The sequence below is a fragment of the Cnephaeus nilssonii genome, assembly GCF_951640355.1.
Source record: "Cnephaeus nilssonii genome assembly, chromosome: 6".
NCBI classification, from domain to species: Eukaryota; Metazoa; Chordata; class Mammalia; order Chiroptera; family Vespertilionidae; genus Cnephaeus; species Cnephaeus nilssonii.
In genome coordinates, this window is record NC_137077.1 from 63,497,470 (window position 1) to 63,641,648 (window position 144,179).

Below are 144,179 nucleotides of genomic sequence, written 5' to 3' on the forward strand. Positions count from 1 at the left end.
CTAGAGTCAGAGTCAGTGTTCGCTCCATGTTGGAGCAGTGTCCAGTCCAGCATCAGGCTATTTTAATTTGTGTTCCCAGTTGTAGTCCATCAGTTCATTGCATGTGGGGTCTGCATGGCCACATGGTCATAGAGGGAACACGGGTGAATGCAGTGAATAGGAACAAGAGAGCTCCGCAAGCCAAGAGCCCAGAGAAAGGACTCCTTGGTTTGGGAGATTATGTATTCCCAGATTTTCGTGAGCTTGCAATAGCCCTGCTTACTCTAGCCACTCCATGGTTCCTCAGGCTTGACTGACAGGCACTTTCCCTGCGTCACCCCAACTCACTGGGCATGTGCCCATCTTGCCCTTTGTCCAGTCCCTTCTAGTGACCTGCAGGGAATGAGCCAGTGGTTCCCTGTAAAGTTGCAGCTTCCTGGTGAAGCTGCCCAGATGACATGCCTATAATGTCTGGCCTCCCTTTTGCTCCTTTCCCATTATTAATACCTAGCTAATTATAATGATATCAATATCCTGTAGGTAACTAGTGTTATGGATTTGATTGCGCTCATCTTCAAGAATTAGAGCCGTCTGTATATGGTGGCTTCTTAATAATTGAAGCAAAACACCACACAGACTGAAACTTCAGTAAATGGCAGCCATGACAAAGTTAATCAACTTTAAGTTGACTTGGCTTCTCCATGCAGACATTAGTAGGAATATGGAACAACTTGTTGAATCAACAAAGATTGTTCCCACATGCAAGGAGGAAAGGAAGAATGAGGTAAAAGATAACAAAGGAATAGTAAAATACAATGCCCAGAATCACAGCAATGGGAATGAGCAGGAGATAATACCAGAGAAGAAAGCTGTAGGTGGACGTACACAGACACATTCAAGGAAAAGTTTAGTAGGGAAGGTGTTTGCAAACCAGTGATGGTAAGAAAAGGGAGTTAATCTTATTTTTGCGGCAGCCTCTGGAACTGCCTGGAGGATGGAGAGAGCCCCCAGAGGAAAAGATGGCATATATCACTGGTTTCCATGGTGATAACTATTGGTGTCACCATCAGAGCATTATGACTTCAGAATAAGAATGAGGATATAAAAAACAGCATGTACTGTACTGACATAGCCCTTTTCAATTTCTCCCCTAGCTTTTAGTATTTATTTGTTAACTTTCATAATACCTATGAAGTAAGGGGTATTATCCATTTTATTTCAGACATTAAGAACCAAGATAGGAGCAGTCTAAATGGACACAGTGTCTGAAAAGGTATATTGCTGCTAATCTTTTACCCTACATTATAAACTTGTGAAATAATATCTGAAAGGCTCTTTTGTTATTTGATGTTAAATAATATGAGTGTGTTGAGCTAATCATTTTTGGAAAATGTTCTAGCATTGTATGGAGGAAAAATCATTTCTTCTTCTTTTTTTTAAACCCTCACCCAAGAACATGCTTAGAGAGAGAGAGAAAGAGAGAGAGAGAAATATCAATCAGTTGCCCCCACCAAGGATTGAACCGGCAACCCAGGTATGTGCCCTGAACACAAATCAAACTGGCAACCTTCCCATACATAGGGCAATGCTCAACCAACTAAGCCACTCCAACCAGATGGAAAAAACATTTCTAACAGCTATTCTTATGTTTTTCCTTTGCTTACAAAACAAAAAAAATCAGGCATTTCAACCTTTTTCTTTTATATATCCTATCTAATAAAGACAGAATATGCAAATTGACCATCACACTGTAACAAGGTGGCTGTGCCCACAGTGGAGGCAGGGATCCCATAACACAAGATGGCTGCGCCCACAACGGAGGCCGAGTTCCCGTAAGGAGCCTTAACGAGCAATCAGCAGGACCTGAGGCTGTGTGGCACTGGGCCGGGGCAGGGGACCTGAGGCTGCGCCCCCCATCTGGGTGCCAAGCCTTGGGACCTCAGGCCACGCCCCTTGCCCGGCAGGGCTTGATAGGGGACCTCAGGGCACACACCCCACCTAGTGGGGCTTGATGGGGGACCTCAGGCTGTGCCCCCCTCCCCGGCATCAGGCCAGGCGACCTGAGGCTGTGGCCCCGACCTGGTGGGGCTTGATGGGGGTGGGGCCAGCCAGGTCTGGATCTATCCCAATGGGGGTGGGGCTGGCCTGGTCTGGGTCTCTCGTGATTTTTTTTCCCATTTTTTTCTTTTTTTTTATTGATTAAGGTATTGCATATGTATTCATATCCCCCTCTTACCCCCCCACCCCACTCCTGTATATGCCCTTACCCCCTGCTGTCTGTCCATTAGTTATGCTTATATGCATGCATACAAGTCCTTTGGTTGATCTCTCCCCCTCCCCACCCTCCCCTACCTTTCCTCTGAGGTTTGAGCATCTGATCGATGCTTCTCTGTCTCTAGATCTGTTTTTGTTCATCAGTTTATGTTGTTCATTATATTCCACAAATGAGTGAGATCATGTGATATTTATCTTTCTCTGACTGGTTTATTTCACTTAGCATAATGCTTTCCAACTCCATCCATGCTGTTGCAAATGGTAGGAGTTCCTTCCTTTTTACAGCAGCGTAGTATTCCATTGTGTAGATGTACCATAGTTTTCTGATCCACTCATCTGCTAATGGGCACTTAGGCTGTTTCCAAATCTTAGCTATTGTAAATTATGCTGCTATGAACATAGGGGTGCATATATCCTTTCTGATTGGTGTTTCTAGTTTCTTGGGATATAGTCCTAGAAGTGGGATCACTGGGTCAAATGGGAATTCCATTTTTAGTTTTTTTAGTAAACTCCATACTGTTCTCCACAGTGGCTGCACCACTCTGCATTCCCACCAGCAGTGTATGAGGGTTCCTTTTTTTCCACATTCTCGCCAGCACTTGTCATTTGTTGATTTGTTGATGATAGCCATTCTGACAGGTGTGAGATGGTACCTCATTGTCATTTTGATTTGCATCTCTTGGATGATTAGTGACTTTGAACATGTTTTCATATGTCTCTTGGCCTTCTTTATGTCCTCTTTCAAAAACTATCTATTTAGGTCCATTGCCCATTTTTTTGATTGGGTTGTTTATCTTCCTTTTGTTAAGTTGTATGAGTTCCCTGTAAATGTTGGAGATTAAACCCTTATCGGAGATAACATTGGCAAATATGTTCTCCCATGCAGTGGGCTTTCTTGTTGTTTTGTTGATGGTTTCTTTTGCTGTGCAGAAGCTTTTTATTTTGATGTAGTTCCATTTGTTTATTTTCTTTTTAGTTTCTATTGCCCTAGGAGTTGTATCGGTGAAGATATTGCTTCGGCATATGTCTGAGATTTTGCTGCCTGTGGATTCCTCTAATATTTTTATGGTTTCCCATCTTATGTTTAAGTCCTTTATCCATTTTGAGTTTATTTTTGTGTATGGTGTAAGTTGGTGGTCTAGTTTCATTTTTTTGCACGTATTTGTCCAATTTTCCCAACACCATTTATTGAAGAGACTGTCTTGACTCCATTGTATGTTCATGCCTCCTTTGTCAAATATTAATTGAGCATGGTAGTTTGGGTCTATTTCTGGGTTCTCTATTCTATTCCATTGGTCTATATGTCTGTTCTTATGCCAGTACCAGGCGGTTTTGAGAACAGTGGCTTTGTAATACAGCTTGATATCTGGTATTGAGATCCCATCTACTTTGTTCTTCTTTCTCAGGATTGCAGCAGCTATTCGGGGTCTTTTTTTATTCCAGATGAATATTTGGAGAGTTCTTTCTGGTCTGTGAAATATACCATTGGTATTTTAATGGGGAGTGCATTGAATCTATAGATTGCTTTGGGTAGTATAGACATTTTAATGTTGATTCTACCAATCCATGAACACGATATGCTCTTCCATCTATTTATGTCTTCCTCTATCTCTATTTTCAACGTCCTGTAGTTTTCCGAGTACAGGTCTTTTACCTCCTTAGTTAAGTTTATTCCTAGGTATCTTTTTTTGGTGTGATGGTAAATGGGATTGTTTTCTTAGTCTCTCTTTCTGTAAGTTCACTGTTGGTGTATAGAAATGCCATAGATTTCTTGGCGTTAATTTTGTATCCTGCTACATTGCCAAATTCATTTATTAAGTCTAATAATTTTTTGATGGAGTCTTTAGGGTTTTCTATGTACAGTATCATGTCATCTGTGAATAATGACAATTTTACTTCTTCTTTTCCAATTTGAATGCTCTTTATTTCTTCTTCTTGTCTGATCGCAATGGCTAATACTTCCAGTACTATGTTGAACAGGAGTGGTGAAAGCGGGCATTCCTGTCTTGTTCCTGTTCTTAGTGGAAACGGTTTTAGTTTTTGCCCATTGAGTATGATGTTGGCTGTAGGTTTGTCATATAAGGCTTTTATTATGTTGAGGTATGACCCCTCTATTCCCACTTTGCTGACCGTTTTATCAGAAAAGGGTGTTGAATTTTGTCAAATGACCTTTTCTGCATCAATTGATATGATTATGTGATTTTTGTCTCTCACTTTGTTTATGTGATATATCACATTTATTGATTTGTGGATATTGTACCAGCCTTGCATTCCTGGAATAAATCCCACATGAGGCACACGTGGGTGGGCGGAGACTTGACTCTGGTTCTCATGGTGTGCCCCAGACTCTGACAGGAGGAAGATTTTCATATACATTTTACTAATTTTCTTTCATCTCTGACACTTCTACTATAGAGAAAGGGCAAAAAGCAATATTAAAATATTTCCTCTAATTAATTCCCTTTTAATGTGCATGAATTTCGTGCACTGGGTCACTAGTGTGTGTGTGTGTGTGTGTGTGTGTATTGATTTCAGAGAGGAAGGGAGAGAGAGAGAGAGATAGAAACATCAATGATGAAAGAGAATCATTGATTGGCTGCCTCCTGCACACCCCACACTGGGGATCAAGCCCACAACCCGGACATGTGCCCTTGACCGGAATCGAACCCTGGACCCTTCAATCCACAATCCTACACTCTATCCACGGAGCCAAACCGGCTAAGGCTCTTTTTCTTTTTCTTTTTTCCTTTTTTGCCTTTAAAAAACAAATTTATACCTGGCCAGTATGGCTCAGTGATTGAGCATCGACCCAGGAGAGATTACAGTTAAATTCCCAGTCAGGGCACATGCCCCGGTTACGGGCTCAATTCCCAGAAGGGGAGCGTGCAGGAGGCAGCCGATTGATGAAGTTTCTCATTAATGTTTCTGTCTCTCTATCTCTCTCCATTCCTCTCTCTCTGAAAAACAATAAAAACATATTTAAAAATAATAATAAATTCTTTTAAAAAGAACAAAACACATTTACTACCTCAGAGTTTCTGTGGGCTAAGAGTGTGGGCATGGCTTAGCTGTGTCCTCTGCTCATGGTTTTACAAGGCTGCAAACAAGGTGTCAATCAAGGCTGCATTCTCATCTTTAACTCAGGGTCCTCATCTGGGCTCCCCCAAGGTGTTGGCAGAATCTACTTCCTTACAGTTACAAGACTGAAGACCTTAGCTCCCTCCTGGTAAGTAGTTTGTAACATGGCTCTTTGAATCTTCAAGACCAACATGACTACCTCTCTTTTCAGAAAGGGCCCAGTCTCTCTTTTAGAGTCTTTCACCTGATTAGGTCAGGCTCACCAGTATACCATCTCCCGATTTTTTAATTAAATTTACATTTCAACTTTTTCAACAGCTCAAGTTACAAACATAACATAGTAGAATAACATTTATTGACATGAGAAAATGCTCATGATCTATTACTAAGTGAAAAGTATTTTATATCATTTTGGGGGGTTGTTTTTTAAAAAAACTACACACACACACACACACACACACACACACACAAATAAGGAACTGTAAAGATTTTTGCCAGTGTTAACAATGATTATCTCTAAGTGATGGCCATGTAGGGTGTGTGTGTGTGTGTGTGTGTGTGTGTGTGTGTGTGTGTGTGTGTTTCTCTGTTTTTCATGTGTTCCACATTGAACATGAATTCCTTTTAGGGAGAAAAAGCAAAAATGAACTTAAAAAGGAAACTACACAATATTTTAAGTATTATATGGTGATTCTTATGTACATAAAGCATGATCATGAAAGAAAAGCAGTAAACACAGCAGGGAATGTGGAAAGAGAAAGCAGCAGCCAAGAAGTGGAGGAAGGGAACAGGAGAAAAAGAGGTCAGAGAAAGGACAGGCGTTAAGTCAGGGCTAAGATGCATAAAGAGCCTTGTCTTCTAAGCATTTGTTTCTGGGACTGCCAAAAAGCCTGTGGGAATACAGAGCTGTGTCCCAGCCAGCCAGGCCACTAACCTTCAAAGTTCACTGGGGAACTAGGAGCCCATAGGCTCCTGAACTCCGGCTTTGAACTGCCCGGTCTTTTCTGTCTCGGGTCCACAGAAAGGGTGATGTCCTTGCCTGCTTACGTAAAAGCTAAAAGATGACCTAGATGGCCTCTCTTGTGGCTTTCCAGCCTAGGAGACCTTGATTTACTAGGATTCGATTTACTTTCTTCCCATGAGCAATAAACCAAAAGTTATCACCACTAGGTGGCATGCCCCAAATACTATTTCACTTTGAAACTGACAGAAAAGTTGGTAAGTCAGTGAACTACAGACACCCTATAAGTCAAAAGAATTGTTAGAGGCAACAAAGTGAAGACCATTTAAGGTTTTCCGTTTCTCCCTGTTAAAAACAATTAAAAACAATCACCACAACAACAACAAACACTCTTCTCTCCAGAATAATAAATTCAGTGTTTTTCTCATGGACACATCTGAGGATCTCCTTGGAAGACTTGCCCCTCACCCCCTCCTCCATCCATGTCTATAACTAACAACCCCATTCTCTGCCAACCAAAATAAATTAAGTGACTCCTATAATACTCCAAAAGTGGAAGTAGGTCTCTGGTGCCATCACAGAGTAATGTTACACAGATGTAACATTAGCATTAGTTGAAGAAGACAAAAATTTTCATGTAGAATCTCTTATAGTTGAGGGAGGACTAGAATGGTATTCAACCCAAAATAAATAAATTCCTTTTGATCTAATAAGCTTCTCTTTCTAAATGTCAGTGCTACTGCCAAGACCTCTGTATTTGGCTAGGGCTATCAGTCATTTACACCTTGCTGTGGATTAATTTTCTCTGCTATCTTTTCTCCTAAAAGTTACATAATATTGATTATTCCATGAGAGTAGGATTTTGGTCAGGTGGCTAAAGAGAGAGAGAATTTTGGAGCCCATGAAAGGAGCATCCAGAAAGGATAAGACAAGGTGGAACCTTGAACTTGTGGGCTCTGCATGTGGCTGCTGAGGCTCCCTAAACTTTTGGAGTTTTTAGTGAGGACAGAATAGAGTAGATGGAGAAATAATTAAAGAGAAGTTATGAAAGAAAGGGATGTGGCAAGACACATAATTTGCAGATTTGCCTAGGACTATCTTTTGTTGTTGTTAATCTTCACCTGAGGATATCTTTTCCATTGATTTTTAGAGTGGAAGGGAGGGAGAGAAACAAAGATTTTTTTAAAATTGATGTGAGAGAGACACATCAATTGGTTGCCTCCCATACGTGCCCCAACCAGGGCCGGGGATCGAGCCTATAATCTTTCAGTCCTCTGGCCAATGCTCCAACCACTGAACCAAACCAGCTAGGGCTGCCTAGGACTATCTTGCTTATAAAGCCCAAGTGGTAAAATGTGAAGAAATATAGACAATATGGTATTTTCTGTTTATTTAATTCTAACAGGAAATCCCCTGTTATTTAAATAAATTTATGAGATGCAATAATAAATATAAGGACAGATTTTTTAAGCAACACACAAATGGATCCTACCCCTTTCAAAGTAGAAACATTAGTAAGCTGGGTGATCACTCATTTTAATCACTCCATTTGGGAGTTCCTCTTTTTTAATTGATTTTAGCCATTGACATATCTTTTGAAGAACCACTGTGCTAACAAAACATAACTTTTTTTGAAGATGGATTTCATTTGTTGATAAAAACCAAAAATCATTTTGAGCTAAATTTGGCAAATTGGAAAGAAGACCAACAAGAATTTCCATTTCTGACAAGGTGGGGAGGGTGGTTAGAGCAAAGGACTTGTGTGCATGCATATTAGCATAACCAATGGACACAGACACTGGGGCAGTGGGGGCTTGCCCTCGGGGTGGGAGTGGCGGGGCAGGGGGGGGTCAATAAGGGAAAAAGGAGACCTATGTAATACTTTAAACAATAAAAGAAAAGCAATGTGGAATTTAATTAAAACAGGAAAAGGGAAAAATGATGGAAAATAAATAGATAAATGAAAATAAGCAGAAGAGAGAGATATTCACGCTACCAGGAACCTCAAACTGGAAACACTTTTGTAAAAAGGAGGAGCATGGGGAGGAAAAGGAGCTGAATATTGAAGCTGACAAAGAACATTTCATCTGATCAAAATCAAGAACTAAAGGCAAAAGAAGCACTACGGAATGTGTCTCTTTGGGACACATCATAAAGGGGAGAAGGTGTTTTATTCAAACTACTCACATCCAACTAATCATCACACCCCCATCGGGACTCTGATCTTCAAGTCAATTGGATGGGGCTCTTGGACAGTGAAAAACAGGATCTACATACAGAGCTGCCAATGCTGGCTTCACCGGAGGTACCATTCAAACAAAAGTCGATTGGAGTCACTCCCCTTGTCCTAATTCAACACAAAGCCCGAAGTACAAGAACAACATTGGTAACAACAAACAGAGTACAATCCCAAAAGCCTGAGCATGCCATTAATCTTGTTAAAAATAATAATACCTCCCATTGTAATTACAAAATAAGCATAAAGAATATAGTTAACAATACTGCAGTAACCACATATGATACCAGGTGGGCACTTGAATTGTTGGAGGGAACATTTTTTAACCTATATGAATGTCTGTCAACTGTGCTGTACATCTGAAACTAATACACAAAAAATGCTGAATGCTAACTGTAATAAAAATATAATTAAAAAAAAGAATTTCCATTTCTGGTAAAAAAATGAGATGTGATTTTGAAGTATTGGCTAGAAGTGTATGCTTTGGTATCAAGCTGGGCCCCAACCCCCATTATACTATTTAATTAGCTTTGTGAATGTAAGCAAGAAATAAAAGCATTCTCTGCTTCAATTTCCTCATCTATAAAATGCAGATGATAATAGTACCTACCTGATAATATTGCTATACAATTAAATGAGATGATGCATATTAAATATGTCCAGGGTGCTAGTACATTCTATTTACTCAATAAGTAGTAATATTGATAGTAGTGGCAATAGTAATAATACTGGTAATACTGGCAATAGCAATATTAGTCATAGTTATATGTGGCTTTAGAACTCAAAGAGGCAATTGAAAAAGTATACAATCTCCCAAAGTAGCAACTTTCAATAAACACACTAATTTGCATGTATTCTGACATATTTTTTAATCTTTTTTGCTTATTAGTCAATCCTTATTTAAGCACATGTGGTACATATTTTCCAAAGGGCTTCTCCAGTCAGTGGAGAATATTCAACAGGCAGTTTCTGCACCAGTGGTTTTAAATTATTGTACCAATCAATTAGAATTAATTAAGATGCTCTGTTCCCTAGACATGTCAAATTGTATGCCTTTTGTTAACTCACAATAAAGATGTACCAACCTTATGCAAATCATTTTTAAAAACTGCGAAAATAAATCTAGTCTATCACTGAATAAGTCAGTCAATCAACAAATAATTATTGACCATGACTTTTGAACTGTATAGGCTGGCCACTGCACCAGCCACCAGAACTATACAGATGAACAAAACAAACAAGAAGACTGTCAGGAAGTTGGATTCTTAAAACTACTTCTAGCTAAGGCACCTGTGTGAGTGTACACGCGCGCGTGCACACGTATACACAAAGGGCCTCACCTCTGGAAGAACACCCAAGACACAGACAATAGTGGTTGCCTCTGGGGAGCAACCATTTTATTCCATTTTATACTGTTTGAGTTACTATGTGCATGCATTCATTATCTTTTCAAAAAGTAGATAGAAGCTAATACAACTTTTACATAAATCAAGAAATTTAGTCTTGCATATCTATGACTAATCCATCTATTCTATGTGAGATCTTTGCACTTTTCTCTAAACACAAAGAAAATTCAATCCCACCCAGCCAGCGTGCACAGTGGTTGAACATCGACCGATGAACCAGGAGGTCACCATTCGATTCCTGGTGGGAGCACATGTCTGGATTGCTGGCACAATCCCCAGTAAGGGATGTGCAGGAGGCAGCCGATCAATGATTTTCTCTCATCAATGATGTTTCTATCTCTCCCTCTCCCTTCCTCTCTGATATCAATAAAAATATATTTTTTAAAAAGAAAATTAAATCCCTCACTGCAATATGGTACTGCTATTGATTCCCGGCTCATTAATTACTGCTAATTTCCTTTGTAAGTACACAACAACAGCTGTGCAATCAATCAGTCCATGTGCCACTGTGACAGCCGGTTGAAATGCCTTGCTAAATGAATTTGGTCCTGGTGAGGTTATCAGGATCTTGCTGTCTGGCTGGGTAATCATTCCCTAGCTAGCCGCGGGGTCTGAAACCCACACAGCATCTTCCTCATCCATCAGCAGCATGTCTCCCAGAGGTGCCAAGCAGTGACCTTCCCTGTGAATGCTGAAGCTCATTTTCCTTTTTGAAGCTCATCGCTATGTGCTTGACTCCAGAGAGCAGTGTGTCCTTCAGCTTTACCCTTGCCAAGGAATCCGTCAATCAATCTATCAGCAAGCATTTATTAATCATCTCCTATGTTCAAGGCACCATGATGGATGTTTTCGGGAATGTCAAGAAATATAAGATGTGGTTTCTAACCTATAAGAGTTTATTGTCTAGTTCGAGGTATAGAACATTTAACAAGTCAAAAGGTAGAATCATAAAAGGTAGGATATTAAAAGTGACAAAGTAAGAGGTGAAGGGAGAAAGAGAACTAACATTTATCAAATGCCTGTATACTGTGCTAGGTGCTTCATACATGCTTTTCATTTAATCATCCTGCCAGCTCTGCTTTGAACTCCGTTTTTTAGACTTAGAGATGAAAGTTGCCTAAAATCACACCAATAATGGCAACGCCTGCATTAAAACTTCAGTAAGTCTGGCTCCAGGGCTCTGCTCCTCTGTTGCTCTCAGGAATGCCTGTGCTGAGACCAGCCAATGTATGAATAAGCGAGCTCTTCTTTGGAGGCAGTGCCCCTGGGCATACACTGGGAATGGCATGGGCCTGGAGCCTCTCAAAACCTTGTCTCCTTAGGGTTTCTTGGTATATGTCAGAGACCCATCATCCAAGACGAGCAATTTGACTTGATTATAAGTAATGAATATATTAAAACAAACAAATATCTTGGAGTAGAATGCAACACTGACATTAACCCCTTAAAATACAAGGCATTCATGCAATGCCTTGCTTGTAATGGGAGGCACTATAAGTTTGGGGCCATGGCCCAGACATCTGGGAATGATAGGTTACTTTACCATTGGGGGGGTCTCAGGGTAAGGCTTGAGAAATGTTAGTATAGACAAGACACATCTATGGCACACATATGGCATGGCACATGATATTGTGGAGGCAAAAGATAAAGCAAAAGGAGGTCCATTAGGCTCCTGCAGGTCTCCAGGTTCTGGTCTCTCTTGTTATACATCCTCTCATGTTGTTTTCATTTCTTGTACTGACTAATTAGTAAAGCTCTCATTAAGAACACTCGTGTATTGCCTTGGCCTACAAATCATCCTCAGTTTTGCTCTTTGTCTTACATCCCCACATCTGAGCCATCATCAAATCCTATCATCTCTACCTTGGAAATATACATAGAATCCAACAATTGTCACCACTCCCACTGCCAACACCGTGACCCAAACCTCATCTTCACTCCCCTTGCATCGTTGCAGTATCCTCCTTACTAGTCTCCCCACTTCCGCCCCTGCCCCCTATAGTCTATTCTCAACAATAGCCGGAGGGATCATGTTACAACCTACATCAGATCAGAAGAGTACTTGGCTCACAACCCCCAGTAACATCCTGTCCCCTACACTGGGAATGGCATGGGCCCGTCCCAAGGCCTCCAAATGGGGGCGATCAAGGGCGGGGCCAGCCAGGGGAAGGGGGAAGGGGCCGCAGGTGGTTGGCCGGCCATCCCTGCCCTCAATCAGGCTGGTTTGCCCAGCTGCAGTGGGCATCATAGCAACGGTTGTTCCAGTCATTCTGTTCGTTCCAGCATTCTAGTCGCTGACTTTTTATATATATACTAGTAGCCCATTTGCAGGAAGAATCCTGCAAGCGGCCGTTGGGGCCGCGTGCGCTGCTGCTGCCGCCGCCTTTGCGGGCCGCCGCGCCTGCACCCACTCGCCACTGCCGCCCGCCCAGCTCCGCCCTGCTCCGCCCTGTTCTGCCCCGCTCCGCCCCGCCCGGGCTTTCCCTCTGGCAGCCACCTTGCTTTCCGCTTTTCCTCCCTCTTCCTTCTAAATTGTCTTCAGTCTTCACTCCTCCCTCCCTCAGCGTATGCAAATTAGCCGCCATCTTTGTTGGGTAATTTGCATACTCGCCCTGATTGGCTGGTGGGCGTGGCTTTGTATGGTGGGCATGGTTTGTGTGTAGCAAAGGTGCGGTCAATTTGCATATTACTATTTTATTAGGTAGGATAGATTTGTTTATTGTCTACTTCCTGCCACTAAAATGCCACTTCCACAAGAGCAAGAATTTTTTTTTTACTAGACTTTATTTTTTAGAGCAGTTTTAGGTTCACAGTAAAATTGAGTGGAAAGTACAGAGATTCCCCACATACTCCCTCCCCCATTATCAATATTTCACAGAGTTTGTTATAATTGGTGAGCCTATCTTAACATATCATTATCCCCAAAAGGTTTGGTCTTGTACATTGTATGGGTTTTAACAAATGTATAATGACATGTATCTGCCATTATAGCATCATATCATACAGAGTATTATTGAGGCTTTTTATAATCAGCATGTATTCCTTTTGTGTGTGTTTTTTTCCACTTTAAATGTTTTTTTATTTTTCAACTAGAGGCACTGGGGGGCGGCGGGTGCCCTCAGCCCAGCCTGCACCCTCTCCAATCTGGGACCCCTCGGGGGATGACCCCTTGGGGAACATCCCCTTCACAATCCAGGACTGCTGGCTCCTAACTGCTCGCCTGCCTGCCTGCCTGATTGCCCCTAATCCTTCTGCCTGCCAGCCTGATCACCACCTAACCGCTCCCCTGTCAGCCTGATTAACACCTAACTGCTCCCCTGCTGGCCCGATCGCCACCAACTGCCCTCCCCTGCCGACCTGATCTCGCACCCAACTGCCCTCCCCTGCCCGCCTTGTTGCCTCCAACTGCCCTCCCCTGCCAGCCTGGTTGCCCCCAACTGCCCTCCCCTGCAAGCCTGGTCTCCCCCCAACTGCCCTTCTCTGCCGGCCTAATCTTGCCCCCAACTGCCCTTCTCTGCCGGCCTAATCTTGCCCCTAACTGCCCTCCCCTGCAGGCCTGATCTCGCCCCCAACTGCCCTCCTCTGCCGGCCAATTTGGTTCAGATTGATCGGTTTCTATGCCAGTCAGCATCAAAAGCTCCACCTCCTAGGTAGCCATTGGCTCCTCACAGTTCACCCAGATTTGGTTCTGATTGGTTGGTTTCTATGCCAGTCAGTGTCAAAAGCTCCGCCTCCTGGGCAGCCATTGGCTCTTCACAGTTGATCCAGATTTGGTTCTGATTGGTTGGTTTCTATGCCAGTCAGTGTCAAAAGCTCTGCCCCCTAGGCAGCCATTAGCTCCTTGCAATTCACCCAGATTTGGTTCTGATTTGTCAGTTTCTATGCCAGTCAGCATCTCTGGGCCTATCTCCGGGCCTGATCATAGAGGCGGGACTGATCAGCAGCCGGCCCAGGCTGCTGGCATGTGGCTGAACTGCTGACCTCTGGGATAGAGAGAGAGAGGCTTGGCTGCTGGTGAGGGAAAAAGAAGCAGCGTCTGATCACCCTGCTTCTCTCTCTGGGCCTTGTCAGCAGCCACTGCCACTGCTGATCAGCCCCGCCACTCTCTCTCTCTGAGCGGTCAGGAGTTCAGCCCGCTTGCCTGCTGCGCACGCAGCCTGGCAAATGGTCGAGCCTCCTGGTTGTTGCGGATGTGACAGACCCAGGGTTTTTATATATTAGGATTATAGTTGACATACAATATTGTATTAGTTTCAGGTGTACAACCCAGTGATTATATAACTTATTTAACTTAACATTTTATAACTTACTAAGTGATCACCCTAATAAATCTAGTACCCATCTGACACTATACATAGTTATTACAATATTATTGACTATATTTCCTATGCTATACTTTAGACCCCCATGACTACTCTGTAACAACTGATTTGTACTTCCTAATCCCTTCACCTTTTCACCCATTTTCTCAAAACCTCCCCCCCCAAAAAAAATCTGGCAACTGTCAAAATGTTCTCTGTACCTATGAGTTTGTTTCTGTCCAGCTTATTCATTTATATTGTTTTTTTACTAGTAGATTCCACATATATAAGTGAAATCATAGTCTGTCTGACTTTTTTCACTCAGCACAATACCCTCTAGGTCCTCCATGTTGTTGCAAATGGCAAGATTTCATTCTTTTTTATGGCTGAGTTAGATTCTATTCATGTATTGATGGACACTTACATTGCTTTCATATCTTGGCTATCTATAATAATAAGAGCATAATATGCAAATCTACCAAACAACCGAACAGCAGAACGACCGTCCGGACGACCACACTATGACACCCACTGGTGCCAGGTCAGCCAAGGCGGGTGTGATGTGATTGGTCGGGGGCCCCACCATTGCCCCATAATTGCCCTGCAGAGGGAGGCCCAGTCTACTGGCTGGCAGGGCAATAATCAATTGTGGGGCTCCATCATCACCCCAAAGAGGGAGGCCGAGGCCACCGACTGGCGGGCTGCAGCGGGTGGGCGGTGCCTACCTCTTTGGGGTGATCGATCCTGGGGCTTCTGGACTGTGAGAGGGCACAGGCCAGGCTGAGGGACCCCCCACCCTGAGTGCACAAATTTCGTGCACTGGGCCTCTAGTTGTAAATAATGCTGTAATGAACAAATGAATGTATATGTCTTCAATATAGTGTTTTGTGTTTCTTTGGATAATACCCATAAGTGGAATTGCTAGGTCCTTCTTTGTCTCTTGATATATAGCCTTTGTATTAAAGTCTCTTTTGTATGGTATAAATATTACTACCCCAGCTTTTTTGTTTGTTTGCTTGCTTCCTTTTTCATGAACTATCTTTTTCCATCCCTTTACTTTCAGTCTGTGTGTGTATTTTGATCTGAAGTGAGTCTCTTATAGATAGCATATGTAAGGATCTTACTTTATTATCCATTCAGCCTCCAGGTGTCTTTTGATTGGAGCATTTAATTCATTTGCATTTAAAATAATTGTTGATAGGTATATATTTATTGCTATTTTAAGGATTTTTATCATTCCATTTACTCCCAGCACGTTGAACAAAGCTTGATACATAGTTGGGAGGCAACAATAATAGTTGAATGAATCTGGTAAGTCTTTGACTCAAAAAAATATTTTGTTTTTGTTTTTCTTAATAAAGCATGATCAAACTAAACTACTTGCCAAGAGGCAAAGAAAAATTGCATTTATATACATTTTAAAACAAGTTGCAGAATGTGTATAGTATAATCTCACTTTTTAAAATTATATGTTTGGGTATATATTATTGAACACTAATTATATGCTAGCAGTTTGATAAACATACTATACATAGGCCATATAATATACTATTATATAAATCAGGGGTCCTCAAACTTTTTAAACAGGGGGCCAGTTCACTGTCCCTCAGACCATTGGAGGGCCGGACTATAGTTTAAAAAAAACTATGAACAAATTCCTATGCACACTGAACATATCTTATTTTGAAGTAAAAAAACGAAACGGCAAAAACACCCACATCTGGCCCGCGGGCCGTAGTTTGAAGACGCCTGATATAAATGTTTGTAATTGTGTGAATAAAGTTCTGGAAAATACATACCAAACTATTGGAGAGTGGGAGTGAGGTTTGAGGGACCAAGAGAAGACTAGCTTTATTTTATACATTTTCTCCATTAGTTGAATGATAAAAATGAAATTTATTATTTCACAATTAAAAAAGAAAAACATCTTAAGAAACTGAATATTAGCTTTATTTCTATTAAAAATTTTCCATTTTCATTTTTAACTTCTCACAGAAAGGTTTCCTTTGGATTTGGGGGTCTGTGCCAATTTACATGGTTATACTCTCTCAGGAATATTTTCTTGGCTTCTATAGAAAATAAGTGTTGGTGCCATCCAGAAAGAAAGCAAAAAATTATGATGCTTTATTTTTCTCTTTGGGTTGCTTTTTTTAAAATTTTTGTTCAATTGGCATGGTTATGAAATGAGAAATAATACAAGATTGCCACAATTCCAATTTTCAGCCTATCTTTATGTTCCACATATTAAGATTGCTGTGGCCTCAGTATCTGCAATTTCCACATGTTTAGCATAGCAGCATGGTGCAATTGTCCTCTGCAATGCTGCAGACCGCCAGCAAGATGCCTTGCCCTGCTGCTTTCACAACACACAGGGTCTTTCCACTTCGGCTGGACAGGTGCCCAAAACGGCTAAGCAGAGGAGTCTTAAGATCGCAGAGAGACAAGGCCTGTCAGAACTGAAATGGCTCCACCCAGTTAGCAAGGGACCTTGTATGTGGGGCAGTCTGCCTAAGTCCCTCTGGCACATGTTTGTTGTTTAGTTGGGCAATTTGGACTGCTGTTTACAAGGCAACAGAGACTCCACCACCTATCATATCTGGACTCTCACTGCTGCCTTATGAGAGTTACTTCTGCCTCTCAGTGAGCACGCCCTTTCCCAGGCTGGGCCCACAGGAAGTCAGGCAGGGAGGGGAGGCCTTGTAAGTTGTGGGAACCACACAGTCTCTTGTGCTGCTGACCGAGATCTACTCCACCCCTCAACCTAGAAACTGGCTCAAAACCAGCTTTTCTTCTCCTCCCCAGCCCTCTTGGCCTGAATAGCTGACTTGGGTGATGTGTACGCTCATTTTTTCATACTTAAGAAGTTTTGAGTACAGAAATGAACTTGCTCACTACTCAGGCTGCATACAAGAAGCCTTATGCTGAAACCTCCATTAATCAAGGCATGCAAATGGAAAAAAAGTTATATATATTATTTTTTGTGTATATCTATAAATATATATTCACATATACACTGAGTGGCCAGATTATTATGATCTCTGAAAGCATAGTAATCTGGCCACTCAGTGTGTGTGTGTGTGTGTGTGTGTGTGTGTGTGTGTGTGTGTGTGTATTAGAGGCCCAGTGCATGAATTTGTGCATGGGTGGGGTCCGGCCAGCCTGGCCAGGGGGAGGGGACATGGGCGGTTGGCCGACCTGCCTGCTGGTCAAACTCCTGGTCGAGGGGACAATTTGCATATTAGCCTTTTATTATATAGGATATACACTAAGTGGCCAGATTATTATGCTTTCAGAGATCATAATAATCTGGCCACTCAGTGTATATTTTTCATGGTAACAGTAGTTGCCAAATACTTTTCAGTAGACTGCTGGAGTGTACAACCTTGGTACAATCTTTCTGAAGGGTAATCTGACAACATGTATCAAAAGCCCTAAAGATGTTATATCCACCAGTAATTCCATTTCAGGAGTTTAATCTAAGGTACCACAAGATGTACATAGAAGGATGTTCATTCCAAGATTACACCCATGAGGATAGAATTATTTTAAAGCCATTCAAAATAATGTATTAGTTTTTTTAAAGGTATGAGGAAGTACTCATGATAAATGAAGAAGCTCTTATATGTATGCAAAAATGTACTTATTCTATGTGAAAATATACATGTGTACATACATGTAATATATGTATGTGTTTTTGTGTGTACAAAGAGAGAGGAAGCACTTCCTTTCTCCTGAACTATCCTCTGCCCTTGGCTACCGACCACTGTGCTCTCTCCTAGTTTTCATCCTAGACACTGGCTGGCTGCTCCTTTGGTCTCCCATGTTGCATCCTCTTTCCAACAGATACATTTTGGAGGACCTCGGGTATCTGTCCTCAGCCTTCCTCTCCATCTGCATTTAACTCTGTAGACCAGCTCCATCTCTTTTCCATCCTCTCTATGCTGATGATCCTCAGATTAAAATCCCCAGTTCCTTCCTCTTCCTGGGAACTCCAAGCATATATCCAACAGTCTACCTCACTTGGGGGTGAAATTTTCACTCAGATTTTTCAGATCCAAAATTAAACTGTTGTTTCCACCACCATGCCCCGTACCGACATACCTGCTTCTCTCTCATTGTTCCCCATCTCTGTAAGTGGATTATCATTTCACCAAAAATGGGACTAGAAACCTGGACATCATCTTTTTTACGCCTTCCTTCCTTATATCCAGTCCATTAGCAAGTCCCATTGTCCCTCTGTTGAAAATACACGTCCAATCCCAACAATCTCTCACCATCTCCACTACCCAGCCCTCAGCCCATGCATCTCTCTCCTGAACATCTGTGTGAGCATCCCAATTGACCTCTCTGCATCCACACTGCCTGCCTACAACCCATTTCCCACATAGCAACCTGTCAGCATTTAAAAAATAATAAATCAGATCAAATAGCAAGAAATCCATAACCAAAATGTTAAAAGTTATCCAGAAATGATGACATATAGACTGTTCTTATTTTCTCTTATATTCTCTGCTTCTCTTATTTGTCAAATTTCCAACAATAAGCATATTTCACTTTTACCAGTAAGAAGTCAAAATGTTGTTTTAAAAAAACAAAATCATTACAGGGCTCAGCCTGGAATGTTAAGAGTGTATCTCCCCGGAGTCAGTGCAAGCAAACTAGCACCAAACAAGCTTCCGAGCAGTGACGAATGCTTGGCCTCCAAATGCAGCCCAGCAGCAATGGAGGAACATCCCTCCTCCTGTACAAAGCAGACATCACTACGTGATCCCCACCATTGTTAGGTGAGCTTAGACACAGCCTCAGAGTCCTTTACACAGAGGCAGCCACTATCATTCAATCAAGATCGACCCTTAAAAGGAAATAAGTTAGTCATCTGTAATAAGCATTCTATCTGAAGATTGAGAAGTTAAATTCTTATGCTCCCTCTTAAGTGAATATAATGCACTAAACATTTCAAATCGTTTTTACATCTAAAATCTCATGTATTTCCACAAAACCCTGTAGGGTTGTAGGGCAGATATTTTTATCCCCCGTTTTAATGAAATTGAGAGCCACAATTGTTAAAGTCACACAACAAAGCTCTGGTTTCCTCATTGCCACACTCTGTGCTTTCCCGTGGTTCTCACATAACCTCTGCAGGCTATAAGAGAGGTCAGAACCACACACCAGACACTGACCACAGCGGAGAGGGAAGTGGGGGCCCGGGGTAGCACCAAACCTGAGCAGAAATGGACTGCAGATTATGAGTAATCCGTTACTATTAACGTCTTTGAACATAGAGGAGAAACAAAGTTCACAAATTTCATAACCAAAGTCAGCGTCCTCTTCCGGGGCAGGGCCCCTGGAAGCCAAACATATTTATTGGTTACTATGGCAACAGTGACTGGCCTCATGTGGATTTAATCTATTCTGAGGTAGCTTTTTATTTGGGGGCTCCCAAGCCTACAAAGAACAGATTGCTCAACTGGCTTTCGCATCTTTTCACACTTTCCTGTCACCTCTTCGGCAGCTGTACAGAGGTTCAGAGGCCAAGAAAAATGAAATGTTCACATGACCACCACAAAGTAGGATATGAATTCCGGCTGCTGTTCCAGCTGTCTGAAAGAAGCAGCTTACTCCCCAGGCCGCTACACAATGTTGATTGCCATCGGAGACAGTGTGACCTCTGTCCTTGGCAAGTCAACTGAAGTTTCATAGTAGGAAATAAGTGGCGAAAACTTCTGTTCCCAAAGGAATAGGCATGGCACACTCTAAAATAGAAACGGCTGGGACAGGGGGGTGTCGGGGGGAGAGAAGATTAATCTTTTTGTAAGGTGCCAGGACCATGTGCCAACATTGGCAAGTGGGAAAGTTCGTGGTCTCTTCAATGTCGGTTTTGGCCACCTTCCTCCACACACACCTCCCATTAACTGCTCCATCTGCCCGCACCCTCCTAAGGCATTCTCCCCAGCCCCCTACAGTCAGATACCCAGAGGCTAGATCCTCCATATTTTTTACCCACTTTTATGCCTATTTTCTAGTTTTGGAATAAAATGCTGTGTTTCTTTGAGCAATACACAAGTGAGAGAAGCCATTCTTTGGCCGGGAATTTCTTCTTCCTAGCGTTACAATAAGGCTGACCCTGGTATAAACTTGTTCTACATTTCTTAGGTGCAGGGCTGGAGTGGGGGTAGGGGGAGATAGAGTATTTAGGTTGTGCTGTCAGCCCCACTGCTTTTTTTTTTCCAATTTTTTTATTAAGGTATTATATGTGTACATATCTTACCATTGCCCCCCCACCCCACTCCCATATATGCCCTCACCCCCCAGAGTTTTGCGTCCATTGGTTATGTTTATATGCATGCACACAAGTCCTTTGGTTGATCTCTTATCTTCCCCACCTCTCCCTAACCTTCCTGCTGTAATTTGACAGACTGTTTGATGCTTTACTGCCTCTGTATCTATCTTTTTGTTCAAGTTTATAATGTTCTTTATTATCCATAAATGAGTGAGATCATGTGGTATTTTTCTTTCATTGACTGGCTTATTTCACTCAGCATAATGTTCTCCAATTCCATCCAGGTTGCTGCAAATGGTAAGAATTCCTTCTTTTTTATGGCAGCATAGCATTCCATTGTGTAGATGTACCATAGTTCCACTGCTTTTAAAGTTCATTCCACCCCTCCCACCTTTCTACCCGGAAGCCATCAACTCCAGAATCCAAAGCTTTGTTTCACTTTGCTGCTAAAATGCCCGTACCCTCCCCTCTGCTTTGGCAAATGAGATCCTAAGACCTTCAGGTGTGCTGGGTGAGAGTGATTCCGCAGTAGCACACAATATTGTTGAAAGAATGATGGGCTGAAATCAGAAAACCAGGGTAAGAACACAGCACTGGCCCCTTCCACTTGTTAATTACACATATGAACTCTGTCTAATTTCCTCTACAAGATAATAATCACCACAAAGTGTAACATGCTCATGTGGTACTACTACAGCACTATCACGAAATGCCATCAATGCCAATTATAGATGCTAGAGAGTAAAGTGAGATGAGGAAAACAAAGTGTGGGTTAGCCGAATAAAAGAAATAATACATCCATAAACTGCTTACAGGGTGTGCCTAAGTGCCCTGCAACCCAGTAACAATTAGGTATATTCTATTAAATATGTGCCAGACTAAGTCTGTTGTAAATTTAGCTCAATTACAATAATTAGGTTTATGCAGGGCTGTTTTCCTACAATTTAAAAAAAAAAAAAAAGGCCCCTCCAGGAAGAGGGGAAATGGCATCTCTAATGTGCCTCATGTTATAGTCTCCTGAGTCTGCCAGCTGCTCACTGTCTGCTCCTACTTTCTATTGCACTATGTGCTACTCACTCACCTTCCCGCTTCATCCATCCCATGAAGTCCCAGGTTTGGGCAAAGGGAAAAAGGTCCTTCAGGGTCAGCTAATAACATGGCTTCACTGAGAGGAGCTGACCAATGCTGGGCCAGAATGGCTGGTGTTCCCTAGTGGGAAGAGCAAGGCAAAGGAGACCCAAGAAGCAAGTAGGTGGACGAGAAGGAGGTTGTTGACACCTGGAATGGTCGGTGACAAGAGGAGGTGCCCATGGAACCAGCCAAACCCTGTGCAGTTGCGGTGCTTGCTGAAGGATGAGCACCAAAGAAAGCTGCAGGGGCCAGAGGCAGGAGTGTCCCCCAAAGAAGGCCGCTGATGACCAGGGCTGGGAAGCATTGGGTCTTTCTACCAGCCCAGCTCTCTGGGGCTCTCCCTGGTGGGGGCCCTGCTGCTCTAATAGGGCCTGGATTCTCACAGCAAGACCCTCGGCCATCTGAGAAACATAAACCAGGCTGGACAAAATTCCATGCCATCAGACCAAGCGGCAGAGTTCAAGGGAAAACCATGACTCCAGTTTTCATTGAAGTTCACAAACTATAAAAGATGTTTCCCGCAGTTTCCAAATATGAGTTGGGTCTGCTGTCACCCTAAAAATGACAGCTCTGGACCCCGCCTCAGGGCTGAGGTTTCCCATATGGATCAACGAATAATAGGCTGGATGTCAAAACATAAGAAAAAATAATAACAAGGAGAGTATAGTTATGTTTGTTGCCTGATAATTACAGGGTCTGAAAACAAGCTTGGAAGAAGTCTGGTCCTCCACACCCACCAGAGAAAATATGTGTCACAGGGTGAGGGCAAATCTGTGTACAAGAACTCACCGTGAGAATTACCCCCATCTCATCCCTGCCCCACCCCGCCCCCACACACATTTTAGTTATACTCTGCCAAAGCGGGAGACAGAGCCTGGTGTCATGTCAAAGCAAAGCTTTCAGTGGCTTCCCGGGGCCCTTGGAATGAAATCCAAACCCCTCACGAGGCCCACAGGCCTGGTACCCAGGAGCCCTGCCCGCCGGCCAGATCTCCTTGTTTTGTGCTGCTGCCCCCTTGCTCACCCTGGTGCAGCCGCTCTGGCTGCTCCTCCTTCCTTTGCCTGCCACAGAGTCCCTGGGCCTCTGACACCAACTCGGCACAAACAGCTCATTCTCATCCTCAGGCCCAGTTTCACATACAGGCCCCAGGAGGCCTTTTCCACTCATGAAGTCATCCAGCAAATATGTATCGGGAACCTGCAGTTGGCTGGGCGCAGCGGGAGTTGACATTGGAGTCAGAGGAAGCATAATAAACAAATAATTGGGGAAATACACAATACACGTACTGTGTCAGAAGTGGTGAAGGCTGAGGAGAAGAAAAGGCACAGTTAAAGGGTTAAGGGGGGAGAAAGGGGGAGGAGGGAGGGAAGGATTAGTCTACCTAAAGGTATTTTTCAGTATTCTCTCTCCCAGCCTTTGTTTCCTTCAGAATGCCTATCTCAGTGTGTAATGTTTTAATGTATGGGTTGGTTGGTTTGCTGCTTTAAATCTAGAATGTAAACTCCATGAAGGCAGGAACTACTCCTGTCTCATTTCCTTGTGTAGTACAGCACTTATGCTTGGCCTAATAGGTGCCTGCTAAATTTGTTGAATAAATGGATGAAGGAAGGAAGGAAAAAAGGAAGAGAAAGAGGCAGGGAAGGAGGGAAAAGAGTTGGACCTATAGAAAAGAGCAAAGAAGTCAGAGAGCAGGGATAAAGAAAAGGTGAGTAGAAAGGTGGTCTCAGTGAATATTGTCCTCAGGTAGACATGAACTCTGTGTGTGTGTGTGTGTGTGTGTGTGTGTGTGTGTGTGTGTGTGTGTGTGTGTTGGTGGGCAAAGAGGAGAGAGGTTGTCCTGTGCCCATCTAAAGGGTTTGAAATAGAATAAACCAGAGAAAACTTAAAGCTATCTCACCCGCCCTGAGAGGATGAAATAGATGCTCTGAGTGACCACAGTGCCTAGTGGGGTGAAAACTCTGCAAATGGAACTTGGAAGGAGATGAAGAGAGGAGCGGATGTTGGCCCTGTGTCCTCAGTGCTGCCGCCTTGGGGAGATACATGTTCTTTGAAAGTTTTTAAGGGTTGAAAAGGAAGTGACTTTGTAAGGGTAAATGAAATGAGCACTCACATAAATTGCTAGTGGCAATATAAATGAATAAATAACACTTTGTGAAGGCAAGTAGGCAATATATATTAAACACTTTAAATGCCCAGTGACCTTAAATTTTTACTTTGGAGTTTTTAAAGATATAATTCAAAATATGAAAAGCTTTATGCCCAAAGGTAATTATAGCAAAATTATTAACAAATTGTAGCAGGAAAACAATCTTAAATGTCCCAAAATAGAAGATGTTAACCAGAGTACATCTACTTGATGGAATAGTATGAAGTCATTAAAAATTAAGTTTCTGAAGATTAGGTAACATTGAAAATCTACAATAATAAAAGCATAATATGCTAATTAGACCGGACAAAGCTGGGGCTGTGAGGGAAGCTCAGGTCCTGGGTGCCTGCTGGCAGCCGGAGGGAAGCCCGGGTCTTGGGTGCCAGAGGGAAGCTGGTGCCGGCAGCCGGGGGAAGGAAGTCCTACTCTTGCACCAATTTCGTGCATGGGGCCTCTAGTACATATGTAATGTTAAGTTAAAAAATCCTTACAGCCCTAACCGGTTTGGCTCAGTGGATAGAGCGTCAGCCTGTGGACTGAAGGGTCCCAGGTTTGATTCCGATCAAGGGTATGTACCTTGGTTGCAGGCACATCCCCAGTGGGGGGGTGTGCAGGAGGCAGCTGATTGATGTTTCTAACTCTATCCTTTTCCCTTCCTCTCTGTAAAAAATCAATAAAATATATTTAAAAGAAAAGCATCAGGCCTTAAAAAAAATTCTTTACATTCAAAAATAAGATTAAAATGTTTACATGATGTAGTCTTTAACATCAAATTTATATGATTAATTATATTCATATAAAATGGAAAATAATATGATTAAAGCAAAAGTTAATAGGAAATGTTTCTAAAATGTAAACCTTGGTCCTAGCTGATTTGGCTCAGTGGATAGTGTCAGCCTGCGGACTGAAGGGTCCCAGGTTTGATTCCCAGTCAGGGCACATACCTGGGTTTCGGGCTCAATCCCCAGTGGGGGTTGTGCAGGAGGCAGCCGATCAATTATTCACTCTCATCATTGATGTTTCTATCTCTCTCTTCCTCTCCCTTCCTCTCTGAAGTCAATAAAAATATATTTTAAAAAAAACCACAATAAAATGAAATGTAAACCTTGGTTCCATTTAAATTAATTTCCACAAATACAGGGTATCCCCAAAGAAATGTATACACACTTTGAATGATTATGAAGTCAGTGTTTCTTAACATAAAGCTCATTTTCAAAATTAAGTGACTTATCAGCTGTTAAAGTGTGTACACTTTTTGGGGGGACACCCCCTATTTATTGAGCTGTGTGACATGAGCCCGGCACAGTGCTGTGCATTGAGGGTAAAGAGGTGCTTTCACAGACAAAGGCTAAAATGCTGTATGATGAGCTATATGATGGGGAAATCTGTGGATTTTTAGAAGTGAAGAGGAGGACCTACACATTCAGGTTTGGTCGGGGGTTAGTGGGGGGAAGAATGGTCAGGAAGGGTTTATCAGGGGAACTAGTATCTGACAGAGAAAGGATGAAAAGTCAGACACAGACCGGGAAACAGAGGAAAAGAAAGAAGCGGACCAAGAAAGATGAAGAGAGTTCCAATTAGAGTGGACAGCTTGTGAAAAAGACCAGAGGCAGTGTGAGAAAGTGCAGCTCGCTTAAAGAATTGCGGGAAATTCCATTTGGCACAAGTGTAATATGATAGGGGCTCAGAGGAAATAGAAGTTGAAGAGACACACTGAGCCAACCCTATTCAGTGGTCGGGACACTGAGGACAACGGGAAACCTGTGAAGTGTTTTGTCTTAGGAAGATCTCTCCCTTGCCCTGCAACTAGATTGAAGGAAGGCAACGCTGCAGGGAAGGGGGAAGGTGTAAAAGCTGTTTCGATAATCCAGGAGAAAAAGAAGGGTGGTTTTTTTGTAGTGGTAAAGGAATTATGGGTAATTTTTTCACCTTCATATTTTTCTAGTATTTTCAATCTTTAGCTAACAAGCATGTGTTATTTTCATATGGGGGAAAAATAAAGTGCTTTAAGGAAGATGAAGTTTATATTATTCTGCCTGAAAGTCCCTCTGAGACTTTGGGACTATCTACTAAGTCCAGGGCCTCTTTGTCTGTACAAGAATCCACACCCACATGCTGACCCATAATGCCCTGGGAACCACCCTCAGTCTCTACAAAGCCGAGAGGATGGAATTTTCCATAGGCCAGGACTCAAGGTAGTCTTGGCAGAAGTAACAGCAACGGAGAAAGGAGAAAAATGGCTTTCATCTCATATATTCATTCATTCATTCATTCACACATATTAAGTACTTGCTATGTGCCAGGCACTGTTCTTGGCACTAGGGATACAGAAGTGAACAAGATGACAAAGTCCCAATTGCATGTTCTAGGAGGCAAGACAGATCATCCTACATAATAAAAGTGTAGTATACAAATTGTCCCCTCGACCGGGAGGTCATCCAGGAGTTCGACCAGGGGGTGGGGCTGGCCTGGGGAAGGGATGAAGAACCCGGCCGGCAGCCTCTAGGGACCCTACCAGTGCATGAATTTCGTGCACTGGGCCTCTAGTCTACAAATAAAAGCCCAGCTGTGTTCCCCTTTCGATGGAGAAAGACCTTGTGCCATACTGCTACTTATTGATGAGAATGGCTTAGGAAACAGAGAAATAATTTCAGATTTGCTGATTCATATCCATATAAAAGTGGCACCTGTCACAGAGACCTATGTTGCCACAGTGTTTGTGAATGGGTTGAGCAACACTCTTTCCTAGAACACTGCTTTTAATATCAATTTCATATGCATGTATGTATATGTATATTTACAAATGTAACATCATATTTCTCCAAGCCTTCTCAGCCATTGGGTACAAATGAGGTTACAGTAAAAATAACAACACACACTTTATTAATGTGTTCTCTTGACCATATAAGGAGGAGACTCAGTAATCTTTTTTCCCATGCGGATATTTGGGAGCATCCAAGGGCATCTCATGTGTGTTCACAAACAGGCTTCTTTTCAAAACTTTTTTCCAATTATAGTTTACATTCAATAGTATTTTGTATTTCAAGTGTACAGCATAGTGGTTAGACAATCATATACTTTACAAAGTGTTCCCCCTGGTATCTCCAGTACCGAACTGGTACCATACATAGTTATTACAATACAGGCTGGGGTAAAGGTAGGTTTACTGTTGTTTGTATGGAAAATAATACAATAATTAATAAATAATAATACAAGATTAAACTCTATGTTTTGTGTACTCACAACTATAAGCCTTTTGCCCCACCCTGTATTATTGACTATATCAAAAAGGCTTTTCTTTAAATCTTATTTTGTAGGGTATGAACATATCACTATATACTATGTATAGTGATTTGTTGATTTCAGAGAGAAAGGAAAAGGGACAGAGAGAGAGAAACTTCAATGATGAGAGAGCATTATTGATCGGTTGCCTCCTGCACGCCTCACACTGGGGATCGAACCCACAACCCGGGCATGTGCCCTTGACCGGAATCAAACCCGGGACCAGGTCCGCAGGCTGACACTCTATCCACTGAGCCAAACCAGCCAGGGCTCAAACAGGCTTCTTATGTTCTTTCACCTCAGCCTCATCAATGATATCTGCTATACAAGCAGCCCTTTGGAGTATCATCTTACCCTAGTCCTCTATAAAAATCCTGCTTCCTGTCCAGGGATTAATTTACAAAGATCCCAAAACAAACTGTTGATGTAGAAGACTCTCTTCAATAGGAAAAATGTCTCTTTCCCTTAACACTAGGATGGAAAGTCCCAACCTGAGCCCATGTAAGTGCTCAGGACCCTGTCAGCACCAGCTCTAGAAGTGACTAACAGCGTCTGGGTGCCCTCTGAGGAGCATTTTCTCACCTGCACCAGGAAGCAGCATTGCTTGTGGCCCTTTGTCCCAGAGTTCCTTGTGAAAAACAGTCCTTTTGCTTCTGCCTGCAGATCCCTCTCCACTGTGCCCAAACCTAGTCCATAGTCTGGTTTTGGAAACAGCCCTGTGGTGGCTTCTTTTACTCCCTTTTCTCAATTCCAAGTCTTAACCACAAATCTTCCTTCAGGCCAAGCAACTCTGCTGGGTCTCTCTAGAGTCACCAGGTAGGTCCAGGCATGGCTAAATTTCTATTTAAAGCAGGTGAAGTGTAGAAAAATTAATTCAAAAGATCAAGGAGAGTATTGGGGCAGAAAATGCCATCCCATGCCACTGAGAAAAGAGGAATTAACAAAGAGAAGAGCAGGCTGTAATCAGTATTATATCCCTCAGGACACCCGCATCAGGATGCAGTGTCCAAGCTCAAGTAAGGTACCTACCCACCTTCATGCACCCTTACTACTGGGCCCACTGCATCTCACACATGACCCTCTACTTCAGAAGCCCTGCTATGGAGGACAGAAGGCCTGAGGAAATCAAGAAGGGAAAACAAGACAGAAGAGAACTTTCTATATTTCTATTCTGATATTGTAATCCAAATTTTCTTTGATGGTGAGCTTTGTCCTATAGGTTCAGGGTCATTTCAGATGGCAGCTTTGGGGCCCTACCTAGAAGGTCAGTTCAGGAACCTACCACCATCAGTTCCAAAGCCACTGATTCAAGTCAGCTATTTATAAAATACTAGAGGCCTGGTGCATGAATTCGTGCAGGGGTGGGGTCCCTTGGCCTGGCTGGCAATCAGGGCCAATGGGGCTGTCTCCTGCCCAGATCGGGGCCAGGGCCAATCAGGGCCGCAGAAGGTTGTCTGTGGGAGCACACTGACCACCAGGGGGCAGCTCCTGCATTGAGTGTCTGCCCCCTGGTGGTCACTGCCCATCATAGCGACTGGTCATTGGGTTGTTCGGTCACTTATGCTTTTATATAGAGAGATACCCCAATCCCCCACCTCCAATAAGCTGGCAATTTGGAAGGGAGCATCTCTCTCAAATGCCAGCTCAAATGCTGCTTCCTCCCTCCTTGAAGCTCATCTGAAGCTCTCACCCCCAGATCCAAACTCCTTATCATCTTTTTTTCCTTCCTTTAAAGACTTTGTTTTGCCTCCTTTCACCCTGTGGTATAGTGGTTGGTGTGCCCATTTTCTTCACTAGAGGTTGAACTCTCCATGGCAGATGCCAAACTTTATTGCAATAGCCCCAGCAGCACCACACCAAGTCCCTCCAGGAGCAGACACTTAGATGGTAATTACTGTTCCCAGGAGGCTACTTACAAAGGCCACTTTCCTTTGGCCCTAATGTGTAGTAGAGAATTCTCATCCAGTTTATAATAGTATTCCTTAGGGACAACCAGTAGGCTGGGATGCCTTAGCTTAGCACAAGGGCTCCCCAGTATTTCTGTGATTCCAGCAAAAGTGGTCAAGGATTTTCTCACACTGTCTTTTCTCAGAATCCAGCTAGCATATATTATGGTATTGTCAGGATGTTTTCCAAAAAGGGATAATGACCCACCCAGGGCTCATACCCAGCTAATCCAAACCTCTGACAGAAAGGCCTGATCTGTTCTGATTGGTCAGGGTCTTGACCTTGGCCTCTACCTCACATCCCTAGGGTCTGGTTTTCCTGGACCCTCCCCGCCAAATTCTCCACTTCCTTTGCATACCCTGTTCCTCTTCCATCCCTCAGGCAGACCCATAGTCATCAATGAAGTCTAGGTGAACAGTCACCTCCTGTGTGGAATCCCTCTGGCATCTCCTCAGAGCAGAGTGAAGGCTCTTTCCTGTATGTTCCCCAGCACTCTGCATAGACTCTCATATTCTATGCTGAAACTGCTTTTTGTTTCCATCTCCCCCAATTATGTAAGCTTACATTTCACTCATCTTTGGAGATCCAGCAGGAACATTGCTTGGCAGGAAAAGTAACATCGCAGCAAATGTGTCTTGAATGAATGAATGGACATGATCCTTACAAATGCTTTTGTGAAAGAAAGCAAGGGAATCCCCTGTGGCACTCAAAATTAACGTTCTTGTGATTTTGTTATCTACAGGCTCATGTCTTGCTCTTCAAATTTAAAAATAATAATGGCTAAGATGTATTGAGTACTTGCCACATGCCTTATCATATTAAAATCCAAAACAAGCCCTAACCGGTTTGGTTCAGGGGATAAAGTGTTGGCCTGCGGACTCAAGGGTCCCAGGTTCGATTCCGGTCAAGGGCATGTACCTTGGTTGTGGGCACATACCCAGTGGGGAGTGTGCAGGAGGCAGCTGATCAATGTTTCTCTCTCATCAATGTTTCTAACTCTCTATCCCTCTCCCTTCCTCTCTGTAAAAAAATCAATAAAATATATTTTTTTTAAAAATCCAAAACAACCTCTGAAGCAGAGAATATTATCTCACTTTGCAGTTGAATAGATAGAAACTGAAAGGTTAAGAAGTGTGTCATATTCATATAGCTGGTAAATGGGGGTCTGGTTTAAAAGCCTGTTTTCTCAACTCCTACGCTTTCCACACAACCTTGCTACCTACCATGAATTACAGTATGAACATTTTCCTGTATCATTAAACTATTTCTAATGTCTTTATTATAGAAAAATAAATTGCTACCTTTCACTCAAAGTGTGGTGTGCTGAATAGAAGCACTCATATCATCTGGGAGCTTGTTAGAAATGCAGACTCTCAGGCTCCACCCCAGATCTACTGCATTGGAGTCTGCATTATAACAAGATCCTTGGTGATGTGTATGTACATTAAAGTTTGAGAAACACTGATTTAGATCAGGAGTCAGTGAACTACAGCCCATGGGCTACACCCAGCCCATCTCCTGCTTTTGTACAGCCCACGAGCTAAAAATGTTTTTACATTTTTTTAAACAGTTGAAATTTTTTTTCAAGAAAGGAATATTTTATGACACATGAAAAGTATATGAAATTCACATTCATTTCCTTGCTGTCTGTGGTTGCTTTTGCACTACAATGGCAGAGTTGAGTACAAAGATATTTATTTACTACCTTTACAGAAAATGTTTGCCACCACCTCCCAACTCTGTCTCACGCCTACCACCATCAGCTCTGTGGTTCATAATGGAAGTGGGGGAAAGGGCAGCTGCCACTTAAGAGGACTATGGAGGGAAGAACATCCCCAGAGAGAGCCAGGGTTCATTCAGGGGAGGCCACATGGAACGATGGAAGGGGACTTACTCTGCAGAGGAAGCCCAGAGGGAGAGGGGATGGGGCTGAGCATCTGTGGTAAGACAGGGGTGCTTAGGGAGAGGACACACAGAGGGAAAATAAAGACCAGGATACGGGGGAACACAGACGACATGGGGGGAGGGAGCTCCTCAAAGGTGCATGGGAAGGCTAGCCAAGACCAAGGATGAAAGGTCGAATGGAGTTCTCAGCCTCAAGTTTTCCCACAAAGCACAGTTGCAGTTGTTCTGAGACTGCTGCAAGAAGGGCTGGGTGGTGTCCCAATTGTTGAAATTGGCAGACTGTTCCCGAGTTTTCCAAACTGTGAGAGTGAGAAGATATTCTCATCCCTAAGAAGAAAGCCTAAACGTGATGTATATAGTGTCAAAATTAGCTAGCTCCCTGCACCTTGATCTTGAGATGGCATCAGCTGTCTCCGTAAGGAGCTCGTTACATACGCAGACTTGAGAGCCTGATTCAGTGGGAATCTGTGTTTTAAGAAGCATCCTAGATAACTCTAATGCTTTGAGAAATATGGCTTCAGTGAGTGAAAGAACTCAGAACTCTGGAGTCCGCTTGAATGGGCCATGCTTCTAAAAGCCATCATTTAAATGGATGAGAGACTGTTCCCTGGTTTCTGATGGCGTGTAGGACTTCAGGAAGAGGCACCAGCATTAGAGAGGAATTGATGAGCTCTACCTGCTAACACCAAGTAGGTGGGGGAAGCTAAGGGAAGTGTCACAGGCATCTAGGAAACTCAAGGAAAGGCATTAGCTTGGAGAAGGCATGGGAGGAGCTGGGGAGTGAAGCTAAGGGTTCTGATCCAGAGGAGCACCGAACGAGACTCAGAGTACACAGTGTCCGAAACAGAAACACCTGCCTCTCCCTAATGAGGATCTCAAGAGATAACTTGACAGGCTAGTGTGCTCAGGGGTCAGGGCTACCACAGGCAAATGGAGGACCTGATATGTATTTATGCTGTGTTCTGAACTTTGTGAAATTTAACCCTACTCCCACCACTCCCATGGTCTTATTTGACTGTCCACTGATTGCATATTTTCTCAGGTGCTAGATGGGGTCTCAGTGCCAAATAAATTATGATACTCCCCCAAGGAGTCCCTGACACCAGGGTAGCTATGCAGTGACAGCTTGTTTTTCACAAGTGACAAAAATAAAAATACCAGGTAGCATGAATATAAGACATGTCTCATGCATCAATAATTCAGTTCCCCAAAAAAACGCTGGGTAGGGAGAGGAAGGACAGAATGGGAAATTAGTGCTAGTTTTAATCTGCTTTGCAACTGCCATGCAAAAGCAGTCATCTTCTCTGTTTTTTCTGTTTCCTGTTCATTTAAGGAAACTATGCTGGAAACAACCACATTTGAGGCGCAGCATAAACCATCTGTCCTGTTTTGGCTTCTCACTGAGATGTTGGTTCAGCTTTTGCTTGCAGCACCTTGCTGCCCCGAGATACAATAGCATTCCCAGGCTCTTTGCGCTATTATGGAGAGTTGCTATTAGGAACTGAGCGCATTTACACAGACTCTCCAGCCCACCCAGGAATATGGGTCTGACCCTTACGGATAGTAAGTCAAGGAGTCAGATCCAAGAAAGGCTGACACTCCCAGCCCAGTTATGTTTAACCCCCAGAGGCTGCTTCTGCATATGATATCACTTACGGAACTTCTCTTTGCAAGGACCCCTCGCTGCCCCGGTCAGTGTCCACACCCATCCCGTCCCATAACATCAGTACAATGACACATGTGCTGCTCCACCTCGCTGTGCATTTGCCAACAGTCTAAGGATGTGGACACTGAGTAAATAAACACACACAAATAAAATTGGCCTTGGTGCAACCAGCTTTCAGGCGTTACATTTTGTTCCTTCGGCTTTAAAATTTCAGTGCAATGGGACAAAAAACATTGCCCAAACTATATTGCAAAGCTGATTAGGAATTTCTATCCCTAGAAATAGAATTATGTTACTTTGAAATGAAAGATTTTTTTAACTTATACTGCAGCTTCCATATAAAGATATGAATATTAATTTAAAATAATTTTACTAGTTTCTATATATTGGATTTATAAATGAGTTTATGATTAAAACCATATATTAAAACCTTTAAATAAATTCTAATAATAATTAGTGACCATCCACGCTTTAAAAAGTGGGAACTGACTAATGGAATTTGCTTCAAAGAATCTGGCCTATTAAATATGGCATTAAATATTCATCTATTTTAAAAGCTGCAAATGTCAGTGAAGAAACAAAGCTGACAAACGGTAGCAGCATTTCATTCAGAAAACTGCCTTAAACACTGGTGGGATTTTGATGAAACTGGGGACTCAGACAAGCTTTACTGGCCGGTGAGGCACCTATCCATACTGTTTTTGTTGTTTCCAAAATGCCGAAAGAGCAGGAAAGCAGCGACATGGTGCCCTGAATGGAAATGTCTCCTTTTCTACATTTCTACTAGCCCAGGCTTATTGTAAATAAAACCTTTATGTAACTAAATCAATATCGACTTCAATGGAAAACTGTGGCATCCGTACTATAGTTAACTTGATTACCACAGCCAGGTTAAGAGAGGACTAGAATGGATAATCAGCACATCTAGTAATTTAAAAGGATAATTTTAGCAATTTCTTTTCATCTTTTCTACTGCTAAGTGTTTCAGATAGGGATGCTTTTAGCTTCACCTAACAAAACATCCTAATTACAGTAGTATAAAAAAATAGGCTGCTCCAATTTTCTATTGCTACATACCAAATCATCCTCAAGATTTAGTGATTTAAAATAATATTTATTTTGCTCATGATTCTGCAGTTTTGGAGGGCCTTATCTGCTTCCCTTGGCATCAGCTGGGCAGCTTGGAGACTGTGGGACAGAATCATCTGAAAACTGGTCTGTTCACCTTTGTCTGTTCTTGATGGGAAAACCGAGACAGTGGGGGTCTAGTCCAGCTGGGGCTCCTCTGGCATCTCTGTCTCTGTGTGGTCTCTTCCGTGATTTCTCCAGCACAGCAGCTTCAGTGTAGGCTCACTTTACTGGCTGGTGAGGCACCTATCCATACTGTTTTTGTTGTTTCCAAAATGCCGAAAGAGCAGGAAATTCAAGGCTCTCAAGTCGCAAGAACGCAGAACTATATCCCCTTTTATGATCTAGCCTGGGGACTCACGCAGTGTCATTCCTACTGCATTGTTTGTTAGACCCAAGTCATGAAGGCTGGCCTATATTTAAGAGAAGAGAAACTAAAAGTAAAGAAATGAGAAAAAGAAAAAAAAAGAGGAGGAGAACCAGGATGGTGGCATAGGTAAACACCTAAACTTGCTGCCACACACAACCATATCAAAACTACAACTAAAAGACAAGACAAATATCATCCAAAACCACGAGATGGGCTGAGTGGAAGTTATACAAATAGAAGGAAAGAGAAAATCACACTGAGACTGGGAGGAGGTGAGGAGGTGTGGAAGTGAAGTGCGGAGGTACGAAGGCACACCCGGAAAGGGGCTGGCAACTGGGTACGCTGTTGTCTTTTTCAATCAGGAGGGAGACACAAGCTCCCAACTGCTCTGAACTCCAGTTCCGAGCGAGACTCTGGGGACCCAGACTCATACAGGGAGAAACTGGACTGTCTGGCATCAGGCCGGAACACTAGGGTGGCTTTCTCTCAGAGGTGCTTGCAATGATCATTGTTCCTGCACAGTGCCGTGGGACACAGAGACCCGGGGACCTCTTCAGGACAGGGCTGATGGTCAGCCATTGCTGTTTGCTCTGCCCTGGTGATTCCCTGAGACCCCGCCCCACCCAATTTACAACCCCACCCAAGCTGTGCGCAGAGGCTTTTGCATATGAACGGCCTGGCCTTTTGCAATCTAAAACCTAACAAACTGCAGCTGGGTCTGAGAGCCAGGATGGCCCAAGGCTGGACAGCAGCTTACATTGCTTCACAGCTGGGCCTCATCTGGGCACCTCCAAACCCCCAAAAAAGAGGAGGAATCTGCAGATCTCTCCGAAGCTCCTGCTGGGTGGCCTCAGGCAGTGGCTGACTTTGCACCTCCTTGGAGATCCAAGAGCCAGTGTACCCAGTGGTCAGAGTGAGACCATCCAGATTACAACTCTTTACATCCATAAGAGACACATTCAGGGGACAGACTCAGTGAGCACCAAAGCCCCACTGAAGCAAGTCTTGCCCCATAAGGGTGTCTCCAGCACAGAAGTTCTCCCATTGTAGACACAGCTGATCCTCATGGCCAATTGGCCTGGAGGTCAATTCCTCCCAGTGATACCAACAGCAATCAAGGCTTAACTACAACAAGACTGTGCACACAGCCCACAAAGGGGTGCACCAAGAGTGTCCACCTCAGGTAATTAGGGAGGCTGAGCCACTGAGCCCTATAGGACACCTAGCACACAAAGCCACTCTATCAACACAGGGAAGCAGTCAAAATGCAGAGACAAAGAAACAGGTCACAAATGAAAGAAATGGAGGAAAGCAAACTACTGAATATAGCATTCAAAACCACGGTTATAAGGTTACTCAAGAATCTTCTAGAAGCCTCCAAGAAATTTAGTGAGACCCTCAAAGATATGAAAAAGGACCAACTAGAAATTAAGCATACACTGACTGAAATAAAGAATAATATACAGAGATCCAACAGCAGACTAGAGGATCCCAAGAATCAAGTCAAAGATTTGAAATGCGAAGAAACAAAAAACACCCAACCAGAAAAGCAAAAAGAAAAAAGAATCCAAAAATATGAAGATAGTGTAAGGAGCCTCTGGGACAACTTCAAGTGTACCAACATCCGAATTATGGGGGTGCCAGAAGAAGAGAGAGAGCAAGATACTGAAAACCTATTTGAAGAAATAATGACAGAAAACTTCCCCTAACTGGTGAAAGAAATAGACTTACAAGTCCAGGAAGCACAGAGAACACCAAACAAGAGGAATCCAAAGAACACCGCACCAAGACACATCATAATTAAAATGCCAAGGGCAAAAGACAAAGAGAGAATATTAAAAGCAGCAAGAGAAAAACAATTAGTTACCTACAAGGGAGTACCCATACGACTGTCAGCTGATTTCTCAACAGAAACTATGCAGGCCAGAAGGGAGTGGCAAGAAATATTCAAAGTGATGAATAGCAAGAACCTACAACCAAGATTACTCTACCCAGCAAAGTTATCATTTAGAATTGAAGGTCAGATAAAGAGCTTCACAGATAAGAAAAAAACTAAAGGAGTTCATCACCACCAAACCAATATTATATGAAATGCTGAAAGGTATTCTTTAAGAAGAGGAAGAAGAAGAAAAAGGTATAGATAAAAATTATGAACAACAAATACATATCTATCAATAAGTGAATCTAAAAATCAAGTGAATAAAAAATCTGATGAACAGAATAAACTGGTGAATATATAATAGAATCAGGGGCATAGAAAGGAAGTGGACTGACAATTCTCAGGGTAAAGGGGGTGTGGGGGGTGCAGGGAGAGACTGATAAAAAATCGTACACCTGTGGATGAGGACAGTGGGGGGGGGGGTAAGGGCATGGGGTGGGGTGGGGTGGGAACCAGGTGGAGAGGAGCTATGGGGGGGGGGGGCAAAAAGAGGAACAACTGTAATAATCTGAACAATAAAGATTTATTTAAAAAAAAAAGAAAAATAAATAAATAAATAAATAAATAAATAAATAAATAAATAAGAGACGGGAAACTAGACTACATATTTTCATGAGAAGAGTGTCAAAGAATTTGTAGCCATCTCCTAAATCCATCACATAGAGGTTTATTTGTATACTAGAAGCCCAGTGCACGAATTCGTGCACGGGTGGGGTCTCTTGGCGTGGCCTGCAGGGATTGGGCCAAAACCCGCAGTCCAATTACGCCTGCTGTTCCCACTCATCCCAGCCCCGCTGCACCTGCCACAGGCTTGTGCCCAGTCAGTCCTGATCAGGAGAGGCTCACGCCACCACAGCGACGCTCGCCAGCCGTGAGCCCTGCATCTGGCACCCGTCCCAAGAGGGGGAGGGGGAGGCTGGGTCCCAATCGGTCCTCCAGAATGGCCCGGGATCAGATCCATCTCACTGACATTCTCATCGGTTGTTGGGAGCCACCTGGCAGCTGCTTTTATATTGTTTCTTCCTTGTGGAGCTTCTAGGGAGGGGAAGCAGCCGCAGTGCCTGAGGCCGACTTCCAGGAGACTGGTGGTGCTGTCTGGATCGTGCCAGCGATACTGGTCTGTGTGTGCCTGGCCCGTTCTCCAGAGATTAGACCTGCAGGACTACTGAGGGAGTGAGTGGCTGCTGCCAGGCTGGTTTCCAAACTGTGAGAGTGAAAAGATATTTTCATCCCTAAGAAGAAATTCTAAACATGATGTAGATAGTGTCAAAATTAACTAGCTCTCTGCTCCTTGATGTTGAGATGGCATTAGCTGCCTCCATAAGGAGCTTGTTACATATGCAGACTTGAGAGCCTGACTCAGTATTAGCAGGTAGAGCTCCTGTTTGGTTATCAGTGCGCACCATAGTGACCGGTTGTTCAGTAGTTTGGTCGCTTAGGCTTTTATATCCTATACTAGAGGCCCGGTGTACAAAATTCATGCAAGAGTAGGCCTTCCTTCCCCTGGCTGCCGGCACCAGTTTCCCTCTGGCACCCGGGACCTGAGCTTCCCTCCGGCTGCCAGTAGGCACCCTGGTTCTGGGCTTCCCTCACATCCCCAGCTTCATCCAGAAGATTGTCCAGAAGGACGTCCAGAAGGATATACGGTCTAATTAGCATATTAGGCTTTATTATTATTATTATTATTATTATTATTATCTATAATAATAAAAGACTAATATGCTATTGTCCAGCCTCTGGGACAACTTCAAGTGTACCAACACTTGAAATGTCCAGTCGTCCGGTTGTCCGTTCAACCAATCAGAGCTTAATATGCTAATGATATGCTAAGACCACTCAACTGCTTGCTATGATGTGCGCTGACCACTAGGGGAAGACAGTCAACCGGTTGACCAGTCGCTAGGAGGTGCACTGACCACCAGGGGGCAGACACTCTGACCAGTAGGTTAGCTTGCTGCTGGGGTCCAGCCAATCAGGACTGAGTGAGACAGGCTGGACATACCCTGGAGCCCTCCTGAGGTCCCTCCCCAGCTGGCCAACCTCCCACATCCCTCCCTGGCCTGATTGGACACCAGTGGGGTCCCTCGACCTGGCCTGCACCCTCTCGCAATCCAGGCTGAGGGACCCCTCCCCCGGAGTGCACGAATTTTGTGCACCGGGCCTCTAGTATCTATCTAGAGGCCCGATGCATGAAATTCGTGCAAGGGCCTTGGCCCTGGCCCCCACCTGCTGCCGCCACGGCCGGGGGCCTCTTCCCCCTCTGCTTTGGCCCCCTCTGCCTCGGCCCCCGCCCACTGCAGCTTGGTCTGGAAGGAAGGACATCCAGAAGGACGTCTGGTCTGATTAGCATATTATGCTTTTATTATTATAGATAATGTCTAGAGAGAAGCAGTTCTGTATTATGTGGGGCTCCATGATATAATAAAAATATAGTACAATATAACATAACGTAATATAATTAATTTAATATAAAAATATAATCCTGTACTACCATTTCTAGTACATTGGTTTATGGTCTCAAAGTCTCAAGATGACCGCTTTAGATCCAGACATTGTAACTATGTTCAAGACCCCAAAAAAGTGGAAGGAGTCATGTCAGCAGCTTCTAGTTTTTTTTTTTATCAGGAAGTAAAAGGCCCTTCCACAAACCCTCCTCAGCAGAATTCCACTCGCGCTTCAGAGTTCTTGGCCAGAACCCTGTCAGAGAGCTGCCCCTTGCTTTGGGAGAGATTAGAACAGTGACTGTTTAGCTTTTCCATTCTCTGTTGTGGAGTTCAGCGAGGGTGGAGAGATCTGGAGAAGGGCATCGAGTCAGCCAAGCCATGCTTCTGCCTTCATATCAGACCCATAAAATCACGAGGAGGAGGAGCTTCAAAGAGTTCCTCTTTTCCCTCATCCAAAGTTAACAATGAAATGATCCAAATTTGGTCAGCAGAGGAAAAAGGAATCAGCTAATGAATGGAATCATTCTCAATTATATATTTGCAAATAAGATAAAAAACTACATATTGAATCAAATGAGTCGTTATACAGTTTAAACAGGAAGCAGAATTGGGTCACCACAGAAGCATTTGCCAACAAGATAAGAAAGACAAAGAAGAGGGAAGACCATTGCCTTCTGATAAAAAAATTAAAGCTGCCTTGCAGTCCTTGGTTCAGAGGCCCAGAGCCTAAAAATAATTTGGGGGCAGGACAAAAAGGAACTATTAACTTATAACCCTAACCCAAATGTTATGTCTTTTTTAGAACATTCTTTTTTTTTTTTGGGGGGGCTTCTGTAGTTCACTAGTGAATAGAGACAGGAAAAATACTCTGAGTTGATGGATTTTATTTAACCCATCTGCAACAATTATTCAAATTTAAGCTTTAAAGTTTTATAATATTTAGCTAAAGACAAAATCAAAACTTCTGTTTTTCCTCCTTGTAAGTACAGAGTCCCCCCCCCTCTCCCCCCCCCCCGACTATTGTTTCATGCTATGGTCTCACACAAGAATAAAGAAATTACATTACAGCAGGTATTTTCTGGATCCCTTGTTTATATGAGCATTAGCACATGATCCGAACAATAGCTGAGATTGAAAAATGAGACAACTGGATTTACTGACTCTAATGGTGTTGAGAGCTCTTTCCCAGGTAAATGAATAGATGTTCATTGAAAACACAAATGCTTAAGGGAGAGAGCTGAGTATGAAGAAAGAATGTGCCCACAGTGAGAATTCCAGTAAATCCCAGGCTACAACTTGCAAATGACTGTTTAATTCTCAAGGGGGTGGTGGCGGGTGGGGGGGGGAAGGAATGGGAATTGGGAAACCTTTTATAATGAAAGAAGTTTGATATAAGGAAAATAACTTATTAAAAGTGACATAGCACATATTAAATAGAAAGGAAGCCCAGTTTGCAAGGGTTCCCATTTATAGTTAATTGGGAATAGAAATTCATACAGGTCTCTATTCTAAACAATGACTAATTTGATCTACCACGAAATAGCCAGTTCTTAAATAAAATCATAACACATATATTATGGGAGTTAACAATTACTTTCATCATTCATAAGCTAATTCTCTTTCTTCAATGTTTCTATTATCTGCATCATTTAATTAAGAAGCAAAGAATAGGATTATAGAGATCATGACTCCACATATTTCTTACTTGTATTTCAAATTATAATCATACCATGATGACTTGTGATCCTCACAGGGTACAACAAAATAATATATTTGAATTTGTCCTTATTTTTAAAAATACAAATTTAGAGACTTCCTATAAGAAACATCAGAATCTCCCAAGCCACCAACCAAAATTCTAAAGTGCAGAAACTGTCATAAACTTATTTTGCAACTCTCAAAAGCACCTGTCAACTGTTCTAGGCCCAGGATAAGTGTTCCACTTATACTCACAAAATTTCATTGAATATTCAATGTCTCTCACGAACACATATATATTCTTGGTGTATGAAAATATTTTTAGATCAAATATTTCTCACACTTATTTCTAACTAGAAATTCCCATTAGGTTTTGAATGAAAGATCTATTAGATATTGCTCAATTAGGTGACAAGGCTAATAGTTCCTGTTAAACAATCATATGCTTTTTATTCTGCAAAGACTAACACAGATATGAAACAGGGGTGGCCATCCCCAGAGCGTATGTGTAAGACAACACAAAAACTGGAGTAATTTGGCACATGAGCTGGTTGTCCCTGCCTTGCTTCCTTCCCACTGCCACTTTTGCCTTAAATGAAATTTAACAGCAAATGCTTCTCTTTCCTACACCATATCCAGCTTCCTCAGTGCTAGTAGTTTTAGGATACACACACACACACACACACACACACACACACACACACACACACACTGAGTTTAGATAAAAAGCATTTATTATGTCCACTACCAGGCATCATATGGGTGTTGTAGATGTGGTACAAGGTGCAGACTCAGGAGTCAGGCTGTCTAAACTCACACCCCAGCTTAGTATTCACTACATTTACAGCCTCAGGCAAGTTCTCAGCCTTTCTAAGCCCTAGTTTCCTTATCTGCAAAATGAGGATATTAATAATACTTCATGAAGGTTTTGTGAATATTAAATAAAATAATTCATATACAGAGTCTGAAATAAACTTAGTGAGTGAAATAAACTTAGCTATCATCATCATCATCATCATCATCATCATCATCACCACAGTATGGTCTCTGTACTGGTTTCCCCAGTAATCTAGGGGGAAAAGACACATAAACAGGTTAATCCCACTTTTTGTGTTGTGGTAAGTGGAGCTCAGAAGAGAGGCACCTATCTCAACCTGGAATTCAAGGAAGGTCCCTGAGCTGAGAGTTGAAAGATGAGTAGATTTAGCCAGATGAAGAAAGATGTTCCAGAGGGAAGAGCTTGAGCAAAACCATAGGGCGTATGCTGTGTACAGGAACTGGATATGGTTTGCTATTATTAGACATAAAGTTCAAGGAGGGGAGTGGTTGAAAATAAGGCTTATGAGGAAGGTCAGGACAAGGTCATGGGAAGCTTTTGATACCACATTAAGATAACTAAGTTTCTTTCTGTAGACCAAATTTCCTAAGCCAAGTTATATAAAGTACTAGTATTCATACAGGTATTTCATGGAATGTTCTTGGTATTCCTCAGAATAATAGCTTCAGTGTGACTTATGTTTGGAAATTTCCTCAATTTTACCCCTGCTTATTGATTCACAATGCATACATTAGCATATTGAAGGCTCGAAGGAGTCCTGTAATAAAAGGACCTCTTTATCTCAGGTTAGTCCAATATTTTTAAAATTGATTTTACACAGGACATCACTTTTAAAGAATGCTGGGAGACATTTTGCCAGATTTTAATCAAAGTAATGAATTGGACAGTTTAGTTTAGTGAGATCATTATAGCTCTAGAGACGGATTTTAAAGGAGTATGACTGGAAAGTATGACTAAGATGATAAAGATCCAGGATGGAGGAGATGGAAAGGTTTAAGAAATATTTAGGAGGTAAAATCTGCAAGTTTTACTGATAGAGTGGAATGAGGAAGATGGCTGTCTAGAATGATAACTAGAGTTCTGGCTTGTGCCAAAAGAATAGTAGTGCCATTCACTTCAAAATAATACAGAAAAACATGATGCAGGGGGAAGAATGAGAAGTGGTAAGAAATAAAGAACTTAGTTTGGGACATAATAAGTTTGAAACACCTATAAGACTTCTAACTGAAATTACAGGTAGCAATTAAGTCAGTAAACCACTATTAAGCCCCACTCTAAATTATTCTGACAAATAATTCCCTGATCTTCCAATTCAAAATTGCAAAGTTAATTTATGATTTCATAATGCATTATGTTAATTTTAACAGCAAATTTACTAAGATTATTGTTTAGTTATATTAAAAAACTCAGGGTTTTCTTAATGCATTTCCAAATTAAAATATGCAAATGTATACATGTAGACAGGTGAATATCAAATTACTCAAGGTAAATTACTTAAGTTTTCATTTAAAAAATGAATCTGTAGTAGGGTTACTGTCATAATTCAGACGGACTGCTACATATTTACATAAATAAGTTAATTTTTATATATACCAGTATTGTAGTGAATCATCTAATAAAACTGATTTTTCTTTTGTTCTATGTCTAAGCTTTTTGAAAGCAGGGGATACACTTTCATCTTTCTGCCCTAAGGGTCTGAAACAGTTTCTGACACACAGAAAGGGTATATTAAAAGGTTGTTGAGCCCTGGCTGGTGTAGCTCAGTCGGTTGGGCATCACCCAGAGCACCAAAAGGTTGCCAGTTTGATTCACAGTTAGAGCACATAACTGAGTTGCAGGCTCAATCCCCAGTAGCCAATTGATGTTTTGCTCTCACGTCAATGTTTCTCTCTCCCTCTCCCTTCTCTCTCTCTCTCTTTAAAAAAAAAAAATCAATAACAAATATTTTTTTAAAGTTTGTTGAATAAAATTAATTAAAGCAGGTAACAATAATAAATACAAAAATGACAAGTTTCCAAATCTACTCTAACCCTAGTTGATCTCATCAGCCCTCTTGGCTTTAAATATACTCTATATGCTAATGACTCCCAAACTGTTACCATCAAAATGCAGGCTTGTATTTCCAACCTTACTTGACATTATCATTCAAAAGTTCAACCAAGACCTTAAACTTAATGTGTCCTTGGTGACATTGCTGGATGCTTGCCTTCATAATATCCATTCACCTCCTTACTCCTTACTAAAATGGGGCATTTTTGTTCAGTAAACTAATGTGTCCAACTAAAAAGCTCAGCCTCCCTTGCAGCTGGAGGTGGTCACTGACCATCTCTAATTTTGGTCAATGAGATAAAAGTGGAGGTCTTCTGGGGATTTCTAAAAAAGTGTTTGCCTTACTGACAGGCACTACCCCTTCTCCTGTCTGGAGTGCTGATGTTATGCCTGAAGCTTCATCACACCTGTTAGTGATGAGAATAAAAGACATGGATAAGAGGGCCAAGAAGAAGAAAGAATATCCCTAAGATCTCATTGGCATTCATGAGCTTTCATACTATCCAGCTTCTCTTTGAAATCCTGCTCTGGGGGAAACAAATCAATTTATCAATTCATTGATTGATTGCTTAGATATGGTTTGTCAGGTTTTTTGTTCCATGAAGCTGAATGCAATCCTACCTGATAGAGCATCCAAAACACAAATTATTATTTCCATTTTCAAAGAGCACTTTATGACCCCCTCACTCACCTCTTAGACCTGTTCCTTTCCATCTTACACCTCTCAGCTTCTACCTTCACCATCCATCCAGGAGCTCAAGCAGGAACAAATAAAAATAAAACAAAATATCCTTGATGCCTTCCTTTTGGTTCTACCTCTACACTATATGTATCTTTTAACCCATCTTCTCTCCATTTCCACCATCCAACCAACTCATTACCACAGCCTACCAACTACTGTCCCTGTTGCAATCTTGCACCGCTACAGTCCAATAGGTCATGTCACTCCTTATTTTTAAAACCTTTCAGTTGCTTCCTCATTTATCTATAATAAAATCCAGATGCCTGCCTATGGCTTACAGGGCTCTTTATGACCTGACCTTATCTTGTACCCTTTTCCTGCTTGCTCCCTGCACTCAAGTTGTACACCTTTGCTCCATTCCTCAAAACCCACAAATGTGTTCCCACCTCAGGGCCTCTGTCCTTGCAGTTTCCTTGGCTTCCGGGGCTCTCCCACCCGGCTCTCCCCAGGGTTGGCTCCTGGTCATCACTCAGGTCTCAGTTCAAATATCACCTCCCTAGGGAGGTCTCCTCTGACCACCCCGCTTCCCCCTGTGATTCAATATCCCTGTGCCCTGCATTATTTCCTTCATATGCTTGACATTATCTAAAATGTTCTTGCTTATTTAGTGGTTCACTTGTTTTTCATCTCCCCTTCTAGATTATAAGCTTCATGACTGCAGAGACTGTGTCTTATTCACTGCTCCATTCCCATCTCTAGAACAATTTTTGGCACAGAGTAGGCCCTTGATAAATATTGTTTTTAATAAAGAGATGAATTTTTTTAAAACAGCAACACAGTCTTGGACTCCTAGAAATCTGCCAAAGTATATGACTCTAGAAACATATAATTTTCTTGTCTAAAATTAAAAAAACACAGAATTTTAGATTTATTAAAGCTTATTCTAGCATATTTGACTCAGAAATAACCAAAAGTACTTAATTCTATTATCCTCTATCACAGGTAAATATTTTGCTTACTACATGTACTCTTTAAGCTAGTTATAGTAACATAATGAGGGATTAGAACCTTGATACAAGTTACCAAGTGTCATGTTTTTATATACAACAAGCCCTCAGATGTTTGGAAGGGAGCCCAATAGACTCACAGCTCAAAGCTTCCAGATCTATTTACATGTGGTATCGCTAAGGAAAGGCCATCCTTCAGGCTATTCCCATGGACGACAGAGAAAGCCAGGGATTCTTATTCCAAACTCTTCGATGACAATCCTCTGAAAATGAAGTGTGTAGGAAAAATGTTCCAAGCAATCAGTACAGCCTCTTTAGGGAGCAGATACTTTCAGAACCACAAGGGGAAGCGTATACATTCCTGGTCCGTTCTATTTCTAGATGGTTTATTCAGCAATTTGGGTATTTTATAGGGTTATACAGTATTTTCATTAGTAAATTCTTCAAGTTGGAAGGAAATAAAAAAGAGCCTCAGACCACCACCTTTCCTAGCAGTGCTACAGAGGCCAGTAGCGAGCAAGTCAAAAGGCTCAGTGCCTGGGGCTCTCAAAGGCTTTGTCATGTTGCATCATGGACAGCCCGGGACAGGAGAGGAGAGCCTGCCGGTGCTGGGACAGATGAGGCAGCAACAAGAAACACTCTCTTCCCTTGGGTCCTTCCATGTCCTCTGCTTTTCACCTTCTCAACGTGTGGTCTGCAAAGCGCCAGTGATCCTTTCAGGGGATGTGTGTGATCAAAACTACTTTCCTAATAACGTTTTAAAAAATGATTTGCCACTCAGTGGTTAGAGCATCAGTCTTCCGTCTGAAGGCTCTCCGGTTTGATTCCAATCAAGAGCGTGAACCTCGGTTGCAGGCTCGATCCCCTGCACCAATTGGGGCACTTGAGGGAGGCAACCAATCGATGTGTCTTTCTCACATCAATGTTTCTCTCTGTGTGTCTCTACCCCTCCCTTCCACTCTCTCTAAAAAATCAATGGGAAAAAATATCCTTAGGTGAGGATTAACAACAACAAAATATTGATTTGTCTTTTCCACTATGTGGACACTTATATTGATGGTGCAAAAGTAATACTAGGTCCTACTGCCAGCACCTTAGTACAAGGCAACCAGTGGAACCAAACGATGACCTAATAGTCATCACATTCTAATCCACCATACAGGAAAGAAAGAATGAATTAAAGAAGGAAGGGAGGGAGGGACAGGGGGAGGGTGGGAGGGAGGGAGGGAAGTGTGAGAAATGCTCACCTGTCCAAATTCAAATAATGGACTCAGAGACAGTAATATGGTGAAAATGAGACTTCTAATATGTTCTTACAAGAGCAGATGTCCATCTGGTTGTACAGGCACACATGGAGTAGCAATCATAGACTATTTGTCCCTAAGGTACGAGAGTCCTTCTTCTGGTTCCTCATTGGCTGAGTACTATGGGGTTAATAGTTTCCTCGTACTTCCGCCTAGGTCTTATTGTCTCCTAGTGGGCCATTTTTTTAAAAATGGGCTGAGGCCTTTTCTAGTTGTCTCCACCTCCCCTTGTCTAGTGGAGGAGGGTGCCTAGAGGGTTTTCACATACACAGTTCTTTGTTCTTATATCCTCTTCCCTCCTCCCTACATTCTGTTTGCCCTGGGCAAATTTAGTAACTGCTTCCATTAAAAGTTGACTATGCTGACGATGGATCATAGAGGCCTGTTTCCTACAGGAGGAAGAAAGTTTTACTTAAGAATGTCCATTAAGCCCTGACTGGTTTGGCTCAGTGGATAGAGCATCAGCCTGCAGACTCAAGGGTCCCAGGTTCGATTCCGGCCAAGGGCATGTACCTTGGTTGTGGGCATATCCCCAGTAGGGGGTGTGCAGGAGGCGGCTGATTGATGTTTCTCTCTCATCGATGTTTCTCTCTGTCCCTGTCCCTTTCTCTCTGTAAAAAAAAAATCAATAAAATATGTTTAAAAAAAAAAAGGCATGTCCATTAAGAATTGTTAATTTCATTAAATCTCAACACTTCAGTGAAGTTCTTTGTAATGTTCTGTGTGAGAGACTGGACACATAGAACACTTCTGCTCCTGCCCCAGCCGGGTGGCTCAGCTGGTTGGAGCTTTGTCCTGTACACCAAAATGGTTGCGGGTTTGATTCCTGGTCAGGGCACACACCTAGGTTGCAGGTTTGATTCCCCATCAGGGCACATATGGAGGGCAAGAAGTCAATTGTTTTCTTTCTTTCTCTCTCTCTCTCTTCCTCACTCTCTAAAATCAATAAACATATCCTTGGGTGAGGATTAAAAAAAAAAAAAAAAACACTCCTACTCTGTATTGAAGTAGCAGGGTTGTCTCCAAGAAAAAAATGATTGTGTTATTATTTGGGTTGCAAGTTGAACTAACCGCTTTGTTCATGAAACCTAATTTTTACTTGAAAAAACAACTTATTCCAATTTAGGTATCTGGCTGACACTTTTTTGAAAATAAACAAAGTGAGGCTGTCACTTCAAAGAAAATATCTGGCAATATTTGTTGCCAAATAACCTTTAAGAAACTGCCTCTTGCTAAAGTTTGGGTAGCATCTACAATTATCCAAAATGGCTATTAAAATACTGCTCCCTTTTCAACTGTATATCTCTACAATGCCAGATTTTCTTCATGTTCTTCAACAAAAACAACATATAGCAGATTGAATGTAAAACCGATATGAGTCCAGCTGTCTTCTATTTTCAGACATTTAAGAAACTGAAAAAAAATAAAACAATGACATGCTACTCACTAATTTTAATTAAAATGTTACTTATGTTATCAGTAATGGATTTATTATTTTCAAACAAATTAATAATAAACATTTGTAAATGTCTGTTTTGATTTCTAATATGGTTCTTATTTATAAGTAGAACTCAAGTAAACAAAAGCTCTTTAGGATTCTCAATAATTTTTAAAAGTGTCAAGGAATCCTGAGACCAAAACCTGGTCCACTTGATAGTTTTCATAGAAATGTATAGTAGAAATGAAAAGGAAAATGTGGGGGGGGGGGAGGGGGCTTGCAACCTAGTTCAGTATCTGGTTAAAACTGTAGTCTTACTTCCCCACTCTGACTGACTTGGGCGGAGCTGCAGAGACCCTCAGGGGCCTGCCACAGGAGGAGATATAGAGGCTCCCCACGAGTTCAGTTCAGGCTTTGGATCCGGAATTCCCCTGCACTAGCAGATCTGCGAAATAAAGGTTACACTTTCCTCCCTCAGAGTGTGGCTGATCGTTCTCCCGTGCATTCTGCCACAACAGAAAAACATAACAGAACTATGTAATAATAATAATAAAAAAACTACAGAAAAATGTGTAATAGAAATATAAAACAAATGCAAATCCTACATTTCTATTAGCATAGATGAGATCCTTTTTATTTCACCACAAAAGAGAGTTTCATTAAAGTAAAAAGTCAAGCAGCAGAGCCCAGGTTTTTGCCTGGCGTGTCCTCTCAGTGGCTTGTGGGAGTCAAAAGCTGTCAGGGAGCAGTGGCAGGTGGCTGGTGGCACAGGAAAGCCAGCAGGGCTTGGGTGGGGAAATAAGGAAGGCGTGGTAGGATAATATCTCCAATGCTCTCTATGCCTCTCTGTGCAGAGAGATTTGAACCAGGAGAATGAACTCTGACACAGATTACTTTTTTTTAGGTCAACTGTGTTTCCCCTTTTGCTTTTCCCCTGGGAGATTCCCATTCTGTGCTCCCCTGCCTCAGGGAAAGTATTGGAATTCCTGAGCTTTGTTTTCAAAAGCTTCAGGGCATTAAGGAGGATCTGTTAAATCTGGGGAGAAATATCCCCAGTCTAAAATGAAAGTGTCTCTGGCTTGGGGAAGGAGTCAAAGTCGAGGGTCCCCGGTGACTTGCCTTATTCCCTGTCAGTGCCAGGACACAGCAGGACCTCAGAGAGACTGGCCATCAGTGCAGCAAGAGGCCAAACATTGGCCCAGACTTCCCCAACCACAACAAAGGCAGCATAGAGGTGGCAGAGGGGAGACACAGAAGGAGACACGTGGCATCTCAGCAGGAACCTGTGTGGACAGATGACTAATACCTTCCTGGGCCTCTGAGATATCTCAGCTCTGCTGAGAACCTGGGATTTTGGCGCAGCCTCCGATGGGAAGCCCCAAGAATGACAAGGTGAATTTCTCACTAACCCCTTGGAATGGGGGCACAGAGTTAAAATTAACTATTGAGTTAAAAGTAGAGAATTGTGAATATTATTTGGTGATAAGAAGGAATGAAGTATTGATACATGCTACAACATGGATGAACCTCAAAAACATTATGCTAAATGAGAGAAGTCACAAAAGGCCACATATTGTCATATTGTATGATTCCAGTTATAAGAAACTAGAAGCCCGGTACATGAAATTCGTGCACGGAGGGGGGTTGTCCCTCAGCCCAGCCTGTACCCTCTCCAATCTGGGACCCCTCGAGGGATGTCCGACTGCCCGTTTAGGTCCGATCCTGGTGGGATCGGGCCTAAACGGGCAGTCGGACATCCCTCTCACAATCCAGGACTGCTGGCTCCCAACTGCTTGCCTGCCTGCCTTCCTGATTGCCCCTAACCGCTTTTGCCTGCCAGCCTGATCACCCCCTAACCACTCCACTGCCAGCCTAGTTGATGCTTAACTGCTCCCCTGCCAGCCTGTTTGCCCCCAACTTCCCTCCTCAGCCAGCCTGGTCACCCCTAACTGCCCTCTCCTTCAGGGTTGATCACCTCCAACTGCCCTCCCTTGCAAGCCTGGTCCCTCTCAACTGACCTCCCTTGCAGGCCGGGTGCCTCCCAACTGCCCTCTCCTGCTGGCCATCTTGTGGTGGCCATCTTGTGTCCACATGGGGGCAGGATCTTTGACCACATGGGGGCAGACATATTGTGTGTTGGAGTGATGGTCAATCTGCATATTACTCTTTTATTAGATATGATAGAGGCCTGGTGCAGAAGTGGGGGCCAGCTGGTTTGCCCTGAAGGGTGTCCCAGATCAGGATGGGGGTTCCCTTGGGGCGTGGGGCGGCCTGAGCGAGGGCCTGTGGTGATTTGCAGGCCAGCCACGCCCCCTGGCAACCCAAGCGGAGGCCCTGGTATCTGGAATTTATTTTCCTTCTACAATTGAAACTTTGTAGCCTGGAGCGGAGCCAAGCCTGCTGCTCCCTCCGCAGCCAGCAGCCATTTCTGTGGCAGTTAATTCACCTTCTATAATTGAAACTTTGTAGACTTAAGCGGAAGCTGGGCCCGGACAGGGTGTGCGGAAAGCTTTACTTCCCCTGTTGCCGCCGGCAACCCTGGCTTACTCTCTCAAGCTTCGTTCTGCCGCCATTTCTGTTTGAATTTGTTTACCTTCTATAATTGAAACTTTATAGCTTGAATGGAGGCTTAGGCCTGCAACAGCTCGAGGAAAGCTTGGCTTGCTCTGTTACCTGGGAAACCTTGCTCTCTGTGGCTGTAGCCATCCTGGTTGGGTTAATTTGCATACTTGCTCTGATTGGCTGGTGGACGTGGCTGGTGGGCGTGGCTGGTGGGTGTGTCCATGGTATGGTCAATTTGCATATTACCTTTTTATTAGGTAGGATGTCCATGATAAGCAAGTCTGCAGACATAAAGTAGATTCATGGTTGCTGGGGAAATAAGGGTTAACTAAAGGAAGCACAGTTTGGTTTGGTTTGGTTTGGTTTGGTTTGGTTTGGTTTGGTTTGGTTTGGTTTGGTTTGGTTTGGCTGGGGAGGTATATGATGAAGATGTTCAAAAGTTGATTTTCAATGATTGCACAACTTGTTAATGTACAAAAAAAATGTTATGCTTTAAATGGTGAATTATATGGTCTATGAATTATATCTCAATAAAGCTGTCAACAAAAAAAGCAGAGATATAATATCTCTTACCTCCTGCATTGTGTACTGAGATTCAAACCCATTTTATGTGCACAATGCTTTACAAAGTTATTTTATAAGGTTGTGTCAAGCTGACATGGTAACTTCTGAGCACACACACTATATGGCTCAGGACCTAGTCATGGGGAAAGGTACAGCAGGGGGCAGAAAACAGGCTCCAGGAAACATGCGATGGCAACAACTGGTCTAGACAAGTGGCCTGCACCACCAAGGAACCACGTATACCACCAGGACACCGTCATGGAGAATCCAGAACAAGCAATATTCAGCGATGTGGAGGGCAGCCAACATCAAGGATTTCCTCAGTAGATTGCAAGGCCCCAGCTCAGGGAAGGGCTCAGTGGCAGGAATTCCACCCCAGGGCATGATTGCAATGATGGCTGCAGCCCCAGAGAGACTGGGCAAGTTACCCGGGAAGAGCTGAGGCAACCAAGCAGGGACCTAATTGGTATTAGTAATAATATAAGTATATACTTGATGTCATTTATGTATAGTAATAAAAAGTATAAATTGCTTAAGGTCTATAACAATAATAGACACTATCTGCCAAGTACTGTTATACGTACTTTATATTTTTAAATTTAAATCTTTACAATAACCCTCTGTGTGTGAGCCACGTCCCACGTGGTTCAGGGTTCAGGATCTGGAGAAGGGCTGCAGGCAAATGACGAGACGAGACAAGAAATAATAATTTGGAAATTGGGGGGCCAGGCAGAGAGACCAACGCAAGAGGAAGGACTTCCCTGGTGCCCAGGCCTTGCCAACCTTTTATTCAATTTTGGATACACATATAGCCCTTAGTCAGGCAATTCTGGTAACAGACAGACTATCTTAAAGGCCAGTGAATATTAGTAAAGATTTACTCTGAGACTATGTGGTCAGGAAATTGCTTGAGCTACCATTGTCTCGACTAAGCAATCAGCGCATAGCTCTGGCCCTTGCCAGGGCTCAAGGTTCACCAGCGTTCCAGGCTCCTTGTTTACACTTCTCTGACAGTGAAGACAATGGGTAGCTTCCAACACCTCTGAAATAGCTACTATTATTCTCCCCATTTTACAGATGAGAAAATTGACTCACAGAAGGGTGAGGTAACTTACCCAAGTTCATTAGGAAGGGCAGAGCTATGATTAAAACACAGCACTATCCCAGGGCCCATTCAACAACTCCACCACGCTGCATTTAGGGTAGAGGCCTACTTGCCACAACTGAGCCATCAGGACCAGCAGGAAGCATGGTCAATGTGGAATCCCTCTCAGCATTGAACTAGAGGTCTTTATACCCTTCACACAGAGGAAGGATTGGTTCTGAAACCTGGGCTGGAGCCAAGCCTGCAGGCAGTGGTTAAGTGATGGCCACTGTAGAGAGAAGCAGAGTAAAGAATCAGGCAACTGCTGACACACATATCTTTTCATTTTTAACACAGTACTGTGAGATAGGTGTTATTTTCTTTATTTACAAATGAGAAAACTGAAGCTCAAAGAGGTTACATAATTGGGCTGATGACCTAATAAACTACAGAGACAAAATAAGATCCCAGACCTTCTGATTCCAAGATGGAAGCCTGTGAATTGGCTTTTAGAGATTGGCAGGCAATGTTAACCAGCCAGTGAAGTAGAAGAACGGACTGGTTAAACACATGGGGCTTGGTTTCCACACTCCAGCTATGCCAGTCACCCTATGATCTTAAAAGAACTACCTAACCTTTCTGTGTCTTAGTACCTTCATCTACAAAACATGTGTAGTCATAATAATAATGCCTACCCCCTGGAGTGGCTTTGGGAATGAAATGAGACATTGTGTGTGTAAAGATCTAATAGAGTACTCAATGTATTAGGTGCTCAACAAGTGGGAGGCGCTTTGAGCAGGCATTTTTCTTATTGTACTGCTGAGTGCAGACAAGCTCTGAAGCAGCCCAGATCTTTCTCCTGAGCCATTTTACCTCTTGACTCAGAAAACATCAGTGCTAAAAGGAACATTAGAATTGATTTAATCTAATTCTCTTTTTTAACAGAGGAGAAAATTGAGAGTTAGAGAAATTACAAGCTACTTATCAGGAGAGCAAAAACAGATCTTTTCTTGGTAACGTAAAAAAAAAAAAAATTAAAGCTGTTAGGATGAACTAGAAAAGAAGAAACCTTAATAGAAACATAATTGAGGCAATGTCAGGTAGCCCTTCAATCAGGGATGTAACTTAGTAGGAAAAGAAGACCTGCCAACCTAAGAAAAGCAGGATGACTAATGATGCTTTGTAGGGCCTCCCTCCCACTGTCAGTGTGCACAAGTGAAGGGGCACTTCCCCGGGAATCAGGAAGTATTGCTTTCAGATAGTCATTCCATCCCATCCCATTCCTCTCCGGTGGTATTGTCTGTAACTGGACAAAGGAAACTTGACCTTGCGTGATACACAAGACAAGTTAACAAAAGAATGGGAACCAGTGTCTTGGAGAGCATATGGTAGGTATGTGATTAGTGTTAGAAAAAGGATCAGAGGCAGGGGGAAAAAAGAAAAGGAAAACTCCTTTTATATCACTTGAGTGGGTTGCCTTCACTTGCTAAAAGAATAGCTGAGAATTGAATGAAATTAACAAGCAGGTGCTAAATGGGAATGCAGAATATTAAAGAAGGTGCATTGAACTGAGCAGGTAATAAAGAGCTTTGAGAATGAGGTTTGAAGAAAACAAATGTGTGTGTTTGTACATATAAATATACACACACATACGCTTATCTGAGAATGTCTTCTCCCTTTGCAGTTAAGAGCTGCCCTCAGAGGCAAATTAAATCATTGTCCACTGTGCTATTTACAAGAGTCGGGGGTGGTTCTCAGGCATGATGGGAGATGCAGTGGGAGTAGGACAGAGCAAGGCAGTTCAAGATTATTCGGAGCAGAGATTCCAAACTGAAATTGCTGGATCCACCTGCTAGCATTAATTATTCAACAATTACTGACTGCTTAGTGTCATTGCTGTATCTTTCAAGAGAAAGAAGTATATTTGGGAAACATTTGACAAATCTAGTCCCCAAAAAAAGGAAAGGTTAGAATTTTGTATGTTTTTTTTAACCACATATTATTAAAAGAAACTAACTTTACCCTTTTTGATAAAAACACATTGAGTGATTACCAGGCAAAGAAATCAGCCCAGACTTTAAAGCTTTTCCAACGGCAGAACCAGTGTTCCTGTTCTATTTAATCTGTTACTTTTAAGCAACTGAGTGATGTTAACTTGCACATTGTTTTGCATAGATTTGCATTTGGGGTCAAAGAGTCACTTGGTACAAATATGCAAAAGAAAAGTTCAGTTAATATTGCAAACCATCAAAAAATATTGCAAACTACCCACTCACACCATCAGCTGTAACATCATATACTAATAAGATTGATCTCAAAGATCACTTGTCTTTCTGGAGATTTTTCCAGTGGGAGAACCACAAGCATTATGGGAAAAGGAAATTGCCCCCAAATTGAAGACGGTTGACATAAATTACAGGTGATACGGAATTCCAGTCTAAACATGTACCCACTCTGATGAATGATGCACACCCCTTCGCCACACCTGATGCTACTGTTCGGTGCCTGCATGCTAGGGCCACAGGTTCTCCCATAGAAGGTGCTGAAGTCAGTGTTATGCTCAGCTGGCAGCTTTCTTTTCTTGTGGAGACATCCTTGGGGGAGTCCAATTTCTGCCTGTCTTCTTGTACCTTATAGACTTGGCACTTTGTCATCACAGAACATCTGCCAGCTCGCCAGCAACCCGTTCTAGCCTTTATCTCCCTCAACTTTTATGCAGATTTGATTTTACTTTGGTGGGCAACTATAAATGTTGACCCAGGAGCTCCTGGGTTTACAAGATTTTGCTGGGATTTTCTGTGTTACATGTATCTACGTGCTTATTTTTCTGTCTGTTTACACCATCGCTTTGACCATTTCAGTCATTTTAGGGAACTTATATTTAAATATGCATCCACAAGTAGACTTACAAGTACCATTTTCATGATGGTTTTCATCTCTTTCACAGTTCAAGTTGCCTTGGACACATAAATACACATAGAAGAAACTGGCATATAATTTCTGTATATCTCTGTTAGCTATGGTGGCCTACCTTTAAGAAAAATGTTGCCAATGGTCTCCTGCTTCTTAAGTAAACTAGGGAAAAAACTCTCACTAAAAGGAAGATTGGAATTGGAGTCTTCAGTGTCAGAATTAGATCTCACCTCATCCCATTCACTTCTGGAGCCAAAATGCCTAAGCAGCAAGAACCTCCACTAGCATCAAGGTTCTAGAGCTCACAAGGTATGAGAAAGGACCAAGGAGGTAAAAATTTTCCCTTGTGATAAAGGGTGAAGATTCCAGAGAAAGGGGACATGGACAGTAGCCTGCAGGGCTTAGAAGGGGGCTGTAAGAAAAGAATGGGTGGTTGAGGAGAAAAAGACCAACAATTCAGAAAACCTCTTCCCAAAACTTCAATCTTGAGAGGCCCGGCTTCTGTGTGGTGCTCAACAGGAAGAACCCTAAGTTTAAATTGCTGCTGCCTCTGTTCCTTTACACTGCACTGTTCTTTCTGAAACATATCTGCTTCTAGGGCCAAAATCTCGGGGCGAAAAAAGAACAATCTCCAGATACTGCTGAACAGTGGAGCCTTTGAGCTAGTGAGAAAGGTGGCCGGGGAAACCCCAGCCCCCCACCAGATCTAACTTGATGGAGAAGCTCAGTGATCCATGGAATATTGAATTCTTCCTGAACCTGCATGAATTTTGTCTCCATTTTCGGAAGCCTCGGGAAGCTAACATGCGGATTCTGAGAATTTCAAAATTTGTGAAGTTCCCAGGAGCCATCAAGGAAGGGAGATGTGTTTCTGCGATTCTTTGGGATTGTAGAATTTCTTTGCCCAAATTTTCTTAAAAACTTCAGGAAATAAAAAGGCTAATGGGAAATACAGGAATGCCTCCAGTACAAACGATAACCTCCCCCGCCCAAAAAAAAAAATACTCATTTGAGTTACACAAACAGAACATATTTCTAATATCTTAAGTCAAATAGTGACCTGACTAAATGTAAGGTAAAGTGCATAGGGGAGGACATTGTTTTTCAAATATTAGACTCATTCATTTGTAGTGAGTCTCATGGGTGATCTTCACTAAAAATGAAGATCACAAGATGCCAAACCCTGAGATTCTAGAGGGAGCCTCCCAAATCTATGTTTTAATGAGCACTGCAGGTGCTCATTACAAACTCTAAATTCATAACAGAGTAGGCCTCTTAGAAAACATGTCATGTCACTCTTCTGCCCAAAACTTTCCAAAGCCTTCTCATCTCAAAATAAAATCCAGCTCTAGCTGGTTTGGCTCAGTGGATAGAGTGTCGACCTGTGGACTAAAGGGTCCCAGGTTCGATCCCCATCAAGAGCACATACCCAGGTTGTGGGCTCGATCCCCAGTAGGGGGCATGCAGGAGGCAGCCGATCAATGACTCTCTCATCATTGATGTTTCTACCTCTCTCTCCCTCTCCCTTCCTCTCTGAAATCAATAAAAATAAATAAATAAATAAATAAATAAATAAATAAATAAAATCCAAATTCCTCACCATGAACCACATAGAACTACATTATCTAATCCAGTGCTAAACCTCTCTGGTTTCATCTTGTACCATTCCTCCCTTAGCCTTCTTTTTAGAGAGACAATTTGTTATTCCACTTATTTATTCATTCATTGGTTGATTCTTGTGTGTGCCCTGACCAGGGATCAAACCCACAACCTTGGCATATTGGGATGACACTCTAACGGTTAGAGTGGTCGGCAAACTTCGGCTCACGAGCCACATGTGGCTCTTTGGCCCCTTGAGTGTGGCTCTTCCACAAAATACCACGTGCGGGTGCGCACGTACAGTGAGATTGAAACTTCATGGCCCACGCACAGAAGTCGGTTTTCGGCTCTCAAAAGAAATTTCAATCATTGTACTGTTGATATTTGGCTCTGTGGACTAATGAGTTTGCCGACCACTGCTCTAACCAACTGAACTACCCAGCCAGGGCATCCTCCCTCAGGCTTTGCACTAGCTATTTCCTCTGCCTAAAATGCTTTTCTCTTGAATAGCCATGCTCACTTCCTTTAGGTTTCTAATCAGATGTCATCTCATTAGAGAGGCCTCCCTAAATGTGATAGGCAGTTTCTAATATAGTTGCCAATGATTCCACCTCCTGGTATTCACACCCTTATATAATCCTAAAGTCTTGAATGTGGGCTGGATTTAGTGACTTGCCTCTAGAGCAGTGATGGGCAACCTTTTGAGCTTGGTGTGTCAAACTTCGCCAAAAAACTGAGCATAACACGGGTAGTGTGTCACTTTGAGGAAAAAACTAACTCTAAGACACTAGTCGCAAATGTTTCATCCTCAGGAGCAGCAAATGTTTCATCCTCAGCATGCGGACACGTGTCATCAGAAATGGCTACGCGTGTCAGTGCTGACACGCGTGTCATAGGTTCGCCATCACTGCTCTAGAGAATAGAATTAGGCAGTGGTGATGAGATCCTATTACCAAAAGGACTGTGGCTTCCATCTTGGGCACATTCATTCTTGCACTTGCCCACTCATTCTGGGTGAGAGCAACTGCCACATTGTGAGCGGCCGTAAGGAGAGGCCCACGTGGCAGGGTCTGAGGGAGGCCTCCAGCCAATACCAGCAAGGAAATGAGACCCTCAGTCCAACCGCCTGACACACTGAATGCAACCTCCTGAGAGACCCTGACACTAGCTAATGCCTACATCATTTCAGTGGCTATTTTAATTGCGGGTCTCATCCAGCTCACCTCCATTTCAATCAGGACCTCTGAAAGGAAACAACACTCTGCTGATGTAGGAGCCACACCTTAAGTTTTCTGTATTGTTTTTTAACTCAGTCTCCTTCCAGCTGTAAGGACTCTGAAGTTATCACAGAAGTTCTTTCAGACCTTTATGGGCTCTGAATTAGATTCTCACTTTGAGAGTCATTCAGAGAAAAATATAAAGTAGTTCCTTCTGTCAGTCTTACTGAATGGCCTCTTAAAACCCCACTGTCTTTATAACCACTACCAGACAATAAGGTAATCCCGAGAGCAATAGGCAATTATTGCCATTTCAAAACCATTGTGCAGTTGCCTCTGAAACGAAATCATTGGGTTATATGATCTTCAGTTATTATGGACTTATGCCATTCCCTGGCAGGAAGCAGCATAAGTGGGGTCATTTTTACAGAACAATAATGTTTAAAACTTTAATGTTGGCCAAGCAATAGGAACAATTTTCCTAACAGAATTGAACTGAGGATAAATGGAACATGTGGCAAGCTATTCTGCTGCACTGGTGTTTCTTAAAACCTTCAGGAACTGTATTTTATTCATTGTTTTATTACAAACCTAGCACAATTCCTGTTATGTGGGACATGCTCAGAAAATGTTTGTGGATTAGATGGATGAACAGGCAAATTAAAGGGTTACCGTGAGCCCCTGGGTGAATGTCTACATGGCTTATAAGCTAGTCCACCTGGGTATGACATCCTGTGTGGTCACTTCTTTCTTGCCTGAGTCAGCTGATGGCCTCACTTGCCTTGGTGGTTAAACAGACTTGACTTTTAGATCTTGGCCTGCCACTTCCTAAGTGTGCAACATTGGTCCTGTTACTTAGTCACTCAGCTGTAAAACTGACATAATAATATTTACCCCTTGGGGTTATTTAGAGTACTCATTTAGATAACATGTAAAATACCAGGAACAAATACATCTAGGCAATCAAAATATAATTGTTAATTAAACCTAGCTCTATCTTCTTTCACTATGAACAAAAATATCCCACTTTGCCTATTTTCTCTCAACCAGTTTCATTTCCCAAGCCCCAATGAGGTTGGCCCTTAGCACAGAAAAATGTATGCACAAGTATTTTATTATTGTGTTTTCTAACTCATTTTATTTCAAATATTTTCTTTTTCCAAAGTGCTTGCAAGCACATCATTTCTTTGAGCATCAATAGCAACCCTAAAATGCTGATAGAATAGGAGTTGAGGTCTTATTGTACAGATGAGGAAAATGAGGCATAGAGAATTAAATTACTTACATGAGATTACACAGCAAGTGATACAAAGTGGGGTCTCAAACCCAAGCCCAGAATCTTTTCACTATATTACATAGCTTCTAGAAAGTGGGTAGAAGCAGAAAAGCCAATAAAATGACCCAAATGCATATCTCAACCAATATCCTACCTGAAGCAGCACAATACTGTGCAGGCAGCTCCTTCTGGAATCTCAAACCTGGGCCTTTATAAATTAACTAGGGGCCTGGTGCACAAAATTCATGCACTGGGGAGGGGTCCCTCAGCCCAGCCTAACCCCTCTCACATAGTGGGAGCCCACAGGGGATGTCCTACTAATGGCTTAGGCCCGCTCCCCGTTGGGAGCGGACCTAAGCCGCAGTCTGGTCTCCATTTACAGGAGGCAACCGGGCTGATCAGGGGAAGGCACCAGCCCCATCACCCTGCTGCTGCGGCCACTGCCAGTCACCGCAGCCGCCAAGGTATTTACATGGCTCAAAATTCAAAAGCCACCAACAGGTTTGTATGCAGCAGCCTGTGCCGTGGGCTCAAAGGTTTCTCAAAGGTTTCGAGGCCGCTGTGGGCTTCCAGGGGCTCCCCCACCCTCGGCCCGCCCCTCCTTTGTCCATTGTGTCTGACACGTCCTTCCTGGTGGAGCCAGTGCCGAGGGGGTGTGTGCAGCACCACGGCCACTGTTGCCATGTCCTGTCAGTGTTGTGGCTTTTAACTGGCAGCACTTTCACACCGTGAAGAAATCAAGTCCGTTTCCTCTGCGCTTTCCCCACCACCGAATTTAGAAAGCCCTTGCCACCCAGAAACCAGACACCGGTTAATCCACTTCGTGTTTATTTTGTGCAAATAGCCGAGCAGTGGCACACGGGCTGTGAGGCGTCACTCGGTCCCCTCAGCCCGATGCCACCTGCATGGTGCCACCCCCCGGGGGCCTGGCTGGGCTGGGGGTGTCCCGGCCCTACCCTCCATTTCCACCCCCAGGACAGGGAGGATGCGGAACAGGCAGCCTGGAGCGGCAGCACTGGGCACCATCACCCGGGTGAGTTCCCTGACCGTGTCTCACTGGGACAAACGGCACCACCTGTGGGACCTCGGGAGGGCGAGGCAGCGGGAGACCCAGCACAGCCCCGGAATCGCCAAGGTATTTTCATCAACATGGACTCCAGTCCCTTCACCATGAAAAAATGACAACTTTCTTTAGGCATTTTCAAGATGCGTCTTTCATAGAATATGACATTTCTTTCTTTATTTTTCTTTTTATCCTCACCTGAGGATATGTTTCCATTGATTTTTTTTTCCCCTTCCCTCCAATCACAGGCTCAGCCCCTTCCCAAGCCTAAAGCCTCCGCCCCAGGCTTTAGGCTTGGGAAGGGGGCCCCCCTGCCCCTTCGATGGCCGGCTGGGAGTGACCTGGGTGCCGAGGAGGTTCCCGGGACCCAGGTATGTATGCAAATTAACTGCCATTTTTATTGGGTTACTTTGCATACTCACTCTGATTGGCTGTGGATGTAGTGGAGGTATGGTCAATTTACATGTTTCTCTATTATTAGGTAAGATAGATCAGTGAGCATCTATGACCAACAGGAGCCTTTGAAAGGGTGGTGCCAAGCCTTCTTTCAGTCTTCCTCTGAGTGTGAGGTGGCAGTGCCAGCCGTGGGCCACTCTGGGTGACAGAAGTCTTAAAATTGAGAGGTAGTTTCTTTGTGCACATCACAACCCTGTTTTACAGGTCCTGTAAGTACACAGCCCCGAAACACCTACAGAGGAAATCTCCTCTCACCCTTACCACTTTTGACAGAGCAAACTAGATCTGGCAAGGAAGAGTAAATTCACACTCATGGCCCACCTCCTAAGTGCCAGCCACTAAAGTCAATAATAAAAGAGGATGAAAGGAAAAATTGAAAATATGCTACCAATTGGGTAAATTTAGGTCATTTCAGATTTAATCTGTGTCAGAGTACTCCTCTTATTAAAAAATTGATTTACTAATTTGAATTGTGAGTACATTCCCAAAATGAATAAAAGGGGTACAAAGTAAAAAAAGAAAAATTTTCTCTCCCACTCTATGCCCTAGGTTCCCAATTCCTCTCCACCAAGAGACTGATTATTATTAATTTCTTGGATATCATTCTGGACTTATGTATATATAAGCAAATACACGTACATATCTGGCATAAGTATTCTTTCTCCTCCTTTTTGTTACCCAATTTTTTGCACCTTAATTTTTTTCAGTTAACAAAATATGTTGGAGACCTCTCAATGTATGTATATAAAAAATGTCCTCATTTTTTAGGGCTGCATTATATTCCATTATTTGGATATACCAAAAATTCTTTAACTAATCCTTTATTATAAGATATTTGGATTGTTTCCAATTTTTTGCTATTACAAACAATGTGCAATGTAAACTTATCATTACCTATATGTGACAATAAATCTGTAGATAAACTCCTAGAATTGGTTTTGACTCATCATGGGATATAGATATTCATAATTTTGAAGGATATTTCCAAATAACCCTTCATAAGATTATATCAATTTATTTTCCCACCAATCACATATGAAAGCACCTGTTTCCTCATACTCTTACCAACAAAGCATGTTCATTTCTTTTATCATTGCCAATCTAATATATGGTGTCTGTGTAAATTTAATTTCTATTTCTCTTATTATGAAGTAAGCTATCTTTTATATATTTAAGAAACATTTGGCCAGGCCACAGTGGCTCAGTGGTTGACTGTTGACCTATGAACCAGGAGGTCACAGTTCGATTCCTATCAGGGCACATGCCAGGGTTGCAGGCTCGATCCCCTGTAAGGGGCATGCAAGAGGCAGCTGATCAATGATTCTCTTTCATCATTGATGTTTCTATCTTTCTCTCCCTCTCCCTTCCTCTCTGAAATCAATAAAAATATATATTTTTTAAAAAGACATGTTAGTACTGTATTCCCTTTTCAATAGACTTCCTATTTTTAGGTATGGCTGTTGGTCTTTTTTTTATTGTAGGAGATTTTGTATATAAAGAAAATTAACCCTTGTCTATTAAATGAGTTGCAAATATTTCTCCTTTTTATAATTGCAATTGACTTTGCTTATAATGGTTTTGCATTTCAGAAAAATATTCCTTTTATTCATTCTTTGAAGCATCTCTTTTAATTGGGAGGAGCCAGACTTTACTGGACAAGTAGGAAAGGAGCCTGAATTGGGAACACTTCACTCTTGAAGATTTTCTCTCCTGTCTGAGACCTTCCTTAATTGCTCCTGGATAGTGATATTGTCACAGAACTTACCCCAGTGAATAAAACTGAAATTACTAACCATGACTTACAACAGTAACACAATGCAAAGGAGGCCATTTTCTGCCCTTTGGCTTCCCAGTGTGAAGCCTGAGGAGGAGGAGGAGGAGGAGGAGGAGGAGGAGGAGGAGGAGGAGGAAGAGGAGGAGGAGGGAGGAGGAAAAAGGGGAGAGAGAGAGAGAGAGAGAGAGAGAGAGAGAGAGAGAGAGCTGTTAAGAAGGGCTCCTGGCGGCTGACTGAACTAAAATTTAAAAAAAAAAAAAAAAAAAAAAAAAAAAAAAAAAAAAAAAAAAAAAAAAAACACCTATCAGCCATTTTTGCACAGGGGCTTCTCACGCAAACTGCGCTTCCTGGATGCCCTGTGTGCCACTATACTGACCACCTCTGCACCACTAACTGCCTGCCTGCACTGTATTTCTGCCACCTGGTCCAGACCTTATAAAGGTTTCCTGAAGTCCTTCTCAACCAATAGGCCTGAGGCTCTCCCCATCCAATCTGAGCTGTGTAGTTCTGACCAATCAGAACGGCTCTATTCTGACCAATCAGGACAATGCCTTTGGACCATCAAGCTGTGAGAATTCAGTATCCTCGTTTGCCTGAGGAAAGACCAATCAGGACCAGGGGCAGGGACTTCTGTCTACAGAAGCCTGTTCCACTCTGAGTTCTGGGAACGCATTTCCCACCAAAGGCTGAAGAGTGCAGGAGCTGAGACACTGAACACGGCTTGCCAGGGCGGACCTGTGCAGAGCGTGGCTGCCTAGCTGAAGAGGGACCTGGTCCTGGCCTCTGCCACAGCAGCCCTGTGTTATCCTGGAGCTCTTTGCACAGAATAAAGCTTTCCTCTTCACATTCCTCTTCACCACACCCCAAATGCGAGAGTCCTATTGGCGTTGAATTGGTGCCAAAGACCATCAGTTGACACCAGCTAGATTAGAGAGAAAAAAAAATAATGTTCTGAAAATCCCTAGAGAATGTTGTTGACACATCAGCTTTCATCCTTTCTGAGCCTACTTCCTACATACAATTCCATTATAAAAGTCCTTGCTAGATAGTTATTCAATGAATGGGACTGAGATGAACACGAATGGGCCTGCCATTAGGTTATTAGAGGGATGGGAAAAGACAATAAAGAAAAGAGGTAAATGAACAACAGGCGACATCACACTGTAAGTGAGGGCATTTCATAACAGGAACGAAACTGCACCTGCCATGGACAGGCAAACACATTTCCCCACACAAGGGATGTCACTTCTTAGAAGGCCAAACATCAGTCTCAGTGGTGGATTTCAGGACCCCAGAGATTGTGACAGTTTGGGGTGAAGTGGGGGAGGGAGCCCCTTTTCAAGGTTTAGTAAAAACGTAAGCAATATTTCCTTAATGTCACCAAGGAAATGTGCTGAGGCAGCTTTGGAGAAGATTCTGGTTCCTTCTGCCTTTCTCAGCCTGATCTAGGTTGTTCCTGAAACCCTCAACTCTCCATCTCAGCTGGTCAGCATCTGCGCGAATAATGACTGGCTTGCTGGGCACGTCCCTGCCCCGCTGATGAGCGCGTGTCTGGAACTCTGGGATCACACTGCGGCCTTTCTCTGAGCTCCCTCCTCCCGGGCCCTTCCTCTCCGCCTGAGGCACTGTGCTGGGCAGCACAGAGCAGGCAGCCCTTCCCAGGCCCGGCTTCTGCCTGGCTTCCTGACCCGTGCTCTGGCGCCTGCTCTCCCTGGGGCATTGCCCTGAACTTCAGCCTCCTTGGCAAGGGCATTGACCATGGCTGGCTCCCAGCCACCATCCTGTTCCTCTCAGCAACTGGCCAGAGTCCTCTTTCCACCGGATGGTACCCCTCCACGAACCCCCCCACCCCCTCCTCCTGACCACCAGTGTTTCCATTATCCAGTGCACAGGTTTGCCCCTGCTGTGCTTCCCTCCCTCCACTAGATGGGACCCCATGGACATCTGTACCAGCTAGATCAAGCCCAGATTCACTGCACACAAATACCAACTCATCCGCTTTAAACATTAAGTATGTTTATTCACTTATGTTACAAGAAGTCCAGAGATGGGAAGATTCTAGGCTTGGTTGATTCTGGGGCTCCAGGTCTTAAGGGCCTAATCTCTCATCTTTCTTCTCTGCCATCCCTACTATGTTGCCAACTCCTTTCACAAGACAGGCAGAGTAGCTCTAAGCAACAAGCAGTGGGCCGAAATCGGCTCCCATGGGCTCCCAAGAGCCAGTTGCTAAATTCGCCAGCCAGTTGTCCAGCTATTGGTAGCTTAAAGTCAGCCATCATGAGAGAATTTGCAGCACAGAAATAGAAATAGGTAAACACTACAAATAAGAGCTTTTGTTTTTGGAGTGGGGGTTACCAGCGGGTTAACACTGCATCACATCCTCACACAATAGTATCTAGAGACAGGCAGGGTCTATTTCTCAAATGCATCTTTTTTGAAGAGCCAAGAAACGTCTGGAAGGCTTACAGAAGATTCCCCCCACTCCCACCTCCTTGGCCTGATTGTGTCATGTGCCCCATGTGCCCGTGTTTCAACCAAAGATTGGCCAATGGACAAGGTTTGAGGACTCCCCTGAAGCATTTTGGATACCCGATACCTGAAAACCAGGGTTCTCTTAGCTGGAAATAAGGTAGGAGATAGCCTGTGGGTGGACAATCAGCAGAGTTCGTCAAACCAGATTCATCCATTGCGTTTGGTAGCTATGGCTCTTTACTTCTTTTAAGCTAGAAGAGTTTCCCTACTCATTTATTTTTTAAATATATTTTTTATTGATTTTAGAGAGGAAGGGAGAGGGAGAGAGAGAAAGGAACATTAATGATGAGAGAGAATCATTGACTGGCTGCCTCCTGCACGCCCCCTACTGGGGATCGAGCCCGCAACCCGGGCATGTGCCCTTGACCAGAATCAAACCCGGACCTTTCAGTCCACACGTCAACGCTCTATCAACTGAGCCAACCTGGCTAGGGCTCCTATTCATTTTTTTTAATGACACTGACCTTTGAAGACACCAGACCAGTTGTCTTGCAAACAATCCCAAATTCTGGATTTGTCTGATTGTTATCTCAAGGTGTTGTTTAACTTGTTTTTCTAGCCTTGGTGTTCTATTAGAGGCCTGGTTAGATTCAGGATGAATCAGTCACTCCTGATGCAAAGTGGGTGGCACACTCAAAGGGTTAAATGAAGGGAGTTAAGTCACTGGACTATTACAGGCATGTGTGCAGGCATAGGGAACAGCAAGGGGTGGTGAAGTGCTCGCAGTACCACCTGGGACCTGTCAGCAGAGCTTTGGAAAAAGGGCCCCTAAAAGGAGCCATAGATGTAAAAGGACACAGTTACTGCCCCAAATGTACCCAGGTGGGGAGCCATGTGGTAGGGAATAAATACCCCAAATCTTTTTTCTTCATCCTCCAAATTTCTGCCAGAAACTCTCCATTAGCCAAATCGAATCTGAAGCCAAAATGCAAGGGATCCTGGGTGATATTCTGCAGAGGGATGTCTCCAGGGGCATAAAGCAAAGATAGAGAAAGGCACCAAGTAGATTTATAAGGGCAAATGGAGAATAACCAACACACAGCTTAAACATTTTTGGCTAGAATGCTTCCTAGGTCATGCTGTGAATTTCAGATTGAATCACATCAGGAGAAACATGTCAGGTGGTCTCACCATTAACAAGCTAAGTTTTACCGCTTGGTTACAGTGATGACAGCAAGTCCTCACCACTGAGATGTAAAGGTATGTTTTCACTTTCATAATCTGCCACTTTTCACATGATCAGTTCAGCATCCATTAATGATTCCTATCTGAATCACCTATTTCATGGGGGTTGCAAAGTGCTAATTTCTCTAATTCTTTCATTCATGTTTGGTTGAATCCAGTGAAATATAGTTGAATATCAATAATTTCATAGGTTTCTAATGAAAACATTCTTTGGGGAGAAAGCATGTCTCTCCTCAACCAGGGAAAAACAATTTCTCCTTAAAAGATGAAGTAAAATGCCTAACCGGTTTGGCTCAGTGGATAGAGCATTGGCCTGCGGACTGAAGGTTCGATTCCGGTCAAGTGCATGTATCTTGGTTGCGGGCATATCCCCAGTAGGGGCTGTGCAGGGTGCAGCTGATCGATGTTTCTCTCTCATCAGTGTTTCTAACTCTCTATCCCTCTCCCTTCCTCTCTGTAAAAAAATCAATAAAATATATATTTTTTTAAAAGATGAGGTAAATGCTTATATGTTTTCCTTTATATAACAACTAGAGGCCCAATGCACAAAATTCATGCAAGAGGCTCAGCCCTTGCAGCCCCAGCCGGCCCTGGCAACCCCAGCTGGCCCTCGCAGCCTCAGCCATCCCTTGCAGCCCCACCTTCGTCCAGAAGGTCGTCCAGACAGTCGTTTGGTCTAATTAGCATATTAGCTCTTTATTATATAGGATTGTCAAAGTAAAAGTAACACCAAATGAGTAAGAGCTGTTGCTACTACTTTTACTTCTTCCTCTCCTCCTCTTCCTTCTCTCCCTCCCCCTCCCCTCCTCCTTTCTTCTTATTGTTCTTCTTCTTCTTTCTCTCTCTCTCTCTCTCTCTCTCTCTCTCTCTCTCTCTCTCTCTCCCCCCTCACTTTTTCTTTTCAATGCCTAAATTTAGCCAGGGGGAGCACCTTCAAGCTGACTCCTTAATAGGTCCCTGTTAGTCTTGGAGGATTTCCACTTTTTCTGGAACTATGGGCTTTCCTAGGCTCAGTTATGTTCCCTAGCCCCAGATCTTTGTCAAAAAGCCTTGGCTCAATTTAGTTCAAAATGATATTTAGTGCAACATCTATGCACTAGGTGTGCTCATTGCTACTGAGTTATTATTGCTTCTAGGCTCTAACTAGATAGAGCTCACACACACACACACACACACACACACACACACACACACACTTTAAATCAGGAGTTTATATTCACATTTACTATTCAAATTTAACATTATGGGGTAGTCAGGAATCGTTATGAGGAACAAGGATTTGAGGTGGCCTTGGAAGCTATTCACCACTCCTTTTTAAAAAATATATATATTTTCAGAGGGGAAGGGAGAGGGAGAGAGAGGTAGAAACATCAATGATGAGAGAGAATCATTGATCAGCTGCCTCCTGCACGCCCCCCACTGGGGATCAAGCCCACAACCCGGGCATATCGCCTGACTGGGAATTGAACCATGAACTCCTGATCCTTGGGTCGATGCTCAACCACTGAGCCACGCCGGCCGGCCACACCACACCTTTTTTAAAAAAATAATTTTTCTGTAATATAATCACATTTCCAAAGAAAAACAAAATAAAAAATAAGAAAAGAAACTGGCCGGGTAGCTCAGTTGGTGAGTGTCGATATGCCAAGATTGCAGATTCAATCTCCAGTCAGGGCACACACAAGAAGCACCTGATGAATGCATAAATAAGTGGAACAACAAACCAATCTCTCTCTGTCTCCGCCCCCCCCCCCCCCCCCCCCAGCCCGCATCTGGTCCCTCCTCCCTCCCTCTCTCTCTCCCTCCCAGAACTCTCTCTCTAAAATCAATAAAATTTTTTAAAAGAAAAGAGATTTACCAATAAATGTACCCTTTTAACACAACCATTTTAAATAAATAGTTTTATCTAAGTCCTGGTGGTTAAGAATTTTAATAGAGTGATAAAGGGCGAGGTGTGGGAAGGGGAGTGGGAATTTCAAAGAGGAGAGGACAGGTTCTAAAGTATGTGTAGGGACATTGCTCCTCTTCAGGCCTCAATTCTCTGGGTGCATAACCCTTCCCCTATTCTTGTCTGTCAAAATCATATTCATCCTTAAAAACGCAGCTCACTAGCTTTCCCTGATTCCCCCAGCCAGGGGTAGCCTTACCCTACCTGTAGTGCATTTTTGTGGACCTGATGCCACTTTTTACTTGATATCTTTTAGAGGCATTTGTGTATCTATGTTATCTCCCTAATGAGCTTTCAAACTCCTCAGGAATTCTAATTGGTTGTCTCTTTTCTCAAAGGCCTTTGCTCAGTAGCTTACACGAGAGGCTTTCAGTAAGCATTTGCTACATTGAATTGAGTTGTGGAGCATCCTAGGATGAATCTAGCAAGTTTTCCCTGTGTTATGCAGACCTTCTATAACTGCTCTTTTCCCAGGTTGGAGAAAGCATTCCCTTCTCATGATTATCTTTCACCCTACTTATTTACTTTTGAAACCTAGGGCTGATGTTTCTAATTATGAAAGTGTTACTCAAGGTTACTTATTACAACCCTTCAGTTGCCTACTAATACTTCAATTTACTTTAAATACTGCTTCTAATTTTAAAATAACAGTTTGAAATGCCTTTAAATAGAATGTACTAGTTTTTAAGCAGACATATATAGTGCTTCACATTTACATGTTAAAATGTCATTAGATTGAGAGGTGTGAGAGACTCCTTACTGCAGCACAAAGGAAGTGATTGAATTGCCTTCTTAGTCGGCTGTAAAGAAAGAGGCAACCTGCTGCTGTTGTGTAAACTCGTCATGTTAGAGGCAGATGGATACATTATTATAAGAGACCTGAAGGTCCCTTTGAGCTCTGTGACTTTAATTGAGCTTTATAAACTTACACACTCCCACCTGTCTCATGACTAAACTAAATTGGCTTAGATCTAAACCTCATTATTGGCAAATGGTAATTTCAGTACTACTTGACAACAGAGAAGTTTGTTGGCCCCCATTTTCTTATCTATAAGATGAGAAAGTTGAATTGATCTCTATGATCATGGAGCACCATAACTCCATAAATCTTTTGGGAGTCTGTTATAGGTCAGCTACCCACTTTCTATGATATTGACTGAGAATTACTTTTTGGCTCCTAAGTCTTCCTAATAGCTGATGTATTTTTCTAAAAGACAATTTTAACTTTATCAAATACCTTCAAATTTCTAACAGAAGTATTGTATTTGGGATAAGGAACAGACAGACTTATGGAAAGACCACAGGACATGGATTTGAATCCCAACTTTTTTACTTACAAGCTATATGACTTGGGCAATTTACTTACCTTCAGTACTTGCATCTAAAATTAAAAAACAGCTACCACTTCACATCTATTAGGATGGCTACTATCACAAAAAGAGAAAAGAACAAGTGTTGGTGAGGATATGGAAAAAAATCAAACTCTTGTGCACTATTGGTGGGACTATAAAATGGTACAACCACTGTAGAAAAGTGTGACCTCAAAAAAATTAAAAATGTAATTACTATTTTTCTATTTCTAGATACATATGGAAAAGAATTGAAAACAGAGTCTCTCCATTTGTACACCCATGTTCATAGCAGCATTATTTACAAATAGCTAAAACATGGAAGCAACCCAAGTGTCCATTGATAAATGAATGCATAAATACAATGTGATACATATACGTGTGTGTGTGTGCGTGTGTGTGTGTGTGTGTGTGTGTGAATATTATTCAGCCTTAAAAAGAAAAGAAATTCTGACATAGTGTTACAACATGTATGAACCGTGAAGACATTATGCTAAGTGAAAGAAGTCGGGCACAGAGGACAAATATTGTATTAGAATAAGCAAATACATAGAGACAGAAAGTAGAATAAAGGTTACTGGGGCTGAGGATGGGGGGAATAAGGAGTTATTCTTTAATGGGTATAGAGTTTCAGTTTGGTAAGATGAAAAGAGTTCTGGAGATAAATGGTGGCAATGGTTGCACAATATGAACATACTTTTACCACAAAACTTAAAAATTTTTACAACAGTAAAATTTACATTACACATATTTTACTACAATTTTAAAAGTTGGAGAAAATTTTAAATAATTTCTATCTGTGGTATTGTTATGAGAGTCAAATTAGATAACATAGATGAAAGCTCCTGCCATAGCACCTGGCATCCTGTGGATGATGAACAAACATTTTTTGGGGGTGTAGTTTAGTTTTGGTGGGAAGAGGTCAGACTGGCCAGGGTGCTCAGCATCAGAAATCTACATGGGCAAAAAATTATAAAAACATTTTTAAAAGATATGTACGAGAAGGATTTGGAAGAGTTCACAAAATGCAAGGGAAGGCTAGAGAGCCAGGCCCAGCAAAGGACAAAAAGTAAGGCCACTTCAGGGTCTATGTAGCAGGACTATTCCAATTGTCCAAAGTGTTGCCACTGGACTAAGTGAGCTCCAACTGTTTTCAGTCTCCTATTGTCACACTGATCAAAACTCAGGTTCCCGGAGGAGGGCCCATTTAGATTCCCCTGAATCTTACATCTTCCCCTTATCTAAGGGAGATCAGGGCATCTTAGTTAACAGTCCCACCAGAAAACCAATGAGAGAGAAGCCACTCCCCAAAGGAAAACATTCATGTCATTGCCAAGAGGTAGTGAATAGATAGATAACAGGTCTGACAAAATTAAAATTTCCACTAACCACCAACTCTTACGCATTTGGGGAACATAGGAGGTGTCTGGGATGGGAACATACTACATGAAAGTACTTCTAGAACTTCCCAAAAGACCTTGCTGCTTCAGGTACAAAACTTACAAGAGAATTGGAAATCCAGCCAACCTTAGCCCCTAGTCGGGAAGGTCCTGCCCAGACCTGACAGTTGACCCTAGTTGTGCTGCTATGTGGCCCTTTTGTCTCCTTTATCCAATCCTGTGACACAGCCTTCATCTCCTTTTCCTGATTCCATTTTCCATTAAACCCTACACCTTGTTAACCTTAAACTGAAATCTTCGCCTATATAGAATTTCTGGCTACCAACCTCAGTCAGTTTTCTAGACTTTTGTACTTAATACTTTCCCTTTGATATTGTAATTTAGTTTAATTGAGGTGATATCTATATTTTTTACTTCTCTATGCCTCAGTTCCCCTCTGTGTAAAATGAAACCTGAAAGGAAACTAGGGTAGCAGGTGAACAAAGAGTAGGGAGGCTAAAAATGTGAGGAGGACAAAGCCCTTTTGACTAAGTACTTGATGCATCCAGTGAGAAACATCAGAACATCTTCACACTACTATTTACTACTGAGTCTAAGACAGTCTAACACAATGCATCCCAAACCTTATTATGAGACAAAAATTACCCCCAAAACCTCATCATACAGGCCACAGCATGGACCAGGACAGTACCATAAACTAGTGAGGAACTGACAAATATCCAGGGATCTGTTTTCTAGTTCAGCTTTGCCACAAACAAGCTAGGTTGCCATGGAATATTTACATACCTCTCTGAGCTTGCATTTCCTCCCCAATAAAGTTGAGGTAGAATCACATCTGGCCTCTAAATCTCCCTGCTTTTACATGCAATGAGTCCAAACAAGGTGGAGCCAGACCCTCAATACGAGCTACAAAGAAAAGCTAAAGCAGGGTGAGGGGACAAAGAGTGACCAAGGTTCCATTCAAGATGCCGTGGTCAGGAAAGCCCTTTCAGGGAAGCTGACATTTGCAAAGATTAAAGGAAATGAGATAGTCAACATACGGATGTTTGGGCCACGTGAGAGGGGTCCAGGCAAGATCTTTCTTTTTTAATGCTCAGCGCTGTCTGTCCTGTGACAAGAACTTTCATTCCCTATCAAATTTCTGATCCATGTCCAGAGGAAACTACAAAGAGGTCATGCCAGCCCAAGACAGTCCCCAATGGAGCTGGATGGGGTACAATAGAGACCAGATGCCCAATACTGAGGGTGAGGCATGAAAGTCATGCCTAGGGGGAGTGATGGTCAAATCCCAGTGAACAAATCCATAACAGGTCATCAATTTAAAGGGATTGTTGAACAATGGAACTCTGGAGATTAAATGAGTGGAGAAAATAGAGAAGCTGAAGTCCTAACAAGTCAAGTTGTAAAACAGAAATTATCCTAGAATGATGTTTTTCAAACTGAGAGTGATGACCCATTGGAAAGTTATTACATCAATTTAATGGGTCATGATTACTTATTTCAAAAATTAAATTAGAAGAGAATGGACTTGCCAGAGTACATCACATAGAGGAAGGGCAGTGATTGATTTGCAAAACATTTGTTTCATATATATACACGTATTGAGTCACTTCGTAAATTTACTTCTGTGATCATGATCAAAGGAATGTGAAAGCCAATAGCCTAGAAAAATTCTAGATATGAAGTATGATGCCAGTGGCGGCTTTTCACCCAAAGATTTATGTGGGTGGCCCTAGCCAGTTTTTCCCAATGGTTAGAGCATCAGCCCAAGGACTGAAGGGTCTCAGATTTGATTTCAGTCTAGGGCACATACTTCGGTTGCATGCTTGATTCCATGCGGGAGGCAATCAATCACTGTGTCTCTCTCACATAGGTGTTTCTCTCTCTCTCTCTCTCTCTCTCTCTCTCTCTCTCTCTCTCTCTCTCTTTCTCTCTCTCTCTCTTCCCCCCCCACCCCCACTCTCTCTCTAAAAACAAACAAAAAAATCAATGGAAAAAATATACTCAGGTGAGGATTAACAAAACAAACAAACAAAAAAAGAGTAAGTACTTCTTCCATTTTCACAAATCTATCCTGAAGTGTGATAACCCAAAATATACAATTTTATGCACTGAGGTTTTCATCACAATATTATTTTTTAAGTGGAAAGTTGGAAATGCCTAAATGTTCAACTTTAAGGTAATGGATAAGTTATTGTATACCTTGCATCAGCTCTCTTACACTAGTATTTACCTAGAAGGAATGGGAATCTCATTAAAAAAGAAAAAGAAAAAGAAAAATGCAAATTATGACTGCACCAAGGGTTACAATGGACTCACTTTCCCATCCACTGGCTTCCTCACTCTTGGTCATCTGCTCTCTGACCTGCTTGCAGGTTTATGACAGTGCGTCTGGCCCCCACTTGTCATCTAACCTGTTGATTTTTGGAACACTAGTTTGTGAATTCTCTGCTCATCTTAGACTTCTACCTCTGAATGCAACCAATTCTAAAATCTCTTTATTGGTACCCTATTCCCACCGCCTCCTGTGTCCTCTCTTCCCCATCAATGGACATGTCTTCCCATTGGACCTGACTCTCACTGAGCTCTCACCCACTAGGAAAGGTCAGGAAAATGTGATATATTCATATAATGGAACATTGTTCAGCCACTAAAATTTATTTGTATAAATATTTTTAATAACATGGGATGTGTTTACAATGTCATTGTGGTTGGATCAAATGGAAAGACCTAGGCCTAAATGAAACCAGGGATTAAGGAGAAGTGATTTGGGTCTTACAAGGCTCTCATCACTGTTAAGTAACATGAGAAAGCAAAGAGGGAGGAAGTAATGTCTTAGCTTAATAAAGTCAATTTATTAGTTTATAAGAATACTAGAGGCCCAGCGCAGGAAATTCTGTCTCTAACCCTGGCCTGCGATCAGGGCCATCTTCCCCGGCTGCCCGCAGCTGCGCCCCCCCCCCCCACTACCCACCCCCGGTTCCTTGTTCGCCATTGGGTGATCGGTGCCTGACGGTCGGGGGGAAGGGACCAAGAGGTCGGCTGTTCCTGCCCGCTCGCCAGCCCCACCCCCGCCGCAGGTCACCCTCTGTATGTGGGGCCACCATCAAGGCAGGAGTCTTGGCCTGGTGCTACCCACATCCCCTGCCACCCACCCCCGGTTCCCCATTAGCCATCAGGCAATCGGAGCCTGCCGGCCGGGGAAAGAGACCAAAAGGTAATCAGTGTGCTTCATAGTGACTGGCCCAGCAGTCATTCTGGTCATTCCGCCATTAGGGTCAATTTGCATATTACCCTTTTATTATATAGGATAGAGGCTTGGTGCATGGGTGGGGGCCAGCTGGCCTTCCCTGATGGGGGCCCCGGATCAGGGTGGGGGTCCTTGCTGGAGGGTGGGGTGGGGTGGGCCTGGGCAAGGGGCCGTGGGACCGGCCATGCCCCCAATCAGGGTAGGGCTCCCCGCTGGGGGGCAGGGCCAGCCTGGGCGAGGGGCCGCAGTCATTCTGGTCCCTGGTTGTTCTGGTTGTTCCACCATTTCTGTTTCAGGGCTTTTATTATATGGGATGGCTGAAGTTGTATAAATAACATGCAGAATACATTTAGGAGGTGTTTAAGGAAACTAATTCCCTAGAACGTAGAGCTTTTTAAATTTCAGACACACCTGGAGATAAAGAGCAGAAGCCAGAAGTGAAAAATCTCTGCTCTTCCACCTTCTCCCACAAGAGGCCAGAGAGACCCTCACTCTTTGTCACCACCACTGCCACCCACAAAGTACAGCTTTGGACCTGAATTAGAATTGTTTTTAAACTAAAAGAGAGAAAACTCAATTCAAAATATAGAATTTTATGCCCTGGGCCTGAAAATAACAAGTAAATGAAGCTGACCAAGTGTTTTAAAAAACGGAGTGGTGGAGGCTGGGATAGATGAAATGCCTGAGAGGGGCTGCTGCTTCTCAGCTCCCATCAGCTGTTGCCCTGGAGGAATGTGAGCCCAGTGTTGGCAGTTATTGATCATTTTTCAAGAGATGCTAGAAATGTAATTTTTTATATGAAAGGCATTTTTTAATATATTGTTATTGGTTTCAGAGAGGAAGGGGGAGAGAGAGAGAGAGAGAGAGAGAGAGAGATGGAAACATCAATGATGAGAGAGACTCATTGATCGGCTGCTTCCTGCACATCCCACACTGAGGATCAAGCCTGCAAGCTGGGCAGGTGCCCTGACCAAGAATCAAACCTTGACCTCTGGGTTCATAGGTTGACAACCACTGAGCCATGCTGGCCGGCCTGAAAAGCATTTTAAAACAATATGTAGGCTAAACACACTCACACTGTACCAAAAAGTGAATGCATAGCTGCTGTTTTGGGGAGATTTGGGATCATTTTTATTTTCATTCTTACATTTGACTGCATGTTCCAGAATTTTAACATTGAACATGATATTACTTTTTTAATCAGAGAAAAATTGTTACGTGGTAAATTTTTTAAAGTTAATTACAAAACAGAGCATTAAAATAACAATCAAACAACAAATGCTACAGGAATTTTTTTCTGGGCACATGTTTACATACTAAATTTTTATGATATTTCTCTTCCAAAGTTTGCAATCAAGAATAATTTCATGATATAGTCTGTTTGGCTGCAAGTCCAGTACACCTTTCCCACAAAGCTTGTTCTTTCACTTAGAAGATAGTTAAAGCATAATTTGGGTATAGGGTCACTGGATCCAGCACCATGATAATCTAAGCAAATGAACAGCAATGGGTTTACCCTCGGTTTAGCAAAAACACCTTGAACTACTTGTTTAGTTTATCAGTCTGTAGTATTTAATGTTATTACATAATGAAGAGGTAACCATTTCAAAATTAATACCTAACAAGCCTCTATTACATAATATGAATGAAAACTTATCTACAAGGTGCTTACAGAGCAAAGCCAAAAAAAATGAAGTACAGGTGTGTTTTCTATGATAAATATTATAAGAAAATGTATGAAATATTTTTAGTGGTTTTTACTTGTGATAATTATGAAAATGAATAAAATTTTGTCATACAGAAAAGTAAAAAATAAATAAATAAATAAAATAAGAATAATTTCAGCCACAACACACTATGCCTCATGTATACTAATTCTAGGTTTGTGATCATTATCTTTAGCTATTGTTTCCATATCAGGATTTATTAAAGCAACATGTTCTATTATATTATCATCTCTTTCTATTTAAGTATTTAGCCCATATTCTATAATATGGAGTCTTCCCGATTATGACTAAATGTGGGGGAAAAGAGCAGCTAATGCTTACTTGAGAGTAATTGTAAGATATATCCAGTACATGGGGTGGCTAGGAGTATTAAATTAGTTAAAATTTGTAAAGCACTTACATGGGTGCCTGTTACTAAGCAGGCATGTAATGAGCATTAGCTATCACTGTTGCATGCACACCCATATACCTATAATTACTCTGAGAGAATCTCAGAAAAAAATAAACTTTTCAAGAGAATTGAAGAAACCCCCACCCAGATGGATTGCCCTAGATCAGTGATTTTCAACCACTGTGCCACAATAATTTTTAAAACATGCAATACCTGATTATTTAGTCAGGAGCAATTACCTCTTTTCCCTTAGATTGTCAAGTAAAAAAAAAAATGACAATAGCCAACACAACAATAGTCATCCAGTGTGAATGCCCTGACTTGAACCATGAATATATAGGTCATATAATAGAGTTGCATCTTATTAGTCACATCACATAATAAGCTTGTGTCTGGTTGATTCTTGGTACCAGGAATCCTTATATACAAGTATAGGCACTTGAGTTTTTAAAAAGTCACTTTGGGCTGGTGTGACTCAGTTGATTGAGTATTGTCCCAGGCACCAGAAGGTCTCCAATTTGATTCCTGGTCAGGGCACATGCCCAGATTGCAGGCTTGATCCCCAGTAGGAGGCATGCAGGAGGCAGCTGATATTACTCTTTCTTTCTTTATCTCCCCTTCTCCCTTCCTCTTTCTCTAAAATCAATAAAAACATTTTTAAAAATAAAAAGTCACTTTGGAGCAAAAAGGTTATGTAATTATTATTATTATTATTATTATTATTATTATTTTATAAATCAATCAAAATTATACTTATTTTTGTCAGATCAGCAAAATATATAATATATTTTTTGGTGTGTCACAGAATTTTAGTACTGTAATTAGTTTATGTGTGCCATGAGATGAAAAGGGTTGAAAATCACTGCCCTATATCTAAAGTTATTTATTCCAAGGGCAAACTTTTAAATACTAAAAACAACTAATATTCATTGAGACCTTATTATGTGCAAGGCACACAATCTTTATATAACAGATAACCCTCCTCCCCTGGTGTCTCTCTCTCTCTCTCTCATTAATATCTTTCAGGATATATTAATATCTCAGGAGAGAACAACAATGGTCAAAGAGAAGGAAAAAGAAAAGTCAAGGACATAAAACATGGAACAAAAGGAAAGGAGGATGGAGGAAGGTGATTCAAGGGAAAAGGATGGGAGTATTGAACATGGTAAATGTCATACCACATGGCTCACATTATTGTTTAGAATGCCAAACCTTCCATTCCTTAAGAGGCTCAGTATTTAGGGTGGGGATGAGAAGGGCAGAGGGGTGTGGTGAGCCAAAACACACTCCTGCTCCCTCATTCTGCTCAAGGTCAGCCTTGGCTACACACATTTATCAGATATGGCATGAAAACCAGCTACAGATGAACTGCTTCTTTGGAAACTAGTATTGAGGTATTGATATTAGCATCTTGTGAAGGGCTAGCCTAGAGTCATGCATTTTTCCTCTCAGAGGAGCCCTCTACATCTATTTGATTTCTATGATGCATGCCAGTGGGCTTTGGCTCAGTGTTAATGATTTTGCTCCTTTTGAAATCCTGCAAGATTTTATTCCTTTCAGTTTCCAGAAGCTATGTGTCATGATGATCTCAACCCAGTAACACTTCTGTTGTGATAAAAAGAAACTATGCTGCATATCTTCTGTCTGATGCAGCTACTCAACACAGCTATTAATACTTGCTTTCAGAGAATGCAAGGGATAGATTCTGTTCCCAGGCCCCTAGTCATGTGACTTTATAGTCTAATAAACTGAGAACTCTAAACCATGTGCATTCACACATACTCTACCTTGAAAAGGCCCTTTCTGGCTAGAGCCAAGTGGACTAACCATGTCTAGATAGAAGCCTTGGTGCTTGATTGAGCCCTGCCTCCCCATCTCATGTTAACAACACCACCAAGGTTAGAGGAATGGACACAATTCTTGATTGTTTCATTTACCATCTCTATGCTCTTGGTTACCTCCTGCCTCTGTACCTCAAAATCATTTTTGTCTGTCTAGCTCTCAGGTCTTATCTGACAGACCACCAGTTGATAAATTACTTTATTGTTAGGTGTACTTCACCAGCATTTTTGCCAATGCTCTCATTTCAATGTTTTAAACTAGAGCTTTGTTTGTTTGCTGACATCCGTGTACACACGCACCACACACACACACACACACACACACACACACACACACACACACACACACACACTTTCCCCCATTGAAGTAAGAAGCTAGGGTAGGGAATATTTGCTTGAATGATAATGAAGTTATCAGAATTTCTAGTTTACAAGAAAAAACAGATTTCAGGCAATATTACTTATACTAGCGTAGAAACTCAATTTTCAATCTTCCTGCCACCAAAGAAATCACTAAAATATCCCCTTTTGCTTTTGTATTTTCCAACTGGGGCCCAGATTTTATCTGTGTCAATGACACTCTAAATATAGGACCTTTCAGTGACTCAGGCCATCCAGAGGCACAAGAAAACTTCAGGCTGGAGCACCAAACCCTCCTTCCCGATCCACTCTCTGAAATCACCCCAAAGCAACTCAAAATGTAATGAGGGCAGCAGGAGGAAAAAAGTCCTCAAATGAAAATTAATTTTAATCTACTTTAATTAAATGCCTTTTAGCAGTGTGTTGAGATAGATTATTTTGTTATAAAATCAAAAAGCAAGTGATTCTCTAATCTCGTTTTTGTTGCCAAGTTCCAGCTGACCTACTTTTAGTTGCCTTGCAAAATGTGGCCTCTGTACTTCCCCTCCTTCCTGTCCATGGCTCCTCCTGACCTCTGGGCTTCTTCTCCTTTCTGGTTCTTCTCAGTCTTTCACAGACTCCTCTTTCTCCTCCTACTCTTGTGGGGTGGGGGAGTCTTGAAACTGGCCTTGACGTTCTCTCCTCATTACTTCTCTTTCTAAAACACTGGCCTTCTTTCCCAGCATTCCCATTTCTGTGGGTGGTTCCTCTGCTCTTCCACTGTTCAGCAGCTAAAAGCCTTGGTGCTTGGTTGAGCCCTGCCTCCCCATCTCATGTTAATGACACCACCAATGTCAGAAGAATGGACACAATTCTTGATTGTTTTACTTACCAGCTCTGTGCTCTTGGTTACCTCCTGTCTCTGTGCCTCAAACTCATTTGAAAGACAATGAGAACAACACATTCTGACAGGGTCATTGCAAGAAGCAAATGAGGCAACTTCTGAAGAGGCATCTAGCAGGGTACCTGATACAACAAATCCAATTGCTCTTATTCTCACATTCTTTCGACATATTTATTTATTGAGTGCTTCCTATATGCCAGGCACTCTTTTGGTCCTGTGGATGCATCAGCAAGCAAGACAGTCAAAGATATCTGCTGTTCTAGAGCTAACATCTTAGTGGAGAAATTAGACAATGAACAAATAAAGAAATCATGTCAGATGGTGATAAGGTAAAGAAAAGCCAATCACGGTAGGGGAGACAGGAAGTACCAAGGTAGGGAAGGGGGACTATTTTCAGAAGGGTGGTCAAGGACGATGTCACTAATAAGGGGACATTTGAGCAGAGACCTAAAGGGGGTGGAGGAATTAGCTCTGGGGATATTTAGGAGAAGACCAGGCCCAGCCAAGTCCCCTGAGGCAGGAACAGATCTGGTGTGTCTGAGGAACAGCAGGGATGGCAGCTTTGTGGAGTGGAGAGAGCAAGTAGGCAACACAGCACAGGATGAAGCCAGAGGTAACGGGAGCCCAGCAGTGCAGCCCTCACAGATCCCATTGAGGAGTTCAGCTTGTGCTCTGAGTGAGGTGGGAGCGATAGCACAGTATGCACAGAGGAGTAGCTGTGCTGAGATAAGACTGCAGGAGACAGGGCCAGAGCAGGAGAGGTTAGAGGGAGGTTTCAGTAATCCAAGCAAGAGATGATGGTGTCCTGGACCAGGGTGGCAACCGTGGACACCATTCCTTTAAAGATTCTCAGATTTCCCACCACATTGCTGTCTCTCAGCTACAGCCCTGTCTGTGGCCTTTGCTGCCTCACACCTGAATTATTGCAATACTCCCCCTCAGTGGTCCTTGTGGGACCTCCTATCCCTGTCTCTCCTTCTTTTACTTCAATCATATCACTTCCCTGCTCAGGAAAACACAACCATGCCCCAGGAGTTATTCACCAAGTCCAAACTCCTTCCACTGGGTTCTATACATCCATCCAAAGTTCTTTCCTACCCTAATCCAGTCCCTACTAGTGCCCAAAAAACTCAGTAACAACTCAGACAGTAACTGACTTCCTAAATGACTAAGAGATTTACTATCAATATGGTAGTTCAGAATTAATAGGAGAGTTCCTTTAATTGGGTCTTACCACACCAGCTATCTATTATCTGACCAGATATCTATTACAACAGATAGTGCCGGCTAACATAGATTGTGCTAAGTGCCAGACACTAATCTAAGAACTTTACAAACAGTATCCCTTTTAATCCTTGCAGTACCCCTGTGAGGTGGATACAATTTTTACCCCCAATTTTACAGGTGAGGAAACTGAGGCACAAGAAGATTAAATAAATTCCCCAATGTCACAAAGCCAATTAGAGGTGAGGTAGGTGTGGAACTGGGATTTGAATCCAGAAAGTCCAATTCCAGATTTAGCCTTCTTAACCATAATCCTTTATTGCCTCCCATACTCCCAAACGTCTCAATGCAAATGGTTAAGTTGTTAGTGGTGTGCACTGCACACCTCTCATTACTGCCTCCATGCCTCTGCTCAGCCTTTGGTCCTCCTCCTCCCCACCCCTCTGCCTTGCCAAATCTCAGAGGAGTGACTCGACCTCGTTGTTATTCCAAAAACCTTCTCTCAATAAAGTGGACCTTGCTGACCCTCTATTCTCCCAGCCATTTGAAATCCATTGCAAATCACCATATTTTGTTTATTTATTCCTTACGTACTTCCTTTTGTCTCTCTTTCTTTTTTGTCTTTTCCCAATTATACTATAAGTTGCTTATGTGGAACAACTATAAATTTATATCTCCACAGTATGTAAAGCAATCCTAGGCTATTAAGTTCAACAGACAACCCCCTGCCACCACCACCACCACCACCACCACTCCTTCCCGCTTTATAAAAATCTTTATTCTTAGCTTTATTTGCTTCAGATATTTTTTAATTTAATATATATTTTTTATTGTTGATAGTATGATAGATGTCTCCCATTCCCCCTCCCTTTACCCGCCTCCTCCCAGCCTCTACCCACCCACCCCCACCTCCCCCCAGGTCTTCACCATTTTAAAATAAAGCTACAGTGCGCTTACAGCTGAATAGGTCCTAAGACACAGCGAAGACAGCGTTCAAAAATGTTTCTTGCCCAATTAGGAGGATTCAGGAGATGCTTCCTGAAACATAATCATCTATTAAAGTTAATGCTTCTTATATAAATGCCATCAAGGACACTATTTATACACAAATATATGATCTGCATGTCATTTCAGTATAAATTCATTAAGCACCTACTTTGTGCAGAATGCTGGGCCAAATGCTTGTTCCAAAAGGGAACAAGACAAAATCCCTGCTGTTGGGGAATTCCCAGCCCATGTTACCAGTTCCAACTCTGTGTCACCATATGTCTTACGACATAAGGAACAGAAAAGCCATTCAAGTCTGCTTTAAGTGAAAGAGAATACGGTATTTCCATCTGCGGTTGGGAATCTGCAGATGCAGAGGGCTGACTGTAGTTATACCCAGGTTTTCTACTGTGCAGGGGGTTGGGGGCCTCTAAGCCCCCGTATTGTTCCACAGTCACCTATACAGAGATATTTCACAGAACTCAACTGTAAAAAAGAATAGCAAGGCCTGTGAGTGATTGCAATGAAAATGACCAAAGAAGTTACTTTCTCCATCTTTCCCTCTTCCTGTCCCCTCCCCCCTCTCCCTTTCCATCAAACCTACTTCCAGATTGTCTTCCTTCACTCTGCTTTCACATGACCCATCATGGCTTCCACAAATTTACCCTGAGCCTCTAAACACCTATAAGGTGATCTTCCAGGTCCAGCGTCACTGTCTATTAACTAGACTTTCCATATTCTAATCCCAGGAGTCCAGCAAGAGAATCTAACAAGCCCACCATGTAATAAGTTCCCACTCCTAATCAAAACAGCTATGGCTATGGATTGGGGAAAGAATGTACAAGGTCATATTGAATCGTATGTAAGGCTGCAAGAGACCACTCTTCCTGAGGCCGAACTCAAAGATGCGGGATGGTGTCTTCTGTAAAATATAACAACATACATGGTACCATGGTTTCTCTAGAACACAGACATACCTCAGATTCACATATTTCAAGCTTCACAGATTCTTCATGGGATTTTAGAAGTGTAAAATTCTAGGAATCATTTGACACTATTTTCACACTTCCGCTCACTGGAAACCAAAGGACAAGAGTAGTTAAGTATGGAGCGCAGGGCAGAATCCATATCCTCAGACTTTTAATTTAAAGTATTTTCTCTACATGAAGCCCAACATTTACCAAACCAGCAACCTTTTAAGACCACCTTTGGCATATGAGCACCCAAGGGTAGTGTACACATCATCACACCATGTGGATTTGTTTGTCCTTTTTAGTATAATTTCATTACCTACTAAGCACTTTAATGTATATCATCCTACTTAGTTCTCAAAATAATCATAAAAAGAATCATTAAATCTATTTAGTAGACAATAAACTGAGATTTAAAGAAGTCAAGAGACTTGCCTACATTTATAGTTAGTGCTGGGCAGAGCCAGGATTTAAACCCAGTCATTCTGACTCTAAACCCTTGCTCTTTCTGCTATGCCATGCTGCCTCCACTCCCCAGGAATGAGTTAGGTGTCAATCATAAAAAAAAAAAAGGTGGGTTTGGAAAAGCAGACTGACAAGTTCAAAGGTTCAAGGAATTAACATGTACAATAGAGGTGTAGGGTGCTCAAACCATGGACACAATGTCCTTAATCCCTGACAATCGTGGCTTCCCTCACTCTCCTCCCTCAGCATTCATGCCTCCAGCAGAGCAGAAGAACAACATAAGCATTTTTTCAATGCACACATCGCTCCCATTTGCATGGAGGGGAAGCTGGTTTTCATATAAGATTGTTTTGCAGCAATGATTCATTCGATCAAAAGCATCACTGCTACCTTTGATATGGACACTATCATCAGCAGCCCCTTTGGGATCAATCTTGAAGTCAGGTATAATTTGTTTAGTCTGGTGAAATTCTTCACAGCTCTCTAAACAACTTCAAATGCTTCTGAATAACTTGGCCCTGTGTTCCTGGAACCAAAAAAGAGCAAGGCACAAATGTCTAAAATTCCGGTCTGATTCCAAAGGGTAGTACTTCAAAGAACTATGCACAAGGCAGTTCCTTAAAACATGTGTGCTTTCACTGCTATTGACATGTTTATTTGCCATGGTGGGGATTTATGATCCTTTAAAATACAATGCTTATTTTTTGAGGACTCTCCATACAGTTTTCCATAGGGGCTGCACAAGTTTGCATTCCCACCAACAATGCACAAGGGTTCCCTTTTCTTCACATCCTCACCAACATATGTTGTTTGTTGACTTTTTTTATACAAATAAATAATATGATAAATAATGCAAGAATAAATTCTGTTTCGCATACTCACTACTTTTACCTACCCATGTACATATACGTACACAATGGAATATCAATTACACAGCAATAAAAAAGAATAAAATTTTGCCATTTGCAACAATAGGTATGGATCTGGAGGTTATGCTAAGTTAAATAAGTCAGGCAGAGAAAGACAAATTCCACTTCTATGTGGAATCCTAAAACGAAATAAAACAAACAAAACAAAAACAGGCTCATAGAAACAGAGACTAAAGAGATGGTTACTAGAAGGGAGGTGTGGAGAGATGATTGAAAAGCGGAAGGAAAATGTAGTCAATAATATTGTGATAAGTTTACATGGTGACAGATGAATACTAGAATTAGTGAGGTGATCACAGTGTAAAGTATAAAAATGTTGACTCACTATATTGTACATCTGAAATTAATATAACCAAAATAAGATCATGTACCAACTGTACTCAAATGAAAATAATATTTTTAAAAATCCAGTGCTGGGACTCCAAATCAATTGCATCCTCTGGTTTCAAGAAATCCTGATAAGGTTCTCTCAGCAACACAACTAGAAATAAGACGATCAACTGTCTCAGTTTGTCTGGACTCAAAGGATCCTAAGGATTCATGATATTCAATTTTACTTCACAACTTGGCCTCACCTGGGCACTTCCAAGCCCAATACAAATAGCAAATAGCAGCCACCCTGGCAAACTAGGACAAACTTGTCACCCTAATCCAGAGATTTTTTAAAAAAATAGTTGTTTTACTAAACTTTAAGAGGTATCTGTAGAACTAACCACCTTGGCAATGCAGGGTGCTAATTGTCCTTTACTGTCTTTAAATGGCATATTCTATATAGGTTTGCAGAAAATCTAAAGCATAAATGTATGACAATAAATACAATAGATCAAACAGTAATTCTTAATTCCTCCCAATGCAGATGAAATACATCAAGCAAGTGAAGAGCAAAACTGATATAAGTGACAATGATTTGGTTTAATATGTAAAGGCCCAGCAGGGACTTTTATATAAGAATAAAAAAAATTAAAAAATGAATCTTTAGCAGTCAGTGCAGTAGGCTTTGATTTGGTGCCATTAAAAAAACAGGATGTGCCAGACTTCACTGCTCTAATAGTGGGGGAAGGGGTGCGTCAGTCCCATGCTTCTTGTTCAAACTCTTACCTCTGCCTAAGTCTGGCAGCCCCAATAATGTGCACACTAATTAAATCTTCAATAGTGGGGAAGGAGGGGAACCTAGAGAGAGCCCAAATCACTTTAGTCTTTTCTGGGGAATATGAAGAGTTAAAGCTTTACCAATTGGTCTCTAAAAATTCCTTCAAGTCTCAGTCCTACAGTGCTAATTGATTGATGTCATTTACAAGTAATCTAATAATGTTGAATTATTTATTTTTAAATGACAGATGTTGAAAATATAGAGCTATGCTAATCTATATCTAATGAAGAACATATTTGTGATTATAATATATACAATTTCAGGTCAGGATTGAGTTTTGATTTGTTCATTTTTCAAATAATCATTAGATAACTCATTTTAATACTTATAATGAAGTAAATTTAGGACAAGAGTAATTTTGAGCAGTTGATGGGGCTAGATTATGAATTTGTCATTCCACAAATATATGCCCATCGCTGTACAGCTGATAGGATACATAATGGAAAACAGAGAAATGGTGCTTGCCCTCCCTCATTGGTGTCCATTCTAATGAGAAGAATGACAATAAACAAGTAAACATATAAAATAATTTCAGACTATGATTAATAAAAATTAATAGTAAATTTGCTTTCATTTTTCATATCACTTTATAGCTCTTTGAACCATATACAACAGCCTATAAAATCTCAATATGTATTATCTAACAACTTTTTTCTCAATTTAGTCTTTGTTAGTTCATGCTTCATTTAAAAAAATCTTCATGAAGAAAAACGATTTGCCATTACATCATAATTTTTTTTTACCAAAGGAACTATATTATCCATCTTAAGCTATTAAAAATACTTTATCACTTTTTTATTGTTTTAATATTTTTACAGCCCTGGAGACAATTTGCAACATCAAAATGCAAGTCCTGCCCTAGCCAGATGGATCAGTTGGTTGGAACATCATCCTGTACAATAAAAGGTTGCAGTTGGATCCCTGGTCAGGGCACATACCTAGATTTCAGGTTTGACCCATGGTCGGGGAGGCAGCCAATCTCTCTCTCTCTCTCTCTCTCTCTCTCTCTCTCTCTCTCTCTCTCATCAAAAAACATGTCTTCAGATGAGGAAAATAAAATGGGAGAACCAAGATGGCAGTGTAGGTAAACACCGGTACTTGCCGCCTCCCACAACCACATAAAAATTATAACTAAAATACAGAACAACCATCATTCAGAACCACCTGAAATCTGGCTAAATGGAAATCCTACAACTAGAAAAGTAAAGAAGAAATACATCAAGACTGGTGGGAAGGGCAGAGGCACGGAACAGATTGGTCTGACATCCAAGTGTGGCATTTTTTTTTAATCGAGAGGTATATCTCCAATGCAGAGGCCTCCCATGAGGAGCAAGGGGTCCCAGTCCCACACCAGCCCCACACCTCAGGGTTCCAGAGCTGGGAAGAGAAGTCCCCATAACTTCAGGCTGTAAAAACCAGCAGGGATTGTGGCTGAGATACACAGAGGCTGCTAGAGACCCAGCAGTACTTCTTAAAGAGCTGGCACATGAACTTACACAGTCCCGCTCCCTCTGAGCTCCAGTGCTGGGGTGCTGGCTTTGGGGGATCCAGGGACATATAGGGAGGAATTGGATTGTCTGGCATCCAGGTCAGCTTTCTCCCAGAAGGGGGGAGGGCAGAGGAGAGGGGGAGGAGAAAAGGGGATTGCAGGGTTCATTGTTCCCTGTGCTGGGACCGCCCCTGTCACAGAACTGACTGGCATCCATATCTGAGTTTCCATGAGCCTAGCTCACACTGTTTGCTCAGCCCCAGTGATTCCCTGAGACTTGGCCCATCCATTTTTAGGCCTGCCCAAGCTGTTTGCAGCTGCTTTTCCATACGAATGGCCTGTCCTGTCTCAGACTTCAGACATTCCTAAAATCTCTCAAATAAGCAGGAGCTGGTGTCAGTGTGCCCATACCTCTCGATAAGAGGCCTAAGACCTAGCAGCAGCATGGCTTGCTTCACAACTAGGCCTCACCTGGGCACTTCCAAGCCCAATACAAATAGCAAATAGCAGCCATCTGCAGATTCCTCTGTAGCTCATAACAGGTGGCCCCAGGCAATGGCTGACTTTGCACCTCCCTGGAGGTCCTAGAGCCATTGCACCCAGTGGACAGCTTCAGATCATACCAGATTACAACTCCACACATCCACAAGCAATACACTCAAGAGTCAGACTCAGTAAACACCAAAGCCCCACTGAAGCAAGTCCTTCTCCACAAAGCTGTTTCCTGCACAGCAGCTCTCCCACTGTAGTCACAGCTGGTCCTCTCAGCCAATTGGCCTGGAAGTCAATTCCTCCCAGTGACGCCAACAAAAATCAAGCCTCAATTACAACCAGACTAGGCACACATCCCACATAGGGGCACACTTAGAGGGCCTAGCACAGGTGACTGGGCCCTATAGGACACCTACTACACAAAGCTACTCTACCAATTCCAGGAGACATAGCAGCTCTACATAATACATAGAAACAAACACAGGGAAGCAGCTAAAATGCAGAGATAAAGAAACATGTCACAAAATAAAGAACAGAAAAAATCTCCAGAAAAAGAACTAAATGAAATTAAAGCAAGCAAACTATTAGATACAGAGTTCAAAACAATGGTTATAAGATTGCTCAAGGATCTTAATAAGAGCTTCAAGGGACTAGTAAGACTTAGAAGAATCTTAGTGAGAATTTCAAAGACATGAAAAAGGACCAGTCAGAAATTAAGCATACACTAACTGAAATAAAGAATAATTTATAGGGATTCAATAGTAGAGTAGAGGATTCCTAGAATCAAGTCAATGATTTGGAATATGAGGAAGCAAAAAACACCCAATCAGAAGAGCAAAAAGAAAAAACAATTCAAAAATATGAAGACAGTGTAAGGAGCCTCTGGGACAACTTCAAGCATATCAACATTTGTATTACAGGGGTGCCAGAAGGAGAAGAGAGAGAGCAAGATATTGAAAACTTATTTGAAGAAATAATAAAAGGAAACTTCTACCTGATGAAAAAAATAGACTTACAAGCCCAGGAAGTGCAGAGTCCCAAATAAGAGGAACCCAAAGAGGCCCACACCTAGACACATCATAATTAAAATGCCAAGGATAAAAGACAAAGAGAGAATCTTAAAAGCAGCAAGAGAAAAGCAGTTAATTACCTACAAGGGAGTGCCCATATGACTGTCAGCTGATTTCTCAACAGAAATCATGCAGGCCAGAAGGGAGTGGCAAGAAGTATTCAAAGTGATGAAAAGCAAGGACCTTCAACCAAGATTACTCTACCCAGTAAAGCTATCATTTAGAATTGAATGTCAGAAAAAGAACTTCACAGACAAGATAAAGCTAAAGGAGTTCATCACTACCAAACCAGTATTAAGTAAAATATTGAAGGATCTTCTTGAAGAATAATACAAATAAGGAGGAGAAGGAGAAGGAGAAGAAGAAGGGGAAGGGGAAGGGGAAGGAGAAGGAGAAAAGGAGAAGGAGGAGGAGGAGGAGGAGGAGGAGGAGGAGGAGGAGGAGGAGGAGGAGGAGGAGGAGGAGGAGAAGGAGAAGGAGAAGGAGAAGGAGAAGGAGAAGGAGAAGGAGAAGGAGAAGGAGAAGGAGAAGGAGAAGGAGAAGGAGAAGGAGAAGGAGAAGAAGGAGGAGTAGAAGAAGGAGAAGTAAAAAAAAATATGAACAATAAAATGGCAAAAATACATAGCTATCAACAATGGAATCTAAAAATCAAAATAAATAAGCAAGGAATCTAATAAACAAAATAAACTGATGAATAAAATAGAACCAGAGGCATGGGAACATGGAACAGACTGATGAATCTCAGAGGGAAGCAGGGAGGCAGGGTGGGAAGAGATTAACCAAAGATCTTATATGTATACTAGAGGCTGGGTGCATGAAATTCGTGCACTGGGGGGGGGGTCCCTCAACCCAGCCTGCCCCCTCTCATAGTCCAGGAGCCCTCAGGGGATGTCCTACTGACAGCTTAGGCCTGCTCCCCGCAGTCTGGCCTCCCTCTGCAGGAGGCGATCAGGCTGATGCAGGGAAGATGCCACCCCCATCACCCCACTGCTGCTGCCACTGCCAGCCGCCGCAGCTGCCAAGGTGTTTTCATCAACACGGACCCCAGTCCCTTCACCACGAAAAAATGACAACTTTCTTTAGGCAATTTCAAGATGTCTCATTCATAGGATATGACATTTCTTTCTTTCTTTCTTTCTTTCTTTCTTTCTTTCTTTCTTTCTTTCTTTCCTTTTTTTATCCTCACCTGAGGATATTTTTTCCATTGATTTTTAGAGAGCATGGAAGAGAGGGAAAGACAGAGAGAAACATCAATGTGAGAGGGACACTTCGATTGGTTGCCTCCTGCATGAGCCCTGACCTGGGCCCTGGCCAGGGAGGATCCTGCAACCTAGGTACATGCCCTTGATCAGAATCGAACCCAGACCCTGTGGTCCACAGGCTGAGGCGCTATCCACTGAGCAAAACCAGCTAGGGTATGATATGACATTTCTTAGCCCCTCCAGCAATGGACCTTAGTTTTTTCCTCCAGGGGTGAGGTGGAAAAACCCTAGATCACCTTCTTGGATTCTTATTACCCAAGTTACCAAGAACACTGCAAGTGGCGTACCGGGAGCTTAGCCAATGAGTGATCAGAAAAGGTGTTTCCTCTGCAGCTCACGCACTGAGGCAGGACTGCTAGCTCGCCAAGGCTGGCAGGACCTCCTGTCTTCAGGCCTGCACCATCGGTGGCTTGCCTCACCTCGCCAGCAGTCTCCTCCTGCCCACCTGTGTGGGCAGCTTCCTCCTGAGAGTCCTGTTACAGCGTCCTGGACAATTTGCATATCACCTCTTTATACAGATAGATATGCATTACTTATGGACACAGAAAATAGGGTGGTGAAAGCCTGGGGTATGGGTGGGAATTGGGTGGAGGAGGGCAATAGGGAGGGAAAAGGTAGACATCTGTAATACTCTCAACAATAAGGAGTAAAAAAAAAAGCAAGGCCTTACGAATAAGCCAGAAGAGTGCAGTTTCTCACCACTCATGAGGCACTCCTTTCCTTGCTATTAGATTAACACCTTTTCTTTCTGGTTCCTAAAAAAAAAAAAAAAGAAGAAGAAGAAGAACGGGGGAAATCAGTGTTCCATTTCTGTAAGTCTAGCCAGTGCCAGGATATAGGACAAGGGACAAAGAAAATAAAAGCTGCATTAAGTATATAAGATGACCCAATCCACTTCTCTAGAGATAACAGTCTTGGAATAGCTGTCCCTACCTTCCCCCAGCCTCCATATATCTCTGTTTCAGTCCCTGCAACTTTCCACCCAGCTTCCCTAAGGGCACTGGTTGCTTCCGATGCAATCTCATTGTCATACTACATGGTCATGACATAATATAAAGTAACACTGCTTTCAATATATTATAGAGTGACACCTAGGCAGCTACTCAGCTAAAAACAAACAAAAAACACTGTAGGTACACTCATTCCATCTTGGATAATCTTGTTTAACAGCATTTCAATGTACTGAAATGTCCTCCATCTATTGCATTTTTATTTAGATTTGTGTGTGTGCTGTTATTTGTCTCTCATTCTAGGGAAGGGACTTCCTTCTATATAGGCACATGGAAAATATTAATTAATGGATAGCCTTCTTGCCTATTAAGTATAAATTAATCTTCCCAGGGCTCATTTCAAATGTTGCTTTATTATGAATATTTTTAATGTTATCATTACTAATATGAATAAGAGCACTTATACTTATGAGTATTTGCAATGTACCAGGTGCTCTTCCTTATATTATAGGTCATGGTCACAACAGCCTCCACATGAGATATTATCATCCCTTTTTCTGTAGTAGAAGAGACCGCCCAAGGTCACACAACTGGACCTTGTCTGCTTCTTTTGAAAGGTCTGAAGGAAGTCTGTCAAGGTTTTTGCTCCTGCACAGGTTGGAGGCAATAAGGCAGAAAAGAGTGTGTGCCCTGGCTATTACGTGAGACACATTAAGGCACAAGGTTAAGAGACAGACAACGTTTAAAACCTCTGTGTTTTCTGCGGGATATTTATGAGTCTGGAGGTGAGTCAAGAATAAAACAGCCAGTGGCAGAGTGCAAGAACTATAATCAACGCTATGGGACTCAGCAGAAACGGCTTAAACAGAGGAAAGAGATTTCCAGTTTAGGCTCACCCTTTCCAATGTGGGCAATAATCGAGCAACAAACTGACTGCCAACCACAGGTTTAAAGCATGCCACGACAGAACCAACCCTCCCTGGCAAGCGCAACCTCGTCCCAGGCTAATTTTTCAATGCTACTGCTTTATCGGGTAGTATTATTAACTTGTTATTATAGAATAAACCAGGGTTTCAGTCAGAGGAAGCCTGGGGGCGGCTTAAGTATGGTTCTCCATTCTGTTCCTCTCTCCCACTCTCTCCTCATCACCACTGCCTGCAAATCAGCCTAAAATAGTTCTATCTCCCATTGGTAGACTTCAACCCAGTCTACAAAGTCCTTCCACATATCTTATGCCATTTAACCTTGTGAAATAAGTATTATTAGTAGCCCTATCTTAAATAGGAAGACAGTTCAGAGGAAAGTTATGACCTACTTCAAGTCATACTGCCAAGAAGGACCAGAGTCAGAACTGGACCCAAGTTTCCTGGGACTTCTAATTCAGAAGGAGACAAATTAAAGGCTCACCAAAGAAAAGACCCCATGCCATTATCATTTTCTCTACCCTACCTCAGACTTCAGGATTAAAATTAATAATAATTTACTGGGTTTAATGGTGTCCTATCATTAACTCTATAGACCTCCAACAAAAATATATCTCAGTCCCATAGGACTATCTATCCCTTGAATATCTTTTTTTTTAATATATTTTTATGGATTGCTGAGAGGAAGGGAGAGGGAGAGAGAGGTAGAAACATCAATGATGAGAGAGAATCATTGATCAGCTGCCTCCTGCACACCCCACACTGGGGATCAAGCCTGCAACCTGGACATATGCCCTGACTGGGAATCAAACCATGACCTCCTGGTCCATAGGTCAATGCTCAACCACTGAGCCACGCTGGCTGGATTCCTTTTAATATCTTGTAGTTTAATTTCATTCATAAGAGTTTATGGAGAACATTGCCCTTCATCAGTTTCTGTCCCCCCCCCCCCCAAGCAAGGTTTATAGATAACACACATGAGTATTAGTAAATGTTAGGTGTGTACATGAGGGAGAAAAATCCCCCTACATATCCAGTGTAGCCTAGAATTGATTTTCATTGTTTTGTTATGAACTTATCAGGGAGATTAGCTTTTATAAAGTACATGCAAACATTGAGTTCTCTTAGTCTCTACCCCATGGGTGATAGTACTCATTCTCAATGAATGCAGCTTCTGGTCACTCAGAAGTGAAAAGAAACAGAAGAATTTGAAATTACTGCAAGTACTATTTAGGCTAATAATCAGTATATAATTCAAGAAGCAATTATGCAGTTTATGGATTTTCTGTGTTCCTACACTACCTCCCTCTTTTAGCCTACTTGACATCTTCACCATTTATTATCATCTCCTACAGAGAGTGTTAAAGAAAGAGTGGATGTGAGATTCAAAATAAAATTTTACTAAATTATTATTAAGCACCTACCGTGTGACAGACACTTATATAGATAAGAGAGTCCTAAATGAATAATATATGGATTCTATGTGGTTTGCTATGATAAACTCTGCATTAAAGATATGTATAAAATGTTACAAAACCCTGGTAAAAAGCAATTAACCTGGAAAGAAAGAGAGGAGGTGAAAGCAAGAGGAGTGAGGGGAGGAGATGACAGTTCCACTAGAACTTGAAGAAGTTGAAGTCCAAGAGAAAACAGGATGAACAGGGGATAGCAGGAGTGGAGGCAGTCGGTTCAAAAGTATGCATGTGCTCTGAGAACAGGGAGTGCTCTGGTGTGGCCCTAATGAATAGAAATGAATGGTGAGGGATGACACTGGGTGATTTCATGAATGGCTATGTGGATGGTAAATATATAACCTGGTTTACCTGAGTCTGTCCCAATTTATGGTTACTATATTAATGTAATTATTATAGTTTGGGTAATAGATTACATAGCAATGTATATCAATCTAAGGCACATGTCATCACTTTCCCCACCTTCATCCATACAGACTACTAAATTATATTGAGAATATGTAAGTTCAAACCCCCATATCACCACTGAAAGATCCTATAAATGTGGCATATGACTTAGTCTTTTTAACTGCAAGTAACTGAATCCCACCTAACAATAGCTTTAAAAATTGTTTCTTTTTTTCAGTTAACTGGGAGAACAGAGTAGGCAGTTGCTGGGGATGGTTTAGCTGTTCAATAGTGCCATTGAGATCCCAGGCTCTTTCTGCCTTTCAGCTCTGCCTTTCTTAGCACGTTGGTTCCTCGCCTTGTGTTTCCAAGGTGACTGCTGCAGCTCCATCATCTTTACACCAAGGCAGCTTCCGTCAGCACACTCAAACCGAAGGCAGAAAGAAGTGGAGGCAGGCTGACAGCTTTGCTACAGCTACGTGTCCATTTCATCAGGAAAGAAAGAATTCTTCTCAGAAGCCCCCGGCAGACTTCTGTATACATCCCATTAGCTAGAACTGGATCGCAAAGCCACCGAAGCAGTGATGGAGGCTGGGAAAGTGAGTGTTTAGTTGGGTAAACTGACACCCCAACCAAAATTGGGTTCTGTTAGCAAACGAGAGGAGGGAAGAATGAATATTAGATATTCAACTGCCCCAACTAGGACAACTGACTTCAGAATATTGATAGGAGGGTTAAAATGTTTTAGAACTGCCCTGGCTGCTTTGGCTCAGTAGATAAAGCATCGGCCTGGGGACTGAGGGGTCCCAGGTTCGGTTCCAGTAGGGGGCATGCAGGAGGCAGCCGATCAATCATTCTCTCTCATCATTGATATTTCTATCGCTGTCTCTCCCTTTCCCTTCCTCTCTGAAATAAAATTTTAAAAAAAACAATTTAAAGAATAAAGGGTATATAACTATTTGAAAATAAAATTTTTAAAAAATGTTTTAGAACTGGCAGGCAATACAGCTCCCAGAAACTCAATTGCTCTCTTTCCTAAACCCATCTTGAGGCACTTTCAGGGTGCACCCACCATACAATTTTCTTCCCATGGACAATGATGCAGGGGCCAGCATTCAGAAATCATTGGCAGCTATGTAATTGTATATCATTAGAGATAAGAGAGGTGAGTGGCATGGTATATAGACTTTAAAAAAAAAGAAACTAGAATATATGATATCCCCATTCCTAGCACTCACTGCACCCTCCCCACCCCACCCATTTCTGTCCCTCCCCAAACACACAAAGGCCTCTAAAATGTGCTTAGTAACGGAGAAAGATGGGAACAAAATCGAAGAGAGCTTCCAAGTTCTTTCTTGATGTGGGCAACATCTTCTTAGCTGTGCTGTCTGTTTCCATTTTTAAATAATAAATATGTATTACCTTTGTAATCAGGGAGAATAAAAAGGACAGAATATTATAAAACTGGGCAGCAAAGGAGTAAGTTCCTCTTCATGTCTGGCCTGAGGTCAAGGCAATTCTTCACTCACCCACCCGAGGCTTGAGTTTTTGCCCCAAAGTGTGAAATATCATTGCCTTTCCTCTTCATTGCTTCAGTTGATGATAAACTCTGGGCTAGCCATTACATGACTGACCTGGGATGATTTCACACTGCTCGCCTGGCTCAGGCGACAAGCTGGACTGTGTGTAGAAGCAGCTTCTGATGAGACCACACAGCAGAGCTGCTACCGACGACTTATGCTTTTGTGTTGTTCCGATTAGATCTTTGCATGTTTTTCTGTGTGTTTTTTTTTTCTTGGAGAAGACAAGGGTGTCTCATTGAAGCTTCATGGAAATGACTGAATTTTAATGGAATCTAATTGGCTCCCATGGTTATCTCGAAGGAGCTGTGGTCATAAAAGTTAATTAAATTAGAATCATTTGCATATTCAAGTCCATTCCCTTTCCTCACTTTAAAACCAGAGAAAGAGAAAAGTGTCCCTCTTTGCTGGATAAGACACACAGCAGTGTCCAGATCGCCTTTCTTTTTATGCTGGGAATTAGTCAGAGGAACAGGTTATTTTTCTAACCCTCTTGCCTAGCTTGCCTTCCCCACTTTTTTTAGGTGAACGCCAATACAAGAGTTAAATTGGTGCGCACTGCAGTTCTCACTTTGAAATATGGAGCCAGTTCTTTATAGGGAGAGCTTTGCGGTGTTTAAAGACTGAGGTCATTTTCTAAACAAAAGGTGAATTCAGAATGTTCAGTAGAAAGGGAACTAGGCAACATTTACAGCCCCAGGACCGGCTACATGCGTTTCCCGAGTGCGTGTGTGCTTGTGTGTGTACTGGCCACAATAGCATCTAGAGTTTGATCATGGGTCAGAGGAGTGGAGCGACTGGACCCCAAGAGGCTGTCTAGTCCACCCCCTACCTGTGGTAAGCCTAAAATAACCAGCTGAAATGGAACTCTGGCCTGATTTCTGAAGCCTCTAGGGAAGGCGTCCTCGGTACTCCGACCCATTTTTAACAATCCTCAGCATCAAAAGAGAAAGCACCCCTGTGTCAAACCTATACCCCTCTGCTGATTGACGTAGGCTTCATCTCACCTGCACGCACTGCAGGTGTGGGCATCCAGCTCGCTCCACCTGTACATTTCCTAGAGTATCAGCTAGTGCCTGGGTCAGTCTCTTTGGATTAAAGGCAGTGTCTGCCCTACTTCCGCTGGCCACTCTTGCTTGTTAATACACATAAAGGTATATCGTTACCTTCATTCTCCCCCTTATGAGAAGACAGGGTTGATTTTATTTTATTTTTTTATTTCTTTATTGAACATAAATGTGCCAGACCCTATGCTAAGTTCTTGGGAAACAATGGTGGCCAGGCCAGGCCAAGACCCTGGCCTCATTCATGGAACTCAGACATAATACCAGTAAATTACAAGTGGAATGAGGTACAAAGAAGTATAGAAATCATACAGGCTGAGCTAACACAGACTGGGAGAGTGGAAGGCTTTCTAGATGAAGGAATGTTTCACCTGGAACCCGAAGGGTGAATGGGAATTATCAATGCGAAGAAGGATATTCATGGCAGAGAGAACCGCATATGCAAAGGCCCTCACAAAGAAAGAGTGTGGCCTGTCTGAGGGTTGGAGATTGACGTTCAGACAGCAGGATGGAAGCTTGGAATTGTCAGGCATCACTTACTATCTGCACTGGCTCAGCTGTGAGAGGACGATGATAGGACTGGAATCCAATGCCCTAGCCTTCAGTTGAACAATTTGAGAACTCTGAGCAACTGGATTATTAGAGACAAGGACCAGGCTTCCAGAAAAAAAAAGATGAGAAAAAGGCTGTGTCTGAATAACCCCTCCATGTGAGCACCCAGAGGCCTTGATTGCTCTAGAGGCCGCCCGGAGTCAGCATGGCACAGCACAATAGCTGTGGTCTGGTCCCCAGGGGATGCTATGTATTCCTGGGTAAGTCACACTTTCAGGGTCTCCAACCCCCTCCCCCCGCCCCCTCTGCAAAATGAAGGATTTAGATATGAGCCCTCCTAACTCATGTTCTGAAAGCATTTAGCAACAATACTCCGTGTATAGTCCGGTTCGTATGTGGGTCACGTTATTACTGAGCTAGCCTACATTTGGGAGTGGGAGGAGGGGTTATTCAGACACAGCCACTAGGCTGTTCTCCAGTTCACTTTTCCTGTATTTTGTTATGGTGGAACAACATATATAGCACACAACTTACCATTTGGACCACTTTTAAGTGTACGATTCAGTGGCATTAATTACATTCACAATGTTTTGCGGTCATCACCACTATCTATTTCCAAACCTTTTTCACTCTAATTCACTATTTTTTTTCACAGTGAGGTTAATTTTTTTTCTAGTTTATTGAGATATAGTTGACATATTAAAGGTGTACAAAATAATGATTTTATGAATATATATACTATATTTATACTAGTATACATACATACATGTGTATATATATTCACTTTTAAACGAGTCTGGACAAGTTGTACAAATGTCCTCACAGCCCATGAACCAGCCTATCATGTCACCTGACTTGGGCCTTGAGAGACCAGGAACTGCTCTTAAGGCAAATGATGCTTCTTACTCCGCGTATAAAAGCAGGCACAACGGGTAAAAATAAACTGTTGAGCAAATTGCTATGTAGTTAAATCTTCTCCTTCTCCCTCTCCCTCTAGAAAAGTTACCCTTTTCAAGATCATAATGCTTAATACCGAAAATTTACTGAGCTCCATATGTGTGCCTCACACTAAGTGAATTGCTTTGCACACGTCATTTGATAGGTGGATACTATTATTCCTATTTTTCAAATAAAAAATTAGGCTATGGTTGGAACCAGACTTTCAACCCAAATCAGTCTGCTCTAAAATTCATCTCAAGCCTCTGTACCTAGCTGCTTTCCAAAGACAGCTACAGGGAGACCTGCACAGTGGGTTTTGAAAAATGAAAGAAACCAAAGGAAGACAAAAATTTAATTTAAGTTCCCACTGTTCACCCTAACGCAGATTTGTGATTGGTTTTGCCACATTCTCTCTAGCCCACTTTTTAAGGATAGTGTGTGGCTCAATTACTTAATAAAGAAAACCCTTAGCGCATTGGGGTGCTTAGCAGGCAGGAAGGGTAACAGCCCACGGAAGGACTGAGTTGCCCCGCACCTCAGGTGGTGACCGGAGGCCAGGAATAATGAGGCCCGGTGAACTGCCCACCCTCCAAGAAGCCATTGCTGTGAGTCTTCATGAACAGAAAATAAACCTTGTGAGAAGGGAATTGTCAGGTAGATTAATGTGAGGAGTTCAGGAATTGTTTCCTTTTTCCCTCAACAGGTGTGCTGTGAGAATTCAAAGCAGATGGCAGGAGAATGGGTTAAAAATAGTGTGATAATAGCTAGTTGATGCTTGCATAATTAGAAGAGTATTGTGGGTTATGTAAGGGGACTGTAGAAAGAAGCTGAAAAAAAATAAGAGCGGTGGTAGGAGCAAACACACTAACACCATGGGATCTTTAAAGGCTCAAAATGAAACCACACGTCATATCATAAAATAAAAATATATATGTAGGAATCCAAAGTATGAAGATTTTTAAATAAAAATGTTTGTCAGGCATTATCATCTTGGGCCCTCTATGGTTTGCCTCTCCAGCCTCTTGCCTCTGCCACCATGAAGAACAACTCTCTAAAAAACTGTTTGAACTTATTTCCTTTGTTCTCATGTTCTCTCATGCTTTCTCCCAGGCCCTTATTTCCCATCTCTCACACCTCAGACTGGGTAGGGTCTCCCACTTACACCTTCTACCAATTCTGTCCTAACCTTATTATCTTTGTAAATATTGTTTAACATCTGCTTTTCTGCTAGAAGATCAGCTCGCTAAGGGCAGGGTCCATGTCTGCTTTGTTTATTGCTGTATTGCCAACCCTCACACAGTTATGAATAAATGAATGAATGTTGGTGGCCATCTAGATTTCAAGCTGCTTTATGACATGTAAAGCAAACAATTGCTTCTTTAGTTCATGCATTGCTCAGGGATCAACCAGAGAAGCAGAACCAGTGGGAGGTTTTTTATCTATCTGGTTAGTTATTACAAGGAATTGTCTTACACACTTATAGGAGCTGGCTAAGCAGGGCTGATATCTACAGGGCAGGCAGTCAGGAAAGGGAGATCATAAGCAGGCTGGGGCCCCACAAGGATGAGTTTGGTGGTAAGGGTATGCTGCAGGAGCCTGGGCTCTCAGTTCTGGAGCTGAATACACATACTTGGCCCAAGAATGAGTAAAATAGAAGGAAGATCCAATTGGAGAGGAAAACAATTATAGGAGCAACTGCTGCTTCATACCAATGAGGCAAAACAGCAGATTAACAACATGAGTGAAGGGTCTAAGCCCTCTTTATAAAAGCTTTGCACTGATTAAGTCTCCTAGAATGATCCCCCTTTTGATTACTTTAAAGTCAACTGATTAGGGACTTTAATTACATCTGCAAAATCCCTTCACAGAAGCACCTAGGATAGTGCTTGGCTAAACAAATGGAAGAAAGGGTGTTTGTGTGTGGGTACTACAAAATACCTGCTGCCTTCCTTCCATCCTCCAATTTTGCAGGAGAATCACTCTTGTAGCCTACCATGGCCACTTTCTAGTAACACACTAGAAAGGGATACATGGGTGTGTAGTTCAGCCTAGCCAAGTGGACACATCACAAAGCCATCACAGGTCACGTCATGGGACAACTATCTCCTAAACCTCCAGTTTGACCCTGAATGAAATAAATTAGTAACAGAAACTAGTAGTGATATTCAGAACGGGGAGGGACCACTTACTAGTAGAAGTAGTGGGTCAGCTGCATAGACAGGTCACTGCATGGGCAAAGGAAAGGGGTACGTATGATTGGAGCACAGAGCTGACAACCTTGGAGAAGCATGTTCCCTGGAAATAGAGGAGCTAGAAGATGGTGGATGATAAGCATATATTCCAATCAAAAGCTGGGGGAACCCCATTCCAGGTTTCCCAGCTGGACTATAGGTGTTTGTTGATGAATGTTTATTGAATGAATCAGTCAATCAACAAATGAATGAATGCCTCCCTCTAACTCAGCTATTAGGAAGAGCTTAGGGCTCTTCCCTTTTGCTGCCATCACAGAAGCGCCAGCGACCAAAATGAAGTTCAGTCCCTTTGTGACTTCTGACTAGAGCAAGACCCATAAAAGACCTTTCAATGTACCTTCCCACATTCACAGGAATCTTATGTCTTCTCTTTCCAAGGAGCTGAGACAGAGGAACTATGTTCGATCCATGCCCGTCCTACAGGATGATGAAGTTCAGGTTGTGCGAGGACACTACAGAAGGCAGCCAAGAGGTGGGGTCTACAGGAGGAAATATGGCATCTACACTGAACGGGGGCAGTGGGAGAAAGCTAAAGGTACAACTGCTCATGTGGGCTCGCCCCAGCAAGATGTTATCACTAAACGGAAGCTGGACAATGACCCCAAAAAGAGCCTGGAACATAAAGCCAAATCTCTCCAAGTAGGAAAGGAAAAGGGCAAATACAAGGAAAAAACAATTGAGAAGATGCAGGAGTAAAATACTCTTATATACAATTTTTATTAAAAACTTAAAATTTTAAAAAAAGAAAGAACATGGACAATAGGGTGGTGAAGAACTGGGCGAGGGGGGGTTTAGGGTTGGGCTGAGGGGGTAAAGGGAGGATGGGAAACATCTGTAACACTGTCAACAATAAAAATAAAATAAATGGAAAAAAAGAAAGGCTTAGGGACCTGTGCTAAATTCTGGGGGGTATAGTGGTAAATAAGCTACATCCTCATCATCTGGAGGATCCCTAAGGATGGAAGAGATGGAAAATGTACAAGGGTCAAACAGCTCAGGCTACAAGCCAAGGGTTCTCTTAAGAACGATCCACTGACTGGCAGAACAAATGGTTTGACATCAGTCCCTTAGTGCATACTAGACACTTCCTTGTTGCCACACACGGGACACAATAGGCTTTGTGCAGCTTCCAACACAAAATTAAGAGCCAGAGTTGAATGTATATTTGACAGCGACAATTTGGTGATTACAGAACTCTCAATATGGTATATCGTTTTTTTATACCAAAAAATTGTTATCATTATTTTAGTTTTTAATTATAGTTGGCATACATTATTATATTAATTTCAGGTGCACACCCCAGTGATTAGACATAGCATAACTTACAAAGTGATCATGCCGATAAATCTCGTACCCATCTGACACCATCCATAGTTATTAAAATATTATATTCCCTATGCTATACTTTACATCCAAATATGGCATATCTTGAATAATCAATGATTGAATCATGTGCCTTTATGCTTAGCCTATATCAAATGCCTCAGGAAAAGGTTAAAAAAACCAAACACCTCAGAATTTGCTCACAGGCGTAGAGTGATTGAGTTATGCTGTGGGCTATGGTAAATCCATTGCAGTGCTAAAAATAGATGAAGGGCAGCTCAGTAACCCTGGGGAATTTTATCTGCCTCGTTCATGCATCCAGAGATGCTGCTTTCACAGAGCCAAAATAAGCACCAGCACAACCCAAAGGGCACGGAGGGAGATGGATAAAAGGTCAAATAGAAACCAACAAAACCAGCGAGCGGTCAACAGCAAAGATCAAGACTAGTCCCTGTGCAAAGATCTAAGCAAGAATTGGGCCCACGAAGATGATACATTATGTTGAACTTTCTGATAGCTTCTAAGAGGCAAATTTAGAAACCACTTTCCCGAGAAAGCCGTAGCCTCCAGCTGTTCTCTCTGCACATTCGGGCATAGACGCTCATCACAATCTCTCAGGATTTACACTGCACACTGGCAGAGCACACTCATCATTCCTCCTGGAGACGCTGGCTCCTGCTTGACCTCCAGGCAGAAGACCAGAAAACCAATTAAGCACCATTTTTTAAATATAAAGCAGGCAACTTACAGATAAGGAAAGACACCCAGAAAGTTCCAGGAGTTCCCCTTGGCCAAGTTCACCACCAAGTTATTTTATGATGCAAGAGGTTTTAAAAGGAAGTCATTATCACAAGGTTCCAGGAAAGGTCTGTTCCTGGTCTCCAACTGCCAGTGGGAATGGTCTCGGATTAGCAGGAGGTAGCTCTGAGAGGCTAGAAATTCAGTTCTCGGTCAAGGGTGTCAGTGTTTTAAAACATTCTAACAAAATCAACAGCACCATCTGTAAGGACTGCATAATTTGCAAAATTTCTTGCTAAATCAGCTGGCCAAATCAGAGCCAACTGCTTTGGCTTCTTTACAACACCGTTCTGCAGCCGGGAAGTATTTTAAGTGGATAATGAGTAGTCTCTTCTCTCAATGACTAGATTCAAATAACTTCCACTGCCTAAAATATGCAAAGTTCCCAGTGGCTGCCTTAGGAACCCCTGCCCCTTAACGTAGAGCTTTAACCTTCATGAGGGAAGGGGTCGTGGGGAGTGGGGGAGGGTGGCTGGGGAGAGGGGAATATTAGATCCCCCTTCTCCAGCTATATTTAAGACAGCAAAGACTCCCCAGCCCACACATACACACACACTCACGTACACAGAAACACTCACACACGGCTCCCTCTAACATATGCAAGGTTTACATCCTGCATCCAAGAATGGTGGCCAAGTTTTTCCTTTATTCAGCTACCATATATCCACTAAAATTATTTGGGGACTCAAAATGACCTTTTCTTCTTACTGAGAAAAAACACAGAGAAAATATTTCTCTGCATTTTCCCCTAAAAAAAAATATCATTATGCATGGAAAATGCTCCCCCCCCCCCCTCTCTCTCAGAAAAGCAGATGGAACTTCCTTCTGTATTATATACTCTTTAGGTCCAACCTCAACCTCCATTACCTCCATCTCTATAATTTAAGGTCTCAACAAACATGCAATAAATGCTCGCTTGTCTAGTTTATTAAGTGAGCTTCTCCAAGTTACTTCTGAATCTTACCACTCACGCGTGGCCCACAGAAACCGCATCTTGATCCTGTCAGAAATGCAGACTCTCAGGCCCCGCCCCAGCCGTCCTAAATCAGAACCTGTCCTTTAGTAAGATTTCCAGGAGATTTAAGGCACGTTAAAGTCAGAGAAGCACTTTCATAATACACTCTGGTTCTTACACTGTTACTTTTAGTCTAGTCGTTCCTGTCACTCCTCGAAGATCGCATCTTGCCATCGGGGACACTCTTCTGGAGGCCAGCCGGTAAAAGCTGACGTTGTGGGCACTAGCTGTGTGCCAGGAGCAGAGAGCACATAGTAAACGTGATTCTAGTCACACGGCGAGAAGAGGGTGGATCTAGGTCAGAACTGTCTAACTTAGAGGCCCACATTTTCTGTCACTAGACTGCGAAGCCAGGGCTGCTCCTCAGCGGGCGCACTGCGGGCACTGGAGGCCTGGCAGTTTTGTGGGACTGGACCACGTTCTGCAGGACGCTGATGTCCCTGTCTGCCACGGAGGATGCTTCCAGTATCCTGACAACCTAAGAACTCCCCTATGCATTTCCAGACACCCGGGGGTTGTGTCCTGGGTCACAAAAACCAGTGCTTTGTGCTGCTCAGGTAGTGATTTGGGGAAACTAATATCCTGGGATTTGTTTCTATCTTCCAGTGTTTAAATATTTATAAAATTCTTTGAGATTTTACATTTTCTTTTTTATTTTAACAGAAGGCTATAACTATGGAACACCTAGTCTATGCATACTTAAAAATAAGGTCCCTGCCGCAAGCCGGTTTGGTTCAGTGGATAGTGTGCCGGCCTGCGGACTAAAAGGTCCTGGATTCAATTCCAATCAAGGACACATGCCCGGTTGCGGGCTCGATCCCCAGTAGGGGGTGTGCAAGAGGCAGCCGATCAATGATTCTCTCTCATCATTGATGTTTCTATCTCTCGCTTCCGCTCCCTTCCTCTCTGAAATCAATAAAAAATAAAATAAAAATAAGGCAGTTGACAATCTGGGAAATAAGGCAGTTGACAATCTGGAAAATAAGGCTTTAGTGGTTCAAGACACTCTAAGATTAAGTTTAGAAATGAAAAAAAAAAAGGACATAGATTATTTTATGACTTTATGCCACTTATTCCTTGTGAGCCCACTGGCATTCTCTATCCCTCTGTTCCCCCAACTGTAAAATGCAAGTATTGTTAAACAATGCATGTAAATTGACAACACAGTGCCTAAAGAATGATACATTCTTAATAAATGTTAGCCACCCCTGTCAATTATTACCTCCTCCGAAATCAGGGAAGGAATAGGACAAAAATGAGATGTATAAAGGACGTGCATAAGGGAAGATAGCGTTCTAGCAAAAGCTTGGTGCTGGGAGTGAGCATGCCCGTGGAAGAAACTGTACAGGGATCGAAAACTGCAGTTAAAGGAGGTGAACAGGTCAAAGTAAAAATGAGTTTGCATTTGCACAGAATCTCCTGGGGATTTTTTTTTAATTTCTTCAATATCATGACTTTCAAAGATATGAGGGGGAAAAAGTAAGCCTCCACAGAAGTTGAACTTCCCACCAATGAGCATAGATATATCTATTCCCAATCAATGTCTTTAAGAAGCTGAAGAAATTGCACTGCTCTGGGACTTAATTTTTATTTAAATTCAAACGTGCCATGTGATTTATTTCCAGCTGGACACAATGCCTTTTAAGTCCTGACCTGGGCTAAATCACATAGCTGATAAATAAATGTACATACAGGAATACTATATATTTAGTTCTGCAATATTATAAAGTCCACAATTTTAGCATTAAAAAATATTTTAAAAAGGGATTCCAAAATATATTAAAATGGCCAAGAAGCTGTTGCTACTACTACTGAGTTAAAATAGTTTGCTTCAGCATTCTTGTCTCTGTTGGTTCATTTGTAAAAGTACTACAACACCAAACAGAAAAGAATAATTAGCACATCAATTCATTAAGGCCCTATCAACACTCCTTTTGCCACCCCTAATCACATCTTTGTTGTAAATAAGCTTTCTCGCCTACATAAAAGTCATTAACTCTCCATAAGTAAATAATAATGCCCTTGGATTTAAACTGATTAAATATCAGAGAGTACATTTCAATCCACTCTTTCCGATCTAGCCAGGATATTGAAAACAAAGAGCATTATTGTCTTACTTCACCTAGTAAATTCAACCCAACTGTACACACTTCCGAATTCTGAATTAATTTCCAGGTTCACCTTCCCTCCTGAGGACTTTAGCCAGAATGCTATCTTTAGTTATCACACACACACACACACACACACACACACACACACACACACGACAGTAATTAAAGAAACCACCCATTTCCTTCCCCCTAAGTTCCAGGAAGCCATGTTATTTCTGTGGACCAATTTCTATTTGCCAACTGTTCCCCCAAGCTTTTAATAGAAAATATAATGTAGTAGAAGCTATTCTCCAAATGACAGCCGAGAACACATCTCTTTCTCCTCCCTTCAGATGAAAAAGAAACAAACAAAAAAAAAATGTTTATTTGTGTGTGTTTATGATCTTGTTAAATCCTGAACGATTTAAAGCCCCACAGTCTCCCGAAAGGAAATGTTTGAAGAGACCTCTAGTCTCTAAGGTTAGGTGAGTCCCTTGCAACATGCACCTCTTATTTTGGCTCCTCTAATTATCCCTTTTAACTTAATGCTGTTTATTTTTACATCTCTTCCCATTTTCTTCCCTCATACCACATTGTTAAAACTGATCTTTTTAAAAGGTTTATATTCACATGTATTCTCTTTTCATTTTAACTTCTCAGTGTGGTTCTCTCTCCCTTTATCCTAGTAGGGTGGGGGGTTGTTTTTTCGGGGAAGGCATGGGGGGAGGCTTATTTAATCATTTTTCTTCTTCAGTCTAAATAGGATGAGTTATCAATATAATCTCCAAAAAACAATTTATTAACTATTTCTCACTACTCATCCTTAGATCTTATGAAAACACAAAGGTGGGTTTATCTCAACCAAAAGTCACACACAGATCATTTCATTGTGCAAGGGGAGGTAAGGGGACTTATTTTCTTCTGATTGGATCCAAGACAGATATCTTACGTCACCCAAAAGGTTGCCAAGGCAAGACAGAGTCCCATAGCAATTCCCTACACGCCAGTCTTTCTTCATTCAGATCTTATCCCTCACAAACGCCTCCCAGACGGCCAGATGATTTTGTTAGCGAAGTCTCAGGCTGCCTAAAACCCCAAGCAGGGTAAAAGCTTTAAGAAGGTTTATGTAACTGATACTTTTTTCATCATGACCCACACAAAAATATAATCTTCCCTTCTCGCTCCTCAGATGAGAGAGACCCTTTACTTCCTCTCTGAGTCAGGTTCCTGAGCTGAAGGTCTACCCAGGGCTCTACTTCCTGCTGCTCCCAAGAATTCATTTCCTGTGACTTTAATACCAGTTTTCTCCCGTAGGCTCATGTACTCCTTACCTCCTGCTTACTCTTTACTCCTGACCTTATTTCCTAGACTTGGCATTCCCTCTTGGGTTTTTGCCCACTCGCCAGTCTCAACCTTCCTTAAACCACCTTTTTCATTCACAGAAGTCATGCAGGAGCTAAGGCCAATTGGAATTTTTAATACCCTGTTGACTCAGGTTTACTCTGTTCCTTTAATAGTGAAAATCACCACAATCTGCAGTTCTATGTCCTTTTTAAAAATATGTTTGTATTTATTTTAGAGAGAGAGGAAAGGAGAAGGGGGAGAGAGAAAAACATCTATCTGCTTCCTTCTGCATATCCCCTACTGGGGATCAAGTCCAAAACCAAGGAATGTGCCCTGATTGGGTATGGAACCAGCAACCTCAGTGCATGGGACGATGCTCAACCAACTGAACCACATTGGCCAGGGCACATCTAAAGGCCTAGAACCTCACATTTAATTAGGAAGATTTTAGATCTGAATTGTGCTGTTATCAACTACAAGCCATGCCCTTGTTTTTTGGTTTTGTTTGTTTGAGGGTTTTTTTTACACTGAGCAAGATTGCCGGTACTAGCTACTTCCCCTGACTTCCTAGGTTAGATTACTTCCTATAGTCATTCTTTATCATAATAACTTCTGGGGGTCTTTTGTTGTTGTAATTATGACCAGTGTAACAAATTGTTTTATTATCTGTTCAATAGTTTCCCCCCGCCCCCAGAAACCTATAAACGTTGAGACCAGGAAAAAGCCAGGTAGTTCCTTCTCAAACTGTTCTCTTTTCTTTCTATTCTGCCTTCCTAATTTTGGGTGCCAGCACAAACACAGGGCTTGACACATATTAGATGATCAATATATACGTATTGAATGCACTACAAAAAAGAAAGAAAAAATAGGAACTGTGGGAGGCGATGGATATGTTATTTATTGTGGTCGATATTTCATGATGCATACATATTAAGTCAGCAAGTTGTACACCTTAATTATCTATACTTTAAAAATTTTTTAAATTGATTTGAGAGAAAGAGAGAGAAAAACACACGAATTGATTTGTTGTTCCGCTTATTTATGCATTCACTGGTTAATTCTTGTATGCGCCCTGACCGGGGATCAAACACACAACCTTGGTGTATGGGGATGATGCTCCAACCAACAGGACCTTAAATATGAATGAATGATACTTTCTTTCTTCTCTTGTCCCCACTCTTCTCCCAGTGCCACACCTAGTTCGCACCTCCAATTATGTTGGCAAGTTGACCCTGGTAGAATGACAGAAGTATAGGCCCTGCCTCTGGTTGATTTTGGACAACATCTTCGAGGTTCCTCCTGGAACAGCATTCAGGGCACCATCATGGCGGTAAGACTTCGGTTTGACTACAACAATGCACCTGTCACTAATATTTTCCATCTCTCTTTGTAAGTTCTCTCCAAATCTCTATGCCAGTGCATTATGTAACCTGACGTCTCTGGACCCTCTGATGACAGACTTTGACAAACATACAGGACATCCTTCTTCGAACTTGAGTGAAAGTTGGCAAAAAGGTTGCTTTTCTGTGCTCCTTTGCAAAAGCCACTAATGTGGGGTCGGTTGCACAATAATAAATTATTCAGATCATAAGTCTAAAGAAATTAGTTCATCATGGTCAATACAATCTAAGTGAATTGGTGTGTGGGATTTAACTTTCATAATATAATTAGTTTTGAAATATTCAAGTTGAGGAAACAAAGATCATAATGAAATGTACTGAGTCTCCTGATTGCCAAGTAGGAGGATACTGCATTTTGGTCTTATGTTAAATCTAAATTATGCTCTTTTTCCACTTAAATAAAAATTCCTTTTTTTCCCCATTAAACCATGCCTTCTGATGTTATTAAAGCCCTAGCTGTTGAAAAATATTGAAAGAATAATAGAAGGTTAGTTAAGGCCTTTTGCTGATGAATTTAAACTCTCTCATCATATGAAAATTTAATTTTTCAGTAATTATATCATAAGTTGGCCATTTTGAAAACTATCCCCTCTTAACCACAAAGAACTTTTCTTAAACTGATAAATTTTCTTTCTAGTTAGAAACTCCACATTATCATTCTATTCGCATGTCACACATAAGCTATGTCACTTCCTTACAATTATTTTTGTGTTCTGCACTTGCCAAGATAATATATTATCTCCTATTTTCAAATTCTTCTGTGCTTGGAGCAGTGATGTCTACATGACTCATTAAAAGTATACTCAATGAATTCTTGTGGTTTTAATGTAGGGTTTCTCAACATGGGCACTATGGACGTTTAAACCCGTAGCACCAATAACTCAACACCAGTAACACCTCACAGTTGTAACCAGCAAAAATGTCTCCAGACATTGCCAAATGTCCCCTGGGCAGCAAAATTGCCTCCAGTTGAGAACCATTGTTTTAACATATTGGTTCCTTCCAAATAAGAAGTTATTATTAAGTCATTATTTTTATTTCTCCCTAATTCTTTATCAATAATATAGATAGTCATTCACTATATGCCAAGCAAGCACTTCACATCGATACTAATAAAAGGGTAATATGCTAATTAGACTGGATAGACCAGACGTCCTTCCAGACAAAGCCACGGTGACTGGGCCGAGGCAGAGGTGGTTAGGGGCAATTGGGCAGGCAGGCAGAGGCGGTTAGGGGTGATCAGGCAGGCAGGCAGGTAAGCAGTTAGGAGCCAGCAGTCCCGGATTGCGAGCATTATGTCCGACTGCCGAGTTAGGCCCGATCCCACAGGGACATCCCCCAAGGGGTCCCGGATTGGAGAGGGTGCAGGCCGGGCTGAGAGACACACCCCATGCACAAATTGAATAATAATCTCACTTAATCCTCACCACAAAACTGTGAGGTAGGTATTACTGTTCCCATTTTATAGAAGGGGAGACAGAATTGGAAGGTTAAGTAATTTGTAAGGGTAAAATTGGTGAACAATTCTAGGTCCAACTGACACCAACACCCATTTTCTTTGGCTTAGTACCCAGGAAGACCTGTAGTCAGAATTCCCAAGTTCAGGTCCTGGGAAGATCATATAACCTTCTTGAACCCTTTCCTCATACCTAAAGTTCTATCAATTATAATTTATATCTCATGGGGTTGAGAGGATTTAATGAAATATCATGGAATTGTGATCAGCTCAGCAGGTATAAGAAATTGTTATATTAAAAAATTACATTACTCTTTTGACAGATTTTTACTTCAGCATTTAGCCAGAAAATGGAAGATAATTTCAACAATATTTCTAAATAACTAAAAAGAATTGTGTCCACCATTATAAAATCTTACCTCTCCACTTTGCAGGAATGACAATTTTTAAAGAACCAAATTATTAAATCTGCAGAATATTTTATAATAATACTTAACTCCCACTCCTATCTTTTTTAATTCCTTTTCTTATAAAACAGACCCAGTATATTTTTTAAAATCCTGGTACATAAATATGTTACCACTCAATGTCATGTCCATTCCCTTCAGTGACTTTTTACAAAACCGTCATTTTAAATGGTGCCTCCCTTGTCTACCCTGATTAAGCATATTGGCAGCAGATAAGTATTCACTTTGCTTTCTCAGACAGGGAGTACAGAAATGTGTGCATTTTTCCTTTTGGAACTTGTTTTCCTCTTGCAACAGATGAAATACTTATGAGACATTTAAAAATAGATTCTCATCAGTTTTCAAAAGTGTGATACAAATGTCCCCAAAGCTCAAAGACAGTCTCAGAGAACCAACCTTGGCATTCCAACAGTCCGAATGATCTTCACCCAATAAGTCAACAAATTCCCAAGATTCCTCTGGACATGGAGGAGCTGTCAGCTTCCTTCCAGGTGCCTCTGCTCCAGTTTCACTTCCATAAAAAGAGCATCAGAACGTTAGCTCCATGGGGGGCATGAATTGTGTGTTTTGTTCATTGCTGCAAGCATCTTGGACAGTGTCTGAACCTTAATGTGTGCTCTGAAATTGGTTTGAACTTTAGATTCCACCACTTAACCTCTTTAATCCTCAGTTTTCACATTCGTAAGCTTGAATAATAATAGTACTTACTCATAGGATTAGCATAAACACTACTTTAAATATCAGAGTTTAAGTATCAGCACTGTGCCAGGCTCAGTAAGCACTCAACATATGTTTTAAATTAGTTGCCTGTGTTATTGCCTCTGTCTAGGATTTCTTCATCCCAACCTCCTCTTTTTCACCTGGCTAAGTCCCACTCATCTTTTAGGTTTCAACTTGAATGTAACCTCTTCTAAAAAGATGTCCCTGAACCTCCAAGTCTGAGTTAGCTGCCCTCTAATGTTTCATAACATCTTGAACATCTCTTCAGAAAGAGAGATACTCAAAGGCCTTTGTAGGCCTTAGGCATTTTGATTTTGGAAGATCCCACCGATGTTCTTCTAAAACATACCAAAATGTACCTACATCCCATGCGTCCTGGCTGCTGCAGCAAAAACTTCTCATCTACAAGCATAAAACTGTCAGTTCCCCCTTGACCCTGAATTCTAGGGGCTTGGGAGGCCTGCCTCCCAGCAGCACTCTATAGATGCTTCACTCTGCAGCTCTCATAACTCTAGGGACATGCTCACCACATTTTTTTAAAAATGATGGGAATTGATTTTTATCTTTAATTTTTGCTTACAAATAATTCATCTGTTAGGAGAGAAATAACAAGCTCCAAAGGGAAAATGCACACACCAGTCAGTTCCCATACTCCCTGAGTCAAAGGGTAAGAATTACCTACCACCAATAAGCTTAATGAGAAACAACCTGCACGTTGTAATTCCAAGTAAGATTGTAAATAGGCCTAGCTCTACTCACTGCGGTGTTCTAAAATTCAGAGTGAAATACCATCTCATTACTCTGTCATATCAGTTGGGACTTTTTCTGATGCAAGTTACTGCAACCCAAGTAAAACAAACTTACAAAAAAAAGGGGGGGAGGAATTTATTGGCTCTTGCAACTTGGAAGTGCAGGGGTGTTCTGGCTTCAGATGTAGCTGGATTGGGTTCAAGTCCTGTCATCAGTTCCCTCTGCCTCCAGACTCCGCTTCCCTCTGTGATGCCGGCTTCACTCTCTCCAAGTAACAATTTGTCTCTATCAAAATGAAGAAAAAACATGTTGAGAAGACCAAAGCCATGGCTACTACAATAGATAATACCTGGTTTACACATGATGTTAATGAAGAAATGAGTTAGAGGCCTACTCCCTTAAGAAATCCAAATTCTGCCCGTTGTTCAGACTCCAGGAAAATGGGCTCCTCTGTCATGGAGCCTTCCTTGTCTGATCACCTCACCCCTAGTGATCGCTACTTGGTCAAAACATCAAAGCACTTGTGATCTACAAGGTTTATATTGCAAGATAGCGTGCATTGCTTTGTATTATTAACTTTATATGTGTAAAAATATAGACATATACGTTTATATGCCCAACTCAATTCTCCTTTACAACCACAATTATTTTTTCCTATTATAAGCTTCAAATTATATATGACAGACTGAGCACTCATATTTATTGTAGATTTCTCCCAGTCTCCCATGCCCTCTACCTAACGGATCATTAAAGGATTTTTACTTAAGGCATCAACACACAATGACAAAGAGGGAGCAAAAGCAACAAAACACTAGAAGCTGGAAGGCCAGTGGTAGCTAGCTGACTTACAACATCAAGGAACTGGGAAAGCTTTCTTTGAAAGAAGCTCAGAAGGAGGCTGGTTCGTGCTATAGAACAGAACCCCAGAGAGACTTAGGAATAAGAGGCTCCAGATACCTCTGAAAAAAGGGGGGAGGGGGTCAGAGAGACTGGAAAACAGAAGGCTTAGTTGAGTGTCCATATAAAAGCACTTTGTCCCCCAGCCAGAACTCTTCTCTACGCAAAGGAACAGGGCCACTTCCCCTCCTCAACCCAGAAAAAAAGCCAAACTTCCTCCTTGAGGAGGTGAAGCATAGGAGCCCAGGCATCAAAGTCCCCAGGCCTGGTTGGGATCAAGGACATACTATCAGGCTCAAGGACAGCAGGCCCAGCTGGGATGGGGGAGTGGTCAATACCAACTAATCCATGTAACTCAGCTTTAACAACAGCGTAACAATCATGCAATTATGAACATTCGTTATGTACCTGCCTCTGTGCCAAGCATTATGCATGCATTGTCTCAAACCTAATCCTCAAATAAGTTCTGTGAGGTAAGCACTATTTTGTATTTTAAAATACTTTAAAGGGGAAGTAAAACCAAGGTTTATATGGTGAAGGAGTTAGCCATAAAACTCACAAATAATAATTGACAAAGCCCAAGTTTAGATCCTGAATCACCACACCATAGGACCTCATTTATCAAATAACTTGTTCATTTATTCACTCAACAAACACTTGCTATGTGATTCATCAGGACTTATAAAGAGAACATATAAAGAGGGCAACGAATCAATAAACCAATGTCATTGGTACATTGAACAAGCAGGTCTCCAAACTGGGGCTGGCTAGTACTCTCCCTCTGTTCTGTGGACTATCTTGGGATAGTGGATGAAATCTTGGGCAGATTTTATAAACTCTTTTGAACACTCTTAGTGCAAAGTCCCTCTGTCTCTGTTAGTCACGAGAACAGTCTGATTTTAGATCAATAATCGGAACCTCATTCACAGTTACAGGTTCTCAGGTCCCCAGGCTGCCTCCAGCTGGGGAACAAGCAATGGGGCAGAGGAGGCAGGTTGAGCTTTTCCTCATTTATCAAAGATGCCTTTTGCGTCTTCTTCTCTTCTGTGCCCTCTAACACTGTCTCTGGCACCCTCAGTGTGGGCAGGGGGAAGGGAACGTTAAAACGTAGGAGGTTTCTTAGCTATCAGTACTCCTGTGATCTGGCAGCCTTGCTCTCCGACCCTCACGGGTTTTCGAGCTAACTGTTCCAATGACAGGGTTCTTTTGTGGGATCCTCAGACATACCACCCCCCCCCCCCCCCCCCCCCCCCCCGCCGAAGCCTTCTAAACTGCCCCCACGACACAGGCAGTGTCTCTGTCTGACTTCTGGTTCCTCTCTCTGCCTGCGCCATCCAGTCAGTTCCTCTCCTAGAGTTCCTGCTCTCTTCCGGCTGTCTTCTGGGGCAGGATTCAGAAATGGCCCCAGGCTGTGAGTCTCACCGCTGGTCAATGAGAAACACACTCTTATCAGTCATGTGAATGGAAGTGTAGCTTAATCCCCAGTGAGACCTGTTTCCCTCTGCTCTGCCGGCAGGCAGGCGGGTGACTCCAGCCCAGCTCTTGCCCTCAGTATTCTCAGGCACCAAGCCTATGACTATCCCTTTGCCCTCAAACCACGTGGGATTTCTGTTTTTCTCTTGAATGGTCCTATCGCAGCCCCCCTGCTTGACTTGAGGAGAGAGGGAAGTCCTTCTCTCCATTCCCTAATGGGCTGGGGAAAGAACACAGCACACACTGTCAATGCTCTTGGAAGAAATCATCTCTCCCCCTCAGACCCTTCAACTCTTTTGTATCCCAAAGGGGCTCATGTGCTCACAGATTCAGGTTTAGAACACCCGCTTTGCAAACGCAGCACATGTGGTCTAGCATCCCACTTTGAAATATGGTAACACTTGGCACCTACTTTTTCTGTCTCAAACTTTGAGGTCTTAGCAGCAATTGAGGCATAAAAAGAAAGTTTCATTTTGATAAATGACAGCGAAGCATTTGACAAGTGCTATAATAGAAACCCCTTATGCAGAAAAAGACCACTCCTTTTCCACCTCATAAGAAAAGATTTCACAGAAGAGGCGATATTTGAACTGCTTTACGGGAAGAAGGTATATTACGCGCAAAAGCGTGAAAATAGGCCCTGGCCGGCTTGGCTTAGTGGCTAGCGCATCGGCCTGCAGTCGCAAGGGTCCCAGGTTCAATTCCAGTCAAGGGCATGTACCTTAGTTGCAGGCACATACCCAGCAGGGAGTGTGCAGGAGGCAGCTGATCGATGTTTCTAACTCTCTATCCTTCTCCCTTCCTCTCTGTAAAAAATCAATAAAATATTAAAAAAAAAAAAAAAAAAGCGTGACGATACAAGTAAGGCGTGCTCTGAGAAGGTGCAGTGTGGGAAGGGGATGTGTGCTGAACAAGGGTGGGAGATGAGCCTCAGAAACCAGGTTATAGGGGTCCCTTGTGCCATGCCAGAGAGTTTGGCCTTCCTTGGAGTACAAAAGGGAGCCAGTGATGGAGGTCTGGTAAGGGAGAGGTCTGAGCAGTTCAAATAACCTAGAAGTTGCATGAGAGCTGAAGTGGAAGGAGGAGAGACAGGACAGGAGAGCTGGTGGAAAAGGATGAAAGTGGAGACAAGGCAGTGACAGCTCTCAGGCTTCCTCCTCGATTATTTGCATGTATCTTGACTTCAGAGCAGTATGCTTATGGGGCAACACATGCTAATTTTCCTCTGAGGTCATATTGTATTTTTAGAAATACATTCTATGCAAAATATATCTAAACAAGCTTAGAGTAATCCAAACACAGGTCTATGTAGCCCGTAAGAAAAATAAAACCTTTGGGGTCTTGTTTCCAACTGGATTCATCCCTATGAAAAGTCATTTGAGAATTATTTTATAAGTCAAATAACAACTTTCCAGACAAACAGAATCAGATATAATCATCAACATCTGAATTGCACTCACTAATTCTTCGCTTGCAGGTCTTGTTTTACGATAGATTATTTGGAAGTCATCTTATCCCTGGTGCTACTCACCTCTCCCTGACCTTACCATGCACACAGACGTGTATTATTTTCATGGAAGCTTGGAACTTGCTGTCTCCTGAAAAAAAAACCGTAAAAATACAGAGAGAAATAATAGCTAAGCCGTATAAATCCAACCTAGGCCATCCTATTTGGTTCCTATTTGAAGGGTTACTCAGTATGTTCCACACTTCAAGGCTAAGGAGAGAAGGGATCATTTCCTCAACGTTACTGTCTCACTCTTGTATTTCCTTAGTTGGGTTCCCGATTGCCTATAATATCAGCCTTTACCAAACATTGTGATCATCTTATCTGAGTTTCTAATGGGATTGTGAAATTTTTCTTATTTAAACATGAAGCAAATTTCAAAACTCAAACTTCACTAGAAAACACAGAGCCTTCTTGTCACAGTGTCTACCTGCCCTTCCTCTTACCAGACAGGACTGTAGATCAGTATCAATCACAAACCCATTGGTCACATGATTAAAATACCCTTAGAGAGGGTCACTCAAGTCCACCATTCTTCTATAGGAAGACGCCAGGACTAGGGTTAAGTTCTGTCTTCGTAACACCTACACCTTCCCTAGGCTCCTTGAAGGCCAATCCGTGACACCTTCATCTCAGCATCTCAGGAGCCCCACATCAGACCTAGTGCATAGTAGGCCTTCAATAAATGTTGCTTGAACTGTTTACTAAATTTTAAACAAGGATAGCCAGCCAGAACTCTTAGAAATCATGTCACCAATTTTTTTTTTTTGGGGGGGGGGGTGGAAGGGAGGAGTTTGCTCACAATCAGCAATTGTTTTGTTGAAAATTAAATCAAGGAAGAATTATTCACAGAAGGAAGTGGAGCTTAAGTGATTTAAGGCCATTTTGTGTCTCTGCTTTGCTTTAGTCTTCTACTGAGAAACTATGCCTTTAGTTTTAAATAAAGAAAGAGAAGAGGGAGGAGATTCAAAATATTGGGTCAGCTTTTCAAAAGAGGAAAGAAACATCACCTTCGTCATACACTACAGGAAACATTTCTTGAGCCTACTAATTTGGGTGCAACTACAGGATCAATGAAATTACTTGGAAAGCTCTACTTTGGAGAGAACACCTATGAAGGGCAAAAGAGGCATAACTTCTAACTTGCTTAGAATGACTTTTTTTAAAAAGAGGTATGAACTATCTAAATAAGACTCCAATGCACCATTTATAATTTAAAAGCAGAACAAACTGTTGTTCATAATACACTGAAAATATTCATTTTAATGTATATGTTAATTTTAGGAAAAATTTATGATAGAGTGGGATTTAGTTTTATGTTTTACATAATTCCAGGCATCCTTTTTAATCAGTATGCTTATGACCTATTTTATAGGTCTTGGAGCATGATTTTACTATGTTAAATTATTTTAGAGGTTTGCAGTTACAACTTTGTCTTTTTGACACATTATTGATTGTAACTGCATTTTATTTGCTACTGCGTCCTTGGTCAGCCCTTAATTACAACCTTGTCCCTAGAGGAGAAAATGTTTCATTTTATGAAAGACGTGATTTCTAAGAACACAATGTGGGAAAAAAGAAGGTGGGGGTGGGGGAGGCTGACTATAAAACCTAAGAACATGTATTTATGGCTGCAGTCAAAGCGATAACAGGAAACTTCTTAGGAAGAAGAAGCCTGGCTAGCAGATTTTAAGATGGATAATCAGCAAAGACATTCCAGAGCAATCGGCCTCAGTCTGTTATTTGAAGGAAAGGAAGTAAAGATGAGAAGACACACTATAGGTGGTTACAGTTATTGTTACTTAACATCTGTTGAACAGAAAGTGTTTTATTGCTTAGGCCAAGTCACTCTCCTTTACCTACCCCAGTTACTCACACCAAGTAACAGAACGCGCATGGCATAGACAGTGAATGCATTTGCTTTCCTGTGTAATGTCACACATCATTATTGCTTGCCTTCCATGACCCAGGCACTGTCCTGGATCATGGAAGGCAAGCAATAATGACATTGGAGAATATAAAGATAATTGTAATTTGGCCACACCAGCTGGACAAGAAGCCAATATTAAATCTACATTTGTGGGCACAAAGAAGGGTCCCCAAGAAAAACTATGAAAGGATAAATATGAAGACATCCAAAAGGTGGCCCAACTGATCCTGCTAGGCCTGCCAAAGGCAGCAGCCTCTCCCGAACAGACAAGTACAGAGACCTAGGAACCAGAGAGAACTTCCAGAACAAGGAGCTGGATATTTCCATCTGAAGTGACAAAAGATGAGAAAACATGATCAAAATCTAGAAAACGGTAATGTGATGAAGCTAAAGGTAAATTTGCACACTAAATCGAAGATCAAAAAAATAATAGAGGGAAACTCTTTAAAACTTGGTAGGTAGTACAATGTGATGGAAATTTTACACGGACAATAAGATAGGCACACTTGAGTTTAAATCTAAGTTCTAGCTGCATGATCTTGGACATGAACTACTATGAACTAGTACTTGTATGTAAATTAAGATAATGGTACTGTGGGGAAACGAGTCACCCCCAAGATGTGCCCCTATAGTATGTAGATTGTTTCGGGCTAAAGACAACTTCAGCTGTAGACTCAAAAGAAACTTTTGCGCCTCCCCACCCCCCCCCCCCCCCCACCCCTTAACTACCTAAAACAATTTGAATTAGAGACCTTGTCCATAAAAGATTATCAGAGACTAGAGACCTGGTACACAAACTCAGGGGAGGGTCCCTCAGCCTGGCCTCCGCCCTCTCGCAGTCTGGGAGCCCTTGGGGGGATTTCCTACTGCTGATGAGGAGCGGGCCTAAGCCAGCAGTTGGACAGCCTTAGTGCCGCCGCCACCACCACTGCTGTGCTCACCAGTTGTGAACCTGGCTTCTGGCTGAGCGGCGCTTCCCCTGTGGGAGTGCACTGACCACCAGGGGGCAGCTCCTGCATTGACAGTCTTTCCCCTGGTGGTCAGTGCACTTCATAGCAACCGGTTGTTCCTCCATTCGGTCGATTTGCATATTAGCCTTTTATTATATAGGATAACTTTTTTTTTTAACCTTTCTGTTGGGCAAGGTAAACTTTGTGTTACTAATGGCCTGCTCTTTTTACCCTGCAATGACCCTTTGAAGCCCCCAAGGCACCTTACACCTCATGCCTAGCTCAGGGTGTCTTAGGTTCCCTTTATGCCTCTGAACTTCACCTGCAGGTAGGGTCTCTGACTCTCATGTATGTGGGTTCCCACCCATATATATGAGTTAAATTTGGTTATTTGCTCGTGCTGATCTGTCTCATGTCTATTTGATTATCAGACCAGCCAGAAGAACTTTGAGGGTAAAGGAAAGTGTGTTCCTCCCCCAACAGCATCTCTGTCACAAGTACCATTATGAGGACAATGCACATACAAGGCACACAGCAAATGCTCATTCCCTCCCTATATCTGGGATAAATAAAAGGAAGTCCTAAAGCAGAAGGCAAGCTTAGGAAAGTTTTGTTATGGGATAGAAAGAACTAGGTGAATTGATAAAGGCAAAAAACAAATCTTGCATTTTACAATCATCAGACCATTTTCACTGACTTAATCTCCTTTGACCTCGAAAGCTATCTTATAAGCTAAGAAAGGTGGATATTATTAAACCCATTCCACAGATGAGGAAACAGATAATAGGGGTTTATTAAAGTCCTCTTAATACAAGTTCAGTGATCCTCTCACCACTCCACAGGGCCTCTTTATAGAATTTAAATCACTCCGCAGAAAAGCTTAGTCACATAGGAGAGACTCACTATGGGTAATTAATGAAAACAAAGATGTCAGAGGATTTCGTCTGTAAGTGGAGTCAGGAACCAACAAACTATCAGCATGCCTCGTAGGCCTATTATGAAACTGTTTAACTGGATGGCACCTGGATCTGATTCTCCAGAGCAAGTTTCTCAGACCATGGCTAGCTGTCCTTAACTGGGCATGAATGCAGTCCACCAGTGAGGCATGCCCAGGGAGATGCTCTTCCGGCCTCTGGTTTTGGAGGGCATGTTGTTATGCATTCCCAAGGGTGGAGGGAAGAGTTGGGAAGCCTGGGTCTGCAGTCACAATAATCCCAGTTACCAGAAACAGCTAAACCAAATTTATAGCATATGTTTCCACAGCCTCAAATACCCACCATTTGTCCCATGACCTTCTGTCTTTAAACAAATGCCAAACAAGGAGATTCAATTATTCAGTCAGTCTAATAAGGAATCCGTTTATGCTGAAACTCGATGTTGGGTTTATGTAATGTTACATTGTGGGTCATACTGAAAGCTTTATGGGAGCTTGTAGCTGCAGTCAAGGAAGATTCCTGCCTTTCTTTATAGTTATACTGCTATCAAGGCAAAACTAACCCTCAAAGGAGGAAAAGCCAGTCACACCACACCAGTCCTTGGAAGGAAAAAACAACTGAGAAACAGCATTCATTCATCCATTCAATAAATATTTATTATGCTCTTTTGAAGTGGCAGGCACCATACAAGGTACTAGAAATATAAAATGAAAAAAAAAGAAGAAGAAAAAAAAAACAGTCCTTGGTCTCAGGAGTCCAGGGTTTTATGGTCAGATAGACACTGAACAGTCTGAGTCATTTACAACACAATGTAATAAATATTATGATGGAAAGAATGACAAGGTGCGATGGGAATCTATGCTGCGTAATTCCTAAGTGTAGCTAGGAGATATTACCTCAGCAGTTAGGGTGACCAACTCATTCTAGTTAGCCTGGGACTTTCCTGGGTTTGCCACTGATGTTCCCATGCCCTGGGTAATCTCCCAGTCCCAGGCACTGTGCAATGGTTGGTCATCTTACCTGAGATGCTAAACCAAAAAAAAAAAAGGAGGGGGGAGGAGTATTCTGTTCTCTTTGAAAAAGATCAAGTTCATTCTCAGGGGTAAGTGGGATCAGAATGACCTCAACAGACTGAACTGAAGGCTCGGTAGTTGATGGGAAAATCGATCATCTTTTATAGCTCTGCCAGGATAAATGAGAGTCAGGCTGACGTGTTAATAGAGCTCATACGTGGTTTCCCTGGTGCTTGACTACAGTCTTGGGTCATCTATTTAACCTGTATGACCATTTGTTTGTTCATCTATAAAACTGCAGAAGATGTGATATTAGTCAGGATAAGCTAGGTTATGCTGCTAAATCTTAGTGGCTTATGATCACAAAAACTAATTTGCCTTTCTGGTCAGCTGGGGCTGTGCTTCTCATCTCCTCACTCCAGGCAGATCATTGTTGTCTGTCTTCAGGTCAGAGGAAAAGAGAAACATCCTTCCTGCCTCAGAAAATGTTTTCTCACCATCCATCAGCAATCCCTAACCCAATGCCAAGGTGATTTTAGATTTTGTTTGTTGCAGCAGCATAACCTGCCTATTCTGACCGATGGGGACACCCTATGGTACAGATATGACCGATGCAGGAAGTAAAAGTAGTGAAGAGGGTTTGGTGCCCTCTTAAGAGGTGATATGAATGCCCTTAGTAGTTTATATGAGTAATCTCAGTACCTTGTTTAAAAACCAACGTTAGGCCCTGCTCAGGTAGCTCAGTTGGTTAGAGCATCATCTGGACACACCAAGGTTGTGGGTTGTTGGTCAGGGCACATAAAAAATCAACCAATGAATGCATAAATAAGTGGAACAACAAATTGATGTTCCTCTCTCTCTCTCTCTCTCTCTCTCTCTCTCTCTCTCTCTCCCTCATCAATAAATATTTTTAAAAATTAAAAACCAAAGTTAGTGTTGAGGTTAAGGTTAGGGTTAGGGTGCTGCTGAGGAGCCAGCATTCCTATTTGAACTTTATACAAACTTGTAAGTTTCTCAGAGAGAAACGCTTTTTCCACAACCAGAAACTGCAGCCCTGGTCCCAGCCAGCTATTCTGACAAATAATGAGCAGCTGGTCACAGAGCCAGAAAGTGTGGTTGGCACATCAATGCCTCTCATTGCTACTGAATAAAACAACTGTGTTGCATCATTCTCATGCTTTAAAAATGGACATTTCAAGCCACTGGATCGTTTGGAACCTATTTCCCATGAGTTTTATAACATTTTAACTCTATTCCCCTCCATTTGAGTTTCATTGTAAGTTTCCTGTTCGTGCTAAAGATAGTCATAAACAAATTCTGTGGTCTGTATCTCAAAAAGGGAAATATGTAAAGTCCAATTATCATCACTTTTCTCTGAGAGTGGAAGAGTTCTGCTCTTTGATAGGCAATGAATGGCACCTCTGAACTAGTGGCCTCTCGTGTTTAGAACTCATTCGAAAGGACTGGGGGAATAGCTATGACATCTGGTTATAGAGTGAGTATCAAGAAGGTTTTCCCCTGGAAATCATTCAGCAGAAGTTTCAACATGGTTGGACTTTTTCATAACTGAAGTCACCCATTAAGTCCTGATGAGCATGTGCATAATATGTTGCCTAAGTAACTGGGGCATCAATAATCTCTAAAGTTTTGGTTAAGTAAACTGAAATGTTTCTCTAAGGCTAATGGATGAATGGGTCCTTTTTTAAAAAAATGTATAAAAGTTTAGTTCTTATAAAAGTTTAGATGATTCCCATTATGGTCTTGCCTGGAAATGAGTCGTCCTACAGCATGAGTTTTTGGTTTGGGTTTGTTCAGCATGCGTTTTATAGTGACTGGTTTCCTTCTCTACTTAATACAGTAATTGCTTAGCTGTGCTCTTATGTGTTAAAGCACATACTCTAGAGTTCAATTTAGTTAGTTTCACTCCTGATGACACTGGGAATAAAATGTCAGCATAATCTCATAAGGATTCATGGACAGGAAATTGTCCTACTACGCAATTCCAGTGAGACAGTATCTAAAGTTGATGTTGGGTGGTGGGAGCCTGAAACAAGCATTGAGAAAATGGCTCCTGGTGACAGAGCGGAGTCTCCCAGGCAGCACTCAGCTCAAGAAACCGTTACTTTTCCTACCAAAATCCTTAGCGGTCTATTCGGTCACTCCTTTGTTCATGGGCAGAGGGCCTTACAGGCTGTGGGAAGTCTTAGAGGAGGCATTTTACAGACAGTATTCTCAAAATGTACTCTGAGTATAAGGGATTGCAGAGCCACGTTGCTGGTATTGCACCAATCTGTGTGGTCCTAAACTGGAACAGAAAATGAATTAATATTTCCAAACACGGAGTCTCAGATCTTAAGTTTCTGTGAAGGGACTTAGGGGAATCAGAAACTATGCTCAAGATTCAAAAAAATCGTATTCACTTACTTGTTGATTCCTTCAATGAGTGTTTATCAAGCACCTGTTATTATTAAGTGTAAGGAAATGCAAAGGCCCTCGGGTGAAAAGGAGAATGGCACTCTCAAGGGACTGAGAACAGCCAGGTGGCTGCAGGAGATGATGAGCAGGTGAGAAGAGGGCAAAGCTGTGAAGGCTGTCAAGGGTTTGGGACCTCAGCTGGGGAAGAAGTGGTTGACTGTTACATTTTACAAGTAATGTAAGTTGTATTACTTATAATTTAATAATAAATCAAACAAATCCCATAATACAAAATAATATAAAAACTCCATGAGAGGCTCCTCTCTTCATCTACCCTCCATCCCAATCTCACATTAGTCAAGTTAGGGGTAACCAGTATGAACAGTTTTGTGTGTGGATTTTCAAATCTATTGCTATAAATATTTCAAAGGGATAGTTGCTTTGCTTTGTACTCGCATTTCTTTTCATTTAGTAATATGCCTTAGAAATTGTTTCATATTTTCCTCATTCTCTTATTTAACTATTCTTCTATTAGTGGACTTTTTTTTTTCAAGGTTGTAAGCAATATTGCAAAAGACTTTCAGAAATATGGCATTCTAAGCCAGCATTGAAATCTCCATCTTCCACTCTAAACAATAGGAATTCTCTACCAACTATGATCAAAATAATATTTTAAATACATAGCTAAGCTCAAAATATTGAGAGGAAAACCCAGAAACTCAGAGGGAATAAAAGCTAAAATGGTTTATCAGTCTTGGTTAGAGGTCAAGGTGTCTGAGGCCTGAGGTTTTTATGTGAGCAGGAGCAGATGAGAACTCAGTCCTGTAGAAGGGCATGAGCAAGAACTGAGCTCCTGCAAGAAGCTGGAATTGTCAAATGGCTGTCAATGAAAAAGGACCAGAAACACATGGTCTACCAACTCAAAGGAGTCATGAGTAAGCTTACCATAAACCAGGACCATTCTTGAAAGAAAAATTATCATCTTGTGAAGCTGAAGCTTCAAGGTTGAACCATAGTAGATGTATGGGAACCTCAAGAAATTAGCATAAAAACCTCCACTCAGAAAACTATAAAACATTACTAAAATAATATAAAGAAGATATAAATAAATGGAGGAATACACCATGTTCAAAGACTAAAAAACTCAATATTGTAAGATGTCGCATTTTCTCAAGCTGATATGTAGACTCTGAGATTCCAATTCAAAATCTCAACAATGTAAAAATTAATAAGCCAATTCTAGAATTCTATGAAAAACAAGAAGTCCAGAAATAGCCAAAACACTCTTGAAGAAGAATTTATTCTACCAGATATCAATATTTAGAGTTAAGAGAGTATAGTATTGGCATAAGAATAACAAATTGACCAATGGAACAGAGTAGAGTCCAGAAATAGATTCATGGATATATGATTAAGATGCAACTCTGCAGAGTAGTAGTGAAAGAACAGTCTTTTCAATAAATTATTTTGGTCAGTTGGACATCTATATGGAAAATAAATAAATAAAACTTGACCTAACTTCATGATACCCAAATATTTCCAAAGGAGCTATAGATCTAATGTGAAAGGTAAAGCAATAAAACCTCTAGGATTCAACACATAGGAGAATATCTTTGTGACCCTGAGGCAGGAAAGAAGGAAGAAAAAAGCAATAAAAAAGAAGAAGGAATAAAGGAATAATGGAGAGGAGAAGAGAGGAGAGGGGGCAGAGAGAGAGACAGAGAGAGAGAGAGAGAGCAAAATACTTCTGTTGGGAGATATCCAAAACTCAGAAGACACATGAATCCAAAAACATAAAACAAAAACACAATACCTTCTAAAGATGAGCTCTTAATAAAATTACAAATCACATGCAGAAATGAATGCTCAATTAGAATTGCATTCAATGCACAGATTATCTTAAAGATAATTGTCATCTTTTATGTAATAGATAACTTAAGTATATACTATATGCCTACACTGGGCTGAGTGCTCTAAAGAGATCATTTTATTTAATTCTCATCATTGATACACAAGGCAACTACTACAATTACTCTCATTTCACTAACAAAGAAGTTAAGCCTTAGAGTGGTGAAGCAACTTTGCTGAGAAGACACAGGAAGGAACTGGTAGAGATGGCATTCACACTCAGAAAGGCAGACCTCAGGCTCATACCACCACGTTAAATTTTCTGTACAAGAAACATAGAGCATATTCTCATGGATTTGGGCATTGTTTTTCTATCCTTCAATAACAGAAAATCTTTTAAAATATGGATTTACATATTTTTATTGTTTGTTTCAAAGTATTTTATAGTTTTTTATGCTAGAGTGAACTAGGTTCACATTTCCATAAGATTTTCTAATCCATTACTGCTAGAGATCTATTGATTTTTAAAATCTTATATCTGACTACTAAGCTGTCTTGCTAGTTTTTCAGTTGAGTTTCTTGGAATATTCCAGATAATCCAAGTGAGGTATATAAATAACGACAAGTTCCTCTCTTCCCCAGGGCTACCCATTTGCCAATATTTGTGCACTTTATGCCATGAGGAAAAGTTCATAATGTGAGATGAGAAAGGGGAGGGGAATCTTTAATGCATTCCAGGCAGAAGGAACTCTATGTTTTGAGCACAAGGTTATGAAATAACTTGACAGATTCCAAAAATTGGGAGTAGTTTGACATGACATGTAAGGTAGGGTACAAATGAGGAAAGCAAATGATGATAACTTGAAAGTGAAGGCAGGAGATCTTGAAGGATGACAAGTCATTAAAAGACTTTAAGCAAGGGTGCGGCGTGGTAAGCTTTACTTTTACAAAACCACCAATGTCAGCAGTATGAAAGTAATACTGAAGAAAGGGAGAAAACTTAGAACAATAATACAAACAAGGGATGAGCCATCCATGGAATAATAGGAAAAGGGCATAAATCTCTCAGAATAGAATCCCTCCCTACTCATTTAGTCTCCTTCTCGTTGCAATCTTAAACCAGTTAGTCAATCTCGCAAAGGTTCAATTCTTCTGATATCTAAAACTAGGATAATAGCCCGAACCTGACATGGCTATTAAATTTAAGTAAGATAATGTGTATGAAGTGCACTAAAAAAAGGATAGCTCTTTATTATTGCGCTAGACAGTGGCAGTGCGAATGAAGTTGAGCTCAGATCTCTAGAAATGCATTCCATCAAAGTACCATGTCAAAGTTATCACTTCCTCTTCTTAGTTATTACAGAAGATGAGTCTTGATGTCTAAGTTATTGAGTAAGATAAAGCTGTTTTAGCACCCTTTTAGTCACACCCCAAGTTTCACCTCTCCTCTGCTCTTTGTTCTCTGCCTGCCCACACCCCACCCTCAGGACTGCTGTGGGTGTTAGATATGCGTCATGACACAGCTGAACTACATGGCTCAAAAATTAGTATGCCAACTCAGCAACAACAAAAATACAAACCCGATTTAAAAATAGACAAAAGACTTGAATATACATTTCTCATTTCTCCAAAGAAGATAGACAGATGGTCAACAAGCACATGAAAAGCTGCTTATTATTAGGGAAACCTAAGTCAAAACCACAATGAGGTACCATTTCATACCTATTAGGATGAATATGATTAAAAAAAATGGAAACTAAATGTTGTCAAGGATGTGGAGAACTGGAATGCTAGCACACTGCTGGTGGGAAGGGGCTGTAGAAAACAGTTTGGTGATTCCTCAAAAAGTTAAACATAAAATTATCATATGATAACTCTATTACCAGTAACTCTACTTGTAGCTATATACTCAAAAGAATTGAAAAACATGTGTTTAAAGAAGTATAGGTACAATCATGGTGTGGTCTCAATGCTTGTGTTCATCCAAAATCACCTGTTGGAATTCTAACACCCAGTGTGATGATATTAGAAGGTGGAGCCTTTAGGAGGTGATTAGGTCATGAAGGTGGTCTTAATGTTTTTATAACAGAGATTTCACAGAGCTCCCTAGCCCCTTCCACCATTTTAGGATACAAAAAGTCTATGACTCAAAAAAGGGCCTTCACCCAATGGTGCTGGCACCCTGACCTCAAACTTCCAGCCTCCAAAACTGAGAGCAATGAATTTCTGTTGTTTATAAGATACTCAGTCTGTGGTATTTTGTTACAGCAGCTCAAATGGACTAAGACAACACATGTTTATCAAAGCACTATTATAATAGTTAAAAGGTAAAACAACCCAAATGTCTATTAATGGATGAATGATAAAAAAAAAAAAAGGGGTATATACATATAATAGAACTAGAGGCCCAGTGCACAAAATTTGTGCATGGGGGAGGGGGGGTCCCCTCAGCCCAGCCTGCACCCTCTCCAATCCAGGACCCCTCTGGGGATATCCAACTGCCGGTTTAGGCCCGATCCCCGAGATCGGTCCTAAACCGGCAGTCAGACCTCCTTCTCACAATCCTGGACTGCTGGCTCCTAATCGCTCACCTGCCTGCCTGCCTGGTCACCCCTAACTGCCCCCCCCCCCCCCCGCCGACCTGGTCGCCCCTAACTGGCCCCTGCTGCCGGCCAGGTCGCCCCCAACTGGCCCCTCTGCTGGCCTGGTTGCCCCTAACTGCCCCCCCTGCCAGCCTGGTTGTCCCTCATGGCTTCCCCGCCAGCCTGGTCACCCCACACAGCCTGCTGTTCAGTCATTTGGTCATCCCTCACTAACCCCCCTGCTTGCCTGGCCACAAGGCAGCCATCTTGTGAGGGTGTGAAGGTTAATTTGCATATTGCCTCTTTATTATATAGGATATTACTCAGCCATAAACACAAATCAAGTACTAATGTGTGCTACTACATGATGAACCTCAAAAACATTCTAAAGGAAAGAGCCAGACACAAAAGATTATATATTATACGAGAGGCCTGGTGCACGAAATTCATGCATGGGGGGATGGCCCTCAGCCCGGCCTGCACCCTCTCCAATCTGGGACCCCTTAGGGGATATCCGACTGCTGGTTTAGGGACTACAGGCTCCTAACTGCTCACCTGCCCGCCTGCCTGATTGCCCCTAACTGCTTCTGCCTGCCAGCCTCATAGCCCCCTAACCGCTCCCCTGCTGGCCTGATTGATGCCTAACTGCTCCCCTGCCAGCCCGATCGCCCCCAACTGCTCTCCCCTACCAGCCCAGTCACCCCTAACTGCCTTCCCCTGCCAACCTGGTTGCCCCTAACTGCCCTCCCCTGCCAGCCTGATCCCCCCAACTGCTCTCCCTTGCCGACCCTATTGCCCCCAACTGCCCTCCCCTTCAGGCCTGTTCGCCCCCAACTGTCCTCCCCTGTCAGCCATCTTGTGGTGACCATCTTGTGGTGGCTATCTTGTGGTGGCCATCTTGTGACAATGTGAGGGCAGCCATCTTGTGGTGGCCATCTGTGGCAGCCATCATGTGATGACAAAATTGGTAGTTACCATGGGCAGGGGAGAGGGAGAATGAGAAAAACTTACTTAGTAGGTATGGGGTTCCCTTTGGGGGTGATGAGAATTTTATGAAACTAAATATAGGTGACGATTGCACAACATTGTGAATATGCTAAATGCCACTGAAATGTTCACTTTTAAATGGTTAATTTTATATTGTTATTTTTGCCTCAATAAAATAATTTTTTTTTAATTATTCTGAAAACCTCTCCACAGAAAGTGGATGTGATTGGCTGCTAGGGCTCATAAACACCTGCCTCAACTTACCAATGAATCAAAGGCAGTTTGCATCCAACCACTGTGGTACCCATGACAGAAAAAGCTTTTAATGCCCAGGCATTCTTTACTGTTTAATAACTGGCATAGCCCCCACCACCACCACCCCCACTGATGTCATTACTTTTCGTTGAAAACTGCACTGGAGCCCTTATTTTTCCTCCCCATGATCTTGTCTTCCCACAGTCCCTCTGAACACTCCCAACCTTGGGCTGCATTCAGGGGCCCTTTGGAGGCAATTTTTCTTTCTCTGAGTTGCTGAGTTTTCTTTGATTGTATGTCTCTTTTTTAAAGGTCCTCACATGGTTATATGAGAGAACGAACGGTACTACGTCTTTTTAAGTCTGGATGATAAGCTCCATGAGGGCAAGGACCATGCTGCTTTGGTTCACCACTGTCCCTAGCACATGGTACAGACAACAAAGCAAGATAGGCGTTTACATGTCCATCTCTGTGGACCCAGATTTCCTCGTCTGCTCTTTTGCCTGCTTTGAGTATAATAGCACTTGAAACAAAAAGTCAGATAGGTCAATTATTTTTTAGTTTTAACATTTGATCTTTTTTTAAAAATATATTTTATTGATTTTTTACAGAGAGGAAGGGAGAGGGAGAGAGAGTTAGAAACATCGATGAGAGAGAAACATGGATCAGCTGCCTCCTGCACACTCCCCACAGGGGATGTGCCCGCAACCAAGGTACATGCCCTTGACCGGCATCAAACCTGGGACCCTTGAGTCCACAGGCCGACGCTTTATCCACTGAACCAAACCGGTTAGGGCTTTAACATTTGATCTTATAACTTTCCTGTGCACATAGAGAAAAAGGTTAACTAGAAACTAGCTAATGCTTCCCTGATATCACCATTCTCCGCCGCAGTCAAAATACCACCTTGGCTCCCATGCCAACTGAGAAAAGACAGGGTCCTCTCAACCCCTTCCACCTGCAGCTCTCCCTCCCACAGTGCTTGTTCATTACTGTCTGCGGGTTAAAGTTCTAGAATGTGAACTCAACATAGGTGGAAAAGTGAGATCGCATTTTCATCTGTTTCTTTCTACTCAGAATCCAAATTGCTTAGTAAGTTGCATTTTTAAAAGGCAAAGCATTAAGTGCCCTCTCACTACACTTTTTTTTTTCTTTTATTCAGAATGACTCCCTTTTGTCCAGTTACTGACTTCCCAGGAAATGTCACCAGTACTGGAAGCTGAGATTCGACTATTTGCTTTCTCTAAACAAAGCCTTAATCTGTCCTTACGGCTCAAAGAAAGGCTCTGCAGGTAATAATTACAAACAAGTGATGTCCCAAAAGAAAAAGATGTTTTTTCACTGTTAACAATCACCATGCGTAGGTGTCTGATGTCAAGCCCCATGCGTGGAAAGAATACCAATTTACTAGTCAAAGACTTTGGGGTTTGACTCTCAGCTCTGCCACTTACTACGTGAGCTTGCGCTAATTATTAAACATTTCTGCACATCAGCTTATTAATCTTATAAAAATATAAATAACCGTTAATTCATAGGGTTGTTGCATATGTTAAATATGTTGTTGCATTTCAAGATTGTCTGACACATATTAAGCTTTCAATTAATAGCCATTATCCTTATTCTAAGCAGGACTCATTGGGGTGAAATTTCATTTATCGCTTGTTTACACACACACACACACACACACACACACACACACAAACATCTTGTTACCTGAGTTTTCAGTTTACTTAGTAATAAAACTGTCAAAAGATAAAAGTAAGACAAACTGTATAATGTACGATAGCCATGAAAACAGTTTTCAAAAATTCTATTAGTTCTGGTAGGTCAAACAGTTCTGCGTTCATTTTACTCCTATTTACCAAATGTTACACAATTTTTGCTTCGGCTTTCCTTGTCACAATCCCTCATTTCCTATCGCAAATATATGCCCAATGTTTCTACAACAAACATGGGTCCCCATGGGAAACTAAGCCACGTGTATTAAAAAAATAACATCATCGAGGAATATGTTTTTCAAACATTGTCTGATTCTTAGGAAGCCCAGAAATGATTTAGATAATAATCTGAATTTAGATAAATTCAACAACTATTTAGAGGATGCCTACTATATTCAAGACACCAGAGAAATTCAAATATAAATACAATACAGTTTGTGCCCTCAAGCAGCTTATAGTCTAGTAAATTTTTGATAAGATCAGCCATGTGGCAGATTTTATTATTCTAACAAATCTACTTCATTCCAACGTAGTCTGTTCAGTAAACTCACAGAATAGTTCCAACAAAATCAGTTGGAAAGAGGAGAGATAATTTTCTATATTCTTTGGGCAGATAATCTTACTCATAAAGTAATAAAACAAAATAAAGGTTTTCTGAGTTATCTTTTGTGCTGGCTCTGCTGTTTGTATTCACCTGGAAATCGCTCAATTATCCTTTTCTATGTAGATGGCACCATTATATATGAGACCATAACAGAGAAGCTCTGGCAAGATCATTTGCAAAATGATCTATTTCCTATTTTCTACCAAACACCATGACATTTAAACTCAAGGGAAATAAATTCTTACACTGTGTTGGATATTCTGTGCTAAGAATTTTTATGTGTTGCACTAAGTAAAACTCCATATAAAATAATTTTCCCTAAGAAAAAAAAAATGCTCACATAGACACCCTTGGTAATTGTTTTCATCAAAAAATGTTAATCCAAAATTTGACCTTATAAACAATACCAGCACACAATGAGCCAGACAATTGCAAGTCAATGTCATACTCTGATATGCTAAACCTGCAGCTGGTGGGGGCGGGGGGAGGAATGGTACATCATTTTCACGCCACCACTAGGGAACTATTTATAGTCCAGCATTGTAATGAAAACCCTAGTGACCTGGAAACGTTAAAGTACCTTTTAGCATTTTATTTATACCCAAGGAATAACTCAGGATCAAATCCAAGATGTATATACGTTTGTTCTCTCTCTCTCTCTCTCTCTCTCTCTCTCTCTCTCTCTCTCTCACACACACACACACACACACACACACACAGGAGCTCATGAATCTATCCCATTCAATATGAAAGCCAGAAAGAGTTACATAGTCTATGTTCATCTGAATTCTCACATTACATAGCTGATGAAACAAAAAGTCAAATAGGTAAGTTATTCTGAAGTTCTACTAGAACTAGATAATTATAGTCCCCCCTCTCAAAAAAATAAAAATCACAGAATTTGTCTCCTTAAAATCTTGAAATTCAAAGGTGACATCAGAAAGTGAAACCAGCCCTAGCTGCTTTGGCTCAGTGGATAGAGTGTGGGCCTACAGGCTGAAGGTCCTGGCTTCAATTCCGGTCAAGGGCATGTACCTTGGTTGCAGGCTCAATCCCTGGCCCTGTTTGGCCATGTGAGGGAGGCAACCAATTGATATGTCTCTCTCACATCGATGTTTCTCTCTCTGTGTGTCTCTCCCCTTCCCTTCCACTCTCTCTTAAAAATAAAATCAATGGAAAAATATCCTTGGGTGAGGATTAACAAAAACTAAAATAAAATAAAAAATAAATAAACTTTAAAAAAGAAAGTGAAACCGATAGAATGGGAAATGTAGCTTAAGTTTACATGTCAGTTATATGTACTAATGTTATTAAAATGATAGTGTAATTATTTATGACATGTAAGTGTCTATCGGAGTTTAAAAGGCCCTTTTCTCTTTTAGATGTCCACTTGGATTTCACTCCCTTCAACAAGACGTTCCTGACTCTTCTTATACCAGTCAGGTGCTCCTTATCTTAGCACTTTTCAAGTAAGCCCGGCAAGATAGGTGTGGTTTTGTTTGCCATTTTACAGGTAAGAAAACAGAGGTCAGAGAAACTGAGTAGCATATCTCACCAAGATCACAAAACAGAACCAGGAATCTAACACCTATCAAATAATTCCAAACCGGACAATCTGGAAAAGGTCATTCAGTGGAATTCTCTTCCACTTTAAGATTTCATCTACTAAACATTAAGAAAGTAGAAAGGTGAGCAATTATCTGTTGACTTTGGGCAATAAACATAGAGCATGTGGATAATTATGATAAGAATGTATTGAGCACCAGTGTGTGCCAAGTGCTCGGCTAAGTGCTTAGTGCATTCTCTCATTTCATTCTCACAACATCCTGTAAGATCTAATGATAATTATTCCCCTCCATCTACTTTTACATTTTACAGTTAAAGAAACAGAGGCTCAAGGAGGTTACACTAGAATGTGACACAGTCAGACCCAGGTTTCTGACGCCGAGGTCACTTGCTTTACCTCCACATCTATTGCCCACTTCCAGCCCCGCCTCCCAGACTCTTTTCTTAGATATTTATTTAAGGGAAGAAATGGAAGCTATAGGGTGAGGGCTGCCCTGAATTATCTTGATAACTATTCAATTCTTCCTTTTTCTTAACACATACAGACATACTCTAAAAAAAATTTCAGACTTGTGTTCTAATTCTGGTTCAGCCACTTACTAGATGGAATGATTATATTCACATTACGGAACCTCCAAAACTCAGTTTCCCCATTTGACAAAAGAAGCTGATAGGACCCAGGGTTGTTGTACCTGAAGTGAAATCATGAATGTAATGGAAATAGCCTAATACAGAACCTAGTGGACAGAATCACTCAATAAATACTGAACCCAGCTCTATGGGTTCAGTATTCACACCCATATTTAAAGCCAGACCGAGGAAGGCCCCTGGTTCTAGCTTTAAATATGAGTATAAACCAAGCACACACTAAACAACAGGAAAACCTCCATTCATGTATTAACTCAGTCATTCACCTAGAAATATTGTTGACCTTTCTTGAATCTCTTCAGTTAAGGAGATTTTAAGATGACAACTTTCTAAAGTAAAAAAATTTTTAGTTCTATATATACAGTAGATAGCAACATCTCTTGCACATTTTTTTCTGAATGTGTTTGTACAAGTGCACAAATTTATCTATATTTTAAACATGGTATCTATGATGACAGATGACCTATTTAATTCCACAATTATCTATTAAGTGCCTCCTGTGCTAAAAAACCATCCCTACCCCCAAGGAGCCCATAGTTTTTTTGGTAAACAAACACAAGAATACCTAAGACATGTGTACTAATGATGCCATAACAGAGGCATGTACCAAATTCCATGGGAGCAATTAATTCTGCGTAAGGTGACAAAGGACTAGTTCACAGTAGAGGTGACATTTGAGTTTAGCTGTGAAGAATGAGTCAGCTTCTCCAAGAATTGATGAGAATTGAAATATCAGAGTCAAATTTCAAAGAGGAAATCTTGTTGAAACCATGACCACGAGAATGTCACATCAGAAAAAAATTGTCTCCTTTTGCTTGGTCCAGATTGTTAAAGACAAAACAGTTGTAATGACTTTCAGGGTTAGTCTGCTAAAGTCATTTGATGATGGTTTACAAAGCAAACGTGTGGTATTTAACTATCCCAAAGCCATCATTGTGTAGCACTTAGGATTCTGGACACCGCAAGTTTCTCCTTTGAGGGCTCATATATAATGAATGTGTGTTACATTAAAGATTATTGAAAATTGTAAGCCTTTTTTTCTTCATGAGTAGGATTGGTAGCTTTTAAAATATTGATGCATTTATGCAAGTTACTTGACTTGAATTTTACCGTAAACTCAGGAAAGAAAATGTCAAAGTTGAAAAAAATTTAAATGAATTCTCTAGGAAAAAAAAAAAGCTTCTTAAAATAGGTAATACTTTGAGATAAATTAGCCTATGGGGCTCATCCTGGATCTCAAAGTAAAGTAGTTCAAGGAAGCAGAAATGAAATGGCAATTTCCAATATTTAGCTATTTTTGACTTATTCTCTGTGTAACCCATGTTTCCTGCTTTTTGCCTCTAAGCACGCTTCTCTGAACAGATTTGATAGGCTGACAAAGAAGTCTAGCTGCCATTTACGTGACACCTGCTACCATCTCTTTTTCCATCGCCCCCATCCTTGCATGGTTCACCATGCCCAGAAGGCACTGCCATCTCCTGCCACAGCTGGTGTCGGGATGACGAGGCTGTTCGTGTTGTGCTGCCCACTTGGGAAGAATGTCTCTCTTCCCTTCCTGGCTCACCCTCTCCTAGAGAGAAAGGCCTCAGAGATGGAAAGCATTGTCAGTGCAGTGGCCCTTTCAGCTTTTACTCACAAAGTCCCCATCCCCCTGTCCACAGGACTCGGATGGCAGGCCCCGGCAGGAGGCAACCTCACTGACAGCCCCAAACCTCTCCCCTCCAGTGACCAAAGCTTTATTTCCGGGTCCACCTCGCGCCTGGATGTCTTGTCCATCAGAACAAAACGTCACCAAAGAAGCCCTGGGACCATGTCAGAGGGACAGCCTGGCATGCCATCTCCTCAGATAAGGACAAGCTAGTATGAATGTCAGAGATATAACTGGTTTGGGATTATAGGATTCTCCTTATTCCTACTTGCTTTAGTTACTTGATAAAAATATGTTAAGCCTCATAACAAACCTTGGAGGAAGCTAGTGCCTGTTTTTATTTGAAGAAGGAACAAAGGAGAGAAGGAATGTCCCACTTAAGCTGTAACTTTCCCCAAGTGAATGTTTGGTAGAAGTGTTCCATCTATGTAACCAGTATGACAACATCACTCTTAGGATTTCAAATATTTTCCTTAAGAATAGTAGCAGCTAAAATGGGTGCCACATTTTACAAAGCCTTTGTCATATACATTCGATCATTTCATTTTTAAGTGTCCTGTGAAGTAGATGTCATTGTGGTCTCCATTTTTCAAGAGAAAATGAAGCAGTCCCTCTCACTCATTATTGCCCCCCTCCCTTCGTTACTGAACTTTACTAACCCTTCAAGCTACGCCTAAGACATAATTTTCTCCAGGAAGACCTCCCTGGCAACCTTGGCCTGGCTAGGCAGCTCCATTCTCTGTTTCAGTTCCGCAGAGTATACCAGTTGACCAGGAGGAACTTGGGGTGGCCAGAGCCCCCCAGGCCAAGCTTCAAACTGTCTCATTCGTTCTCCCCAATGTCATCTGAGGAATATCATCTTCCTTATGTGCCAGGGCTCAGAAGTGGAAAAGGCTCAGAAGCACTGCCATGGGAGAATGGCTAAGAACCTGGGTGTTGGAAGCACTTTTTAGCTGTGACATTGGGAAGTTATCTCATGCATCAGGGTGTTCGTTTCCTCATCTGGAAAATGAAAAAAACAATAGTGAACACTAACAGAGCACTTACTATCAAGTAGTCTATCTCATTTGCTTTTCACAACAGTGTAAGTTAGGTACTATTACTCTTCCTATCACACAGAGAGGAAACTGAGGCATGGGGGGGTGAAAAATCACACACAAAGATTGATTGAACTTCACACTAACAGTATGAGAGCTGTGATTCAAACCCAAGCCCATGATTGTTTATAATCACTACACTACACTGAGATAAAAACTGGACCCTCCTCATAGTGTTGTTATAGGATTAATTTTTTCTTTTCTTTTTTAATTTGTTGGGGTGACATTAATAAATTATATAGGTTTCAGAGGTACAATTCTATAATACATCATCTGTATATTATATTGTGTATTCACCACCCCAAGCCAAGTCTCCTTCCATCACCACTTTTCCTCCCTTTACCCTCTCCTACCTCCCCCAACTCCTCAAGGATTAAATTTTATAATCTATGTGTAAAGGATGCTCTTGTTGTCTCAGAATTGTAACTGAAGACCAAAACCACAAGTACCCCCACTGCTGCCCTGCAGGATTTACTGGGAGGTACCAGTCCAGAGAACTAGGCTTACTACCCAATGTCATGCCACCCCAACTTCCACCACCCCAGCCAATGTAAAGAGACTCGCAGCCCTGGCCAGTGTTGAAGCATCATCCCATGCACCAGGTCACAGGCTTGATTCTTTGTCAGGGAACAGACCTAGGTGGTGGGTTCAGTCCCCAGTTGGGGCACATAGGGAGGCAACTGATCAATGTATCTCTCACCTCTCTCACCTCTCTCTCTCTCTCTCTCTCTCTCTCTCTCTCTCTCTCCCTTCTCCTCCTTCTCCTCCTCCTCCTCCTCCTTCTTCTCCTCCTCCTCTCCCTCCTCCTTCTTCTTCTTCCCTCTCTAAAATCAATTAACAAAATTTTTTAAAAATTCAAAGACCTGCCTCTATGTGATCAGATCCAAGGAAGGAGATGTGGGGAGATGGATGTTGTGCTGTGCTGCTGGGGGAGGGGACAGAAGTTCTGCACCCCCTTTCCTAGAAAGATAGATTCTGCACTTCACCCAAGAATTGGCTGGCCACAGAGGATGGTTGGAATTTGGAGCTCTATCTTTCCATGACTGGCTCTCCTGGTGGGCAAAAGGCCCTTGCATCAAGGTATTACAGAATGAGGCCACCACCAGGGATGAAGGGTCAGCTGGAGAAGATGGCTAAATCCTTCAAGGGGTCACTACTGCTTAGGGAAACTGCCCTCAATGAGTCCCTCCCTTATGGGCACACTGAAGTCCTCTTATGCCCCCACCTATGAACCGTGGGAACTGTGATGTTTTCCCCAGAGGACTATCATGAAAGCTCAATGAGATGATGTGTGTGAGATTCCTTCTGCAAAGCAGACCCATGATTAATGTTAGCTCCCTCGCCACACTCTTGCTACTTGGTGTTTAAAGCCTGGATAAACACTGTGAGTGTGGGAAGAGAGGGGTAGCTTTCCATAATGTCAGATTCAACTGAAAAAGCAAAGTCTGTGTTTGCAGAGTTCTATCTCCCTGGATTACCAGGCAGATTCTGAAATTTATTAACCTTTTTACTCATTTGTGAGCACCAGCATGAGGATTTTTTTTTTTAATAATAAAAAAAAATCTACTCATTCTGGCAGCCAAATAAAAGGAGGCCAGGTGTTCAGGATTAAAAATGCATTACCCCCACCACTGACTTTCACGATGGTGTCAACTATTTTCTCTTTCATAATATGTGCCATTTCTAAGTAGAGAAAGAAGAGAGGGGAATGAACAGAGATGATAACAGGAAAAATGGGAGTAGACAGAAAAATAAAGGGTGAAAGTGGCAAAGAGAAGACGGAGGAGAATCCTATTTTTAACCAGTTACAGTCTTCTTTCCTCCACTTAAAAATAGATCCTCTTCCTGCCCACAGTGAATTGAGTGGACAATATCTGGGGTTGCATAACACCATTTGTGTATCTATTTAGAGGCACTGATATTGTGTATGTTTGGGGCAAGTTGGGGCAGGCCTTTTAACACAAGATACACAACCACCAAATTTCCTGTAGAGATGCTTCTAAGAAAAATGTGTCCACATCCACAGTATCATTTCTTTAAATTATTCTTAGCACAATATGGCTATTTTCTTGAAGTAAAACTAGGATAATTTCTGGTTGCTGGTAGTACTCATAACACACACGTGGGCTGTCTGCTGTCTGTGCGGGTACCATGCTGAGCTCTTGACATTCGTGATACACTTCTGTTATCAATGAGGAGTCCTCTGCGTCCCCACCTGTTGCTCGTGAAAGTGGGTTTCTGGCGATGCCACAGGAATAAGAATTTCCTGAGGCCCCCACGGGAGAATGTGGTATCATGGGTGAGGTTTAATTCTGTGAAATTAAACCCCTGGGTCTCCAAGGTCCCATCTCCCTCTGTCCCGCCATGGGAAAAGTCCCATTTTGTCTTCAGCAGGGCTCAGATCAAAGCCACTGCCCAGAGTTTCTGCTCCATATTAAGATCCAGTCCAGTCCAGCATGTGGCTAGCTTCGCTTCTGTTCCCAGCTGCAGTCCATTGCGTGGAGGGCCACATGGCTATGGAGGGAACATGGGCCAGTGCAAGGAAGCAGGAGCAGAGCAAAAGGAACAAGAGAGAGAGAATTCTTTGTCTGAGGATTATGTATTCTCAAATTTTCGTGGACTTGCATTAGGGCCCACCCTCCTAACCAATGATCTTTGTTCCAAGGTTAGACTGATAGGCAAGCACCTTCCATAGGTCACCCCAACTTTACTGCACATGTGCCCATCTTCCCCTTCCCCCGGTGATTTGCAGGGAATGGACAGGTGGTTCCCTGGGGAGCAAAAAGTTGCAGCTTCCTGGTGAAGCTGCTCAGATGACCATGCTTATACTGCCTGGCCTCCCCTTTGCTCCTTTCCTGTTATTCATATTAGCTAGCTAGCTCTGATGGTAACACTTCAGCAAATGAGGAAGTTAAGGCTCAGAAAGCTAGATGCCTGGATCAGGGCCTCAGAGCTCCTAGGTGGTGGAATTAGGACTGCCTCCAAACCCTGAGCTCGTCACCTCTGCCCGAATATCTGCTTCAGAAACCTTCAGTGGCTGCCACTCTGGAACCCAGGCTGAGTTCTGACACTGGGCGCAGGAAGAAACCTGGTTCGTGGGAAAGGCAAGAGCTAAGCTACAGAGCCAGTTATTACAGAAAGGAGACTTGTATTGCAAACAAGCCCTTCAAACTTTGCACACAACAAGGTCATGGTGCACCATGAGGCCGTTCAAGGATTATTTTGGAACCCTTCTGTCATTTCAGAGTTTAATAATATGAAATTAGACCCAGAATCCTCAAACAAACCCATTTCAAAACTACAGTACCCTTAGAAATTAGCACTTCCATTAGATTTGATACCATTACGTGTCCATCTCTCTTGTGAGCGAAATAGATGCTTTTACGTTGGAACAAATACAAAACATCAGTACATTTTCATCCAGTACAATTTCCTAAACTCCTCTTATCCAATTTCCCAATTTTGTCAGATGCTTGAAACTGAAATAAAGCTCTCCTCTTGGCCCAGTTTCTAGTTCACTTTACTCTGCAACGAAATTATTCTTAGGTTTCATCATCAGCCTGTTTCGTAGATGGGGCTAGGGTTTCATTATTTAAACATGCAGTCAAAATACACAAAGAGATGTTCCAGAAACAAACTTTTGTTATTTTCTTTGTATATAATTATTGAATCTTTATGCCATTTTTGCTGTAGATGTGAGCAAAATGTACACATTGCTCAAGATGTACATATTGTAAGAGAACTCATTAAACAATTACAAATTTACTATAAATAATAGTTTCTGATACTTAGATAATGAGAAATGTCTCCAGAGATCATAAACAAAAGGTATTTACAAGAGGTTACATGATTAAACAACCTAAATATATGGAAAATATTTTCCCAATCTTATGTGAATGAAGATTGCACATGCCACAAATAGGGAAAGTTTTATATTTTTTAAACACAATAAAATGTGGCAATCTCAGATCAGTATTTAAAAAAATCCTCAGTTACACATATTTATTGTATATCTATACAGTTCATTTTTACAAGATATTTTCTAAGATGCCTTTGGGGTACTGAAATAAATAATAAATGCTTGGGTCACTACTTTCAAGAATCTTTCAGTCTTGTAGGAGAGTAATGAATGTGTTTACAAGCTATCATATAAAGAAGTATGTGATGAGGGCCATAAAGTAAGGTTCAAAGCATTATGGGAGTTCAGAGAAAGGAGGGATCATCTTTATGTAAAGGCACCAGCAGATGGTGGTCAGACCATTCCGGGCTAATGAAACACATGGGAAAAGGTAATTCATACCTGTTCAAGAAAGAGTCTCCTATGACTGGAATTCAAGATGTCAATGGTAGATACAGTAGGAATGTCAGCCTGAAACCAGATCATGGAGAGCAAATGCCAGACCGAAGGTTTGGAGGTTACCCAGTTGAAGAAACACAGATTCACTAGGTATAACCAACAGTCAGCACTTTATCTAATTTTTATCTGTTTACAATACCTCTCTTTTAAACAGCTTTATTGATGTATAATTGACACAATTAACTATAACTGTTTAAAGTGTAAAATTTGGTAAATTTTCACATAGGTATGTACCCCTGAAACTATCACCACAATCAAGGTAATAAACATAACACCTGGCCCGCGTGGCTCAGTGGTTGAGCGTCAACCTATGAACCAGGAGGTCAGAGTTCGATTCCCAATCAGGGTACATGCCCAGGTTGTGAGCTTGATCCCCAGTGTGGGGCGTGCAGGAGGCAGCCAGTCAATGATTCTCTTTCATCACTGATGTTTCTATCTCTCTTTTTGCTAATAAGCAGTATTCCACTGTATGGACATACCACACTTTGTTTACTTATTAACCTTTCTGATGGGCATTTGTGTGGTTTCTAGTTTGGGACTGGACCTTAATAAAACTGCTACAAATATCCTATATAATAAAGAGGTGATATGCAAATTGACCATCACTCCAAAACACAAGATGGCCGCCGCCATGTGGTCTAAGATGGCCGCCACAAGATGGCCAGCAGGGGAGGGCAGTTGTGAGCAACCAGGCCTACAGGGGAGGGCAGTTGGGGCGACCAGGCTGGCAGGGGAGAGCAGTTAGGGGCAACCAGGCTGGCAGGGGAGGGCAGTTAGGGGTGACTGGGCTGGCAGGGGAGGGCAGTTAGGGGTGACTGGGCTGGCAGGGGAGGGCAGTTAGGGGTGACTGGGCTGGCAGGGGAGGGCAGTTAGGGGCGACCAGGCCTGCAAGGGAGGACAGTTGGGGGCAACCAGGCCGGCAGGGGAGGGCAGTTAGGGGCAATCGGGCCAGCAGGGGAGAAGTTAGGCATCTATCAGGCTGGCAGGCAGAAGCAGTTAGGGGCAATCAGGCAGGCAAGCAGGTGAGTGGTTGGGAGCCAGCAGTCCTGGATTGTGAGAGGGATGTCCCTCAAGGCGTCCCAGATTGGAGAGGGTGCAGGCTGGGCTGAGGGACACCCACCCCCATGCACGAATTTCATGCGCCAGGCCTCTAGTTCATATATAAGTCTTTTATGGACATATGCTTTCATTTCTCTTGGGTTAATATCTAGCCATGAAGTGTCTGAGTTACACAGAAGGTTTATGTTACACTCCTTAAATAACTGTCAAACTATTTGACAAAGTGATTTCCCACTTTACATTCCCACCAGCACTATGCAAGAATTCCAGTTGTTCCACATCCTTGCAATCACCTGGTATGGTCACTGCTTTTTAGTTTTGGACATTCTAATGAGTGTGTAGTGATACCTTATTATGGTTTTAATTTGCATTTTCCCAATGACTAATGACTTTTCATGTTTTTATTTGCCATTTTTATAGTTTCTTTGATAAAGGGACTGTTCAAATCTTTTTCCCATTTTAAATTATTATGGTTGGTATTTTAGAGTTCTTTATATATTCTGGATATAAACCCTTTATCAGAGATATGATTTGCAAATATTTTCTTCCAGTCTTTTCTTGTCTCTCAAAGAATAAGAGTTCTTAATTTTGATGGCATCTAATTATTTTTTTTAGTGGATTGTGCTTTTGATACTACATGTAAGAAATCTTTGCCTAACTCAAAGTCACAAAGATTTTCTCCTATGTTGTCTCTCTGATTTATAGTTTTGCATTTAGATTTAAAACCCATTTTGAGTTAACATTTTTGTGTATGAAGCAAGTTATGGATTGAAGTTTTTTGTTTTGGAGGGTTTTTGTTTGCAGTCTTGTTGTTGTTGCTGCTGCTATTGTTGTTTGCAGATGACTGTCTAATTGTTACAGCATTATTTGTTGAAAAAGTTATCCTTTTCTGTCTTTATAATCCTGATTTTTCTTTATACCCTTGTCAAAATCAATTGACCATTATGTATAGGTCTATTTCTGAACACTATTCTGTTCCATTGATCTTTTTGTCTACATTGATGTCAATACCACACTGTCTTAATTACTATAATGTTAAAATATGCCTTGAAGTCGGGTGGTATACGTTCTCCAAGTTTGTGCTCTTATTTCAAATTGCTTAAGCTTTTCTAGGTCCCTTGTCTTTCCATATACATCTTAGAATCAGCTTATCCATTTATACCAAAAACAAAACAAAAAAAAAACACAAAAAAACACCTGATAGTATTTTCATTGTGATTGTGTTAAATCTGTATATTAATTTAGGGAGAACTTAACCATGTTGTGTCTTACAATCTGTAAGTACAATATATCTATTTTCGGTCTTCTTACATTTCTCTCAGCAATGTTTTATAGTTTTCCATTTATAGGTCTTTTATATCATTTCCCACATTAATCCCTAAATATTTAATATATTCATTTTATTTTAAGTGCTTTTTATTCCAATATCTGATGATGAATTGTTAGTATACTGAAATATAATTGTATTTGATCTTGTATCCAATAATCTTGCTAAAGCCACTTAGTTCTAGGAGCTCTTTTGTAGAGTACATAGGATTTTCTATATAAATGATTGTTATCTGTGAATAAAGAGACTTTCATTTCTTTCTTGCCAACCTGGATGCCTTTATGTCTTTTCCTCCTGTCTTATTACAAGACAATTATGATCCCAAACTCCCAGAGTCCCCATAAAGAGCACGAGGTGCCTGACTTACTGCTGTCACCACTGTGCAAGCATTCCTCACCTGCAGGTGGAGATGGCTCTCCTTCAGGATTAGGCCTGTTGTGAAGACCCAAGTCCCTTCAGTACTGAGCCCTCCCATGACTTGGTCTGTAGTCTATGTATATTCATACACAGCCCTCCAGTTCCATTCTAATCATCATAGTTCTACACCCTTGGTCATCACTCTGGGTTCTCCTTTCTCTTATGGAGGGTTTCTCCTCAAAAGCCTTTTATGTCTTTGCCAAATGACCTCAGTTAAGTCCATTTTAATCCATTTAATATTCTTCTAATAATATTAAACTTCTAAGTGAAAAATATCAGAGTTTTATCTACTACTTCCCGGAAGACTACTTTTTCTTATGCAGATACACCTATCTTTTTTTTTTCCAACTTCCCAGAAGGGTAGTATTTGACATATAAAATATAAATTCTGTTTTGTACTTCCCCAAAAACAGTAGTATCTATTGGCCATACAGCTATTTAAAAAAGACCATTAGAGAGATTGTTCTCAGATAAAAGTATACCTGACTCAAGGAAATTTGTTATCTGACACTGGAAATAGAAGCTACTGACAACTTTGAAATAACAATGTATCCTAATTTTAAAAAACTATTACAGCTTTGTCTCACTGGGCTTTCCCTTGTGAGGTTTTCCAAGTAAGAGGAATGTTTTGGAAAATGAATATAACAGTGATTTGAAGAGTAAATGAGTGTTAGAGAGTTGAGTCAGGAAGATTAGTTACTAGACTATTGTAAAAATCCAATTGATATGTAATAAAGATGTGACCTAGAGATGATAGTAATAAAGGAAAGAAAAGTATGAAAATAAGACAGTTCTAAACAGAGAGATTAAATAAGATTTTGGGAGTGAATTGTGGAGAACAAGGGAGAGAAAGAAGTCACAGGCGGCAAATTAATGGAGGAAATGATAACACCTTTAGAAGAAAATGGTCAGTACATAAAAAAAAAAACATAAAGGGCAAGTCTGGATGGAAAGGTAATGAGTTAGATGGTGGACATGTTGAGTCTGGTTCAAATGTTGAGAGGCAGTAAGAAGTATTGAAAGAGGGTTGGGTGGTGATCAGGAAACCTGGCTTCTACTTGTAGCACTGCCACTAACTCACTGCGAGACAGTGGCAGACACTGTTGGAACCTGCCCAACATTCATGTCTCACTATACCTTCCTCCTTCCTAATCTAAGAGAAACCAGATTTAGTTTCTGCATCTACTCAACTTGGTGGACCCATGTGCTTAAGAGGAGGCTGGACTCAGCTTCAAATGGTAAATTCTGATTGGTCCCAGGGCCTGTCACAAGTCTAACCATTGAGGCATGAAGGAAAGTTGGCTGTGCTTCAGGGTAGTGAATACTCACTCTGAAGACATGTCCCCTTCTTTCACTGGACATTGTCACATCTAAATAGGACCCCAAATACAGCTACCTCGCCATCAGGAGCAGGCCTGTGGACAGACCAACATGATGAGGATGGCAGAGCCAGGAGCTACAGAGAACCTGGGCATTTGACACTGCCATTGAACATTAACCGACCCTGGCGTGCCATACTCTTGTAGTTGTTGTTATGGAAGAGCATACACTTATGTCAGTTACATTGAAACTTCTGTTATTTGAAGCTGAAGTCATCCTTACTGATAGCTTGATCCAAATCAATTTACTCCCCACGCCACCATTTCTTCCCTGTAAATTGATATGTTCTCTCTAAGAACTCTTCCACCTATGACCGCTCAAGATTTTATTATTACAGGTGGAAATGGATGTGTAGCAGTTGGTTAAATAGGAATACTGAACATCTAGATAAAGATCAAAACAAAACTACAGATATAGAAGTCAGTTTCTGTGTCGTGTGAGACACATTGCCCTGGTAAATGAGGTAAAAACGGATTTCTACACATGTTAAAAATAACACCTGATTGTATCCTCAAAACTTGCAAGTTGACATCATTGCCATTTTCTATGAGCAAACCAAGACTCAAATGTCATGAAAAGTGCAAACAATGTCCCATACTGTAAGAGATTGTCAAGATTTCAACAGTATCACATGTTCAGACAGGTCAAGAAGAATGAAGACTAAGAAAAGGTCAAATGCCTTGATGAGTAGGTGGTTCTTGAGGCTTTTAAGATAACAGCTTCATGGGCAAGAAAAAGCTAAAGGAGTTCATTACTACCAAACCAGTATTACATGAAATGTTGAAGGATATTTTTTAAGAAGAGGAAAAAGAAGAAGGAGAAGGAGGAAGAAGAGAAGCAGGAGAAGGAGGAGGAAGAGAAGAATCAAAAATATGAACAAGAAAATGGCAATAAATACCTATCTATCAACAATTGAATCTAAAAATTAAAATAAATGAACAAGGAATCTATTGAACAAAATAAACTGATGAATGAAATAGAACTAGAGGCATGGAAACATGGACAGAATGATGAATCCCAGAGAAAAGCGGGGGAGGGGAGCAGGAAGAGATTAACCAAAGAACTTATATGCATATATGCATTACCTATGGACACAGATAATAGGGTGGTGAAGGCCTGAGGAAGGTGGAAACCTGGTAGAGGGGGACAACGGGGGGGGGGGGGGGACATCTGTAATACGCT